Source organism: Amphiprion ocellaris, chromosome 11 (genome assembly GCF_022539595.1).
Source record: "Amphiprion ocellaris isolate individual 3 ecotype Okinawa chromosome 11, ASM2253959v1, whole genome shotgun sequence".
In the NCBI taxonomy this organism is placed as follows: domain Eukaryota; kingdom Metazoa; phylum Chordata; class Actinopteri; family Pomacentridae; genus Amphiprion; species Amphiprion ocellaris.
Window position 1 is genome coordinate 3,352,245 of NC_072776.1, and position 121,896 is coordinate 3,474,140.

At 39.5% G+C, this 121,896-nt stretch overlaps 1 protein-coding gene and 1 long non-coding RNA gene across 13 annotated transcripts; one reads left to right on the top strand and one right to left on the bottom strand.

Moving 5' to 3' along the window:
- Nucleotides 1-28,732: 28,732 nt before the first annotated feature.
- nalcn (sodium leak channel, non-selective) lies at nucleotides 28,733-117,143 on the bottom strand. 12 transcript variants are annotated; one of them, XM_055015189.1, is made up of 47 exons: nucleotides 116,993-117,102; nucleotides 116,532-116,640; nucleotides 110,280-110,349; nucleotides 110,009-110,070; nucleotides 109,106-109,246; nucleotides 108,655-108,837; nucleotides 105,491-105,574; nucleotides 105,197-105,336; nucleotides 104,972-105,100; nucleotides 101,102-101,253; nucleotides 99,519-99,661; nucleotides 99,145-99,249; nucleotides 93,880-93,966; nucleotides 79,294-79,425; nucleotides 77,382-77,549; nucleotides 71,421-71,612; nucleotides 69,052-69,189; nucleotides 63,065-63,139; nucleotides 47,809-47,945; nucleotides 46,902-47,043; nucleotides 46,647-46,720; nucleotides 44,930-45,031; nucleotides 44,763-44,832; nucleotides 44,512-44,603; nucleotides 44,238-44,360; nucleotides 43,550-43,606; nucleotides 42,887-43,007; nucleotides 42,677-42,808; nucleotides 40,867-41,034; nucleotides 40,183-40,287; nucleotides 39,490-39,596; nucleotides 39,275-39,395; nucleotides 39,063-39,161; nucleotides 37,580-37,673; nucleotides 35,501-35,607; nucleotides 35,272-35,346; nucleotides 35,063-35,182; nucleotides 34,902-34,970; nucleotides 34,668-34,816; nucleotides 34,447-34,540; nucleotides 33,949-34,081; nucleotides 32,640-32,755; nucleotides 31,770-31,927; nucleotides 30,578-30,728; nucleotides 30,308-30,457; nucleotides 30,055-30,172; nucleotides 28,733-29,754 (listed from the first exon to the last, which is right to left on the bottom strand). In XM_055015189.1, the coding sequence occupies exons 4-47, from the start codon at nucleotides 110,048-110,050 to the stop codon at nucleotides 29,612-29,614; spliced, it is 5,238 nt and encodes a 1,745-aa protein (XP_054871164.1). In that variant the 5' UTR covers nucleotides 110,051-110,070; nucleotides 110,280-110,349; nucleotides 116,532-116,640; nucleotides 116,993-117,102; the 3' UTR covers nucleotides 28,733-29,611. The 12 variants fall into 12 exon arrangements, with proteins under 12 accessions (XP_054871164.1, XP_054871161.1, XP_054871163.1 ...); XM_055015186.1 differs by having other exon boundaries at nucleotides 110,280-110,391; XM_055015188.1 differs by having other exon boundaries at nucleotides 116,532-116,643; nucleotides 116,993-117,095.
- LOC129350033 (uncharacterized) lies at nucleotides 63,489-64,517 on the top strand. The gene is made up of 2 exons (XR_008603234.1): nucleotides 63,489-64,182; nucleotides 64,297-64,517. It is a non-coding gene; the product is annotated as an uncharacterized LOC129350033 (long non-coding RNA).
- Nucleotides 117,144-121,896: the final 4,753 nt, after the last annotated feature.

Below are 121,896 nucleotides of genomic sequence, written 5' to 3' on the forward strand. Positions count from 1 at the left end.
GAGAAGGTGAGCTTCAGAGTAGAAATGAGGAGAAGGAAACCTTCTTGACCCGTGTGTTGAGATCCTGTACGAAGAGTTTAATCAGGTTGTGAAGAGTCTGTAGTTCTTTGGTCTGAAAGCACAAGAAGAGTTGACTCATTAAAGGAGAAAACAGGAGATATTGTTGGTTCTTCTGTCGCTCTGAAGTTTCCAGTTTCCTTAGACTGAATATCAAGTTTATATTTTAAATGATTTACCATGTGAGCCCAAGAAGACTTCAATAAACTCCTTTCATCCTATCCATCAACATATTTTATTACCATGTTAAATCTGTTTTTAAAAATGTTTTTGAGTTTTAATCATAGTTTTTTTTCTCTTTGTTTAGTTTTGTCATCTGTGTGAAAGGTGCTAAACAAATAAAGTTGAATTGATAAACTGAATAATTGACTAACTCATGATTGTGACAACAGAAGTATTCTCATTGTGATTTAAGGGTTTGTTTCATTTTTAAGGTTGGGGTTAAATCTTGACAGAAAAAAAAGATTAAAGAAATAAACTACATTAAAAAAAGCAATTAAATCAAAGGAAAAAACATTTAATACAATAAAACTTTTTAAAAGAAAATTAAACATTAAATACAATTATTTTAAACAGACAAAATATTTAATTAGATAATTAAACAAGATACAAAACATGTAATTATGAAATTAAACAAAATTTTATAAACAAAAATATTAAACATTAAAGATGAAATATTTTAGATAAACATTTAAAAAATACAATTAAACAAGAAGAATATTAAACATTACATTATTAAACCTTTAAAAAGACAAAACATTTCGAAATCAAATCAGACATTAGAAAAGAATAAAAGGTGAGAAAAGAGCAAAACTAAACATTTAAGAAGAATCAAACTAAAGACAAAACATTTGAAAAGACACCAGTTAAACTTTAGAAGATCAAATTAAACAAGAGACAATAAAACAATGAAAAAGAGCAAAAACAGAAAAAGGTCTTAAAGCGTTTTCTAGTCTGAAATGAAAACATCAAGTTGTTTCTTCAAACATTTCCTCTTTCTCTGTTCTTGGTTTGATTGTGGACAGATTTACTAAGACCTCATTTCAGAAAACTGCTTTCCAGATAAAGTCTACTAGTAGATGAAGGCGTCGATCAAACTAATGTTACCTTCTGATCTCCACAAACTTTACTGTTCAGTGAAGAGAATCAAAGTTTGTTGAGGATTTCTAAAAAACCCACAGGTGAAGGTCTGAGAAGAACTCAGATTGATGGTCTAAATGTGAAATCAAGACTCATGGTCACAAGTTTTAAGGCTTCTGTTAACCAGAAAGTTCAAACTAACAGAGAAGTACTAAGAAACTTTTAAGATTTCAGTCCTCAGACTGTCTGAAGGTTCAAACTAACAGAGAAGTACTGAGAAACTTTTGAAACTTCAGTCCTCAGACTGTCTGAAGGTTCAGACTAACAGAGAAGTACTGAGAAACTTTTACGATTTCAGTCCTCAGACTGTCGAAAGGTTCAAACTAACAGAGAACTACTGTGGGACTTAGACAATTTCAGCCCTCAGACTGTGTGAAAGCTCAGGTCCTGAGGACTCGGGAGGTGTGGAGGCTTTGGAAAGTCTTGGAACTGAGGGTTCAACCCTCCAGCACAAAGGCTGAAGTCCAACCTCCTGAGAAAAACGGTCGAGTCAAGACTCGAGTTAAAAAAAAACCTCGAAAACGACAAAAATTAGATGATAAATGCGCAAAAAAAAGAAGAATTAGTGTCTGAGCGAGTAGCTCAGGAGGTAAGAAGACGGACTACCAACTGGAAGGTCGCAGGTTCGAGACCCGCCACGGGCAATTTTCTTTCTTTGTCTTTGTCAGGATTTTGAGAAAATTTAAGAAGTGTCTGGTCTTGAACCAGCGACCTGCAGCTCCATAGGCAAATCCTTAACTCACTGAGCTACAGATCAGATAAAAAGACATAATTTCGTCGTCCCTTTGGCATCGTAGTTCCTGAAGTGACCACATGGGCGGAGCCAAGGCGGAGTCTGGGTGGAGTCAGGGCGGAGAGTAGGCGGGGGAGGTGGGTGGCGGCCTCCCCCCTCTACTCCCCCACCTCCCCCCACCACCCACCACACCTTCCCCCGCCCCACGAGTTCTTCGAGTCTCCACAGGTTTTCCCGAGTTTCTGGAGTTTCCACCAGGCTGGAGGCAGAACAAGTTGTCATGAAGAGGTGTTGAAGTCGGCCAGGATGGACTGACTTTTTACAGCGACTAGAAGGAAGATGACTAGAAGAGCAGGTCTTTAACCACCATCCATAAAATCCATGGAGTCGCTCCAGAGAAATGAAGGGAGGTCAACTTTTATCAACCTCCATCCAGATGTTCAACTTGATATCTTTACTTTGACATTTTTAGCACCACAAACCTTTAGTATCACACTTTATTGTCATTTATTAGGACTTTAATGGAATCCACCAGCAGATTTACTTCTTGTTGTCGTGGGACTGCAGTATTTAAAACTCTTCCTTCTGTTTGACCTCACGTTTATTAGTTTTAGTGGAGAAAGTTTAGTTGTCAATTAGTCTCTTAAAAACCAAATAATAAATTGGATTAGTCAAGAGGTTTAAGTTTCTTACTTTGTCATATTTTAAATATGACAAAAAAATATAAAAATAAAGTGTCTTGAGAGAATATGACCTATAATTGGCATTATATAAATAAAATTGAATTAAAACTGTATGTATCTTGTAATGTTGGAGTGATTAAGCCATATATGTTAGAAAACACATTTTCTTTGTCCGTTAATCTGTTGTTTTCTCCACTAATTCATTTCTTCTTTTGGTTTATAAAATATCAAACCCAAATATATTCAGTTTACTGTCATAAAAACCAAAAAGATTTACATTCATGATGCAGGAATCAGACAGTTTTTCACTTTCTGTCTCAGTTTAGTCAGAAAGATAGTTGATAATGTGTGAATTGTTGCAGCTTGTGAGCCGTAAAAGGTTTTAATCTTTGGGGCCGAGTGTCAGAAAACATTTACAAACCAACATCAACAAAACACTCAACAAAGATTTGAACATCATTCAAGGGGAATCCAACTTTTGCATGACAATGTCTAATTAAAGAACATTTATTTCCAACATAAATGTGTGATATTCATCCTCTGGAGCTTTCTCTTCACATCGTCTTCCACCTGGACTGGTTTGGTCGGGAGCATGTGCAACAAACATTTGAAAAACTGCACTTTAACATCAATGAATGACACTGAAGTTTAATCTCTACATAAATGAGACTGAGTCTGGATGTGCTGCTCTGTCATTAACTCCTAAGTTTAGGGAAAGTTCAAACAAAAGAGGACAGTTCAGATCAGACTTGAGAATGAGCTTATTTTGAACAAACATCTCAGACTTTCTGAGCTTCAGCACCTCTAGCAAGATAATTTAACAACAAGCAACTCAAGAGATCCAGAAGTTGGAGAGAGTTAGCTTTAGCTGAGCCAAAGAACATGTGGGATGCTAACCTAGCAAACATTTCGGACTTTTCTCTGTGAATTCTGAGAAATAATTTCCTATTTAATGACAGAGCTACACATCTTAACTCAGTCTCATTAAAACAGACTCTAATTCAGTGTCATCCATCCATGTTAAAGTGCAGTTACCCAAAATGTTTGTTGCATGAGCTCCAACAAAACCTGTCCAGGTAGAAGGCCACTTTGACAAACAGGAAGTGGAAGATTCCAAGCAGATTTATAGAAGGGGGAACCGGACTGTACTAAGTGTGGTTGAGTATAGAGGGGTGTTTTGTGGGTTTTTAAGGCTGATAATGATTATTAGTGAGACATCTGGAGTAGATATTCATTTGCAGTAAATGAAAATATTTAAAATCTTGGAGTTAAACTTGGAAGAACACAAACTCAGAAAACTTTGTTGATACGTTTTTGTTTTGTTTACAGATGTTAAGTTAAAGTAGTTTTATTCGTGACGTATAACCAATCAAATCATTCCAGAAGACAGAGCGACCACAGGTAGATAAAGGTTCAGAGCCAAAGCAGCCATTTTTAAATTTATTTATTACAGTAAATCAGTAAAAAGTAAAATACTGATAATCAGTAAATCAGTCAGCCCACAATTACTACAATTCTACAATGTATATCTCTTTCCTTTGACTTGTTATTTGTACAATATACAATGTATATGATGGCGTTTTTTCATACCAAAGGCTATACTATGATGTTTTCTAAGACACATACCTTGCTACTCTGTTTGTTCAGGTCCTGGACCGCTGCACTCCTCTGTTGTTTTCTGGATTGTACTCAGCTCCATGCCTTCGTCCACCAGGCCTCCGTTGACTCGTCCCGCCTGCCGTCTCTGGAGCTGAAGCTGGATTGGAACAGACCAAAGTACAGTCCAATCACGATGCCAGCTGCCTCTCAAAAGGCTCCTTCATCTGGCAGGTGGCGCCACTTCTTCCGAGGGGAAGCTGAGGTGGCCCAGCAGAACTTTGGAGATGTGTTCCAGTGGTTGGTGGATGTGTGGGGAGATAGAGAGGGACCTTTGAATTGTTCACAAAGGAAAACAGGGAACCCATTGGTAGTTTTAGTTTAGGCTGGTACTGCTGTGTGTTTTTGAGTTTTAAGAGGGGAACAGGAAGAGTTTTTTTGGTATTGATTATCTTTTACTTTGTTCCTGGTTGGAATGCCCATCAATGTCAACGTGAAGTTCACTTTTAGTTCTGTTTATTTATTTTTATTTTACTAACACCCATTTGCTTTTAACCCACTCACATGTTGTGTTGTAAATTTACTCTTTCAAATAAATACTTGTCTAACCCTCTGGAAACCAGCGTTTGGACTGTTTTTGTGTTGCTCCACACCTACTTCAGACATCCAGGACATAACAACGTTTTGTGGACTAAAGGCTATACTATGACGTTTTCAGAGCGACATGCTATAATCTGGCGTTTTTTAGACCAAGAGCCATACTCTGATGTTTTGTGGACCAAAGGCTGTATTCTGGCGTTTTTTGAGCGACATGCTACTATGACGTTGTCATATTTTGGACGACATACTAAACTATGACTTTTTGGTCACATTTTGGACGACATACTAAACAATGACTTTTTTATCATATTTTGGACAACATACTAAACTATGACGTTTTTGTCACATTTTGGACAACATACTAAACTATGACATTTTTGTCACATTTTGGACCACATACTAAACTATAATAATAATAAAATAATACATTTTATTTATAAAGCGCTTTTCCAATAACTCAAAGACGCTGTACATAAAATACAATAAGATAAAACAAAACAGTTAATTAAAATCAATAAATAGTAAAACAAGTTCAAGATAAAATCCAGAATCACTTAAGGAAAGCAGATCTAAAAAGGTGAGTCTTTAAAAGGGATTTAAATGTGGTGAGGTTGGTGCAGTCACGGAGGGCATGGGGGAGTGAGTTCCAGAGTGTGGGGGCGGCAATGGCGAAGGCTCTGTCCCCCCAATGTCGCCGGCTGGTCCTGTGCGGGATGGAAAGGAAGTTTGCGTGGGATGAACGGAGATTCCTGGGGGGGGTGTAGGGGAGGAGCAAATCGGTAAGGTAAGAGGGGGCAAGATTATGGATGGACTTGAAGGTGAGGAGAAGCAGTTTGTACTGGATGCGGTGTGAAATGGGGAGCCAATGGAGCTTCTGCAGGACGGGGGTGATATGGTCATGAGAACAGGTTCGGGTGAGGAGTCGGGCAGCAGAGTTTTGAATGTGTTGAAGTTTATTGAGAACTTTGGAGGTGGAGCTGAAGAGAATGCTATTGCAGTAGTCAAGGCGGGAAGTGACGAAGGCATGAATGAGGGTTTCAGCGGCTGAGAAGGAGAGGAAGGGGCGGAGACGGGCGATGTTGCGGAGATGGAAATAGGCAGTTTTGGTGATCTGATTAATGTGGGGTTCAAAAGTGAGGTTGCTGTCAAATATCACACCGAGGTTGCGGATGTGAGCGGAAGGAGATAGGGTGGTGTTATCAATGGTAATGCGGGAGTGGGGAAATGGTGTGAGTGATTTAGGTCCAATAAAGATGAGATCAGTCTTGTCACAGTTTAACAGGAGAAAATTTTTCCTCATCCAGGATTTAATGTCGGCCAAGCAGCTGGAGAGAGAGGGGAGGGTGGTGGTGGCGGTGGTGTTGGTGGAGATGTAGAGTTGGATATCGTCGGCGTAGCAATGGAAGTGTAAGTTGTGGCGGCGGATGATGTTGCCGAGGGGGAGGAGGTACAGGATAAAGAGGAGGGGACCAAGGACTGATCCTTGAGGGACACCATGGGACAGGGGGGCGGTGGGGGATGTGCAGTTGTTGACCTTGATGAATTGTTGTCGATTAGTGACATATGATGTGAACCAGGTGAGGGCGGTGGCGGTGATGTTAATGGAGGACTGAAGGCGGGACAGGAGGATGGAGTGATTGTGTCAAATGCTGCAGAGAGGTCGAGAAGAATGAGGATGGTGACTTGAGAAGAATGAGGATGGTGACTTGTCCAGAGTCTGAGGAGAGGAGGAGATCGTTGGTGACCTTGAGGAGAGCAGTTTCAGTGCTGTGATGAGAGCGGAATCCGGATTGAAAGGTTTCATACAGGTTGTCGGAGGTGAGATGAGTTTTCAACTGGGCAGCGACGACACGTTCTAATGTTTTGGATATGAAGGGGAGGTTGGAGATGGGCCGGAAGTTGTGAGGGGAGGTTGGATCCAAACCAGGTTTTTTGAGGATGGGGGAGACAGAGGCGAGCTTGAGGGGTGAGGGGACACAGCCAGTACTGAGGGAAGTGTTGATGATGTTAGAGATGAGGGGGGAGATAACAGGGAGGCAGTTTTTGAGGAGGGCAGTGGGGATGGGGTCCAGGCAGGATGTGGAGTTTTCCAGTGATGAATTTGGGCAGGTCCAGGGGGGAGACGGGCGAGAAGTGGGCCAGGGGGGGAAAGTTCAGAGGGTTTGGTGGAGGAGAGGGGAGATCAAGTGAAGTGGGAGAGGTGACAAGGCTGCTGTGGATGGAGATGATTTTGTTATGGAAAAAAGAGAGGAATAGGTCGCACTTGTCAGTGGTGAGCGAGTTTGAGACGGTATCCGGGGGGGGGCAAGGAGTTTATTGACAGTTGAGAAGAGGGACTTGGGGTTGTTGGAGCTGGTATTGATCAGGTCAGAGTAAAAAGTGGACCGTGCAGATTTCAGGGCGTCTTTGTATTGTTGGAGGAAGTCAGAGTAAACTATGACATTTTTGTCACATTTTGGATGACATACTAAACTATGACATTTTTGTCACATTTTGGACCACATACAACACCATTTGCTTTTAACCCACTCACATGTTGTGTTGTAAATTTACTCTTTCAAATAAATACTTGTCTAACCCTCTGGAAACCAGCGTTTGGACTGTTTTTGTGTTGCTCCACACCTACTTCAGACATCCAGGACATAACAACGTTTTGTGGACTAAAGGCTATACTATGACGTTTTCAGAGCGACATGCTATACTATGACGTTTTCAGAGCGACATGCTATAATCTGGCGTTTTTTAGACCAAGAGCCATACTCTGATGTTTTGTGGACCAAAGGCTGTATTCTGGCGTTTTTTGAGCGACATGCTACTATGACGTTGTCATATTTTGGACGACATACTAAACTATGACTTTTTGGTCACATTTTGGACGACATACTAAACAATGACTTTTTTATCATATTTTGGACGACATACTAAACTATGACGTTTTTGTCACATTTTGGACAACATACTAAACTATGACATTTTTGTCACATTTTGGACCACATACTAAACTATAATAATAATAAAATAATACATTTTATTTATAAAGCGCTTTTTCCAATAACTCAAAGACGCTGTACATAAAATACAATAAGATAAAACAAAACAGTTAATTAAAATCAATAAATAGTAAAACAAGTTCAAGATAAAATCCAGAATCACTTAAGGAAAGCAGATCTAAAAAGGTGAGTCTTTAAAAGGGATTTAAATGTGGTGAGGTTGGTGCAGTCACGGAGGGCATGGGGGAGTGAGTTCCAGAGTGTGGGGGCGGCAATGGCGAAGGCTCTGTCCCCCCAATGTCGCCGGCTGGTCCTGTGCGGGATGGAAAGGAAGTTTGCGTGGGATGAACGGAGATTCCTGGGGGGGGTGTAGGGGAGGAGCAAATCGGTAAGGTAAGAGGGGGCAAGATTATGGATGGACTTGAAGGTGAGGAGAAGCAGTTTGTACTGGATGCGGTGTGAAATGGGGAGCCAATGGAGCTTCTGCAGGACGGGGGTGATATGGTCATGAGAACAGGTTCGGGTGAGGAGTCGGGCAGCAGAGTTTTGAATGTGTTGAAGTTTATTGAGAACTTTGGAGGTGGAGCTGAAGAGAATGCTATTGCAGTAGTCAAGGCGGGAAGTGACGAAGGCATGAATGAGGGTTTCAGCGGCTGAGAAGGAGAGGAAGGGGCGGAGACGGGCGATGTTGCGGAGATGGAAATAGGCAGTTTTGGTGATCTGATTAATGTGGGGTTCAAAAGTGAGGTTGCTGTCAAATATCACACCGAGGTTGCGGATGTGAGCGGAAGGAGATAGGGTGGTGTTATCAATGGTAATGCGGGAGTGGGGAAATGGTGTGAGTGATTTAGGTCCAATAAAGATGAGATCAGTCTTGTCACAGTTTAACAGGAGAAAATTTTTCCTCATCCAGGATTTAATGTCGGCCAAGCAGCTGGAGAGAGAGGGGAGGGTGGTGGTGGTGTTGGTGGAGATGTAGAGTTGGATATCGTCGGCGTAGCAATGGAAGTGTAAGTTGTGGCGGCGGATGATGTTGCCGAGGGGGAGGAGGTACAGGATAAAGAGGAGGGGACCAAGGACTGATCCTTGAGGGACACCATGGGACAGGGGGGCGGTGGGGGATGTGCAGTTGTTGACCTTGATGAATTGTTGTCGATTAGTGACATATGATGTGAACCAGGTGAGGGCGGTGGCGGTGATGTTAATGGAGGACTGAAGGCGGGACAGGAGGATGGAGTGATTGTGTCAAATGCTGCAGAGAGGTCGAGAAGAATGAGGATGGTGACTTGAGAAGAATGAGGATGGTGACTTGTCCAGAGTCTGAGGAGAGGAGGAGATCGTTGGTGACCTTGAGGAGAGCAGTTTCAGTGCTGTGATGAGAGCGGAATCCGGATTGAAAGGTTTCATACAGGTTGTTGGAGGTGAGATGAGTTTTCAACTGGGCAGCGACGACACGTTCTAATGTTTTGGATATGAAGGGGAGGTTGGAGATGGGCCGGAAGTTGTGAGGGGAGGTTGGATCCAAACCAGGTTTTTTGAGGATGGGGGAGACAGAGGCGAGCTTGAGGGGTGAGGGGACACAGCCAGTACTGAGGGAAGTGTTGATGATGTTAGAGATGAGGGGGGAGATAACAGGGAGGGCAGTTTTTGAGGAGGGCAGTGGGGATGGGGTCCAGGCAGGATGTGGAGTTTTCCAGTGATGAATTTGGGCAGGTCCAGGGGGGAGACGGGCGAGAAGTGGGCCAGGGGGGGAAAGTTCAGAGGGTTTGGTGGAGGAGAGGGGAGATCAAGTGAAGTGGGAGAGGTGACAAGGCTGCTGTGGATGGAGATGATTTTGTTATGGAAAAAAGAGAGGAATAGGTCGCACTTGTCAGTGGTGAGCGAGTTTGAGACGGTATCCGGGGGGGGGCAAGGAGTTTATTGACAGTTGAGAAGAGGGACCTGGGGTTGTTGGAGCTGGTATTGATCAGGTCAGAGTAAAAAGTGGACCGTGCAGATTTCAGGGCGTCTTTGTATTGTTGGAGGAAGTCAGAGTAAACTATGACATTTTTGTCACATTTTGGATGACATACTAAACTATGACATTTTTGTCACATTTTGGACCACATACTAAACTATGACATTTTTGTCACATTTTGGACCACATACTAAACTATGACGTTTTTGTCACAACTTGGACGACATACTAAACTATGACGTTTTTGTCATAATTTGGACGACATACTAAACTATGACGTTTTTGTCACAATTTGGACGACATACTAAACTATGACATTTTTGTCACATTTTGGACGACATACTAAACTATGACATTTTTGTCACATTTTATGACATTTTTGTCACAACTTGGACGACATACTAAACTATGACATTTTTGTCACATTTTGGACCACATACTAAACTATGACGTTTTTGTCACAATTTGGACGACATACTATGACGTTTTTGTCACAATTTGGACGACATACTAAACTATGACGTTTTTGTCACAATTTGGATGACATACTAAACTATGACATTTTTGTCACATTTTGGACGACATACTAAACTATCACCTTTTTTTCCACATTTTGGACCACATACTGAACTATTACATTTTTATGGTGTAACCTACTTTAGGGATATAAAAGTGAATTACAGTGTAATAATTACTTGGACTATTTATAATACCTGGACCAGAATCAGAAGACACTAAATTCGGGAGGAGCCACTGTACTGAGCAACAATAATGAGGCAATCGCAGGGGTAATAGTTGAGTAGCCACTCGTATAATTTTTAACAGTGGATAAAACAAGTTGTCTGATTTGTACAGAATACAAAATAATAACCCAAACTGTAAGACAATAAGAAAAACCCAGTGTGCACACTTGAAACAAAAAAATGTCCGTTGGGGCCCTTAAGTAAAATAGGAGTTGTTGCAGGTTTTCCTGTTGTAGGATTATTGCAAGTTCACCTGATTCCAAAGGTCTTTGTAGTGAAATGTAAATGTATAATGTGTGTGTGAATGAGTGGGTACGTGGATATCTTCTCGGTGCTGATCTTTCTTCAGGGTGGTTGGCTCGCCATCTGTTACAGCAGGAAGTTTGTCCTGAACCTCAGACTCTTCAGTCCTCCAAAAAAACCTCACCTGTAGACAGGTCACACAATTTACATTCAACACCGTCTTTTCTCAGATGCATCATCAGGGATATCAAATGTCAAATGATGCACACCATTACATCTAATTCTGACATGAATCTTCATTTCTATTCAAATCTTAAATCTCTGTCTCAGTTTTACAACGTTCAGTCTTAAGAGTATCATTTATGAGGACTAAACATGAAAGTGCGCACACATTTACCTGTTCATATGAACAGTGTTTCAATAATACTTATGGTAAGTAACCATTAACATTCAAAATATCATTAATCATAACCATATCAGAACCATGTGCAAAAAACATAACAGTACACATCTTGAGTTAGACACAGAGGTATTAAAGAAGTGTGTTTAAATTACTCTTACACTATAGGCCTATTCATGTGAGAGAACTGCACCAAAAATTACCCTCTAGTTACTCTAAACTCAGCTGAAATAACATAAATGTTTTCAATACATCATATAGTACAAAATAACACATTGTTTTACATTCATCACAACATACCAAATTACTCTCTTTTCCCTTTAAATTGGCATTAGGAAAATAAAACACTTCCCCTTTAATTACATACACATCAGCATAAAATAATAAACACAATGTGCATATGTCCAGTATTGCACCATTATTCACTTCAGTTCACTCTCATAACCGTAATATCACCGCTGCCTTCTTTCAACACCCGCGAAAACAAGAGGAAAATAGCACCAGAGCAGCTAAAAAGGCACATTTCTTACCGTTGCTCTCTGTATGAAGGCGGGCACGCCGATGTCGGACCTTGCCGCGGCTCTCTGGGTGAAAGCCAAGTGGTTAGCCTGTCAGGCACAGAGCTAGCATTAGCATAGACGATGACGGTAAGCGTCAACAAGTTTTTTTTTCTCCGCCGGATAGTTGACTCGTCTTACCGACGTAACTCTCTCCTTGGTTCAGTCACTTGGCTCCGGACCTCCAGTGGGTAAGTGCTCCAACTGTTTTTTTCCTTTTCACAGGTAAACTCCGAGGTTTTCTCCTGGTTTTCTCTTCCTCTTAGCATCTAGCTGCCCTCGCATCTCTGGCTGAGATCAGAAGGGACCGGAAGAGCAGCGCGCCTGCGTAGCCTGTGATTGGCTGCTGAGAGCTAGGTACCCCACGTGGGATCACGTGAGCTGAGCGGCGCATTCAAATGCAACAGGACATCTAACACTTTACCGATGCAAAACAAATAAAGCTAAAGAAAATAAACAGTCTCTCTTCTGTGATTTTACTCAAATAACTGTGTGTGTTTTTTACACCTGGCTACAATGGCATTTTGCACGACATACTAAACTATGACTTTTTGGTAACATTTTGGACCACATACTAAACTATGACATTTTTGTCACATTTTGGACCACATACATTTTTGTGATATTTTGGACGACATACTGAACTATGACGTTTTTGTGATATTTTCGATGACATACAAAACTATAACGTTTTTGTGATATTGTGGACGACATACTGAACTATGACATTTTTGTCACATTTTGTACGACATAAAGTATGACGTTTTAGTGATCTTTTGGACGACATACTAAACTATGACTTTTTTTTCTTTTAATATTTTGGACAAAATACTAAACTATAATGTTTTTGTCATATTTTGGATGACATACTGAACTATGACATTTTAGTGACATTTTGATCAACACACTAAACTATGACGTTTTAGTGATATTTTGGACAAAATACTATAATATGACCTTTTTGTGATATTTTGGATGACATACTAAACTATGACGTTTTGGTCACATTTTGGACGACATACTAAACTATGACGTTTTTGTGATATTTTGGAGGACATACTAAACTATGAAATTTTATTCACATTTTGGACGACATACTAAACTATGACGTTGTTGTCATATTTTGGACGACATACTAAACTATGACATTTTTGTCATATTTTGGACAACATACTAAACTATGATGTTTTAATGACATTTCGGACAAAATTCGAAACTATGATTTTTTTTCCACATTTAGGACAACATCCTATCATCTTTTTTATAAGTTATTTTTCACGCCCTTTTGTTGTTTTTTTTTCAATAGATAAGTAAAGAGGAAGACAGGGAAGACCTGCAGTAAAGGTCCATGATCTGGAATGAAACCGTTGTCTCTGGTGCAGTCCCCTTTGAGTCACCCTCTCAACCAGGTGAGCTACCTGAGCAACTTTTTCCACTTGTTGGACGACATACTAAACTATGACTTTTTAAAAAAATATTAAACTATGACATTTTTGTGACATTTTGGACGACATACTAAACTACGACGTTTTTTTCCACATTTTGGACCACATACTAAACTATGACGTTTTGGTCACATTTTGGACCACAAACTAAACTACAAGAAAAGCGGAGGGGGCTGAAGCACCTGCCCCTTTTACTCCTTGATGCCCAAAGTGCCCTTTTGTCAAAGTTGTTTTTTTTAAAAAATTATTTAATTTTATTCAATTTTATTTTTTATTTGTAAGTGTGTGTGTGTGTGTGTGTGTGTGTGTGTGTGTAAAAGTATTTGAGACCCAAAATAATAAATAAATTAAACAAAAATAATAATAATAATAATTCAGATCTACCATCGGTTGGTCACATGATCTACGTAGACGTCCCTCACTGCCCTGACGTGCCCAGATGCCCTGCAGCTCAGCGCCGCTAGTCTAGAAACCAGAGACCTGAGGGAGGACTTCAACAACTGATGGTCCTGATGGTGAGGAGGTTCTGCAGCAGTGTTTTCTAGATGACTGATGAAGTGAAGTCAGCATCCTGTGTCTGACTCTGCACACACACCTGTCATCAGTTCTAGCCGCTAGTTAACCACACAGCGTGCTGAGAGGATAAAGTCTGCCAGGCTTCTTTTTGTTTCTGGATGTTTCTGTTGTCATGGGCAAAGTGCATCAGAGAGATGTATTATTTTACTGTCAGTGAGTTGCAGTGTGTTTCCTGTGTTTCTAGAGGCAATGAGACAGAGGTTATGTTATTTCACTAAAACTATGTACATGCATTTTCACATAATTTTGGACTACTGCAGTATAAATACAATAATAATTAGAAGAATTTGAATTGTGATTTTCTCAACCTCTCATTTAAAGACATCAATACTTGTTTATAACATTTGTTTATTTGGACAAATTGAATATAATATGCATAAATATAAAATATATAACTTTTATAACCTTGCTTTCTTGTGCAAAGTGTTTAGTCAAACTGTATAAAAGCACAAAAACATTCAAATACATGATTTCTTCATCATTTAGGGTTTTTTCTACTTTATTATTAGCACTACAAACAATAAAGGGCAGATTATGAATCAGCACCATGGAGCAAATCTGTGGCTCTACAGTACATGTCTTGAAAAGGTCTGAAATTTAAAAGCAAGGACTCCAGGAAAAGCAGACACAGTTAAACAGTCCAGTGTCTAATGGTGATCTAAATACAACTTCAAAATAATGATAACAAGTTGTCAGTGTCACTCAAGGGTCCAACAGTGGCCACATCAGGGTTTGAACCACTGACCTTCTGATCAGCAGTCCAGAGACTTAACCATTGCACCACTATTCCCATGTTACACGGTTCATGAATATGGGTTGCTACAGTTCAGTCAGCTATATTGTAAGGTATGTTTCTATACGGTGTTTCAAATTCATGCTCCATGTGCCCCCTTTTAACTTTGAGCACCTGCCCCTCCAAAGGCCTCTGCACGGCCCTGTTCATAATGTAGCAGTATCAAAAACTTTTAATCCTGCTAATGTCACAGAGAATTTATAGGACTTTCAGAACTATAAAATGTAGTGTAAACTCTTAATGTATTCAACAACTGCCACGAATCTTCAACACCTGTAGTCATCAACACTCCTCTACAGACACAGACAGAGATTAAATCCTGTCCAATTCCATCAACTTTACCCAGCGCCTCCACAGGTGTCTGCAGCCCTGCCTCAGAGTGACGGAGCCATCACAACACATCAGGGCACCGAGTGGAAGAGTGGCAGCACCCAGCCAGCCTACTGTACAGCCAAGGCCCCTGGGCATGGAGACGGGATGGATCAGATCATCCGCTTGATGCCAGGAATGGCTCTCTCGGGGCACGGCGGAACATTTTGTCTGCATGTGACTCCCACCAGGTTCTTTCTTACAGGGGTCAGGATTTAGTCCAGGAGAATGGTTGGATGAATTGAGTGGCCAGAGGGGGATTGTAGGGGGAAAAAAACGAGGGCTGTGTGAGATCTGGCAGTGGTTAGGTTGATTTGTTCTGTACTGCAGTCCCTGCTGTTGCCCCTTTCCTGGTGTTGCTCACAAAAGTGTTCTGCCAAAAACCCTCTTGTCGCCATGGTACCCCAGGCCCCGGCGTGATTGACACCCTGTCACATTATCTTATGACAGCGCTGGTGGAGAGAGAGTGCTGAGGAGTGATACTGGGAAGTGGCTGGGGACCTGCACACAGACACACACACATGGCTGCACATACATACACATGCCTGCACGCACACACAAATACAGTGGACGGAAAACACACCCTAAGGAGCTCCAACACACACCAGCTGGGTAATGGAAACACATCTCAGCCTTGATGTGTGAGCGTGCACGCTCGTGCTCCAGAGGCAGAATCCACCGAACACAGGGGACGGTTCATACAGGGCCGCAGATGTTTTGCACATCATGTACATCGTGCTCCAGAGACGTGCTATTTTAGGCAGCAGGGTGTATGGAACAACCTGCTGATTCCTTTACGAGCATCGGTTTCTATAGCTGGAGGTAGCTCCAGGCCTTTATTTATGTCATTCTTTACCCAAGAGATGCCGTATCGGAGCAACGTCTAATCTCTGACGTACATACTGAGCAGTGATGGATCATTAAAGAGGCCGAAAATAGATGAAAGTCAATCAAGGAGAGTTAAATGTTGATCTCATCTTTGTTCTAAATTTAATATGATGTGAGGCTCGGGGAAAAAAAAGTTAAATCAGTGACATTCAGCTTTCATTGAGAATTTGACAGGAAACAGATCCTGCAGCTTGAGAAAGCATTAAAGGCCCATCAATGATGAATTGAATTCTGTTGCAGCACGGTAGAAGTACAAATATGAATCAAACAGAGGCGTTATTTGTACCTTATGTTCTGTAGTGTGATCTTTTACGGAGACCATATGCCCTCTACATTGTAAAGGTTGGTGTTTTTCCACAACAGGAGCTTTACCAGAAACTTGTTTTGAAACTTGATTTTTTGCATTTTAGGAGCTTACTTTTAATTCTGGCTCCTGTCCTGTGAGAAGTTCTTGTAGCTTGAGCTATTGTTTTGCTGTTTGCAGTGTTGCAGCCTTCAGACTGTTACAACATTAGGACGTAAAGGAACTTCTTGCAATGTTATTTATGCAACAAGGTCTAAAAATGAGAAAGAAATAAGAGAATAAAGAGAATAGCCTGAGGAAAGAGAGAAAATATAACTCTGCTTAGTGTTTATTTCAATTCTGCTACATAATAAAACAGGAAAAATAACCAGGAATCATTCAAAAGGTCATGCATATTATGACAGGTGTAGTGTTTGCAGCATATTCAGTCTCTCTTTGTTCCATTGTGTGCTGTATTTCATTTTCAGCTTTTAGCCAAATATCCCACAGTTGCAACCTTATATATGCAGACATACATCTTAAACAAAGCTGTTGCATTTCATTCCATTGTCAGGCTAATCTTGATGTTTCTTCTGACAAGTTCTAAACACAAATGCAGCAAATTGACTTCTGTTTTGTGTAATTTTACACTCCTTGTGCAAAATTACACAAACACAACCAAAATACGACACAAAGTGACAAAAATATTATTCAAATGAGATGAAAAACGACAAATACAAACAAAAAGCATGTAAAAGAGGAACAAATTGCCAAAATGAGACTAAAGGACCAAAATGAGACACAAATATGATCAAACTAGGACACAAAATAACTAAAATTACACAAAAACAACCAAAATACAACACAAAATGACACAAAAATGATTAAAATGGGACAGAAAATGACTAAAATGACAACAACAAAAAATATATTAATAGGAGATGCACAATTACAAAAAAGCACAAAAAGGAGACAAAAAATATGAAAAAATACACAAAAATGACAAAATGAAACACAAAATTACAAATAGAAACAAAAAGCACAAAAAAGAGACATAAAATTAACAAAAAGGAGAGAAAATTCTATAAAAGGAAGACAACAAAGTTACAAAAAGAAAACAAAGCACAGAAAGGAGACAAGTTCTAAACACAAATGCAGCAAATTGACTTTGTTGTTGTTAGCAGCAGCCATGTCCAGCTATCACACGCAAACCTCCTGCTAAGTTGTGCTACTTTTTTCTTCCAACTTCTGCAGTCAGACTTCAACATCTGCCACACAGTTTCCAGAAACTAACTTATTTTTTAACATTTATCTACCATGAAACTTCACAGTGTGACTCTACCCTCAAAATATGATATTTTGAGGGCTTGGCTTTTGGTCAGTAGTCGTTAAGGGCAGGTTGATATTGAAATTCCTCTAAACAGAATGGACAGTGGTAACCCTTTCCGTAAATGGGACTCACGGGGAGCCATTGCCAGCAGTGGGCCACCGATGTTTGCCCACATGGGTGCGACCCTTTCGAGGGCCAGGTCAGGGCAGGCGTGCCGGTAACAGCTGGGTTAGGATGATGGGTGTCAGACCACAGCACATGTCAAAGACCAGACATACATCTGACAGCTGGATGACATTGAAGTGGAAGTTGAGGAGATTCGGCCTGTTGAGTTAATTAATACCAGTGAAGTGCATTTTCGTAGAAAACTAAATCTTGTGCTGTTTTAACAGAATCCTCCTTTCTTTGATATTGTACAGAAAAAAGTTGACATAATTTCATCACCGAATTGTCTATCTTAACGAGAATCTGCCAGAAAGATGGATTGGTTGTGCTAATGACGGAGACAACGTGCCATTGAAATGGCCCCCACGCTCACCCGACCAAACACTGTGAGATTTCTTTCTGAGGGCTTACGTGAAAGGACTGGCCAATATCCCACCACTTCCCACATGTGTAGAGGAACTCAAGAACAGAATCACTGACGCTCTGCAGAATGTTGCACGCCACATGCTGCAGCGAGTGTGGCAGAAACTCCACCACCTACTTGATGTGTGCCTCGTCACAAGCGGCGCACACATCCAACATCTGTAATACCTTTGAAACATTATAAAATTACCACCCCCCAGAAATGTTCATGTCCAAAATAAATCCCATTAAGCATCATTTCTCCTGACCATGTAGTCACTCGGATACAGGCATTTCTTTTTTTGGGACACCTTGTATTTGTCATTAATATTGTTAGTTTATTCTTTAACTTCAAAGGTCAGACCAGCCTTTGCCAAGAAATCTGGACATCAGTTTTCAGAGCGTTTGCATCGATTACTTGGCAGGTATATGGAGAGGAGTCGTGCCAATATGAAGCCCAGATTAGCATCTGAGGCCCTCTTTAAGGGTTGATATTCATCCGCCTCCGTCTCTCACACTGAGGGGTGGAGGCTAATCTCTCAGGGTACCCCGTAACCCCCTATTGCCTGTCTTTCCATTTCCTCCCCAACCCCCCCCCTCAGCTCCCCTCCTCTCCCTCTGGAGGCCTGCATTAAACATAAAGACTCTGCATGGATGAGTGAGTCAACAAATTACCACAGCCAATAAATGGGAAAAATGATCTGGCCCTCTATATACCACCAGTCTCTTATTTTCTCCTTCCACTCCCACCCCCTGAAACCCTTTACCTTACTGTCCTCCATTAGGTTACTGTCTCAGGCTTTTAAATAAACATGATCTTAGCCCGAGCTTCTCCTTATTGCATTTAGTTAGAGCGTCCGTCCTCATGCTTGACTGCTTGTGTCCATCAACTCAGGGGAGCCTGACTCGCTGCAAAATCCCAGCTAATACACATGAAACCGCTACAGCTGTTGGTCTAACCTTTGAGTGTCTCCTAAGGAGCACAGTGATATTTGCACTTAATAAAATTATGCCTACCAGGAGAATATGCCGCTGACATTTGCCATTTGTCAAGTTGAGGTGGCAGCGAGGCTTTATGAGTCATTAGTGCTCAGCTGAGAGTTGCTTTGCCTGCCGAAGTCTATTACTGTACAAGGGAGCAATCTTTGTTAGGATCATCAAGTAGCTGCCTATTACACGAAAGGAGACTTTTCAACAGTGATTCTGTTTTTTTCCATCTTCCACAAAGCACATCATTCATTCTAACACAACTTTTAGTGGGAAGTGTCAATGTGAATCCCTCCTTTTGTCTTCTGTAGCAGCTTTTTGCCCACGTTTCCTGAGTGATCTGCCAATTTAGTTGACTGAACAGGCTGAAATCTTAAATTTAGGGGGAAAAAATGGATCAATGAGGACTTGAGGATCAGGAGCACAGTTACTGTAGCAACTTTAGCCCATGCAGAGTGATAGATGTTGACTTGAGATAGTCAAAAAGAGGTCATGCTGTGAAGATATGATTCCTCCTGGTATTGTAGGGCAAGAAAAGAAGAAAACGTACATCCAGGATTATTTGCAAAGGATGGATATACCCTTCTGATTCATGTCTTTGCATCAATATTCAAACTGATGAAACAGATTGTTCCAGAACTGCATTTATAACATCAATCAATATTCAAGAGCCAAATGCACTCTACATAAATACAATATAAGAGAATCATACTGCATGACTACCAGTAATAGCTTGCAATAAACAGCATTGTACAACATATGTGGTTATCCTCAAATGACTAAAATGTTCGCCTCTTAGGTCCTTGTTGCACGCTGTTCATTGTTCTACCGGCGGTTGTGTTTTAAAGTACATCTTTATTCTGAGATTATATTTGAAGTCATCATCAATAACAGTAACGGTTCTGCAGTGGGAATACATCAGAGACATTACAATGAGCATAAAAGAACAACAGTCACATAGTGCCTATAAAAAGTATGCACTACCTCGTTCCCCCTGGATGTTTTTAGGTTAAGTCCAAAAGGAATAAAGTAAAACCCACCCAAACAACGTCTGCTAAAGATTCTTTCAAACTTTAGTGGTATTTGTAGTACAATGTTTTCCATACAACATGAATTATTTATGAACAAATAAGCAACAAAGTTAAGGATCAGAGGAACTTTGAAGATCTTTATGTATATTGTTGAGTTTAACTCCCAGAAAGATATTAGTTTTATGTGGGACTATTTGAACGGGGCTTTGCAACATATGCAAGAAACACCACAGAAGTACTGATTTAACATGACTTTTGCACCTATGTGGTGCAAGAAAATCGCCTTCACCTTTGAGTTTTACAGAAAAATGTGCTAATGTAGAATCTTACTTTGCAGTGGGAAGCTGATCTTTAAACTGAAACCACCAAACTTCCACTTAATGTAGATAAAGGTACACTTTAATTATGCCTGAATAATAAAATGTACTTTTAATGCGACTTCTTACAAGAAGAAATTATAATTACCAATTCTAAAATAGGGCATATTAGAAATGGTATTTGGCATATTGCTGATGTCGTTCTCTATGTTTCCTCCTGTTTCTGTGATCTGAGGAATTATTTTTTAAAATGCCAGTTCATATTTGCGTGTGTGTTTTTAAGTGATTTTGAACATTGTTGAAACTTCACAGACTTTTCTGTTTATTTGTTGTGATGATGATGCTCGTCCTGTGGCTGGATCACTCTGTGTGAGAAAGACATTTTTCAGACGCTGGCATTTACTTCCTCTGCTGGACTGTCCTCAAACTCCTCCTAATGAATCCCTCAGTACTGCGAGCGCCTTCACACATTACTCTAGCAATCATGTTTTATTCAAAGGCGGCACAGTCGCACTGGAAAACAATGAAAAGCATTCCGTATTGTACGCAAGACTGTGTGGAAAATGTTGGCCGATAGCGAATTAACTCCATATGTGATTATTTTCTATGTAGTTTAAAAATAATAGCAATAAAAGGGGACTTGTGTTGGGAGATTTTCTGGAGGGCTGTGATGTTTTTCTGCTGTGAAACGACATTTAAAACCAAAGAAACATTTTTACCTTTTCGATACAAGTGAGATTTGACCCACTTTTTTCACGTGACACCGGCATCACCACCATAACCACTGGAATATGTTTACTGCTGATTACCCCCCTGCAGCCAAGAGCAGCATTCATTTAACTAGACCCTATGAATGTCTTCAATCTGGGGCCTTTTGGTTAACAAGTACTGATAATTCCAAAAAAATACCAGAAGACATTCAGGAATCATTATGGAATATGTCTTATTTTGCACCATTCTTGATTTTCTTTATGTCCTTTTTCATCCTTATACTAAGTCTGAATATAACCGATGATGCTATTTGGCATTTAAGGTACTATTTAAGCCTATAGTAACTCTGCAGATACAATTAATGAATAAATGTCACCATGGAGAGAATTAGAACACACATCTCTCTTGTCTTCATGTTTTTGGTCATCTTTTTGGAGTTTTTCATTGTGAACTCAGAAATGGCAGCACAAACACTCATTAGACAGAGGCTGATGGAACATTTGATTAAATATATGTTGATCACTAATAAAATGAGCACACCAGTGATTATTTAAGTTGCATCATAAAGGGAGTAAATTCTTGCACAATACATGATTTTGTGTTTTAAATTTGACTTCATTTTAGGTCTAGCTTTGCAGAAACCTCTTTTTTTAATTTGACATCAGAGAATCTGTGCCTGCTTAATCATTCCTCTGTGAGTCAAAGTTTTAAAAACAGACATTTTTCACTAGAACTGACAATGCTCTCTGGCAGTTGATGCAATGTTAGCACTGCTTATCTGTATTTTTATATTTCTGTACATATTTCACACACTTTGTATACATTTTCCTTATTTTCTATATAAATGTGCCCAGTATGTTATTTCTATATAAGGAGAGAAGTCCTGTGCAGCTCCATTACATATTATACAGTATAATGACAATAAAAACTGATTCCTGTTAAGCCTATAAACATGGCAAAACAATAAATGTCGCTATAGAAAGAATGGGGAACACATCTTTCTATATCTCTGTGTATTTCTGTTTCATCTTCATCTTTTTGGTATCTGAATGTTTCTTGTGAGGTCAGAAATGGCAGAAGAAGCACTCATTACACACAGATTATCTAAATGAATATAAGTCTAACAAAATGACCCCACCAGTGATTAAGTTACATCTTAAAGGGTTTAAATTCTTGCAAAATCCATTCATTTCTCTTTTAAATTTAGAATTCCAGGTATGTATTTACAGCAATTCCTTTTGAGAGAAATTTTGGATGCTTAATCATTTCTCTGTGATTGAAAGTTGCAAAACATAATAAAGAGAAAAAAAAAATGACTGTTGATGGTCTTTGGCATTTGATGTAACGTTTAAGCCTGTAGTAATTTAGCATATACAGTAAATGAATAAATGTCACCACTGAAGGACACATCTCTCTACATTCCTGCCCATATTTCTCTTGTTTTTTTCCTTTTGGTCATCTGAGTGTTTCATTGTGAGGTCAGAAATGTCACTTATTACACACAGCTTATCTCCAATGAATACATGCTGAGTTCTAACAAAATGACCACACCAGTGATTATTTAGGCTGCATCGTAAAGTGAGTAAATTCTTGCACATTCCAATTCAAATTTGACCTCATTTTAGCCAAATCCTACATTGGTGGAGGAGAATTTCCTCCTCCTTAATCATTCCTCAACAGCAAAAAAGTGAAAAAGGAAAAATGAAGCCAGTTTCAACTCCAAGATGCTTCACCATCTCCCACCCAGAGACCAGTTCAACACAAGTCTGTGTCTGCGCTCCAGTGAGTCTGAATCCCTTGGCCTCCATTACTCCTGCACTGTTTTATGGTAAGTCCAGTCATTCATATACAGTCAAGTCAGCAAACTTACACAACCTTCTGGTAATTCCTACCATTTTGTTAGGTTTTTTTGTTTGTTTTGTGGACTCACATCAGTAATAATGAGTTGTGTAGAGACTGTAGAGGCCCATTTCTGGCAGTGTGAAGATTCCTGTAACTTCATCCTCAAGGATTGTGTGGAGCTTAACAAACCATTTGACTGTACGCTCACTGACTCGCCTGTTTTAACTGTTTCCACTACCAAGGACAGAATGTTCACGTCAACATCAGAGCATGTTGACGGCTTCAGCTGGCATTCAAATAAACCGGCATAATTAGGTTTGCCTGAATAATTAAAGTAAGTGAAATGAATGTTTATCCCACTAATCTTGCTACCAGCCATTTAGGTGCTCTCACTTTCCGGCGAGCGCTGTCCCGTGTGAAATTAATTGCTGTGAAGTTGTCATGCCAAATATCAAAATCTTATTTTCAAATCGGATCTACACTGTCTTAAAAAATCAGAGCTGTGCCAAGCCAAGCAGAAAATAATCTGTAACATCACACAATCTATGAAGGACACTGATTTTCGCTTTGATACCGTTTGATGTCGTTTGATTTTGTTTGTTTGCTTTTGAACATGCATCCTCCAGTCTGTGCGCGTCCCACACATGAGTTGGGATTTTTTGGATCCTGAAAAAAATTGAGTGTGACTTGCAGAGCAGCAAAAGGTTACATTTGGAAAACAAAGTCTATGACAACAGTGTTCTCTTTTGATTTGGTGACTGGCAATCTTCAAATGCAGCCAAACAATGAGGAAGTAAAAGAGAAAAACAAAGCGGAGGCAAAATTGAAGTTGTCAGTTTGAACCTGAGTTGTCCACAACCATCCCATTCTGCAGCCGGTGGGGGTTTCTGTCAGCCGGCAGCAGCTTCATTTCTCTGTCTGGGCTTTAATACATCTCTGGGTCTGCGGCTTGAAATGACTGGGTTGGATGTGGTGGGAGGAGGGGGGCAGTCAACAAATACATACATTAAAAACATTCACAATTTCCAGAAGGAAGGGAAAGGAAATGTGGGCAGGTGGGAACGGACACAAATTACAGCCAGTCCCTTGATCTCAACAGAGTAAGAAGATACGTACGGATTCTTATTGGGGTGAGGAGGAAGCACGTTGTTCTTTTGTGTGAATACACAATGTTCCAGCGCAGAGAGAGAAAAAAGACCTCTTCAGCTTGACCTGCTCTAGCCTGTGATGCTGAACTGCTATTTGTTTTTTATGCTTTGAAGCCTGATATAAAATCCCAGAATGCTTTGACACGGGACAAGATATTGATTTTTATGAAGGAATGTAAAAATCACCCATATCTTTCTTTTACGACATCTTGTGACTGAATATTGTGATTTGAAATCTTTCCAATTATTCTGTTGTCCACCACAACAGTACTTTATTCTATTTTTGAGACTACTTTTCACGTTGTCGTATAGAAGCTCTGCCTCTTCATAATGTCACATCCATTTTCTGCTCCCTTGCATGCAAAGGCCATATGCCCAATTTAACATAATAACAGAGTTAAAAACATTAAATTATAAGGTAAAGTCTCACTAACGGCTATGGTCACACTGAAAAAACGCTTTCCCAGTGATCTGTAAGATTGCAATGAGATTTAATAGTTTGAGCATAGCACCCCCTGCAGGCAGGCATTACGTCTTGCTAATAATACTCTCAATGCTCGGACTGAAGCGGAGGCTCTCATTGTTGCTCTGCAATTACAGGCCTTTCTACTTTGATTGGTGGGTAATTGACTTGGTTTGATTTGCCACTCATATTCTAATCTTGGCTCCAGATCAGACAAAGCCTGTCTCCCAGTAATTAAAGACGCCAAAGCCAGGTGTAGAACTGGGGAACGAGGGAACCATAGCCAGATGAATGGGACTGATTAGGTGTTTAGTGAAAATGAGATTTTCTGGCTCAAAGACAAAGTAAAGCCTCTCACTTGGTGCTCGGTGTTCAGTGGGGTGGCAACTGACTGCTGCTGATGGAGTACATGAGGTAAAGGCCCCGAAAATGACTTCCTGCATTCATCATATTTACAAAGGAGCCGCGGTGTCAGAGTCTCGCCTGCAAATTTGAACGACACACATCAAGCATGAAATGGGCTTTTAGATTTAACTTTTATGGGGGAAAAATAGAAGTTTTTTTTGTTCTAATTAGGCAGAAAACAGATTCTCCCACATCAGTTGCGGAGATTATGAAGCACAGAGTGAAAAAGTGAAATTACAGCTTTGAATGTTGAGTGCGATGACGAGACTTAACTTGAATTTGGGTTTGAACTGAGGCAGTTAAAACTTTTGATATGAATATTAGAACTTACAAAACAGCTTCTCTATGCATCTCGACCCAAAACTTGCAAATATGAGTTGGAATGTGGGGAAAAAATGTCCACGTATCTTTGCATGTAACTAACAAAATCAAAAATATAGACTTTTTACTGCAAACTCACCTCAGTGGGAAATGAATGAGGCCAAAAAATCATAATTTGGTCCAAAGTGAACAACAGCTTTAGTCAGGTCAAGGTCAGCATATTTTGAGCTGTGGATGGACGCCAACCCACTAAATAGAAAAATTGAGGCTCTTTTTTTCCTTCATTGAGACTGGAATGGATTTTAATCAACACATTATGCCAGTTGTTAATTGCTTTTGCCGCCTGCTGCTAAAATAATTTGCTACTTTTTTTATTGTAGTAGTAGCCATCTGTTTCAAAACACGGGGACGGGATCAGGCCTAGACCTGGGGTGGATGTTGACATGAGATACAGGCGGCTAATTTGCACTGCCACCACCTTTATTTATGAGGCTAAGAATGTGTGGAGAGGAGGGAAAGCTTCACAACGAGCATCGGATATGAGGACCCTGCTGCAGTGAAAAACATGAAAACAGAACATTAATCTGGCACCTTTAGTCAAAATCTAGATCAAAGCACAAACGACTAGTTGTTCAGATGTACAAGCCAGATTATCCGGTGCATCTTTTTGGCCTTGAGGAACGACAGTCTCCCCTTATGAGGCTCAAACTGCCTTAACCCCTGTCTGTGTCCCTTTAATTGCTGAAGGCTGCAGACACTTTCACTAATGTCTAAAAAAGACAATAGCCATGAGGAGCTCGGTGAGAGGAAGCTTTTACCCCTGCTTCACCTTGTATTAAACTCCAATCAGCGCTACTGTTCAGGCTCATGCCACCGGTTGTGTGGACTGCTCTTCTCTTTGCTCTGATCATCAGCGTCTGTAAGGGTTGTAAGTTTTCAATGGAGCTGTGGATGCACAATTACGCTCTTTTTCTTTGAAATCTTTTCCACAGTAATTGAAAATCTGTCCAGATTTTGCATTTCTGTGGTACTTCCCACATCAGGACTAAAGCAAAAGCCACTAGACTAGATGGACAACAGATGCAGTCAGAATTGGACATTAAGGATCCTTGCAGCTCCTTGTTGGCCAGCAATGAATCAGATCAAAGGTTTGGAGTAAATCGAATCACTCACATCTTTATCGTTTGAAACTGCAAGCATTTACACAGTGAAGAGCACCTCCTTTCTGGTTAATAATCACATTGGTCATATTGTCTCTGTGTGAAGCCTCAGAGGTACAAATTCAGACTTTCTGGAGGAGGGTGACAAGTGTGCTCTAAATGATATCAGCTCTCCAACACTTCCTCCTCCAGAATCCGCTTTTTTAATTAGCTATAGAGGGCCATCAACAACTGCCCAAGTGTGTGGCTTTTATTTAATAATTTCTTCTCCGTCTGTTATTCGTGCAGTATTTGTATCTGAGTGACGGTCTTGCATTGCAGAATAGGCAGAGAAGGCATTTTCTGGTCTCTGTGATGCCGTTGCCGCCGCCAGGGTTTTGAATGTGACATCTCGACGGGAGAGAACCGAGCTATCAAAGCCATCATGTACTTTAATTACAGGTAATCTCGAGTCGCAGACGCTCTGCCACTCCCTCTGCTCTTAAGAACTTCCTCCTCAATTACCAAAGTGCCTCAATTAGGCCCTAAATAAGCAGTGGACATGCACGAGGGAGAGGTGGGCAAATTACAATAGAGAGGGTAAAAACAACAGGCCCTGTAAGAGCCAGTGTGGTGCAGAGGCAATTAAAAGACAAAAAAGTGTTCTACCACGCAGGGCAAAAATACGATGAAAAAAAAGAGAAAAAGGCCCTTTGATGAGCTGGTTCTTAGCTAAGTGGAGCTTAAGAGGCGGTGGTTGAAGAGAAGAAAGAGTGAGAAAAGATAAATTAAAGACAGTTGATTGGCAAGAGGGCTGATGTCACACTGTTTCCCTACAGGACCATATGTCGGGGAGAGCACTCAGTCACCGAGAGGCTGGAATGTGTAAGTCATGATTTCTATAGAGCAAGTAGGCGTCCCACAGGCAGCTGATTCTCTACACTCTCCCTCATATTCATTATCCAGCCAGCCCCATACACACTCCATCAGCTGTGAAACTAGCTAGGCTTTTGAATGGACAAATGAAGACCCTGTCTCTTTTAATAGGCTAATTCCATCTAACAAGGGCCCTTGTTAAGGGAAAAATGCTTTAGTTGCAGCCAGCAGTATAAATGTGAGCGCATTAGTCAATTAGGTCCAATCTGACCTCGAGCGATTGTCTGATGAATTAACTAGAAAGAAATACATAATCAAGGAGCACAAGGAATGAAATGAGAGGCTTGTACACACACCTCTGTGTGTGTGTGTGTGTGTGTGTGTGTGTGTGTGTGTGTGTGAACTGTACTCACAGCGCCTGTCAACTGGATCAGCTGCATTTCATTCTGCGGATGCGACAGACTCACACTGACCCCAGTGGCTGGTTGGAAACTGAGCTCATCCAGATCCACAGCAAGCTGCTCATAGCAGATGACAGGACTGTCATCATCGGTCATTGCTGTGAAATGGAGAGAGTGCTGAGCTCCAGGATAAGCAATGACTCAATAACCAGCATGGGAGGGATCTGTAAGGGGGCAGAGACTTTCATTTTATTGTGAAGTCAAAATTTAAACATGAAAATCAGTATATTTAGGGACGCAGATGCAACATTTTAGATGCTTTGCAGTCTCATACTGTACAGTTCCTGTTAAAAGTGATGTGTCAACCGATATGCTCAATCAGACTAATGCTGACGATGCTCAGTGTGACATCAGTGACTGTTGTACATTTGTATCAATGAGCAGACATATCTGTGCACAAATCTGTGCTTTGGTCTGATGAGTCTAAATTTGAAATCTTTGGTTCACCTGCCGTGGAGGTAAAGGGGGTCAAACCACCAACCCTGCAAATAGTACACAATCTGTTCTACTACCTGAGCCGTGGTCCAAAACTACCGAGGGACTCTGCAAGTTGGTGGTTCAGTTCTGCATCTGGATTCTGTCAGTTAAAAGGAAGACATGCTGAGAGGAACCACATTTAGTATAACAAACAAGAAATCAGCAGGACAGCGACAGAATCAGCTTCTTTACTCAAACTCTGTTGACTTTTCTGAAGAAATTAATGCTAGATCTTATCAAAATGTCCTAACCTCATTGCTTAAAGTGTATTATAATGGGAATTAATCATAATACTTGCATATTACAGAATGCTGCAGTGTAAAATTTTGTAAATCTGTCCCACAAATTACTAATTTAATGCACAAAAGTAGGTGATGAAAGATTAGATTATGACATGTATACAGTCTATGCTATGAAAGCGGTGCATCTCCGAAATAACTTTTCCCAAGAACTGCCCCATTTTCAGTTCCACCAGAATGTATTTTTCAGATTGTGTGGTGGGATTTTGAACAGTTTAAATAGCTTCAGATGTTTCTCAGACCATAAAACAACCTACAAAATTACCAGAAAATTTCAGAATCACCAAAAGTGGAGATACATGATGTCCAGAGGGCAGTATGTTTTATTATGATTCATATTTTAATGTGTCGTACATATCCATAAATTTGGCGAATGTCTTCTCATCGAGGTTCAGGTTTGTCACTTTGGATAAAAGCACCTGCTAAAAGTCTGTAATAAAATGTAAAAGAAATAAATCAATTTGACCAATTTTTTGCTCATAAATACCCAAGTGGTTTAGGCCTTTATTATAATAATTGAATTTTGATAAAGTTTTATAATAATTTACAAAATAATTTATATGTTAATGCTGCACAAATACAGATAAATTCCATTTTAATTACATTCACAGTCATAAATCTAGAAATTTTCTTAAAGTTGCTCGTTCTACCAACAAGAACAAGAGGCCTGGTTTATGTATAAAGTGACAAGAAGAAAATTGACATTTATATGATTAATATTGAAGACCACACGAGACATTATGTTAAACACTGAGCGAAACAGATGAACAGAGACAAAGCATGAAAAGACATCAGAAATTATTGTAGCTAGCGAGTTTTAAATATTGACATGAAACAGTAGAAAACACAGACAGCAGCAGCTTCTTGGTTTGTTTTCTGAATACACCATGGCCTCAGTCATCAGCTAATCTGCTTTAACACCACATGTGCCTGCATAGAAAAAACTCAGCCATCATATTGAGTAAGAACACGTGGGAGAAGTAATACCCATCCCAGAGGTATAAAATTAGAACTGCATGCCAAAATGGCTGTCTCATTTTTGGCCTTCGCACGCAACCTAACAGTAAGATCAGAGAAGAGCTGTTTTCATTAGGCCAGAGCAAGAGGAAATGAAATAACTTGAGACAGCCAGCAAGCGTCCCAGCTCATCTAGAAAAAACTGCAGGACGCGCCGCAGCTCATCTCTAAATGTCAATGAGGTCGTCGCCACTTTCGTCGCTCTCCACAGTCAGCTGACGGGTCCACCACTTCTTCACCTCCGACCCTGAGGAAGCCTCATCGTTGACGGGGTTCATCTTACATACAATGGACTTGACACTTGTGCGACCTAAGCAACACACACACACACAAACACACAGGAGAAATTCACAGCCTGAGACTTTTGATATCTACCTGTAATTTTTGTCCTTGTTTTTCCAATTCCACCTTTAGTTCTTTCGTCACAGCTACTGAAAGTAAGACTTTGTTTGAAACAACTGGATGACTGAATCACTTTTCTATGTCATCTGGTTTTCTGTGGCAGAGACAAAGTTGAGAAAAAGCTCCAGTTTCTTCACTTTTAATGATGTTCTCGGAAGAAATGCGCCACTTGCAGTACACAGACAACATACAGAGGCGGCACACACACCTGCAGGCAGCCGCCACTGTCCCAGCTTCCTCTGTGGTCTCCCCAGGTCTGAGGAGTCCTGCCTGTACCCTCCTCTGTCTGACAACGTGGGGCTCCGTAGCTGCTGGAGACCACTCATCTAAACAAAGAGCACATATCCTTTGTTTCAACAGTGCAAGCGCACACCTGCAGATCATATGATGTGCTTGCTATATGTCAAGCTGTGAGTGCAGGCGAGTGTGTGCGCGGCGGTGCTGCGGTTGCGGGGCTCTACCTCAGGCTGCGAGGGGTTGTCTGGGTTGTTAGTATTGTGGTCTTCACTTGGCACCGTGGTCTCGATGCTGGGAGGGTTGAGGAAGCGGCTCAGCTCCTGCTGCTGGCTCTCTCTCAGGCTATGAATGATGCTGCACGACTGCTGCTGCTTCTGTGAGTGCAGACAGGCATTTGTGGTCAGCGTCACACGGTACAAGCAGGCGTGCAGTACAAACACGTGTGGATGCTACAGGACAAACAAAGTGCACGTGTGTTGTGTTGAGAGACTAACCGCCCGGATGCGTTTGAGGCACTTTTTGAGCCACATGCGTATGGTCTGTTTGGCAACCTCTTCTTCAATGGTGTATTCCAGCTGTTCCCTGGCCAACAGCTCCTCCAGCTGGAGAGACTTTCTAATGTCCACCGAGCGATATGACAGCATGCTGCATGAATACACACACACACACACACACACACACACACACACACACACACACACACACACACAACAAATAAAGACATACAGACAGGAAACAGACATATTTAGTAGAGAATTCTGATTCAGTAGAATTAAAGATTATCAGGGCTTACAGCAAAAGCACATTACTCACACTTGATTTTAATTAACAGTTTTGTTTTATCTTATTGTATTCTATGTACAGCGTCTTTGAGTTTTTGGAAAAGCGCTTTATAAATAACATTTATTATTATTATTATTATTACTAATGAGTTTGCACCTAAGCAGCAAGAAGTAAAAAACGCTCAAGTATTTAAAAAGTGTATGATGTGATTTAACTAAGTCTACACTCTAAAGAGCACAAATGATTTGTTTTCCAATAGGGAATGGCTTCATACTCCAACTCTGCTTTTAAATGATCTGATTCATGACTTTTATGCCAGTTTCTAAGGTTATTTTAAGAAATATCCAGGGACAATGTATCAAAGTCAGTCCGCCTGTAGTGGTTACTCTGGCTTATTTACAGTCATTTTTTCTGATAACCAATGAGAATTGCTCCTGTCAAATAAATAAATTAAATGAGGTGCATAGTGCATCATCTAAACCTTCCACTATTAAAGATGATTCTCTGAAACACAACTGCAACTCAGCAGTGTTGCCATTCTGTTGCTGTTACAATAAGCCAAAGAGACACAGTTCTGAGGGCTTAGCCACTGTAGACAACAATGCTGCTATGGACTCAAACCAGAAATGCCATTTATTGTGCTTTTATCGTGCACATTGTTGTCATACAGAGCTTATGTTACTGCAACCCTCAGAAAATATTTGGATAAAACTTTAGAAAAACAGATCTTTTCATGGTTTTGAAACATAGATTCTCACACTTTCCTAGAGTCAAACTGTTGAGCATGAATACTTTACATAGGGTGTTAAATCGTCCCAGGTTGCTAATGACATGAGGTTTGCACTTGAGGGTTAATATTCAAGCTGCTTCTGGCGTGAACTATACGTGGTGCTCCTCGATCACCTGAGCACGTCATGGAAAGTCACATCTCCTCCACTGTGCAGTCGCTCCATCTCATAGCACATGTGTTTAAACAGCAACTTGTCTTTGTCCAGGTCCACCTCCAGCCTGCCTCTGAGCAGACGGAGCAGAAACTTGGCCCTGGATGTCGGGATTACACCCTGGAGAGACAATCACACAAGTCCAAGCTTCAGACATGACTACAGGAGCCTATGATACTATGAATTACCACTGCATAATTCAAAACTGTAAAACCTTTGCTGGACTGCAGATGACGGGAGATTAAATGTGATATGACAATTCACAGCTCAAGGTTTATAAGAGACAGAATCATCTCTGGTATTAGGAATAAAAGCTAAGTTACTTTGATTTTAGGTGTGAATGTTTCAATACATTTAAGTAAGTTTTTACACAACATTGGAGCTGAACCATGGCTTGCTTGCAAGACTTTCCATTATAATTCAGATGCACTCCTCATTAACAGCCACAAAGGGGAGTTTGGTGGCAGTAGAAAAGTCTTACGTTTGATGCCAGATTACAAATAGGAGTCGTGACTGGAAGATGATCCTGACTGGTTGGTTCCAGCTATATATGCTGCTGTGTATGTACTTGCTTTGTGCAATACAACTGCATCTGAATGTACAAAGAAGTGAGGAGGGTTACATCTGAGTGATAGCAGGGATAAATAGGAGGGGGTCTACATTTTTAATCCAGCCCCCGCTGTTCTAATTACTGTCATTCCTATTACTGAATGCTCTACTCCATTCCCTTCAGTCCCTCTCATTAGCTCTTGTACAGCTTTTATCTTCTCTATATTGTTCTATATTGTTCTCTATAGTCTCCTCATCCTCTCTCCTACTGCTAATTTCTCACCTCCCGTTTGTCATCCACCATGTTCCAGATGATTTGGAAGTGCCTCAGGTCATTATAGCTCAGCAGCTGGTCCTCCTCGGTGGAGTAGAACAGAGAGAAGTTCTCCACAATAATGGCTGCAGCGATAGAAAGCCATATTAATACTCACAGATGAAGACATTCCGTGAAGGCAACCTCTACGTATTTTTGCATTACAAGAAGCACCAGTCATCTGCATTTGCATAACAATTAAATCAAGTTGTTCTTTTGCACTTTGAGCTGTGGTTCCCTGCAGCACTGTGGGGTGTATTGAGCATGAGCCACATGGTGCCACATGGTTAATTTCTATTTTATGCTCTATATTTTAAATTTTTTACTTCATCACATACAGAAACGAGGCAAAATTTATCAGATTAATATTTTATGTTACATTTTCAAATGTGTGTGAATAGAAAAATATATATAAATCATTACATGAAGAAGTGGGATCTGCTAAATATGCAGTGAAGCTTCAGCTAAGAGCAGTAATAACAGTGTGCTGATGCCAGTTGTTCAAGTAGTGCAAATACACATTCCAGCCAAGTGTTTTATGTGAAGGGCTGGCATGAAAAAATCATTATACAAGGGCGTCATCAAGCAAAAACTTTTGAGAACTACATCTTTAGAGTTCTAAATGTATTTTTTGATGGCATCAATGAACAGCACAGGCTGCTAATAGACTTAGTAAATCATATGAAGATAATGGGTTGACTGTAATCCAGACTTTTATGATTAATCTAATAAAACAAGCTCAAATTGTCAAAGACGATCCATTTGGCTTGACTTTTTCATTTGATTATCTGGTTGAATACAATCGCTCTTGTGTGGAGTTTTTAATGCACTGTATTTTGTATTCTACCTCTTTCCCCCTTCCTGTATGGCAGCTGATGACATGAGGGAGACATAATTTCTGCATGAATGGGTTTGATTGCTGTGTTGAAGCTGTAACGAACTAAACACTTGCCTCTGGAGAAATTCTTTGTTGTCTCTTTGGAGACATGACAAAACCACATGTAAGTGAGCTTTACAAGTGCTGCAGTCTTGTGCAACATAAAGCGGAAAACAACAAAAAACCTTGCAGTTGCCAGAGCAGAAAGTCATTACCTTTTGATTTCATGCAGGCGCACAGTGGTGTTTGTCACATTGTCTTGAATTAATTTTCTTGAAAACTACCCAAACCCTGACATGTACCAGGTTAGCTATGTGCCCCCAAATAATTGAAGGTGAGTTAATGTGATGGTACAACGTTATAAATGGTAAAAAATAACCAAGTGTACATGCACACACTGACCTACAAGTAGGTTGAGCATGATGTAGGCAATGATGACATAGAAAGAGCAGAAGTAGATGAGAGCTCCAGCGTAGTTGCCACAGTCAGTCTCCCAGTAGCGATGTTTATCAGGGGTGCAGAACGGAGGCTGGACCTGGAGACAGGAAAAACAAACAAGCATCATTTGTATCAACCAAGGACAAAGAACACATTTCCAACAGCTTCTTCTGGCACTATTTCTTTTGTATAAAGTAGCTCAAGTAAAACTGCTGACATTAAGGTCAGCAAAGAATCCAAAGTAATATGAACAACGGAAAGTAACCACAGCAACTGTTAATTTTCCTGTGAGCAACACAAACAAAAATCCAATCATTCTACTGTACAGAAGAAAATTGAGGTGAAGCAACCCTTTCAACACAAAATATAATGTAAACAATATGCGGCATTTTCCCAGACTGGGACGAGATGGTCTGTTCTTTTGTCTATGGGGATGCGTGCTGGACCTGCAGTCCATCTTACCATGCAGTCATGCATGATTTTATTCCAATCTTCCCCCGTGACAATACGGAAGAGAACAGTGATAGCCTTGCCCGCTGTGGAGAAGTTGGCATGCCTGTGATTGGAGGAGACAGACAGAATGACACAACTCTCTGAAGACGCCTTTTATTGTATCTGCCGCTAACAGGCTGCTTTTCTCATCAGGAACAAACATTATGACGATGAGGAAATGCAACGATTACCGGTTGATATTCTCTCCATATTTGACGGTTCCAAAAAGCACAACTCCGGCGAACGCGTAGCAGAGGAGGAGGAGAAACATCCCCACGATGATGAAGAAGCTCTTGTACATGCTCACGACTACAGTCAGCAGCAGCATCTTCAGCGTCACCTTCACACATCATAAACACACATTCAGTGGCATGATATTCTAATACTACAGCAGAAATGACTTCCTTTTTCCAAAACATACTCACATGTTTCCCACATATTGTGAAGAACCTGAAGACAATCACACACGTGCCCATCATGTAGGTATATGCATTCTGCAAACGGAAATCAGAATCATTTGTGTTAAAACTGAATTTATTCAAATTCTTTCCAAAAACCCAGAACAAAATGCACATTTTTTTCTAACCAGTAAGGAAAAGTGCAGAACTATCCATATGACACCCAGCGACGTGACCAGCAGGTCGTAGCGATTTCGTCGGCTCTGCCAGTAGCCGGCTGGAGACATGGCTATCAGCTTCATTGTCACCTAGGAAACAGCAACATTAGTCTCTATCAGAGGGAGCAATCAAGTAACACCTCTAAAGTGATGGATGTATGGGCAGAAAAACGGCTCACCTCCAGCACAAATATAAAGGTGAAGACTACAGACATGGTGGCGAGGGGGAATGTTACTTGATCATCTACGTCCCACTAGAGAAGAGCAGATTAATACATAATGCTAGTGTCACTTCACAACATCTAAAAGGAATTTCACAAGACAATTAAAAAAATCACAAGACATGACACAAAGTACAAAACAATACGAAGGTAAATTGACTTAACGAGTTGTTATCTGAGGCGTTACCTTGACAGACAACAGGACAGATTGTGCCAAAACCAGCACAGCAATGCCTCGTTTGAAGAAGGGGTGTTGAGTTATGTCATACATCTTGGCCCGGAAACCTCCGTTTTCTGTCAAACGCACAAAAAACACAGACTCACTGCAACCTGCACAGTGATTACTTAGAATAGAAGATTCTGATTAAGTGAGAGATCAGATTTGAATGCTTGAAATGGCTCTGGCAGTGTGTAAACCAGGAGCTCGAATCTGTGGTAGTATCCTCTACTGTCCAGCAGATGGCATGCATGGACTGCTTCAGTGTCACTGTCAGTGTGGCGATAGTTTCTACTGCTGCAGGTTCCACACACATTTACTCACACAGCTGCACTGGTGGTGTCAACATAATCAATCAAAGTTTATTTTTATAGCCCTTTACAACAGCCCAAAGGCTGACCAAAGTGCTTCACAGTAAAAAACAAGAAAATAATTTAAAAACACTACAGTAACTTAAAACAGGACAAACACTCACACTCACACCTATGGGCAAGTTTAGAATAATCAGTTAACTTCAGCATGTTTTTGGATTGTTAATGAATGTTAACAATGTGAAAATGATTTACATTTAGTGAGTTTGGGAAAAAATGCACAGTGAGGCTCAAAAAACAGCAATTTCAGTGCATTAAATAAAAATGTTAACATCCTGCTCTGTCCTTTCGAGCATATTTGTAAAACTTTCTAACCTTATTTTAGGGTGCATAATCATATTTAAGGCAGAGTGTATTCCTATTTGAGATGCTGCTTATTTGCGCAGTGATTCTTTTATTTCCCAGACAGCAAAGATGTTCTTTTCTAAGGTGCATTAGGAAGCTATTTGCGGCTTTAAACAGGGATAAGACTCGCTAAGTGCAGGCTCAAAGGGAATTGTTGACTTTTTCTTCATAATGTAATGTTGTAAGGTTGTGGCCTTAAGATATAAACCGTCCTGGGATGACTCACATACTGAATTGGTGCTATATAAAGAAAATTTAATTCAACTGAATTTGGGAGCCCATTCTCTACCTAATACTTATATTTAATTTGCAAATATGGACTGTAATTGCACCCTGGTTTCTAAAATTAGCTGCACTTGTATTCCAAGTTTGTCCATCATTTCTTAGCATTGTAGCTTTAAATCTGACCAATATACTGGTCAAAACAAATCATTTTAAGAAAAAACCTTGTTGCTAATCATCGTTACAGATGTTTCTTCTGCCCACTTGAGTGTCAAATTAACATTTTACATCTAATTCCCAAGCTGTAAATACACATGACTGCTGACCACACAGATAATGTTTTTGCGAGTGCTTCTCCTGCGACCATGTGAGCAGAGGTCAGTCCGGCGCTGTAATGATCTGCCAGTAGTGAGTGAGTGGTGCCAGGGCTGAGGGCCTCTGGATGTGGATCAAAGTCAGGTTGAAAATGCTGGTGTAAGCGGCAGTGCTGCCTAAAACTGAAGCCATTGATTTTCTGTTAGCTCTCAGCCTCAACTGTATTAACAGGCAATTTCCCACACTGCCTCCGAGGCACTTCAACAGTTCTCATGACTCTAATCACAGACGGGGAAGCAACAGTGCAAACGTGCAGCGTTCCCATGCTTAGAAGTGATCAATAAGAATATAGCATATGTAGAATTTCAGTAATATTGGTATATGGCTGCTATTTACCCAAAAATGTAAATTTAGTATGGATAGAACAGGTTGTTTACTTCAATAGTAAATTCAGTGAATAAATTTGCCATAGAAGGCAGTGATGTGTGATTCAGTGTTTATTATCTGTCTTCATATTCAGTTTTTTCATTACTGCTGCTAATCATCATTTGGGTGTCATGATGAATCCCTCGAGGCATCCACCCTCAATGAAAAACAAGGACTATTAAATATGGATTAATCATGCAGGTGCTGCTTAACAATGCACAAGCACAGACACACACTCCACACTCAATCAGGGAGTGTGGACGAGACGTGACTGCCATGATGGCGACTTTGATGCTCCGGCTCTGCGTTTGTTTCACAGGATCCTTTCCAAACCATGCGTGGAATGTGTTTGTGTTTTAATATGCTGTACCCGGGCGAGGTGGTAGGTGGAGAGGTTGGGCTATTTTCAGCCGACTCTTCAGATCCTCCCATCTTCTCTGGTCCACTGTGAGCAGAGCGGTGCCCTGGTAGAGGGAGACAACACATTTTAATTCTGGAGGTGGTGTTTTTGTAAACGTGTCGATCTGAACTGAATACCATGCAGTGGCTTGAATTTGTCCTTGCTAGTCTCCTACTCCACTTTTCATGCTGCTAAGTAGAAGTAAAAACACCAAAATAATCTAATACAAGAGGCACTTATGTCCTTCCATGATCTCCATGACAAAGGAACAAGTGTGCTTACAGGACTAGTAGGGTCATTCCATGTGAAGTCATCACATTTTTTAGATCATTTCTGCTCAGCCATCTCTGATTTACCTGTCATGTTTTCAGAATAAAATACGGATATTCATAACGATATCTGTGAAATTTCAGTTTGGTATATCAAATGCTTTTCAAGATAATAAAAACTAAAAAATGCCTCTTGACCCACTTTCGGCATGTTTTTCAGACTGGAATTTGAGGCTCAAAAACTATTAAAGACAAGAGACTTTCTAAAGTTTTTCTACTGTGATTAGGAATCTGCAATATTGGATACGTAGATTAAATAGTCTCTGTTTATGGGTGAGTTAAAATATGAAAAAAATAACTGACACCTTTGTGAAATGTCCTGAAAGTAACAGGCAATTAAAAAAAAGAAATCTCAGGATTTACGTGACAGAACAATCAAAAATTCACAGATACCATTATAAATATCTTTAGGTTTTACGTAAATCAGAAGTGGTCAGATTGGATCATCAGTACCATACCGGATAACTGTAGTGTAAGAATCAACTTCCAACTACGTTATTTTAAAAGCTGCACTAAGCAGGAAAAATAATAGAAAAGAATGGCAGAATTAATAGAGGAGAACTCAAACCCTGGTCCTTCTAGGAGCTCTGTATCTAACTATTATGCCTCCACATGCTGCCTTCAGTGTGGACTTCAGTGCTACATATTTTTTCTTGCCTGCTCTGGTTTAAGCCCTGTGATTGGATAAAATCTCCCATCATGAGGTACATTTTCTAAAGCCTTAAAATGGAGACAGCGGGAGGCGCAGAGGTCCAGCTTCCTCTCAGACCATTTGAAATAAAACATGCTTAAAAGTTAGCATGGATTTTTTTGCCTTATGATGCCAAAAAATGCTGCCGTTTCCAGCTTTAAGACGTGTTAACGATTAAAACAGTTTCCTTCTAATTAAGACTTTGGGCTTCCTATCAGGCAAAGATCTTACATGCAAAAAAACTGACTTTGGATGCTATGTATCTGCTATAACTTTGACCTTGTTAGTGAGATCTGGACATGCAAATTGATGCAGATTGTCTATTCCATAGATATTTCATACCTGTCGTGACAACATAATGTCACAGCTTGCTTGTACCTTCATGATAGGACATAAAAAATAGAACAGGAACTTTTATTTGTGTGGCTCTTACCTTGTTCTCATTGAAGTTTGCAATGACAACTCCCACAAACAGAGTGAGTCCAATCATGCATCCCAGAAACACAAAGACGTGGATGTAAATGCCGTGAATCTGCAGAAACACAGAGGGGGAAAAAATGAGCAAAGTAACAGCGACACTCTTGTTACAATATATGAAAAATCCCTTGATGGAAGATGTTTGAAAGGTAAGATCTGGATCAGTACCGGTCCGACTCGGTGAATAATGACATCTCGGACCTCCACCCAGCCTTTGAGTGACAGCACTTCAAAAAGAGCCAACATGGCATTTCCCACATTGTCAAAGTTAAAATTTCGTGGGTTGGCCCTGGAAAAGGACAGAACGGATCCATTAATCACTGCAGCGGCTGTATGAGGCAGTTCTAAATCAAGCACAGGAAGAGAAAAAAAAAGAGACTTACCAGACTCTTGGTACCCAGAAACCCGGTTTCTTCTCTCCAGGCTTCAGCTTGAGGTTGAGGTTTTTGGAAACGCTAACATTTATTCGGAATATACCATGGCATTCGTCCTGTAGCAGAAAACAAACAAACATAAAATTAAGATCTGACTATGCTGTACTAAATTAATACACTATAAGAATATGACAAATACAACGATGCTGCATGATGCATGTGATTTTAGTTGAGTAGTGGAGTAGTTTGTCATCTTAGTACTCTTTGCAATAACAGTTAAATTGAATCCAATTCAACCTAGTCTGAAGAAAATAAGTTTCTCCATCTCCTCTCTGAGCTCTCCTCACTAGCTAATGTAGAATACAAAATAATAAACAACACATTCACAGATATCACCAGTTAGCTTGTTTAGTATAATGCTATAACTATCAATAGGAGCAACACCTAAAATATCCTAAAAAAAATAGACCTAAAGCTGTAATAACTAGGATTCCCTTTAAAGATCCACTATAAAAGGAGTCATCTAAGAAGTTTGCAGGAACTGAAATAAGGACTGATGTGAAGAAAGCAGGATAAAAGGAAGCGCTGGATTATTGATCTGACTGGGGGAACCCCTTCTACTTCTCCAGCCTGTGCTTCTCTGTGGGGAGCTAAGGATGGGAGGGGGGTGGTTTAGTGAGGAGATTATGTTTCTTGCTGTACCCGTTTAAGGATATGGGGGTCGTTGCACTTGGCAAGCTTTCCGGCAAACAGTTGAACTCCAAAGCTTGCGAACACCAGCATTAGCGTGAGGAGCAGAATAGAAACCTGCAGGAGAATCAATCAAGACTTTAAGGCAGACAGTACAACATAATCCAGGTCTCAGAGATTAGGGAGCAAGCGAAGGATGTCCGACAGCTGTGGACACGGAGAAATCAGTCAGGCACAGTAGGAACTCACTTCTGATCACATGTTATCAGATAAATGGCAAAGAATGTAACGACGATGAGAACACAATCAAGCACAGTAGAATAAGATGCATTAGTGTACAAATACGTGTTTTAACTCATGTATTAAGTATCTGGTTACAGTTTGACAGCAAGTTTTAGGTCGTTTATTTTCAAATTCAAGTGAAATGTAAACCTGTCAGAAAGCAGAAGTGAATCTTTATTTTACGGTCACTTAAGTTTCTAATTATTTCCTAGATATTTTTTGCCTATCATTGTTTGTTTGCTTTTTAATTCATTTTTAATTAACATAAAAACCTTATTTCAAGGTTGGGCAAATGTGATAATCAGTTCATCTCATCATCAGTTAAAAAATAATACCTAAAAGCAAGCGGTTTGAAAAACAGCTAACACTGCTCTCCCCCATACACAAAAGTAGAGAGTGCACAGGGTCACTAACCAGGAAAATCTCCTTGAATCCTTTGAGAACCTCCCGCACCACCTTCCTCATCTGGGGTACCAGCTTGAAGATCCTGAGCGGACGCAGGCAGCGCAGCATCATCAGCAGCTGAGCCCCAGACTCAGGAGGGACGTCAGGAGGCAGCCAGCACAGGAAGATCAGACTCACCTGCAGCAAAAACAGCAAGACGGGTGGGAAAATTGCAGCAGAAACATGCCACAGATGTGCAATGTGTCCATGTCATGGTTTCATGTTCTCATTTTCATTAGCAACCCTAGAATTGTCTAGTTTTCCTTTACCAGACATGTTTTACTGCTACCAGACCAACACTTTTCCAGGCTCTTATCCTTGAACAACTTGTGACAGTAAAATGTGCTTATTTAAACAGCTGAGTCATTCCTCCACACCTGTACAATAGACAGTATTCCAATGGACATGAACAGTTCTTTTTGCACCATGAACAGCATTCTCTGCTTTTTGCACTGCATCATGCAATTATCATTTTGCACTACTATGTTTATATATTGCTTTCTAGCTGTAAATATCTATCTATACTGTGCTATATTGAATATTAATACTACTATTTTTTGTTCTCCCTGTTCTTCTTTCTATAGATTATTCATTTTTTATTATTCTCTTCCATATTCCTAGGGGGACACCAACAGTCGAAACCAAACTCCTTGTATGTTGTGTACATACTTGACCATTAAAGCTGATTCAGATTTTTTTTTTTAAAGGAAAACATCCAAAATATTGGATACATGACATGCAAATTAGCTTGACTTGATTAGTGAAAGTCGTAAAACGTGGAATTACGACTACAAGACTATTAAAATGGAAACAATTCTTTACAGGCACTGACAATAGCAAAAAAAAATGTAAAAATGTGCAGGACTGACTGCTGCACAACAAACAAACAACTAAACTAAACTAAAGTAACTGAACTGAAGTGTTTGTATTTGTAATAAATCTCATTCAATCAAAAAAACTGTAAACTAAACTATACTGAACTGAATTAAACGAAGCTAAACTGAACTGAAATACACTAAACCCAACTAAACATAAAAAAAAAAATCTCGTTATGAGATGGAAAACCCCCATGAACTCAACATTTTTTAATAAAAATTGCTATTTTCTGAAGTTGTGTTATTTGTAGGAGATAAAGTAGAATCCTTTCATGTTCTTCTGATCACTACCAAAAATACTGATATAATTTCTTCTAAGAAAACAAAGTGAACAAGTTGGGGTTGCAGTTTCTTTAATTGCTTTTGTAGCACCTGGAAAGATCGACTGTGAACACCAAGATGTAATATAGCTGCTGACGGCAGACAACTGCTGACAAACGCATCTGCAAATGAGTTTCTTTTTGAATCTAAAGCGCATAATTAAATTGACAACATCTAATTTGCATTTTGTTTATTTGAGACTGTGCAGGTACGACTGTGTGTCATATTTTAACTATGATTTGCACAGGGGTATAATAAATGGAATGTATTTACAAATAGTTTCTTTTCTAAACTTAATTTCCACACGGATGACATTCCATACATATGAGCATAGATGGTCACAGATTGAAAATATTGTGGCACAAAACTGTTCCCAGTTATGATTAATGCAAAAAGCACTGCAGCTAACAGTTTCATTGCTATTGCTGAGTTGCCTTCACTCTCCTCTACGTTCTATTCCTGCTTTGTCACCAAACTAAATGGAAAAAATGACAAAAAAAGGAAAAGAGTGATTGCTCTACCCTCAAATAATAACTATAATTTATACTGATATAGAGGAAGAATCCTTTATTCAGATTACTCACAAGATAGATGAAGATGTCCATAACTCCTCCAAAGTCTCTGATGACAGCAGTGGGGGTGAAGAACAGACCATCGGCCATGATCTTCAGGTTCAGCTCGATGCTCATGAAGATCACAAACACGTACTCCCCGATCTGAAACGGACGTTGTGGTTTTAATATCATCTTTGCTATTTAAGCACCTGCTCGCCTTAATCCATCTGGTTTTCATACCTGAAGTGTGGGAGCGTGCATGACCCTGGTGAAGGGTGATTCAAACATCATGGAGATGCAGGAGCAGATGGTTACTACAATCATAACCCAGTCCAGATAGGTGACCAAGCCCAGAAGATCACTGCAAGGGAACACACATGAGTAGAAAAACAACACACAGGACTTTGTTATTAGGATTTACACAGAGAAATACTATGTTCAGTGCAAGCAGGTCATGAAGGGTATTTGGTTTGCAAACCGGCCGGCAGAATGCTGAGGGATGATTCTATACAAAGGGAAAGACAAAGAGAACAGGGAGATGTGTGGGGGAAGGTATCAGAAAGTGTGAGCGAATAAATCTCAGTGTGTAAATGTGTGAGAAACCCGATCTGTTCTCCAGCAAGTTGTCAGGAAAAAAAAACTCCCCTGACACCAACAGTATCTGATACAAAGGACTACCTCTCACATTAATAATCAGCATCTCTGCTCGGCGGAATTACTATCAGGTTGCATAATGGCTGAAATACATTTCAGCGCTCTTCACTTCACAATTTTCACTGCTTGCCACAATTTGGGGAAGCACGACGGGCAGGTAATAAGCTACAGAATTAATAAGTATTCCACTCCTTGCAGGATGAAGCGATCGATGAGAGAGTGAGGCGATCAATAATTCATCACACTTACTACAGCTGGTGGTATTTGGTGTTCTTCACTGCTCCCGTGATTGGGTCAGTTTTGGATCTAGAAAAGAAATAAATTATCAATATTCTGACAAAAAGACACAATTATGGTTATATGACCAGTTTTTTGAACAACAAAGATATGTTTTTAAGACGCACAAAATAAAACAAACCTGTTTCATGAGCCAAACTATATAATATCAGTCTTTACTTTCTAGTATATAACTCTGAATTTTCTGTGATTGAATCATTGAAACAACATGCATCTTTATCACTTTCATAGATTTACTATAGGTCTTGACAGAACTGATACAGTTCAACTAAATTTGGTGGCTTTCTGACACAGAGGAGGAGTCAAAGATACAACCAGAAGCTTGTGGACGGCTACCGGACGTTTAGCCAGAACATTAACATTGCTGTATGTATATTTTTGACCTAGCAGATTTTGTCTGATCCATGAAATAATAATAATAATAATAATAATAAATCCCTGAAAGATCCAAAATGCATGAAGTCAATGTGTTTCAATCATTCCATTATAGAAATGTGAGAGTTATAGGAGTCATTTGGAACTCAAGACCGGCATGATACCATATATATGGTGGTATATATAAAGTGCATGTAAACTTTTGTTCATGGCTGTATCTTTATATATATATGGATATATAGATTGAATGTAGGACCAATCTTACGCATTGAAGCGAGCTCGAACAATCATCCTGCAGAAGTTCCTGAATCGGTGCTCGCGTCCCACAATGAAAAGAGGCTTATCAAAGTAAGGATGGTTCTCCCTCAGTTCCTCTTCCTGAACTTTTCTGCTCAGACACACAAGCAAACCCCATTAATGCATGTCAGTCAAACAGCAAGGAATAAGTATCACACCCACGGTGTTACTGAATGGTAATATGGTACACTTAGATGATGTCTTTTCATCAGAAACCTACTACATGAAGTTTCACTGAGTACCTTTTCATCTCAGCTTGTTCTTTCTTTTCTTGGATCATCTTAATCTCGCTGTCCTCTCTCTGGGCGTTACGGTAGCGGACTGTGCTGGAATGCTGAAAAAAGAGATGATAAAGATATATGACACTGTTTTTTGCAAAGTTATGATTTTCTATACACACACCAACCACTACAGCCTTGTTTGAGTGCAGCTATTCTGAGCACATGCAAGCACACAGTACAGAATGTTTTTGTCAGTGTGTGACTGTACTCACATCCTGAGTGAGAGTCTCCAGCGACTTTCCTCGGCTGATCCTCTGACTGGTGGAACCATGTCGCAGAGATCTGCAGACACAGTTGATGATTTACACGGTACAGTGCTGGTATGTATGTATGAATGTACTCGTTTGCATTTCTGTGTGTGTTTAAGCGTGTGTCAGACCTGCGTTCTTGCCGGATGTGATGCTGGACACTGAGGATGGAGCGCTCTTTGGCTGGCTGGCCTTCAAAGGATCCACTTAGCATACGCTGTCGAGTACAAGCCCTGGGAAACGCAGACACAGAAATGTTTTGCTTGATGAATACAGTGACAATTAAAAAATGACACAGTGTGAAGTCACCAGTTGGCAATCACGACCACAGCTGGATCGGCTCCATCTGCCTAACAAGCTTTCTGTGGCCCTTGTCAGTCCGGACCCATAAAAGTAGCGACCCAGGCTGTCATTGTGAAACAGGTTCCAATCATTCCATTAGTCGGTGTGTGTCTGTGTGTGTAACTCTGGGCACTGATGTCTGTTCTGGCTAACAGAGTCATGTAACACAACAGAGCTAATTACACCGTGGGCACCAGCAGTGTGTGTACTTATATCATTTATGGAGACTGAGTGATTACTTGTTTATTGGCAATAAGTACGCATTATTATGTGTGTATGCTGGAATGTGTGTGTGTGTTTTCCTATATTGGTATGAGAGCTTAATTGTGTGTTTGTCTGGAAAAAAAGGCAGGCCAGACAGAACGTGTTATGACTACTGATAAGCTGTCTATCTTTCAGACTGACAGAATAAGAGGGGAAGGGAGGGCGGGGAGGCCGATTGGACACGGTGTCGGCCGGCTAATCTGCACTTAGTGCCAGCTCTGCCATGCTGAACAGCAAATTATCCATTTACTTCATCGCAACAGTAAATGAGTCTGAAGTGGGGCTGTGTGTATTTTGCTGTGTGTGTGTGTGTGAAAAAAGAGGGAGGCAGTAACAATACAAGAGTGCTTGTTGCTGCTACAGCAGAGCTACATCTAATATGAGCACACGTTATTAGTTTCACCCACACAAAGACGAGGATATTGGGTATTTTTATGACTGTGGATGATGCATACTGAATACGTCAAACTGAGGTCTCCGAGGAAGCCAAAGTCGAATCATCGCCTGACTAATAACAAAATAATGCAAACAACTGATTAAGAAAAGTGGGAAGCTGCTTGAAGTCGCAGGTCAGAGGACGTCTACATGTGTGGGTTGAGATGAGACTAGTCTCGCTTTGCCAGCTTGTTGTGTAGTATATGAGGGTCTGGCTGCACAATACTATTGTTACGCTATTAAAAAACACTCGTGTTTGTATTTCTTCAAACCAATCACAGTCAACAAGGGCGGGGATAAGAAAGGATGTAGCTTTGGTGTTCCCTCATAACAGTGACAGGTGGAACTGTTCCGGTGGAATATTTGCATACACGGGGGGGAAAGATCACTGTGATTAAAATAGATAATCCACCAAAAAAATAAGATAAATATTCTTGTGCGATCCAAATCCTCTGCAAAACTTTTTTCCCATAGTATAGAAAACAGTAACACACAGCTAGCAGAGGCTGAATGTCAACTAAAATGATCATCCAATAGCAGGTTTATACCTGAAACCTACATCCAAAGAGTTAGACTAAAATGAGTCTAGACTTGGCTGAAAAGTAAACTCTTTTCAGACTTGTAGATGACACTTTCAGCAGCATCTCCATAACTACATTTCATTGAGGAGCAGCCACTGAAATGTTGCTTACAACAGTTAAATTCAACCTAATTTCACTCAGTTTTAACATAGAATCTAACTTGTAACCTGCAAATCACAGAAAGGACACTTGCTAGAGAAGTATAAGAGGTATAAAAGTGTCTTACCGTAGGATTTTGTTGATTGTAGTTTCTTTTTCCAAGAGGTTACGAGCTCGGATACTAAATATTGACCTGCGAAGCTGAGAGAGCACAAAGAAAGTGAAAGCTCATACGTTGGTAGTTTGTTAGCCTAAAAATATACCATAGACACAGCTGTAAACATCAGGTACAATCTGCTGCTGCTGTAGAGTTCTCACCCTTGTATCCACATTCTGTGTGTGAGATATAGTGAGTATAAAGGAAGATAAACAGTAAAAGTACCTTTTGGTCAATATACTTGTTGTCTTCGATGGCTGAGCGCTTGGAGTGGTCGCACGACGAGGATGAAGCTGAGGGGAGACGCCGGAACAAACAGCTGGTATCCTGCTGCTGCCGATCAATGAACTGCTTCATAAAACTCTCTCTAAAGTACACAACAACCAACACACACACGCACACAAACATGATCGATTTATAATGTACGGTTTCCCACTGAAGGAATTCATATGCAAAGGTGGAAGAAACAACCACAACTATGCCATAACGTCAAATCATCTCAGTGCAAATTCAGCTCCACAATGTGTCAGTGGAGGCTCTTCCTGCAGGAGCTCAGCAGATGGGCTTCAAAGGGGGATTCCTGCAGGAGCGAAGGGGCCCAGCTGTGCACTAATCAGCAACTAAATGATAAAATTGATTGTGAGGTCCGTAGCGTTGGGCAGAGTTCCGATCTCTTGCTAAAAGGGGCACAAAAAAGGGGTATTTTTGCAAATTTCACACATATTTTCTCTCCTGTTCTTTCTTTACATCACGTCACAAAGTGTGAAAACTGGTTGCAACATTCAAATTCTTTGCGGCTTTAATGCTTGGTCTGGTTTTGGAGCAATACACCTGCAGGAAATGAAAGATCATCAGTATATTCAGTTTGTTTTTTTTCTGCTCGATTCTTAGCTGATGCAGTTTGAGCTTCTGTATGGCTCCAGTAAAAATAGCTGTAACTGCTGCTCGAAAACAAAAAGCTTCAGATTGTGTGTGCCAGTTTTTTCACCAGGATGGACTGTGTTGAAAACAGCCATCCATCAATTTTCATGTAGGATCTGCTTCATAAAAAGGTGCTTCTCAGCAGCAACAGAGAGACATCCAGATCTAAAAATATATGACAAAAAATATGTATCTACTTGTGATTGTGTACCTGATCCTGGGCACAGTGAAATCAGACGGGAGCTTGGATATCTTCACCATCTGAGGTCTGTTGGGGAACTTTTCAAAGATCCTGAGTCGTAGAGGGAGCTTCTCTTTGGTGTCAGCGTTGGCTTCGCTTTGCTTGAGCTAACAGAGGGAGGAGGAGAGCCGGTTCAGGCACAGAACACAGCAGCAGAACAAGACACTGTAAAAGGGTAAAGTCGGCCTCGAACTACGGAATGGGAATGAAGAAAAGTGGGGATTCGAATGGGATACAAAGGGGAAAAAGGACACAGTTAACGTGAGATTGGGTTGTGGGAAGGTTTGAGATTTGGAGCACTGGAATCTACCCTCGGTATTCATGAGGAGGAAGCAGGAAAACTGAAACGCTGAGGTTTTTATTTCAGCTTCAGGAGTGCAGCTTTACGTTTCTGCCTGATGATGGCAGCAGCACACTTACCTACAACACACACAATACATACAGTAACAGACAACCACATTTAGTATAAGGACCCACTTACTTTTTTTAATAAAAGAAGGGAGAAGGCAACAAAAGAAAAAAGAAAGATTACTTTGGAGTGGTTAATGGAGAAAAAAAGAAAAGGTAGCGACAGAATAATGTGCAGGCTTAAGCACTGTGGCACGGCCTGGCGAAATAAAAAGATGACAAAGGGAATGAAACCAATTATTTCCATTTAATTACATATGGGGGAGGCTGATTGAAATTCCCTTGCAGGTATTCTCTGTCTCGGTGCCTGGAGATAACCCCTGATGCATTGCAGATTAAGCCTGGGAGTGAACTGCTTTTGGAGCAAAGGTGAGTGGTAGTTTATCATTCAGAGAACTGCTGTGAAATATACTGACTGGGCCTCGAGAATGTTTCTGTCAGTCACGCCGTTTGTCTGTCTAGCGATAAAAACGTCCCGCCGTTCTGTTCGTGTGTATTTCTGTCTGCACTTGTCTCACAGTGAGCGACCAAATGACTGGAACAGCCTCTTTTTCTTTTTTTTTTTGAGGGATAACAGCCAGGCGAAGGGGAGACCTGACAAAGAAGGGAATGGAAATCTGTCTATCCACTTTCTTTTTCAAGCAGACTAAAATGTGGGAGCTTCTTTGTTACTCTGAGTGGGTGAGTGGTGAGTGGCATACTGTGAAGACGGAATTATGTACTGGCATTTGCTTGCCTAGGCTTTCTGTCTATATTCTGAGTCCCAAGATAGACATAGGGGGGAAACAAGCAGAAACAAGAGACTAAAATAGGTAAAAGAGATAAGCTGACAGAAGGATATGAGCAAAAACTAAAAGCACAAAACTTAACTGATGAATACAAACAGACAAATGTATTCTAAGATGGAAATAATATGGCTTAAAAGAATAAACAAAACACTTTTTTATACTACATTGGTTGCAGCAGTGAAGAATAAAAAAAGTGTGAGCTTCTTTCTACTGCTGCAGTTCTCTTGGTGGAACTTGCAGAAAGTGCTGCAGTCATCTCAAATGTATGCTGTATATTTGGATGCTGAAGCGAAACACAAACAAAAATTCACACACACAAGCATGCATGCGTGCACACACACACATACAGTACAGAATTAATATGGACCCTACAGCTCCCAAAGGTCCTAATCAATTGGGCCAGCTCAGTGAGATGTACACTTTAACCAAAGCCCTGCACCTTTATCTGCAGCAGCATCCCGTTACAGCAGAAACTTTCTGTGCCATGTACAGTATTGTCCTTTGTGACTCTCTGTATCCATCTGCCTCCCTCAGCCTCTCGCAGAATTTGTTCTTTTCCAGTAACGTCAGCTTCCACTCATGTTTCTTTATATAAGACTGCACAGGTTTCAAAATTTCAGCTTCTGCTTCGCTCACTGATATCCAATTCCTTTCAGTTTCCTCCATAACATGAACAGAAGAGCTTCCATGGGATGAACAGGCATTCAAAAAGCATTGCTTTAAACATGTTTCTTCACAAAAACAATATTGTAGGTTGAGAGGGACACACTTGCATACTTCAATTTGTGTGTTTATTTATTTATATACAGCATCTGGGGCCCCTTTGGAGACGAATAAGCAAAGGGTGCACGAAATTTAATTTGAATTTACCCTGGGAAAACAAATCAGAGTTCACTGTACCATGGACCATCTCAACTTCCTTCGTCTGGGGAACAACAAGTCCAGAGGCCAGTGTAGGAATCGTTGAGCCAAATGTGTAGTTTCCTCATTTACTGAGTCTGTGTGAGGCCGCTCTGTGAAAGGTTCACCTGGTGAGTCTGTGCACCAATAAGCTCCCATAGATCACTATTAACTGTACAAGCTAACACAGAGGGCCTTCAGTCTGGTCAATATGTCAATCAATAAAGCACACATGGACAACGGAGAGCTCAGGAACACAGTGATTCCAAGTAAAATCCATTCTCTGATGATTATTGCTTTTACATGTAACTGTGCCTGTATCAATGCGCACGCATGACGATACCATGTATTTTGCAGATACACAATCTGTGTATTTATTTGTATTGTATTTTCTTCCTGTTGCTGCATTTTAAAGGGGCTACAATCAACATTTGTGTATTAAAGGACCAATGCATACTATTTACAGGGATCATTCAGCAGAAATGAAATATAATATTCCTAATTACTGTTTTAATATTGTGTAATAACCTGTAACTACTGTTTAATTAGCTTAGAAGGAGCCCTCATAGCCAGAAGGTCCTGTTGAACTGAGCCCTCCATGCTGCAATGTGGTGTTTCTACAGTAGCCCAGAGCAGACAAATCAAACATCAGCTCTACAGAGGGCATGTCACATTTTTACGTGGATGTTGCAGGGCATATTCTTGGAAAAATCGTACGTGCTTGCTCTATAACAACTGATCAAAATAATATTTGCCAAATTACATGAGCTATATATAAGGTCCCTTATCCATAGAAAGCCATAAAGACACATCTTTTTAACACTGCCTACAACCCTTAATCCCCTTTTCTATATGCTCCTTTCTCCATTTTATTTTATTCATGTTTTGCCTACTTTGTAAAGGGTCTTTGAGTGTCTTAAAAAAGTGCTATATAAGTATTATTATTATAATTACAAGGTGTCTGGTACTGCAAGATGTTTCAGCTCTTCGTTTTGGTTTTACATTGTACAGCTTCTGCATTTGGTGAATCCTCACTCTCTTATCATGCAAAAAAGTTCTTTTAACTGTCAAGAAACTGGCCATGATGCATCATAAAGTTAGCTAACTGGCAGGTTAAGGCAGTGGAGTGTTTAACAGGTAAAAGGGCCACATATTTCCCTAATGGTAGTGGAAACCAAAGTTAAGAAAGCTAAAAGACGAGTGAATACTGGATTTAGATTCTACACGTTAACAAATAATAAAAAAATATATATATAATGTTGCTCTCTGTCTGCTACAGTAGATGTCCAACAAGTTATAAACCAATGTCATGTTTACAGCTTGTATCTACTGCCTCATGTGGCCAAAAACATCTATTGTTCCGAGTAAAGGACAGGTTGTGTTTCCGAGTGACAAATGTGTGATATGTACATCACACCTGTATGTCTATATCACATGTGTGTAAGTGAAAACGTGGCTCACTTTCTCTTTATGTCACAGTGAATGGTTGATAAATCAAAACTACTACTTCACTGCCACTGATGAGATTTAGTGTACGGTGGTGTAACAATGGAGCCAAGACTAATGTGTTTTGCCTTGAAACCCATTCAGGTGACTTCCACAGCGTCCCCCTCCATTCAAGCCAATTTCAGGCTCTGCTGAGCTAGGGAACTTTCCATCCGGGATTTCCACCGCTTTCCTGGCCATGGCAGAGAGGAGGAAAACTAATACTGACCATTAGCATTAGAACAAACTCAGTCATAGTCATAGTTCAGGGAGAGCATGGGGAGAAGATAAAAGTGGTCAGGATCAAAATAGCCAAGGGGCTGAAGAGTTTGATAGAGCATGGAGTGAAAACCAGCGGGAGTAAACACATTTAAAAGGGAATAAAGCTCCTCTGGGACAGACAAATAAGTAAAGCCCTGTATTTGCAATCCTACTTACAATTTTATCTAGTGTTAATACTTTAATGTAATATGCATGGCATACTACATACACAAGCTATCATGACTTCTTTATTCCTAAGCCGCAAGATGCTGATACAACAACTACACTTGGCAAAATGACATGTGCAGGCTGGACTCTTATCTGCTCAGTATATAAAACCATGAATGCAAACAGATTATGCAAACGGAACAATGTGGCAAGATCTGCTGTCGAGCTTGAAAAACGTTGAATCATAACAACTTTATCGCCATTTCAGCGAGCAAACTGATAAGAGTACAACAACATTCAAAATCTTTAATTTCTCTGAAGCATCCTGCTCATTTCAGCAATTTAGAACAAAAGAGCACCAGCGCTGGCTATTGACTCAAACAGGCGTTTGTGTATACAATCCCTCTGAACTCTCTGATCAGTCCTGTGAGAGTGCCTCAGAAACACACAAACACACAGTGTGACTATTTGTGAGAGTATCCAGTGGAACAATGGGGAAGTGATGAACAGCCGCCTACATAACTGCTGCCCACACACACCCGCTGAATGCCGCTGGGAGTATGTACATACAGTCAACTACATATTAACTGTTCAGCCATGAGTGCCCGCAATTTGCCAACACCACCAGACAACAACTGTGCACGTGTGATCATGGACTGCACATTCTAGTATGAATACACGGCCTGACTTGCTGTGTGATCCATCACTCAGTATGTCGCTGTCATGTAGTTATTCACACAGCGGGAGAATAAATAGAAGTGCCGTGCTGCTCTGCCTCTTTATGAAATTGTGCTCTTGCTACAATTTTATCCATGATGTTGACTCATATAAAGATGGAGAAATTTTTAAACATGTGTGGGCCCTGTGACACATACTAGCCTACTTGGTCTCCAAATTCCTTCACAGTCTTCCCCAGGCCCAGGGGCCAATCTAGCTGCAACACCCGGGGGAGGGCGAGCTGAGAGCGAGTTAGCAGGGTCACCCTCTCCTCACATTAGCTGGGTAATGAGCCGTGCTGTGGAGCTGCTGTAAAGTCACACAGCCCATAAACTTCTAATAGCTGCCCCCGATGCCCAAAACAACTGCAGGTGCCATTAATACTCATATCTCAATACCCAAAACTGTATTACATTCAACTCGGTGGTTTTGGTTCAGGTCTCGAGTTGTTGAGGCATCCCGATTTTTAAGGCTCACGTTCATACCTTAAACATAACTGCCACTAATGAAACCAAGGCATACTAAGGAATTCTGGGAAACACTTCTTTGCATGCCTGCATCTTTGCCTCCGTTGCCACCCAATATCTTTAACATAACCTACAGCAACAATCTGGGGAAAATGTGATTACAACAAATATGCAAAATCATAGACAAAAAATAAATAGAATGAAGACTTACAATTTCTCATTCTTCTAAACAACTGAATAGATGGGTAAATACTGTATCTACGTGTGCTACTGTGTGTGTTGATGCTAGTTTTAGAACATGGCAGGGGTACAGACCCTGGAGTGTCTTCCAATAGAAAACTGAAAGTGACATTGAAAAGATAAGAACACATTGTATTGGAATTCTCCAAAGGGTATGCTCTTTTGTTCTCTGCTCCCTCTTTCTTTGTTGCCTTTCTTCTCCTCCGCTAAATCCCCCAAATAAGTCCTTGGTCCATTAAATCACATAAATGGAGGACAGGCTTTTAGTTTAATTCATAAATAATGAAATCCTCGGTGGGAAGCCATTATACAATCACTTTGTTTTGATCAAACTAAATTCTCCTGAACAGAATATATATTCAATGTTGAGTTTCTGGTGAAATATGGAGGCTGCAGAGCTGAGAGCAGCGAGGATGCACAAACACACTCTGTGAGAAGAATGGAGTGTTACCATTAAAGCCCTTCTTGTGTCACTATTGCCACACTGACACTTCTTGTTCCTGTTACAGCTGTGGAACAGTGACTACGCCTCCTAAACCTCATTTAAACCCAACACAAACATATCTGTTCCCTCTCCTCCTGTTCTCTTTCCTTCCCTCCCCTCCCATGTGTTCATCTCTTCCTCCACCTCTATTCTCACTCCATCTCCCTGCCTCTTCCCCTGTTTGATCTCTCGCTGCCGATGCCAGATCATACTTAGCTCATTTGACAAATATGGAGCAAGACGATAGATGCAACTCAACTGACGACCACACACTGTCAGTGCTACGGCTCTCTCCATAACAACTTTGACAAGGCTGACACACACGGGACAGCAATCTAATTTGTGCCACATCGCACCCTCAGTCTGGGGCCTGTTCAAGTCCCCACAGCGTTTCTTTAAGGATGTACATCTGGTGGTGAGCCCTCCCTCGCAACCGTGTCTGTTAAACTGATAATATCTTGGGAATCTGAGAGAGTAGTCATCCATCATCATCTATCATATCACAACAGATGCCCAGATAGACCTCTACAGCACAAAGAGACACACCAGCATAAACACACATGCACCCTTTTGTATGGTTGCCCATTAATCCTTGAAGAACAGCAGTTCTTAATTCAAATTCTGCATTTGTAGGCCTTGCGCTAAATGGCAATATGGTTCGATGTTATGAGATATGGAGCACAACAGTCAATTCTGCAGCCTTCAACTCAATTCATGGTCAGATAACCTGGAAATCTAATATTTACTGTAACAATGATCCTCCAGTGTGTGCAGCAGAAAACTTTCCTGATGGTCATTGAGCGCTGAGAGTACTGGGTACACACATGAACACAGTGCCAGATTATTGAGAGCATATGAGGCCAAAGAAAGGTATCTGGATGAGGGTGTCCTCTCTAAATCAGAATTCCACTCTTGGAGGTTGTTCTGCTTTGAGTGGTGCATCTCTCCTTCCTGCCAATTACACATAGCATAAAAAAACATTTCTGAGATGGCTTCCTCTAATTTGAGGATAAGAGTTGATTGATACGATCAAAGTATGCATAAAGAAGACCTTGAGGCAGTGAGCCGTCCTTTAAGTTAGGATTATTTTGTCAAAAAAAGAAATAAAAAGGCAACTCTGAATCCCAAACCCACTGGTAACACTGTAAGACATGGTTTCTTTAGAAAACTGCCAAATTGATACCTTTATCTGAGCCAGAAATTGTAAAAACAAAAAAAATCATCACATTTTCAACTTTCTAACTAACCATGATTTCACTGCAAAAATGAACCAAATCTACACTTAAAATGAGGTATGTTCTGACCGGGTGTTTCAGCACTCGATCCGATCCGAGTCATTTATCATTTAGGATCACCAATCTGATAGAAATGTTCTACATAATACACACTTCAAGTATTGTAGACTAGCTGTAGTACCCGGTTGCCTTTAACTGTTCTGGCAAGCAGAGAGCTTTGTGGGGGATTAGCTGGTAAAGAACAACCATGACAGAGTTTACTGTAATGATTAATGACCCCCGGCCATCATGTTTCAGAGACAAAAGACTAGGGATCGACTAGTACAGTACTCGCATAGCCCAGTGGCATATGTAAAAGAGCTGCACCTTTCATGTGTCCATTGACTAAAACAGGAACATCAGTACAGCATAGATGTGTATCAAATAATTAATTTTTGATTGATAATGCTGCATTTATAAAGAAAAGTATTAAAAATTTGCATTGCTAGTGTCCTACCACAAATTGTGCTTTCCCTTATGACAACTGTGTGGTAGTGAACATAAAAAAGAAAGGATTTGGGTTTAGGTCCGTGCCGATACAGTCTGTTAGAAAAGGTCTTAATTGGCCCCAATCCCGGGACATCCCTACTTAAAATCATGACACTTCATCAAAATCATGTTATTTCACATCTGTCGTGTCAAAAGACTGTCATAAACAAATCGTTTGAACCTACCATATTCTGTAAAAAACATACATGCAACCAAGGAGCCATGCCTCACTCAGCTGTGATCAGCAGTTACATGAGAAAGATTCAGTGATATGAACTACAGGCTGGACTTAGCAGAACAGAGGAGACAACTAAACAAACAAATTAAAAATGTAACAAGTACAAATATCTACATACTCCACAACATGCAGTCATTTTTTTTTTCCAGTTTTGTGAACACCTGTGGGCACCTGAAAAATAGCACAGAAATACTGTATATGTTGATCAACTAAATTACTGTAAAATATATGATCAAAGAAATTGAATTCTCATCAACTCAGTTTGTTTTAGGCTTTATGACATAACTGTGTCATGCTACACATAAGACATGTTAGAAGTCTCCCTATTTGTAGTCATGTTTAGATAGATAACTTTGTCTGTTTCAAGTAAGGATAGAAATTCATATTTTGTCACGGCTGTAAGACAAAGCTGCTGTGTCAACAGATGTGCAGGACTTAATATTGCAGTGAAAAATGAGCCTATGTTGCGAAAAGAGGAGCAAAAAATGCCCAGGAACTGGATGGGGTTGCTAACAGTAATTTTTTAAAACACATTCTGATCAAATATGTTAAAATGGCAAGTACTTAATGTTGAATCTAATCACACCTATATAATATCACAGTGTACTGACCACACCCTGTAGACACTTTAATGTCACTGCTGCGAGTTGACAAAGCAAACAGATCAGCAAAAACTACATTTCCAGCTGGTGATACCTACTCTGACCAACACATGTAGTATGTGGGACATTTTTTATAACTTAGTTCTCACTAATGAAAAAAAAAAAACACGCTGACACCGAGATTTGCAAAAACATATCAGTCAAAATATAACCTCTGTCACTTTATAAGTCAAGCCCTGGCTGATAAAAAATACACCTATCTCTAATCCATTGCCTGTGTATAGCACACAGCTACACCTCTCCTCTTTCATCATAAACTCTGGCACACTTCGAAAGAGAGGAAGAGAACATGTCAAAGGATAAAATGAGCGCTCAATATGGAAAGATCTCAAATGTTGCTTTGCCTGCATATGTAAACAGACAGTAGAGGAAGGCAGGGTAGCCATCCTTTTAGCTCTTTCTAGCCTTTTACTTGCTCCTCTTTAACAATTTCCCAGACGTGTTCCTCATGACTCATCCACCTGGCCTGGGGACCTGTTTGATTGCCAGACATTTCCGCTTTCACACAAACGCGCACAATATGCAAAAATTCATCACCGCTGACAATTCATTCTGTGCACACACGCAAACACACATTATCATCATCATCATCGTTGCCCTTAGGGGTAAACACCTTTTCCTATTTGGCTGATAACTACAGGCACACGATAAACATTTTCCCCTTCTCCTGCATCTCCCTCTGGTCCTGCATCGGACGGGAATGATTTGTTGGATGGCGTTGGGCCATCAGTCTCTCCCACGACAAAGCCCACCGACTTGTGACAGCGTAGACGTAGGTAGAGCAATAACGTCCAACAACACCACAACAGATACGTTTTCCTCTGATTGTAAAAGATGGCATGTCGACATTTTAGCGATGGTCAACTAATGTTGCACTGCACGTAAAAAGGAAAAGAGTAAAAAGCATTCCTTGCATTTATTCTTGGAAAAAAAAAAGGGCAATGGAGAGAGTAAAAATGTCCTGCAATTAGTGATTGGGGCGATAATATTAGTGGGCCGATATTATCGCCCCGATATTGGCATAAAAATGTAATATCGGTCAATATCATTATTGTTTTTTTGCCTATCATGAAAACTGATAAAATAATGCCTGGATTTCACCGGAATTTACTGACTCATGAAGGGAGGGAGGGAGAGTGTGAACTGTTGTTTGAGACAGTAAAAAAAAGAGGCATAAATATGGCATTTTTTCCTTAAGTTGAAGTTGTTTCCTTATTTTGCACAGACAACGTTTACATTTGAAAGCCTTGTTGCATTTGAGAATGAATCCAATGGGGCATCACAATAAAATGAGGCATAGCTGGGATTGTTTGCACCTTTCAGCATTTACAATGGCAAATGTTGACCTGGAAACACCTGGTTTGTAAGGAGCAGAAGGTGGTTTTGAATGAGATGGAAGGTTTGTTTGTCTGTATATTTTTGAATAGCGATAGCGTCACAACCATGCAAGATGCAGTCAAGAAACCTTACAGGTGTGGAGTTGAGATCAAAATGAAGGCTGAGTTTGAAGATTGATGCTGTCCCAGGTTTAAACATCAGCATGATGACAGCCACTGCGGCTGCTGTGAATCCGTCATAAGAACTGTATGTGTAAATCAGAGACAATGTTCAAGTTTGCACTGAAACGGTGATAAGATTGTGCAATGCAAATTAACCTCATGATTAGTCTGGTTCAAAAAGAGGACTAAAATAACATTTCGTGTGGAGCTGAATGTTAATTTCACATTAACTATGGACAGAAACACACCTGGGAGGCTGATGTGTGTGTTTGTATCTGTGCAGGGCGGCTGGTCTACTTCCTCCCTTCACTTCTGTTTTCCTCTGCTGTCTACCTTTCTGCTGTCCCAGGCTTCATTTCATTAAAAATTTCTAGCAAACCTCATTTTCATGCAATAAATGCATTATCCTAATCAACACTGATGAGTGGAAAATGCACTCACGTACATGCACGTACGGTTGTGTGTGTGTGTGTGTGTGTGTGTGTGTGTGTGTGTGTGTGTGTGTGTGTGTGTGTGTGTGTGTGTGTGTGTGTGTGCATTAAGTAATCCATGCTTCTTCAGTGCTCCTGGCTCATCAGTATGAAAGAATAAACTAGTTGCTCATTAGTTGCAGCCCTGCTTACTCTCGCTTCTCTAATTATTAATGATGGTTCTTTATGTGTACATACAGTGCATGTGTTTGTTGATTTATGTGTCTAAAGCAAAAAACATCTAAATTCTTGTTCTCGGACTCTGTGCGCTGATTTGCGCCAGTTTCACTTGCAAACAGCTCGTGCAACATTAAAGCAAGCAGATATTCCAGCAGAGCCAGGCTGATCTGCTTGATCACAGCGCCCACTGTTCACAAACCCTCCTGCTCCCTCTGACGTTTCAAGCTTTGACTGTCAGGAGAAAAAAGCAAATCAAGACAAATGGTCTGTCGGGGTTGACAGATGCAAGTCATTCTCCTGAAAGGCCCAGCTGCAATCAACACACAAATGATGACAGATAGTTTTACCTACATGCCTTATTGATGATGTCATTATCAAATCAGCAGAATGGGCAGACACAGTGGTCCTGCCGCCTCACACACCCACAGCCGTCCATGGGGACGGTTAAGGAGCGGCAGCTTATACAATGTGCACGGGGTGACATGACCAAAAAGTGTTGCCTGGCAACTCCATCCATACTGATTTGCTTCATTAACGCTCCACTGAGCACAGATATAAGCAATAATGGAGCAAATGTTAGTGAATGGGTGGGAGTTTGAGAAGGGCTGCCACTAATTTCATTATGCTGAAACCCAAAGTAAAAGCTGTTAAATTACGGCCTCGCAGGACCTCCACAAATTGTATGTTTACGTTGCAGTCTGTCACAGTTGCTATACTTTCATAGAGGCGTTAACAACATTAGGTCTATTCTCAGCTCTGAGTCACAAGGTGATTCACGTACCAAAAAAACAGACTGTTTGGCCTCTAAGGTGTGCACTACCTTGTATGACTCAAAGGTATTTCCCTGTCTGTATTCATCTACCAATGCTGCAGCAGCACACTCAGAGGACTGTTTAAAACAGGAAGCCGCTGACCTATTATGCTTGAATGTCAAATGAATTCCCAAGATGGGCCAGTCAAATTTTTGGCCGACTTAACAACACTGTTAATATCAGCAGGGAATGGATCAAGAGAGGAAGGTAGACAGCCAGTTCTCTCTGGAGGTAACAGCTAGCAGAGCTGTGAAGTACTTTGGATGTCTTATTTCATTGTGCTAAATCACACCAAATAAATAAGACCAGTGGATGTAGATGACTCTTTTTATATGTTAATGTTGGAAAGTGGTGCATAAGAGCATAATAGGGTGGCAGTGGTGCTGCAACGGGCTACTGATCAGAAGGTCAGAGGATCAAACCCCGATGTGGCCACTGTTGGCCCCTTGAGCAAAGCCCTGAACCATTCCTGTTCCAGGGGAATGGCCGACCCTGTGCTCTGACCCCAACTGGGATATGTGAAAACAACATTACACAGTGCAGTAAAAATGTATTTGTGACAAATAAAGGCTTCTTCTTCTTTCTTCTTAATAGTACATAGAATGTGGCACTGGCAGCATATATGGAACAAAAACTGAAGAATGGCTCACTATATTACATTTAGCATCATGCATTAGTATACTGTAAAGGTGAGCCTTATCAAAGCTTGATTGCACAGGTGAAGTTTCACTTCAGTGTGACACGTACACATCAAAAACACACATAAAGATACCGCGAGCCCACCTGCAACCAGACACGTCCTGCATGTTTGGTGTTTTTCATGGGTGGCAGCAAAACACAATGGCTTCTAAAGGGAGCTGACATGTCTGACAGGTTTTCCAACCGATATTTCTGACACGTGTAGCTCAACGGTGGGGGAGTGGAATGATATGCTGAGACAATACATCACCAACCACCTTTTTAAAACATAGTTTTCCACTCAGCAATTGCAAATTCAGTTAGCATATTAGCAATACATGGCACTAATTACATCACCAACAATGTAACTGCACACAATGTCCCCTATTTTGTAAACCTGTGTAGACCTCTTCCATCTAAAACACACCACACTCCTCTATTTGATGTAAAATAATGCATTCAAATAATATACAAGACGAAATTCTATGATTTGCATGAACCGACTCTTTGAATAGTTTATTCTGCTTCAATTTGTTGTTTCATTATTTCCAGTTAATTTGAACACAGCAACTGTCTGTGCGCTCAGCCAACTGCGAAGAAGAAAGGATTAAAAAATGTCCCAGGGAAGAGAAAACACACATGGGCTTTGTGTCACACTCTCACTCTAAATATTGATTGATATCCATCCCATCGTCATAACACTCACTCGAACAAAACAACTCAAAAGAAATATATCTATATTTTTTATTATTATTTTCTCCGTATGGTCATTTGTTTCTTTTTTTAAAGAGCTCGCCATGAACACAAGTCACATTAATGATAAATAACAAGCATTAGTGAGTCAATGAAGTCATTCATCAAGCAGCGGGCAAAAATGATTCATCACGTTCACTGTAATTGGTTTCTCATCCCTCACGACCCACATGTATTTCTTACAGATAGGTTGGACATATCACGGGGCTTTTTGCCAAATGTTTGCAGAAGCCTTCTCTTGTGGGAGGGCGATTACCATCTACGGTTTATTTATAGTCAGCCCTGTATCCATGATTGAAGCACCTGTAAAATAGGCAATTTTACAGTCACTGCACCTAATCACTCAGCTGTGGGTGGGAAATAACCTGTCTAGGCAAGAAGAGACCTGCCAGCCAGCTTTGAGGGCACACAGTGTTTATATGAGCACGCACGACACTATTCAAGTCTAGGAACTTCCAGACTAATTAATTTATATGAAGGTATTGTATGGATAAAAAAACAGACACATCGACTGACTGAACTATTAGCATTTCTCTGCAGTTCCCTTATAGAAATGCGTCTGCAACTGCACTTACTTTGCATTTGATGACAGGCGCCGCTTATTAAAGTTCACCCGTTGAGCGGTGACTAGCACCGAGGCCCATATATTTGTGTTTAAGTACCAGCTTTTTCACACAACAGGGATTGGCTTCTTTTTTTTTTTTAAGTTATTTGGCCACTTACTCAAGCATTTAGAGCAGAACCCCCAAAAAAAGGTGAGGATGAAGAAATTACTCTGAGCCCTGCCCGCATGGGGGAATATAATTCAACCCTGTCACTCTTCCCAGGGTAGCGACAGAAAGTGCACAAGAAAAACAAGCAGCAAAGCAAAGCGCCAGACAAAATCAGTTCAGATCACAGGGAGGGAAAATGTCAGTTTTAAATGTATTGTATTCTGTACTTCCACATTTGGCTCTTCTGCAGCTGCTATTCTGGTTAAAATATCCCAGAAATCAGAGGTTTTGAGCTGAAGCACTTACTGGCCTTAATATCAAAGTGGTACTCTATTGTATTGTGATTAATAAAGATGCAATTACACCAATTACAGTTATCGTAACATTTCAAATTCAATAACAATGCACAAGCAAAAAGAAAACTGAATGTAGTATTGTTTTACTAAAGCTGTTAAGCACAATCAGAAGGGAGTTGTAAGTGTTCATCCTGATGGCACTTCTCTGTGTGAACAGTGCAATGGTTGATTAGAAGCAGCAGTCGGCATGCGCATTAAAGCCAGAAATACAGGAAACTGAGCAGGTTACCAACAGCTACTTGAATTACAACCACCACCCATCTAAGGTCAGACATATTGAAACAATTCCTGCCCTCAGATGAGACTCTTGAGTTCATAATTTTGACTTTGTTCCCTGCTTAAAATCTGCTGAATTTCCTTGCGGTTGCTTTTGCATTTCAGCATCTTGTTTAAGGACAAGAAAAGAGCAAAGAACAAACTACTGAAAATAACTTCCACGAGCTCCAGAGGAACAACTCAGAAAATCAGAAAATTTCCACTTCCATTAGAGACTCGTTGACAAACAGCACCTTATCATGCTAACACAAGAGACCACCTTGGCACAAAATGCATCAACCAGGGTGGATCACTGATATTTTGATCAACAGGCTACAGTGACTTAGCCTGGCAAAGTCGTGGCACCGTTTCAGCTCTGTAGTGTGGGAAATGTCAGGGATAATTTAGCTTGAGAAATGTGTGTAAAAGGTGATGAACAGCCCTCTCCTGCTCTTCAGAATAGAAACATTGTCCTGAAGCTGTCAATAATTTGGATTATTCTTAATACTTTTGGATTTTCTGTCTTAAAACTAAGAAATCTTTGGAAATGTCAGATTTCTCTTAAACTTTCTAGCAAAGTTACTTTTTCAGGTGAAAATCAGGCCTTGCAGTTGCAAAATCATCCACAAATCAAATCACTTTAAATGAGCAACACTTAGTTTTAAGAACAGCTAGCAAGGATCTGGTGGCCAGTGAGGCAAAATTATTATCTAAACATTACTTACTGTATCTGCCTGAAATTATAGAGTAAAAACCTGTGTTTGCAAGTTTTAACTCCATTAACAAATATGCATGAATTTGTGCATTCACATTCTGCACATGCAATGCTGCATTCGCAAATAAATGAATTATTTGTCTTCTCAGGTAATGATAGCTCTCATAAATCTGAATGTATTTAGTCTCTGCACAATTTTCCATAATCTTCTTACCTGTTTAAGCTTCTTCAAATCTTCATCCAACTCCAGATTGTCCAAGATAACAGCCACAAAAAGACTGAGCAGAATCTAAAGTGCAACAAGAGGAATTGCGAAAGAACATTTACTGTAGGCGTGTCAATATGTTCAAGTCTATGGAGGACTAAAAGTGCCAAAATTAAATAAATAAATACATCATTAAATAATTAATTAAATATGTCATTAATTAATTAAAATTGGAATTAAATATGTCATTAATTAATTAAAATTGGAATTAAATACTTAAATGTGTTATTAAATAAATATATCATTAAATAATTAAATATGTCATTAATTAGTTAAAATTGGAATTAAATATGTCATTAATTAATTAAAATTGGAATTAAATACATAAATGTGTTATTAAATATGTCATTAATTTATTAAAATAACAATTATTTTAAGTAAAAAACATATTTCATTATTTCACGATTTAATTAATTATTTCATGGTCCTTGTGTTGCAGTGGATCATGAATTAATTTTATCTGTCAACCTCGCCCGTCAAAGTCGGTGGGCGGATCCTAACACCTGATTGGTTACCCTGCACATCAAGTCAAGGCAAATCGATTCCAGATAATGGATTGACGCAGAGCTTGTGAACACATTCCGATACACTGGGTGGCGCTATTCACCTCTACGTTGGTTTGGATACTCAATAAAACAAAACTTTATTAGCAACCGCTAAAGACTCGGTCCTCTTTCCCAAATGTTGATACATGCGGTGCAAGACAAATTTTCCTTTAGCATTTCCTTTAGCATCTACTCGGCGCGCCACGGCTCGTCTCGGTTTAGTTGTTTTTCCATTACATTGAGAACCACCTCATCGTGGGTGGAGTCGTCATAGCACGGCGGTCCGAAAGTCCCTTACCGTCATTTCTGTGCGACACAAACGCAATGCAACAATGTACATGGAGGCGATAGTACACCTGCTGCTCGGTCTGTGGCTTTCTGTCAGATTCAGAGTAATAGAAGAGTCGGAGAAAGCTGAGAGCGACGAGTCGAAACACTGAGGAGACACACAGGAGAGTTTGGGAGGCGATAAAGCAGTATCAAGCCGAAGACAAGAGGATATGAACGAGACGACATATGAGGGTAAGCTAATGCTAGTTCGCTAGCTATCGTGTATCAGTCCTGTGAACGACCCTGTAATGGCTGCAGTTTGTCGCTATTAGGTATTAAAATATGTATGCTGTGTATGTGTTTCAGATGCTCTCTGATGAGACTTCATGGGATTTACCTGAAGCAGCAGCACATGAGCCTGCAGTGGCACAAGGTGTAGAGGAGGAGGACAGAGATGTACAGGATGCACTGATGCACTACGTGTCATGCAAAGTTATTCTTCTTGTTATACTTCTGTTTTTCGGTCCCCGGACCGCTATTGTTTTCTTTAATGCAATTCTGACAATAAACTTTTGTAGATGTGTCTATACTATTGTTTGTTTGTGAAGGTTAGCAAGATTAAATAAAAAATTAAACGCCAAAACATTAAAACAGCTGTTTTAAGAAAATTCCAGTTTGATAAATCAGTATTGCTTTGGTGTAATTCAGTCACCAGAATTATGAACCATAAAGGAGTTTGTGTTAAAACATGTTAAATCCCATTAAACACAAATACATTATTAGGGAATATAGAATTGTTTGGTTCAGACTGTTGACTCTTTTTCTACCAGTGTCTTAACAGACAAAATGAGAAGTTATGATGCAATCACATAAGTCACAAAATAGTTTATTAGTCAGCAGCAAAATCAAAACTATTTACAATGTGCAAAGTACAAACTGTGGTGGGCCTCTCCTACAGTGGAGGACTAAAAGTAAAACTATATACAACTACAGGTGCTGGTCATATAATTAGAATATCATGAAAAAAGTTGTTCATTATTTCAGTAATTCCATTCAAAAAGTGAAACTTGTATATTATACTCATTCATTACACAGACTGATATATTTCAAATGTTTATTTCTCTTAACTTTGATGATTATACCTGAATACTAACAAAAATCTCAAATTTGGTATCTCTGAAAATTAGAATATTGTAGAAAGGTTCAATATTGAAGACACCTCTAATCAGCTAATTAACTCAAAACACCTGCAAAGGCCTTTATATGGTCTCTCAGCCTAGTTCTGTAGGCTACACAATCATGGGGAAGACTGCTGACCTGACAGTTGTCCAAAAGACAAGCTTTTTCATGATATTCTAATTATATGACCAGCACTTGTAAATCTCAAGTCTATGGGAGGTGGACTCGCTCACACTCGCCGGCTGCCCACTGCCTACCCAGCTACCCCAGCTACCCCAGCACACCCAGGAATGACTGGTTGAAGGCAGTATTCTGGGCCATCTCCTCCCGCTGCAAGGCCGCTTCATTCTCTCTTGCCTCGCTGAGGAGCAACCAGATGTTCTCATCATGCTGGGCATGACTCCACTCCTCCTCAGCCTGCATCTCCACAAGTACGCTAGGAAGGTCCAGTTTTCTGTGGCCCCCTTTCCTCTTGCCTAGACCAAAGACAGAAAAGTGATCAGAGTCAGCTTTAATGGCCAAGTAAGTACACAATATACACGGAATTTGGTTTCGGCTGTTGGTGTCATCCTAGGAATATGGAAGAGAATAATAAAAAATAAACTATAGAAAGAGGAACAGGGAGGAAAAAGAAATAGTAGTAAAATAGAACACAATATAAACAGAAATGTACAGCTAGACTGGAATGTATGAACACATTAGCAAAATGGTAATTGCTATAAACACAGTAGTGGTGATTTTTGTGTACAGGGCTCTGTAGTCCAAATGTCCAGGGTGAGTGGGGTTTCTGATGATGTTTTCTGCAGTCCGTACTATGGGCTGTAGTCTGTTTCTGTCCTGCTGTGTGGTTGATCCAGAGGTGCACAGGACAGATCGGATGACTGCAGTGTAGAACTGGATCAACAGCTCATGTGGCAGGCCATGTCTCCTCAGCTGTTGTAGGAAATACATCCTCTGCTGAGCCTTTTTCAGGAGGTCCTGAGAGATTGTAGTCCCCAGGAGCTGGAAGGACTCCACAGCTATGATGTGATGTGTTTAGCCACCCGTCCATCCATTTTCAATCATGATCATGTCTTTGATACTTTAATAAACTTCTGGCACTCTTCGCTTTAACCAAAGCACAAGCAGTAACTCCTCCACCACAAACAAAAACGACGTGGTGTGAACTTCATTTCATCCTGTGCACATTTTGGAGTTGCTAAGAAGAGCTGTGTTTTCTCATTTTTATGTATATTTTCATTCAGTTTCACAGCTACCTAGTGACTATAAGAAGAATGGTTGCAATACTACACTGCACCAGAACGTAAATTAATTAGAGTGACTTACTTGTTAAGTCAATGGAAAATAAATGCAGCTGCATGTGTTCTGTTTATGTGTCACTGCAGCTACATGTAGCTTTCATCAGGCGTTCCTGAGCTGGCTGCTGCACAGTTTGCATTTACACCTGCCTGAATTCTTGGTCGTTGGTCTCACTGTTCTGATCATGCTTGCAGGCATTTACACCTGTAGTAATAATAATAATGCGAAAATCAACCATGCTCTCTGTTTACCGTGTCTTACCGGTGATAAGACGGTGCTGTTGACAGGGTCGGTGTCGAAGCTGGTGCTGGAGAGGAGCTGCTGCTGGTGGTGGAGAGGAGACAGGGCAGCCGGGGGCTCCGCGACGGAGGTGGAGTAGGCTTCGCATGTGGAAAGGGATTCTTGAACAGAAATAAACACTCACTCTAAGTACAAGAAAAACACGGCATGCTGACTGAAGTATTAGCTTCTGAGAGCTAAACGTTAGAAACAGCAGCACGAAATACAAGCAGAGCACGGAGTTAGCGCCGATGGCTAACTAGCTATCTTATTGTCTGCTCCAGGAGACAACGACGTTACTTTCTAAAAATACTTGTTTGCTTAAAAGAAGCTTGCCACCAATGGAATAAATGATGTATAAGTTTCTTGAAGTCACAAAACACTCACCGTCCTCGAACGTCTCCAACAATGCAGCGGCTGAGTCTCCCTCCTGTTGCTCGCCGGTGCGGTGCCAGTAAATAGCTTCCATGAAACCTCTTCCAACACCTCCTGGTTGACCCACGCCGGCCGTTGTGGTCCTGGGTGGACCGATAGTCACTTTTGAGCTTTTTCAGCTTCTCCCTACACTGCTTCTGTCCTCTTTATATACAGTCTACTGTATATGTGAGCGGCCATCCGCTCAGAGACCTCCTGATAAACTTTCTCCGTCCAGCTCTCTCTGTATTCTTTGGTCCACCACCAAAGACAAAGTCTCGACCTCTTCATTCACCCACGGTACAGGTCTGGCTGTCACATTAAAATTATGAAGAACAGAGAGTTTCGTGAAGAGCAATGCACACCGTCGCTGTTTACAGTCATTTTTTAATGCAGGATTTTGTTTTCGTGCTGAAGTTGCTCTGTGTCGTCACTCCCTGTCCAATCAGTGGCCTGCACTATGTAAACGCCACATTATCGGCTCATCTCAGCTCGCTGGGAACCTCAGCCGAGAAGGTGCTGAAAATTAGTCCGTATGGAAACGCTCGCTAACAAAGATGAGACGAGCCGTACCGTGCCGAGTAGATGCTTGTGGAATCGCGGCTAAACAAAGACGAGCGGAGCCGTGCCGCGCCGAGTAGGTCCTAAAGGAAAAGCGCTCGACACTCCGAGCATCGCTGCAATTTGACAGGCTGGTAATCCACAAAGAACGTGATGTTCCAGAACTTCCCTCGGTATGCCAAACGCCCTGGTCCCTGTGTGTGCTCCTGTTGCACCCTGGTACCAGAAAACCGGCGGAGTACTTCCTCTAAATTTGCAGTCACTCTACGGTCAACATCTTGGTCGGAAAGTGCGGAAATAACTTCAACAACTTCAATAAATTCCTCTGCTTTACACGCTACATGCTCGCGGTCAGCAGGTCCTGCTTCCACATACTCTGCAAGGTCTAAAAGATCTCTCACCAACTCTCTAGAAAGTTCACAGCGACTCTCCCTCTACACAGCCACCATGTTTAGAAAGACTTCTACTTCCGGTTTCAAGGCAGACAAAAGCAGTGGATTAGACTAGATTCACGTTAGTCCCGCCCACGGACTTTGACGGGCGAGGTTGACAGATAAAATTAATTCATGATCCACTGCAACACAAGGACCATGAAATAATTAATTAAATCGTGAAATAATGAAATATGTTTTTTACTTAAAATAATTGTTATTTTAATAAATTAATGACATATTTAATAACACATTTATGTATTTAATTCCAATTTTAATTAATTAATGACATATTTAATTCCAATTTTAACTAATTAATGACATATTTAATTATTTAATGATATATTTATTTAATAACACATTTAAGTATTTAATTCCAATTTTAATTAATTAATGACATATTTAATTCCAATTTTAATTAATTAATGAAATATTTAATTCCAATTTTAATTAATTAATGACATATTTAATTAATTATTTAATGATGTATTTATTTATTTAATTTTGGCACTTTTAGTCCTCCATACAAGTCATCATCACTGCTATTAAAAAAGAAACATGATTTTTTCAATACTACAAAGCCTGCTTATTAATTGTATTTGTTGCTTGTTCTGCACTGAAAGACATCCTGTCTGTCTGGAGTGAGATGTGAGTCATCCAGAGACTGTCTGTGCTGTCTGATGGCTCCCTGTATCAGAAGGCCAAACACTGAAATGTCAGCACTTCTTATGCCTGAAAGTCTGATTAACTGTGATTAGATGTGGCAGTTGAGGCAACAATGAAGGGTCAGGGCACTAACTGAATGCATTAAGAAAGATATTCGAGTGTCCTTTCGCCACTTAATGTCCTCTTAGCCGCTTCTTTTACTGACAAAAATAATGGAATGTGATTTTGAATATATACACGGATTGAATAGCCTCTTCAACTTATTTAACTTAGAGCTCAGCACGTTCCTCACCAGGGTGGCAAACAGATGGTAGAGGATGAAGTAAATGGCCACCACTGGAGCCCACACTTGACCTACAGCCACCAGAGTCTGGTCCATGACATCTACCCAGCCCTCCTGGGTGAGGATCTGGAACATGGACATGAACGCCTACAGGGAGGAAAAGCACAGGATAAAAGAAAGTGAGGGAGGCTAAAGGGCTAGAGAGAGAGAGAGAGGGCAACTGACTACACAAGTGGAAGCAACCCGAGAGAGAGGAGGGAGAAAGACGGGAGGAAATTGTACAGAGAGACAGACAGATTTGACATTTGAAACATGCTTTTTCACAAGAGAGTAAATATCACACAGCTGATGCACGTATCCTCTCCTGACCATCTTCCCCCATCTTACGAGTGAGGTTTTTTAAACGTAAACAAAGCAGAGAAGAGAAGTCAGATATCTTTTTTTTTTTAAACTCTGTGCTGCTGCCCTCTCATGTATTTGGCAGAGGTCAGATGAAGGTACTAGGGAACAGCCAGCTGTGACACGATGGTCCCTGGAGTCAAATGGCAAGCCGGCATTTTCTTCCTAGCATCCCCCCCCACCACCCGCTACCATGTCCCAATCACTGCAGATAAAGATAAACCCAGCAACAGGTCTGCCCATAGGGAAGGCAGCCAAACATCATTAACTGCAATGTGTCTGGGTGCATATATGTGCGGGGAAAGAGAAGCAATATGGAGAGAAAATGAGAGAGGGAAGGGTAACACAGCATACAAGTGGCATCTGTTTATGAGGAGCCCTTCGCGTCCCGCTGTGCCGAGGATCAGTGAAATGTTGGAAGGGAGACGGGGACAAACAGAGGATGGAAGGATGTTGCTAATGAGAGAGAGGGGGAGGCTCATGAGCACTTAGAAATCAAAGGAGATACCACATCTGTCGACCCATGGTGCAACCCATCATCAGCATCTGTAGGCCTCCTCATCGCTGCCTTATGAGTTTCCATTTGGTGTGATTTCATATACAGGAATCTTTCAACTGAAATTATGTATCATGCTTCCCTGAGAATTAACCATTTTATCATTAAGGCTTTGTCAAGATCAGTTTCCTACAGCATAAGAAGGTTTACATGGTTGATAAGTGTTATTTGTGCAAGTGAAATCAGAGGGAAAGAATTGCAGAGACTACCTAGATTTTTTGACTTTGTGCAAGCTGTACAATTGGAGGTAATTATGCAAAAAGAAAATTAAAAGAAAACAAGAAGGAATATACTCAGAAATGCATCATTTTATGCATATGGGGAAGAACATCATAATATTTAATAATAAGATACATTACAATGAAAGCCAGGCAGGTGACACTCTGCAAAGAAAACCATCTGAACCACAAGCAGTTTCTGGTTGTGTTTTTTTAGCTCCTGTCACATTTTCGCTCACTTTTTTTACTGCAATATAAAGTCTTGCATCTCAGTGCAAACAGCACACAACCATGGTAAAAATCCTAATATGAGAAAAAATATGGAGTCAGCTTGTACAACATTTCTTTTGTTTGCCCACAGGCGGTACCAATACTTGGAAAAAATGGTCACACTACGTACTATAGATATTTTGCTACTGACATTTGTCTCCTATCCACCCTGTGTAATCACAGCCTGCAGTTCAACCCAATTAAGCAAAAACAAAACTCCCAAATTTTTGTGATGTGACAGTTGGTCACAGCTGACTTACTGATGACTTCACAGTTGTGCCAAGAAGTGCATAATTCTTTGTGTTTAACCAAATGTGGTTACAACAAGTGGCATATTGCATATGATTTTTTAAATAAATCACGCATCATAAAGTGATTTTGATGGATAATCATGATTTTAGCCTAGATTTAGTTAAATATCCTGGCAGAATGGCATTTTACTGATCATTAAATCAACGATTTTTCCTGTTTGGGCATTTTCTGGCTCACAAATTGTGGAATTCGGGCAATTTTTTTAATAGATAACATGGCTGTCAAACCTGCTGGTGGATTCTGGGGTTCAGAAGGTTAAAGTAAAGCAGTCTGTTAAGTTAACTGTACCAGTAGGTACTAACATAAAGAAGCAGAATCTTGCAGGAAAAAAAAAAACCAACAATCACTAAGATTATCCTGCTTAGCAAGCGGTAACCCGTTAAACATTGACTTGACTCTTGATTGTAGACTACCAGGGATCTGTTCAATAAACCATTTGTGCCAAAATAGTGATGGATTTGCCCACAGTTTACTTACTACATATAAAATGTGTAATCTAAGCTAAGACATAAGCAAAAAAAATGAGCAAAGAAAAGGAAAACTTTCTTAATGAAACCGCTTAAGTTTTTAAAAAAAATAATATGCTTTGAAAAGTCTATCTTTTGAGACGGGGGGTTGCTTACCCTGGGGAAGGTGGTGAAACGGTCCAGCTCCTCCACAAAGCAGAACATCTGCAAGCTGATGGCCGACATGACGATGAGCAGGCTGGCTGTGAACACCACCAGGCTGCCTAGTTTTTTACCTGGACCAAAGATCTTATAGACAAAGTCCTCCAGAGCTGGTGAAATCTTAATCAAGCGCACCACACGAAGCACCTGAAGGACACAAAGACATACATCACCACTGTAAGGTCGCTGTGTGTGTAATCCTTGTTATATATTTCAAACTAGTCTCACAAGACGGTAGTTTCCGTACCAAAGTAAGACAGTGGTGGCATTTGAAGATAGTTTGAAAATAAATATCACAGTTATAAAAGCAGCAAATTGATTAAATATTGATTGGAAAAGAGACAGCATTGATCTTGATCCAGTGGTAACAGTGTGGTGATGCTGTGCTCTGTCAACGGACTTAGTCCCTAAATTGCTTGTGGTGACAACAACCCCCAAAAGGTAATGCATCTTGGTCAGGCTTTGATCGGGGATCCAGAGAGTAGCTATTGATCGAGCTCCTTTCTGTGATGCCTCTGGCAAAAGATTTTTCTTTAGAATCCCACGGTAAGCCAAATGAATGGCCATTTCCCACTCCCTAGATATACAGCAAAATAAAGAAGACAAACACAGGATACTTGTCTAATAGGGAGTGAATAGATGCAGTAATAACACTCACAGCATGATGACAAATAGGATGGAAAGACACTACCTGCTACTCCTGACAGACCATGATAACCACTATCCATTCTGCAACAAATGCACATTCTTAGCTAAGGACAAGCAGAGTGGAAATTCACAGAAGATACAAGGCTGGCTGCAGGAAAACTAGTTATTTGCTCATTTTTGAACTTATCCGACATTCTAAAACCAACAAAGTAATAGGGGGGTGATCATATTGCAATAAAACAGAAATAGAAATAGATCACAAATATAAGGATCCTAAATGTTGTTATATAAAAGCCTGTTGAATGTGTGTCTGTCTAACATGAACCAAGAAAAAAAGGTTTAAAAATGGACATTTACAGTCACTTTTTAAAAAAATCAACAATTAGATTCTGTTCTTTGCATATTTCCAGTCCCAGAAAATGAATATGACTGTTTCTTAAAATGCTGAAATAACATAAGCAATAAACAATTCTGAATGTGTGAAACGATTCACTTCCTCCAGAGGTTTTCCCAACCACAGTTCAGGCTGGCTGGCAGAAAGTCATTGGTTGAATCAAATCCCTGTTTTGTTCCCTAACGAATATTGTGTGTCTGATACCAATGATTAACTATAATCGACACTCAGAGAATGGTTTTCCTGCTGCGTTTGCGTGCGCCTCTGGCTCCAGCATGGTGGAAGACAAAGCAATGCTTGACAGAAAATTGAATTGCATAACGTGTCACACTGTCGCTGTCACAGATATCCAGTCCAAACGTTTAAATCCATATTGGCCAAATCCCAATAACTGGAATTGGATCAGTGCATCCCTACAAGAAATGGCCAAAAATTACACATTGCTCTGCCGTTCTGAATGAATTATTGACTGAATTGCTAAATTGTGCCACTACTGAAGTCATTGCAATTCTGAACATACAAAGAGGAAGTGTCAAGGTGGGTTCCAACAGCTGATTAAAAATCATTCAGCCAAGTGTACATGTGCTAAGGCTCCAAAACGTGACATTTTGCACAAACTGAAATGCAATGAGGCTAACCCTACTGTGAAATACCCCTTGGCTGGATATGACAAAATAAAAAATGAGACTTAAGATTGCTTTATGTGGTGCCGTTTTCTTTGAGCGGAACACAAATCTGATTGGAGTGCAGAACCTTAAAGTTAATCACTTGTGACTAAATGTCACCTATTTAAACTGGGACCTACTTAGAAAAATACCAGCAGGGAGAGTGAGTGGGAACCATTTTCCATGAGGTATAAGGAAGGCATTTAACTCCCAGGTGCTCTTAAAATTGCTCATTAGCCAGAGGACTGATTGCATTAGGAAAAACTGATATGAATATGAGCTGTATGAGCAGTCCTACTGGCATTACATAAGGTTACAAGATATATATGACAAACTAGTATCTGTACACCTGAGCACGTTCCCAATTTGCATTTATTAAAAAATTAGGTGGTCTTCAATTTTTATTGACATTAGTTTAGCTGATAGCTTTGATATATATTTGTGCTCTAAGTTTACAAACCCTGGAGAAATGTATCAAATACTGTCATTCTTTTTTCTTTTTAGAAAACATGGTTGATCACGGAAAAATGTATCTTTCATTTAGGGTTAGTGGTCAGCAAAGTTATTTACTGTCACGCCATTGCATTTGCTCTGATCATTCATGTTTTCATTAAAGAATGGTACATATTTTACAAATTCTGCCAGGGTTTGTAAACTTACGAGCACAGCTGTAGATGCACTGCTTGTATTCAGAATACACTAAAATTTCAGCACCTATAACTCTACAAATGAAGGTAAACTGCAAATAAATTATGCTTGCTCTTCAACAGCATTATTTTGATGTAAAATAAAAAAAAATGTTGCATTTTTAACAACATCTTGGTGTGCTATATCCTCCATATTGTTAAGACATGAATGGTTTTCACCAATTAGTCAAAGCTTTAAAAAATGCATGATTTAGACTGCAAGATTCACAGACACATTAACAGTTATTAATGAGGGTTAAGAGGTGAAAGATCTAGCTTGCAGAAATGGCAGGAATGTCACAACACACTCCTGAAGTACACTTTATAGAAAATATTGGCAATTTCATTCATATTTTCAATAGTCGATGAATTGCCATTTTTTCCAAAAAATTTCTCCACAGGTCCTGAACTTAACACTCTTTATCAACAATATTATCTCAATGTACCTTAGTCATAGAGAAATTTCTTTCCTGAATGGATTAACTAACTGAAGCAAGGTTTCAGTCTCTGCAAGCTAACTGTATGCTAAATGACGGCTTGAAAGGAAGCATGTCGGATGTATTTTCTAGAAACTGTTCATTAGTACTATATAATATGTCAGTAATATTCAAAAGATCAAAGGAACATCGAGTTGACAGCATAAGTGAAAGTTTTTACAGCGATTAACTACAGCGTTAAAATCATTCACGGGCCAACTGAATAGTACTGATTATCTCGCAACAGCACACATCAAACAGTGGGATATATCAGGTGATAAGGTAATAGTCAGTTCCTGAAGTTGACATGTCAGAAGCAGGAAAAGTGGGCAATCACATGAGCCTGAGCAACTCTGATGATGGGCAAAATGTTGATGACTGGTTCAGAGTATCTCCAAAACAGCAGTTCTTTTGGGCTGTTCCAGGTATGTTGTGGTTTCTGCCAACAAAAAGTGGTGCAGGGAAAGACAACCAGAGAACAAGTGACAGGGTCACTGATGTCCAAGGCTCAGTGATGCACATGTGGAGCAAAGACTGGCCTGGGTGAGCCGATCATGTAGGATCTAGGGGTGTGCAGCCACAAACTGGTCAGAGAGCCCATGCTGACCTCTGTTCATTGCTGAAAGCATCTACAATGAGCATGAATGGGACCACAGAACAATAGAAAAAAGGTGAAATGTTTCAATGAGTCACATTTGTTTTCATTTCCTGTCGACCACTGTGTGTGTGTGTGTGTGTGCGCGTCATTTACCAGGGTAAAATATGGCTGCAGGATGCATTATGGGAAGACGGTAAGCCCCACAGTTGCAAAGCACTACCTTACAGCCTACAGGACTTACTGTTGTTAACATCTCTGTGCCTGATACCACAGGACACCTTCAGACGTCTTGTGGACTCCGTGCTTTGACGTGTCAGAGGTTATTTTGGCAGCACAATGGGGCGTATACAATATTATGCACATAGTGTTAATGTATGTGTTCGTGTCTTGACCGTAAACCTTGTGTGGATGGCATTTACTCAGACTGAGACAGGATCAGGACAGCTTGTATGGTCAAGGCTCATTAAAAGCTCAATGAGAAGCCCTTTCCCATCAGATCATCTTTAGAGCTTTTCATCGGCTACATTATGCTCAAATAAGGTCGCTGGGTTTAAGTTTGGTCAGAAAGGCTTTGTTAGTGCAAAAAGGTGCCATTGTTACATATATACCCAGCTGATTTATGCTAATGAGCTGAGTGCTCAGCAAAAAAAACCTGGAAAGCACTGGAGGATGTAACGATATAAACAAAAACATTGTAAAACCAATGTTACTAGACAAAACTCTAACGAGGCCAAAGGCATCACATATTATTAATTCCACCTACAGAATGATCTGAACTTTCCTGGCTCTTTGCCACATATGCAATAACTCTCAATTGCGCAGATTTATACTAAACATTATCAAATAAATCCGCCATAACGCAACCCTAATTACTGTATACATCAAGCACATAAATCCAACAAAGAAATGGGACTTTACTGAAAAATCAGTAGCTGATATATGAATGTAATTATTGGTTCAGTTCTGAAAATATGTCAGATAATGTGACGCACTGCTGTGGACTAGAGGCATCCACTCAAAACCCAGCAGTGAATGGTAATTTTGGCCTCTGTTTCCCTCTCTGTCCTCTCCTCTGCCCTTTGGTCAACGACTGTTTATACAAGAAGAGTGTGAGCTCCTCGCACACACAGAAGGGACTTAGTGTGACTTTGGCTGAGGTCTTATTGGCCAAACATGCTTGTTATCCCTGGGTGCAACTAAATCTGCCAGTAAAGGAGACAGTATGGGCAATTTCTCAAACAGCACTTAAAGAAGCAACATCTCAACTTGCAGAAATGCGAAATCTGAGACAGCTCCCTCTGCAGTCAACACACTGCTACCTTGATTTCTACTTTGACCGACCAGCACCTCTACACCTGCAGTACCTGTAGAGCAGTGTGTCTCTGATGCATTGTGTTTTCACAGAGGGAAGGGACAGTGTAGGATCATATATATGTGTGTGTGTGTGTGTGTGTGTGTGTGTGTGTGTGTGTGTGTGTGTGTGTGCGTGTGTGTGTGTGTGTGTGTGTGTGTATATAAGTATGGGAACATTTTTAGTTATATGTGAGAATTATTTATTATTATTTTGAAACTCATGTCATTCCTGCTGAATCAGTTATTAAAGCTCAATGTAAAAAACTTTATTTTCAATTTTAAGACAAAGTATTTCATATTAAAAAGTATTCTATGTGTTTTTTTAATATATTACTGTGACATGCAACTACATATGGTTCAGAAAATATCACCAACTGACTTCTGCATTATCAATTTTCTTGTTAATATATGCTAAAAGATGGGTTTTTTCATGATGGCCTTCATTTTCTTCCATATTTCAATTCCTCTATAATCAAAGATTATTTGAACTTCTTGTCCAATATTACAGACTGTATTGTATTTATCTTAAATAGTTCCTAAGATATTGTACATAGCCTCAGATTTTGATTTGTGAAAAACTTGGCAGTGGGTTGACTGGCAATTTTAAAAAACAATATCTCAGAAAGAACTGGATGTATGTATCTAAAATTCACAGACACCATTTTAAATATTCATAGCTTGTGATAAAGCTGTTTCAACCAAATCAGAGACGGTTAAGCAGAAGGACCCAGATAACTGTAAGATTACTACCATCCATTATATTCAGTATTGGCAACATTGGTCATGAAATCCCTTAAAAGCCTACAGCTGAACTCAGAATTCAATTTATCAGAATCTCTGTCAGACATTTGTGGTGACAGTACATTTAAAGCATTTTGAATAAATAGAGGATGACGGGTTTTTAACACACAAGAGTGATATGATTGATTTGCACTCATTAATGCACAGTCACAGGAAAGAAATGTCATAAAATGATTCACAGCTTCTGTCCTTCAACTGCAGATGATTCAGTTTCACATTGGGAATTTATATACATGTTTATGTAAGCACACATTTGTGCACGTGCATGCAGACGCGCGTGTGTGTATTTGTGTACCTGAAAGTAGGTGAACTGTGAGTGGTAGAGGTCGGGGTAGATGTGCAGTGTGGTGCCCACCACCAGCAGAGACTCAAACTTGTGCAAAGACGAGCTGATGTAGCCGGTGAAGCCGAGACACCAGATTTTCAGAAGAGCCTCGAGGTCAAACAACACAGTGAAGGCAACCTGGGTAAGAAAGAAGAAAATATTAATCAGAGCTTCTAGTCAGTGCAAATCACTGTTAACATACAGTATTCAACGGATTACGCTTAGATTACTGGATCCAAATGCTAAGTACTTGAACTTCACTTGGCTTCGATAATCTTTTACTGCGTTACATGTATTAGTTTGTCATATTGTGGTTTCACATGCAAAATGCATGACAATGCATTTATAAAAAGCCATGCATTGTCAGTGATTACACTGATATATAAAGATTCTTCAAATGCACCAGCTACAACATAAAAATCCTGCTTACATGTTAGTAATCAGTAACAACTGAATGATATAATTAATAATGCAACACGGAATGCAGCTTAATAAGTACTTTCACCTGTAATACTCTGCGGATAATATGTGTGTATTTTGATTTCTAGCGCAACATTTTTACTGTGTGGTATTTTATATCTCTAGGCACTCTATTGCACTCCATTAAAAAGTAGATTTATCAGTCAGAGTGAGTACTTCACAGCCTACAGTCTTGGCTCACAGGTTTCTAACTGAAAGCCTGTTTTAGAAACTAGGAGCACAGGGTTTGAATGTCTGCCAGTCAGAGATGGTCTAACAAGACCATAACTTCTATGTAGCCTCAAGGGAAATGTAGGACTTTGTGCTTCGGAGCTTGACCCATAGTAGGGACTAAGGGATAAAGCTTCGTTGTACTGATTTTGCCCTTTCTGTTTTAAATTTGTCGGTTCCGTTCCTCCATCTTTATCTCAGTGCCATAGTAAACCACTGGAGTGCTCTTTTAAGCAGAGGCTCTGAATGCGTCTTCTGCTTTCACTGTCATCAGCAGGGAACATACTGTAAGAAGGGGAGAGTAAAATTGGCACCACAAACAAGCATTTCTCCATTTAACTCTAAACCCACTGCCTCCATTTCCTATTTTCTCTTCATATCCTTCGCACGGATTGGAACAAATCTGCAGATCGATGGCTGTATGATATGGATGGTGGGAGTGAAAGAGGGTAATACTGTGTGTGTGTGTGTGTGTGTGTGTGTGTGTGTGTGTGTGTGTGTGTGTGTGTGTGTGTGTGTGTGTGTGCGTGTGTGTGTTTTTCTCCCCTTTTTCTTATCTGCTCCATTCAGCTGTGTGTGAGAGAGAGAAAAGTATGAAGGGGATGGGGGGGAAGTGGGCACACTCCTCGTTGTCTTTGTCGAGGTGTGTTACCACCTGCATACAGATGACATCAAACCAACCTGCGTGACACATACAGTGTCGCACATGTGTCTAAAACAAAACAACAAAAGCAAAAAAGAAATACACCTAAGCTGATCAATTATTAAATACAAATAGGAATTCTTGTACTCATCATTGCACAAGAATAGATTAAATACTCGGACGCAGGTCCTTAAATCCGCAGCTGCATCATGTGAGTGGACTGGACAATATCATGGGGAACTCAGCTTATGCGGGATTAAATGCCTATTAATAACAGTCAATACCATTACCATAGAGGACATTCACAATAAAGGGCTCTACTATAGAAAATAGCCCACTTGTAGGTCATTTAATGAGCTTTTCATTTCTGTTCACATAGGGCACAATCAAAAACAAGATGTCATGCTATTTTTGTATAATAATACACAAAAAGCGAGGCTTTAAATAAAAAAAATAAATAAATACTGGTCAAATGGCTTGCATTGAGTTGCACCGCAACAAAACTGTAGAAGAAATAAAGCAATAAAAATCCAACAAAAAGCATCTTACCTCTGCAAGGTAAAACTCATCATAGTGTCGGCGGTAGTTCTCGCCTTTATAATAGTTGCTAGCGGCGACGATGACGTCCACAGCGACCATGCTCAGGATAAACATGTGGAACACAGAGGATCGCATCAATTGCTGTGGAGACAGAGCAGCGTTCATATGTAATCAGTGTGAATTGCACACAACAGGCAAAGAGAACATGAGCAGACATCAACTGATATTTTTATTTGGTTCGCCCAGTGGCACACATCAGAGTTTGGTTTGGGTTCATGATGCCACAATATCTGAGATATCATTTCCAGTCTCACACAGGGAAGACAGACAGACCATCAGGTATAATCTAAGCATATGAGGCATTTTAAAAGCACATTTTGTATATTTTATCAGAATTTATTAACTTAGCATTTATTAACTTAGTATTTGGTGAGTAAGAAACCTTAACAAGTTGCCAAATCTAGCTACCACCTGCCTTACATTACTTTGGAGAACACTGTCAGCTACTTCTATTGCTGCTGCTGGCAGGAGCCCTAACAAATTAGTCAGTTATCTGCACTTAGAAGCAATCGTTTTTTCACTAAGTTTATCTCTACTTTTTTTCTGATTAATTCTCACATCATTCCTTCCTTTAGCCAGCATGAAGTAAACTAACACCTGTAATGCACAAAACCTAAAAATCTGGCATAATTATTAACATAAAAATACTTTAATATTTTGAGCATACATTTTGTAGAAAAATGTGGTCTGTAAATGTGAGTTTAATAGTGCACAGCATGATTTTCATGTCCTGTATATATCATATCATATCATATCATATCATATCATATCATATCATATCATATCATATCATATCATATCATATCATATCATATCATATCATATCATATCATATCATATCATATATCATATGTATCATCACAGTCAAAATAAAAGTGTCACAGAACACAGATTGGAGGATGATAGACGTCAGACGCTGCACAAAAGTATAAATGTCAGTTCCTATATTAGGAGTGCCAACCAGTGACTGTGCTATGCATAAATATATAGAACTGGGAAAAGAGGGCCTGCAACTAAACTGCATGAAATTCAAAGCAATCAGGAGGCTTTCACTAGTTACTGCCAGAAACCTCCATCCAAACAGCACAGTTAGTATGTATTCAGGCAGCCAAGCACATGAAAGAAAAGGGCCAATAAATGTATGCTATTTCCTGTGGGAATAGCAGTGGCACTGAACGCCTCCAACAACCTCACATGATGGAAACAATTATGACATGGAAGAAGGCAAAGAAACTGCAACAGAGCACATTGTGAGTGACACACGGCACACGCTCCTCATTTAGACAAACGCGGTAACTATGCATTCTTTTTGGAAAACAATGTGACAGATGTGATGGCTGCCTTGAACTGCACATACATGGCAGAGCGAACAGCTTGTGAGTGGGCCGAATCGCTCACCCTAAAAAAAGACTTGCATGTGAGATTGGCAATAGGAAGGATTGGAAAAAAAAGTGAAAAAATGAGAGGAAGACTTTAAGACAGATGAAGAGTGTTTGCAGCATTGCTGGAAAGATCAACTTCGCCGCAGGAAAACGGGACCACTGCCATCCTCCCTCCCACACACCAATACACTTACAGTAGAAACTCTTTAAAGTCGAGCAAAACCCAATCTGCAAGCAGGTTCAGTGCTCTGAAAAGATTTAATAATGATGGAATTAGAAGATGAAATTATGTGACTGAACTTTAAACATATGTTTAATGTACATGACGTATTGGTTTTATAAGGAACTAGAAAAGAGATGTAGAAATTTAAAGGACTCTACAAAATCAGAGCGACTTTCCTCACCACAAAATGACAGCAACTGAATGACACAGCTGACAAAGCAGCGTGGAGTCTGTTGAGCCAAATCTGCAACATCTAGTGTTGCATGGTATACCGATGCTAGAAAAATACTGCAATACCTTTCTGTTAAAATGATGCTAAATCCAGTTTTATTAGTACTGATACTTTTAATTGACCAGTGGCTCTAAAGAGTCGATGATTATTATCAATATGCCACAGCGGTCACAGTGTTTGTACCGCTCTGCCTCCACTTCCTGCAGGCAAAGTGGGCGTGCCAACCACTTTTCTCTCTCTAGGAAATTTCATAGCCCCAGGACATGGCTGCAAATTCAAGCGCTGATGCCGACTGTCCACAGATTGTGAATAAGGTAGACGCACAGACTGAAATTTGGATTTATTCACTTATAGCAGACAGTGAGGGAAAACCCACAGACAACACAAAGCCAGTCTACAAGAAGAGATGCTTTAAAGCTACGCAGAAGAAGCCAACAAATCCCACTTGGTGAAGCATCTCTTTGAGCGAAATGCAGAATGTGATTGTGGTAGATATTGTAAGAACATCAAATGTAAGTCAAACGAGTGTGAGTCATGTTGTAACAGGCAAACTTTTCTCACTATCCGAGTGTGATGAGGTAATTAAATGACAGCTGTTTAACTTGGCCAATGTTTCTGTACGTAAATGCAGTGTTCACACTGGTAACATCAACCCACGTTACTGCAAGCGGTTAAAAACCAGGCGAATACAATATGCAGATGAACAACATCAACTCAGAAAAAGTCAACATGAGGTGATTGAAATGTGCACTGAAGTACATGGGTAAAAGTTCTTGGCCTCACCAGAAATGCTACAGGAGAAAGATTGTTCTTGCATTATTTTTTCAACACATTTTAACTTCAATGCACTTGTTCCACCAAAGTTCAAGCTTCGCTATCTCTTTGCAGAAAAGGTCATTTCTTGAGCCTCCATATCTTCTTCGACATTATGCATGCCATTATTATCAAACGCTGAAAATGGTGACCAAACAAGTGGGATTTCAGTTTGGGAAACAGATAGAAGTCAGATGTTGCAGGTCGGGTGAGTAAGGTCCACGAGGCAACAGTTCAACGCCACATTTTCTATCTCCAGGGCTGTGTGGACCTTCCCTGTAGCAACAACAGCCAGCTCCAAGCCTTCCTCTCCCATTTGAGTTTTTCTGACAGTGATAGAAGGCCTTATAGGATACAGTTATGGCCAAAAATGGTGATTAAGCCTCTTGCTACCAAGTGAGGCAGAGAAGTATCCTCATATGACTACACTTATCTCTGCAAGGATTCATGCTTTTATAGGCAGCAACGCATCATGTAAAGGTGGAGAGACATAAACGGGTGAAAAAGTGGTCTAAATGAAAAGTTTCTCCAGTTGTGGTTGGATATGAAAATGTATAAACAATTCTTTCATTGTTGGCTTCTTTTCACTGTCAAAAGAATTTCAAATTTTGGTATCGTGACACTAACAGCAACTTACTTGTTTTTCTTAATTTGCTGTATTTTGGTCACATTTTTTTGGCAACTTCAACTTGATAAACATACACACATGCCCACTGTCACACACAGTGGTTAGGTTCCCTGACTGAGAAAAAGTTCCATATTCTGTCATATTATTACATTATTTGTCCTTTCTGCTGTAGTATCATTATCAGTATTGACATATTTAGGCGGGTATTGCATCAAAGTCAAAATTTTGGTATTCTGACAACACTAATAGCCTCGCATTTTTTTTCCTAATTCGCTATATTTTGGTCACATTTTTTGCCAACTTCAACTTAAAACCCAGATCGATAAAGCGGCTGGCCTCAGGGATGGGTGTCTTTTTTGCAGAACATACATACTTGCCCACTCTACCCACACAGTGATTAAGCTCAATAACTGAAGTTCCATGTTCTGTCATATATTATTACACTATTTGTCTTGATGTTTTATGCTTCTGCTGTGGGCATTGTTTCAGACATGGTGTATGTAGCCGGATATCTAATCAAAGCTCAAAATTTTGGTATCGTGACTCTAACAGCAGCTTAATTGTTCTTCTTAATTTGCTATATTTTGGTCACATTTTCTGCCAACTTCATTTAGATGACTGTATACACATGCCCACTGTCACACACAGTGGTTAGATTCCCTGACTGAGAAAAAGTTCCTTATTCTGTCACATTATTACATTATTTGACCTTATGTTCTAGGTTTCTGCTGTAATATCATTTCAGTATCAGTACTGAAATATTTAGGTGGGTATCAGATAAAAGTCAAAAAATTGGTATCCAGACAACACCAACAGTATCTTCATGTTTGTTTTCTTAATTTGCTATATTTTGGTCATATTTTTTGCCAACTTCAACTTAATGCCCAGGCCCATAGAGCGGCTGGCCTCTGGGATGGGTGGTTTTTTGCAGAACATACACACAAATGCCCACTCTCCACACACAGTGGTTAGGTTCCCTGACTGAGATTGGACGTGACAAAGCAGTTTGACATTTCCAGCGACCACACTCTACCCCATGGGTGTTTTGGCTGAATGGAGCTGTACGCGTGCGACTGTGGGCGTATATGTGTGTTTGTGAAAGAAGTAGCAGGAGAGACGGAGGCAGGCCCAAGGAGAACAGAAAGTACACACTCGTGTGTATGAAACGCTTGATTTTCTCAAGGTCCTGACTTTGCCCATATTCCCTGTCAGCTGTTGGGAATCATACTGCTAAGAAAAGCTGGAGAGCTAGCTGGAGAGCGGTGTGCATTTGTAACCTCTGACATATGGAGATACAGTCTGCCCATCCAGCTCTGCCACAGAACAACCTTTTAATCTCTTTCCTCGCATTCCCTCCTTTTTTTTCCATCCCCAAGACTGGCTAAAGATGTGGTGCACTTCACCAGATAACGCGCTCCGTGTCGTTCCAAAGGCAAAATGTTTAGTTTGCCCAATGCAGCTGATGGCACTGGCAGACCGTATGAGGCTTCAAGATGTCAGAATCAATTTAAGAGCATGAACTGCGGGACAAGATGGCTCTCCCCTGCCGTTTGATGTTTCTCAGCTTGTATGTCTCTGAAATCCTTTCCCACTTGTTTGATGGATGCTATTTATTCGTGTGGCTTCTGGCTGCTTCTTTGAAACACCAGGTGCTCAATGTGCGCGCACACACACACACACACACACACACACACACACACACACACACACACACACACACACACACACACACACACACACACACACACACACACACACACACGCTGAACTGAAGTGTCACAAGCAGAAGCCACACATTAAGTTGTGGCTTTGGCTTTTATCCAGGGAACACTGGCATCGTTCGGTCTGATGGCAAAGCAGTGCTTAATTTCTGATACATTTCCACAGTGCATTTATAAAATACAGCGTGCACTCGGCTCTTGTTTTCTTCACAGATTATACATGATAGAAATTATGTATGCAAATAATGTTGCAGAGAAAAAAAGATATCATTTCAAGTGGCATGTAAATTGGTATTTGGGGGAAACAGTGAACTCTGGGTGTGCTTTCCTCCAGTAAAAATAAAAAAAGGAAAATATCATTAAAAATAAGAAGAAATAAACAGCAATTTCTCTTTTCATCAGAGCTTCTGGTTTCTTGTCTGAGCGCTTCTGTTCTTTATTACCCAATTTATGCCAAGTCAGTCTAACTCTCACTCTTTAAAGTCTGTCTGGTCAGAGGAATATAAACTGGAATCTCCTAAAAGAAGTGAAACAACTTTTAATAAGAGATGTCTTGACGTGATTTGCTGTCAGTAAGCGCACTGATTCTCTGGATGATATATATGCATCATACCTGGATGATCTCCAGCATCTCCAACTGTAACACAATCAAGCCAGGGAAGCAGACTGACTGCTTCCTCATGTTCTGTCTGTTACCACAGACTGCCAAGAAGGACAAATGCTCTTTCTGCTGGTACATGAGACAAATGTAGCACACGTGCACATAGCTGGCAGGATATAGCGGTATTCACACAGGAATTGTCACCAACAGACTGGGCCATGTTCTGGCTCCCGCTGCAGTTTTCTCTCTATCTCCTGTTTACTGAGATTAGGAAGAAACTGAGTGGGATTACAGACTGTTTCACTTGAGTTATCTCTTCAGTTTGGTATTTGCTGACAACAAATAAACAAATTGTGATAATCAAGAGAACTGAATGAAAATATGTAGAGCAAGCATGATAATTCTGAAATCTATCGTCAAATCGTGGTATCAGTACAGGGTTATTTCAACGGAACGCTTGTGGCTGAGGGAGTGGGTGTACAAAATCTTGCCGAGCTGGGGATCAAGTGAAGTGGGAGCCCCTTGACTTATTATGGCCTTGACTAGAGCAGGCTGACTCATGTCTCTGGCTGGAAAACAGGTCTTAATAAAACATGATGGTCTTCCTGCCTGCCCCCTCCTACTCTTAACAACATCTGCTGTGCTCGGCCACCTCTATGTCCATTTGCTGTCTGATTCTCCCTCATATGCTTTTTGACTCATTTAATTTCAGAATATATCACTATGCATCTGTCTGATTGCAGTCTGGGACTGAGCAAACAATCAAATTCACTCATCCCCTTCTGTCTATGAGAGCTGACCTCATAGGACCACTGACATCTTGTCCACTCTCTTCTTGCAGATGATTTTATTTCACATTACATGTGTACATCTACCTTGCAGTACCTCAGTGGAATCTTTTTTTCCACTATCTATAGTAATACTCTCACTACGATTATTTTCCTGCTATCACGAGCCAATTTCCCTTCTTCTGTGCCGTCCTTCTCCTTCCACACAAACTGACCTTAACCTTGACACATTGTGTGAATGTGCGTGTGAGCTTAAAATGATAGGAGAGGTGTTGCCGGGAAGATCCAGAGGGTAAAGATCAGTGGCAGTGAAGAAAAGGAGGCTTCCGGAGAATCAATAACCTCTGGCTTGGGAGGGAGAGGTCAAAAAGGTGTTCTATTCATCGGACCTCAGTACCCCCCAGTGAGCTGCTGGGCTATCCATCACTCTGTATTTAGCTCTGCAGACAGAGGGCTGAGGAGAGGGTAGCTAGCGAGCAACATCAGCTGCTCATTGCCAAGGAGACAATGCAAAATTAATCACATGATCCTCCTGGATTACTAGAAATAGCATGCATCTATCGTGGTGATCCTATTCTTCCTCAATATCCCTTTAAAAGCTGCTTTACTTATTCTCACACTGAAATTCTTTAGTCTGTGATGCAGTTTAAACGCTTGATTTTTCATCCAGTGGGACACACCTGTAGAAAGTGTCACTCTATTTTGCTTGCAACAGCCAAAGCAGCAATCTGCAGAGTAATTATTGTGTGGTGGAGCATCGGGGGCTAATTAGTAGACCAGATCTTTAGGGAAAGAAAGGGGACACTTCATTAACCTCCACTGGTCTATACTGTATTTCGTCCATGAGTAAAACCCAGCAAAAATACTGAAAAACCTTTTTAAAAAATCTGCTTGAACAAATGCAGAGCAGTTAGTGTGATTCAAATGCAATGAAGTGGAACATTATGTAAATGTTGACATTAATAAATGCACTATAACTTAACCTTTGGAAAGGGCTGGTATGTGCATGTCACTATTAAAAAATCATGGAACATCCACGTGTTCTTAACCGTAAACGCTACAGATTTCAGTCTCTGAGCATAAAAACACATAAAGTACAGGGGACCGCATATGTACATATATGCATCTAAAGCTTTAGAGTAATATAAAATGTAACCTTGGCTTTAAAGCAAGAGTCTGACATTTTGGGAAATATGCTTATTCTCTTTCTTGCTAAGAGATAAAACATGAAAAGCATCTGTCCATTAAATATGAAGTTAGTGTCAAAAAATGGTTAGATGGACAGAGATCCTGGAAACAGGGGAAAACAGGTAGTCTGGCTCATTAAAGCTAGAATTAACCTGACTTTCTTCTTGTCTGCTGTTGGCAGATTACTGCTGGTAGATCTCAAACAGAAAAAGAAAAAAGCACCACCTTCATTTGAACTGTGTAAACCAAATTCAAATAAAGTTGTCAGAGTACCAACCAGAATCAGTGACAAAAGTACACAGTTAAACATAAGCCGAACAATGAGGAACACAGCTGTTATTGTAATGAAGTTAAACGGATATCGTTGTAATTTTGTTAAAAAACAATGACAAACAACTGGCAGAGCTGGACAGCAAAGTGAAGATGCTCCCTGCTTTGAGGGCTATTTTTGTTTGTAGCCCCTCAAGAGAGGAAGCTGCCACTTCCTCTCTGTCTCCAAAAAGAGCAGGTGGTTAATCAATTATGTGCTATCTCCAACTGCTGCAGCCAGTTGGACCCAGACAGACACACACAGACATGCAAAAATAGACAGATGTCAACAGGCAGATCGACAGGCTGACACTTCGAAACACGGCGGCTTGACCAGACACGTGCAGGTGGTTTAAAAAGACAGTCCGACAGGTACGGCCGAGCTAGCAGCAGACAAACACAGGGCCGCACACACAGACCGCCTATCTGTAGATAGCACCCACCTGCCAGCCCTGAAACATTTTAATCATTTGACGGCCAATTACTCTGGAGCCAGGCAGAGCAGAACAGAAACTCACACTTCACTTCCCCAGCACTCACAGATGGCCCTGCAGGCTGGATCTCTACTGCCTGCCTTCACTCGACCTGTCTAGTCAGCCAGCGCCACTCCCCTCTGATATGGGTGAAAAAGCAAAGAAATAAGGTGTTTGGCAAGGCTTTAGAGAAAAGAGAGCGGGAGGGATATCCGTCATTAATCAAAGATGACACTGACATAATACGGCATGCCTTCTCACACCATCTATTACGACGTCAAAGAACAGAAACTGAGGAGAAAAACAACACTATAACCGAGTCTGTCCATTACATGGAGGCCTGTATATAGACTAACAGGTGTGTACTACACAACAACATGTACTAATGCACAGGTGCATATGCAGGAGTGCTACAGGAGTCACTGAAGCCATTAATCTCTTTCTGTGTACTGTTTGTGTAAAGTTATTTTACAGTGACTTAATGGTACTTGTATGTTTACTCTGTATATGATGAAAGATTATTTTTCATTATTATTTTACTTTTAAAGATATACACTTGTTGGTGTTAAGTTACAGTGTCAAAACATCCAAAATTGGGCAAAACAATTAATTACGCTTAATTATTTTCACATTGAAAAGCAATTACATTTGCAAATTGAAAACTTTACAGTTCAGGACAAACTCATCTGACCCAGGGTTTAAAGGGTCGTCTCATCCATTTTTTTTGCCGTTAAATATTAATGCTGCCATCCTTGTCTGGTAGTCTTGCTTTTGATGGTATCTTTGAAATCCTTTTGAATCTATCTGACAGTAAATATTAAACTGACACTTGACTGTAACAAACCGTTTCACAGTTTAAACTGATATATGTGAAATATTTTCCCCAAACCATTCAGCCTAATAATTTATTAATTTAATAATTGCAAAAGTATACATGAAATTTAGATTTAATTTAAGCATTTGCAACACCAATTTTCATTAGTTTGTTGTGTACCAAGAAGCAGGACAACAATTTATTGGTGTCTGCATTCGAGAGCAGCACACACAAAGTCCAAAAACCTTTTATTAATGATTCACTTTGTTTACCTAGATTCATTCATTCATTCACTGTTTGTTGTTTATTGCGTCATTGTTGTCTTATTGTTTGTTGGTAGAAACGGTTAATAAATGTTTTGTGAAGATTTATTCTAGGTTCTACTATGCATTTCTTTGTTTGGGAACTGGAGGTCAATGAAATCAGAGTTCACAACTTCTGATTACAGACTGATTACCATAATTAGATTTGAAAAGATCTGAGTGGCATCCTAATAAAATAAATCTAATCTTAAAGTGTAGTTTAGTCAACTACTACTGTATTATGCTACAAGTTGTCATAGCATATTATGAGCTAACATGCTTCAATGCATGGGAACACAGCTAGTTTAAGCTAAATAATTTATTGTTAAATTAAATAAAATTTTAAGTCAATATTGGTGTAAACTATCTGAGACAAAATCAGCCTCTTTAAATGAATTATCTGCAGAAGCTTCAAAATATTGCCCCACTTATAAAACCTCTCTGTGATCTCTGAATAGGCCTTTGTGGTTTGAAGGGCTGGGTTAGACCTTGCAGTTTTTTGACAAAATCAAAAAAAATCAAAACATTTTTCAGAGTGGTTTGATGGCTTGACATGCCACAAAATGCTGTCAGTGTGCGACTGACAGTGGAAAACAGTGGATGACTTTGAATTTGAGCGCTGGATGACGCGTGTCAAAGTCGCTCGGTACTATTCAACTAATACTACACTTTAAACGTCTGTCTGCTTGATCACTCAAGTGTCAAGCGTGAGGCAAATAATAATGAAGAATGGCTACAGCAGAAGAATGTAACAACACATAAAAAATGCCTCTTTTGAGAAAAACTGTGACCCCTGTCAAACTCCAAGTTGCTGCAGTCAGAAAAACTCCCTTTTCTTTGCTCACTCCATTCCATTATCAAAGCACAAATTATGAGGCACGTTTTGGTTGATCAGCAGCTGTCATTCAGTGTTACATTGAAAACACAGGTCTAGGCTGTAAGCCAGCCTGAGGGTAATGTGGCTTTTTAGGTTAAAGTTCCATTGAATTCTGTAATGAAAATCCGTTTTGTTTTGAACTCACTGCAACTGACATCAATGCAAGCTGGCGGCAGTTCTCACATAAACCCTCATATAATCAAGCTATTGTTCTGGTCCCTTTAATTGATCTCACATGATTAATGCAATCCCTTTGATGCTTTTCTCTTTCTCCTTGGCTTCTGTGGTGGACAATGAAAAACATTAGCAATGATAAATAATTGAATTAATTATCTGCATAATTAATGTACGGCGTGAAAAAAGAATCAGAAAAATAACCAGAGTAATGAACCTTATAGATCTGTGGTTGACCAGGTGGGACAAATGAAGCTCACTGTGAATAATATGAGGCCTGTCTTCACAGGTGATTCTGCAGGAGACTGATTCATTCGAGAAAAAAAAAAGGAAGGCGTCTCACTTTTTCAGTGTGTAACTAAGACTTGGATCTTTACCGAACTTTTAACACATTAGTTAGCTGTGGAACCTTAACTTGAGCCTAAAGGGACTGAAGACTGCATGTGTCCAACAGGATATTTACATCAACAACAAACTAGTTTCTTTGCCAACACTACAATCTTAATGACAACAATATTTTAACTTCAAAAGTTGTCTTGCTCTAGTATTGGGCTCATTTATCACTGCAATATAAAGTCCTGCACATCTGTGGATACAGCACAACCACCGTCAGAAGTAGAGAGAACTCAGAAATGGTTTTTGTGCACTAAACCCCAAAGTTTAGTTTGTGATTACATATATTCAAAAATGGAATCAAAAAGCACATTTTTTTTCCCCGAGCATCCACAAAAGTTACCAACCCTAACGCTTATCAAAATGGTGACTCCACATACTTTAGATATTTTGCTGCACAACCTGCAGTTCAGCCAAGTCCCTGAATTATTGTCATGTGATTTTTAGTTGCAGCTGAGTCACTAATGATTTCATTGAAGCGCAGACGAGTGCAGAATTTCTGTTTTTTTGTTGTTTTTTACAGAATGTGGTTAGACGTAAGGGTTTTGTTTTGGTAAATTATTTAATGAGACATGTAGAATAAAGTGATTTTGAATAGAAATCACAATTTTTAGGTTAGGTTTAGTTACATTTTCTGGAATAATGGAACATCACAGATGAGTAGTTCAGGGACCATCCAGGAGAAGTAAATTGGACAATTCTTCATATTTTTACATTTTCCAGTTCTGATAAATTGTGTAATTTTCTTAAAGATAGCATGACTTTTTTAACATGTCAAGTCTGGGGGATTAGTGAGTTAATTTATAATGCAACATAGACAGTCATTGAGCTCCAACTGCCAATGCTATATCTGTTAAATGATTTCGTAGAATCCAGACAAAGTGGAAAACTTGCACCATCAGTTTCACAGAATATTCATTAGACATATGTTAAATTATGGCGTGTCATTTCTGAAATGGCAAAAAAATACATGCAATGCAATGACAAGAAAGCAAATGTAAGTTGAAAATTGTTTAAATGTAAGGCTGAGCAATTAAATGAGCTCAATAATAATGATAGAAATAATTAAAATATATGCATTTTTTCTATTTGGGTCAACACTCATCTGCACAATCAGCCAATCAGGCTACAGCAACGGGGTTATGTAGCTGACATAAGTAGAGCCAAAAATAAGTTAAAAAATGCACACACATGTTGTTGGAAAACTAGCAGCAGCACAACGAGTCAGACGCTGGCACTAGATGAGGAAAACAGTGATGTTATCAGACAACATCAGTGACTTAGTTTGGTTCTCTAAAGCTGGAGACACGGCAGAGTGAAATCCACTGCAACACATCCAGGTAAAACTACAGAGACAAAAAATGTGCCTTTTCCAAAAGGGAAAGCTACCATCCCGTCAGGGATAGAGAAAGAAAGCCAATATATTTTTACGTAGTATTATTATGTGGCATATGAAAGCAAATACAACTGCCAGTACCAGTGTGCAGCTGCCAACATGTGCAGCAGAACATGTTGTATCTTTTCTGTGATGTTTATTTTAAAAATCAAGTTCATGATTATATATGATAATTATAAAAATGGCTCTTTATGAAATACAATACTACTTTGAACCATGACAAATCTTTGAAATTGAAGTTCAAATTACAGTTTTCTCATAAACAACCTTATTTTTCTTTTGACACTTACATATCAAAACACATTGTGTGTAGCCATGAGTTCTAACAGCCACGTTAGATGTGTCTCCTTCCTCATTAATTCAACGTATTTTGTACTAATTAGCAACACTGATCAATATAATAGAAGAATGATACATTTTTTGGACATATCGTCAAGCCATGTTTGAGTATCAGGAAACCTCAAACTATACATTAAATCACTTTAACCATCCAATCTTATTCATTACTTAGTTTTTTGTCTCACTCTACAGGCATGCATCCCTGACAAATGTCTTGTGTAACACTGACCCTACTATGAAATGTACTCCTCTGATACTATTATCAAGAAAGAGTGATAAGACGACCATTCCTCTCAGTATTACTCTCTTTTTCTATCATGGTATCCATATGTGAGGCTCTCTTTGACAGCAGACATCTATCACAATATCTGGGCCACGCCTGGGAGCTGAATCTGTCCACGTGATGGAGGTGTGAGCTGCCCTGCACTCTGACCCTTTGTCGATCTCACAGAAAGCCGCTCACACAAAGTCTGCATCCTTAAGGCGGTAAGGCGGTGTGCTGATGCAAAATAGTGCTGGGTTGGAAGAAAAAAAAAGCAAAGATCTGCATTGATGGGAGAGTGTAGCTCCATGCATCAATAGGAGGACCTGTCTGAATAATAATCCATTCATTCAAAAGCTGCCAACACACTGTACCACTGTAAAATCTGCAACAAAAGTGAAGTTATCATGCTGGCAATTATTTCTCATATTCTAAGCTAACAAAAAAAAAAACGTGTGTCCTTGACTGTATACATACCATTTCCATTCTTTCCCAGGTTCACTCTTTGCACTCAGCTCATTCACTCTGCAGATGCTGAATTAAACTTACATAAAGACAAAGTTTTCTGTGTTTTTATCCAACAGAGATTGCCGTCATGCTACCAAGAATGGGTTCTTGAATCTATTTGTTAGCCCAGCTAAGCGATGCTGTATTGCCAAAATGTTAAGCCAGGTTTTCGACACACAGCTCTTTGTTGTTCTGCTGTAGCCCACCGCACTGGGACTCCCTCTCTGCCAACACACTGAAATGGAAGTTGTGTTTTTTTTGACCCTGTGCTATTGACAGCCTAAATGGTCTTCTTGTTAGCACACGATGACGATAATAGCTGTTTGCTATGAGTGAATAAGGCAAATGAAGAAGTCTTTGATTGTTCCGTGTAATGCAGCACAAGACTCAGAGGGAAGTCAGCCGTGTTTATCCCTCTGGTTATCCCTCTGTCTAAATCTTTCCTCCAACTGATGATGAGGCTCTGGGGGACATGCTGCCTTAATGGGAACACTGCATATTTCACTTTTTCTCTTTTGTCTCTCCCTTCTTCTCTACCCAATTTCTCTATTTTTATTTGTGCTCTGTTTGTGTGCCTCCTTAAAGCTGAGCTCTGGAGCCGTATTTACTCCATGAGGGTGGTGTTGACAGCCATCCTCCCTCTCATAGCCGGAGACTCTATTGGCAGTCTCTCACAGCGAGGGCCCAGCCTTTTACACCGCACCATGCCACTATCAACAGTAGGCCAGCTGCAAACAATGCCCGCTGCGTTCAGCTTATCTTTAAAGCCCAACCATTCAGATCACACCGACCACGCAGCAACGGCGGCGTCAGTTATGTAGAAGTCATTTAAAACTCATCTATCACTGCAGCCACATCATTAGTGCAGCTCTACACATCAAACATGAGCCTCCCCTCATTTAAAATCCCATCACTTAGCCATTTGACACAGCCACTGAAGACAGAGACAAATGCGAAAACAATGAGGTGATACTGCGTGCGTCCGTGTCAATTGTTAAATGGATGAAGTTTGCTGATTCTCTGTTAATACGCAGAATAAGAACTATGCATGGGAGGGAGAGGAAAAAGAAACGGTTTACACCAGCAGCATATTTATTATGTGCTTGTCTTTACCTGGAGGCACGCAGGCGCTCTGCCATGTGGTTTGTTGACGTCCACTGCTACAAGCTGCCATCCCCCAGCAGCGTCTTCGTGGAACATCTGTGGTAGGAGGACAACACATAAGTGGCAGAACACACACACACACACACACACACACACACACACACACACACACACACACACACACACACACACACACACACACACACACACACACACACACACACACACACACACACACACACACACACACACACACACACACACACACACACAAAAAAAAAAAAACAACCATGCATACCATTCAAAGCACTGGACAAATACAAAACACACATATCAACCCTTTGGCTACATCTTCATAAAACATCTGTGACCAGAGAAAAGCTGATGGCATTGTACACAGATTCAGACCCACACAAACAGCATGATAGCTACTAAATACAGTATGCAGGCCTGAGGATTTAACACTAGAAATAAAAACAAACCAATATCACAGCAGAGACTTTCCAAGCTGTGAAGACAGCTGGTTCACTCATTAATATCAATCATTGTTCCCAAACGCGGATGAAACAACTTAGTATTAAGAAATATGGCAACTTCGAGCTAAAGTCCGTCTCTGGTCATTGAATAAAGCTTCAAAAACTCATCTCTGTACACCACAGTTACATATTTATAAGTTTTTCCATGACAATAATCCCTTTCTGCATTAGATGTAACTCTATTTCTCTTTGAACATGTGGCTCCAAACAGCCTCCATGTCTCTCTACATGCAACCCTCCATACTTGTTGCAACTCCAGCACACCAGCTCACCTATGACTCAATCACTGACAAATGACTTTAATATGACGGAAAAGTTAAGCTTAAGTGCTAGTTTCAGGAAACTGTCTGACCTTACCATAGCCCAAGTACAACAATCATGCAAGGAGTTGTGCTGTGCCAATATTATAATAACAGTCTATGAGAGCCAAGCCAGTGGCTCAGTGAGACGTGTACTTAGGCTCAACAGGGCTATGAACTAAATACTAATATTGGCATGCTAATATGCTCAAACTGGCAATGCTAACATGCAAATATCTTGCAGATATAATGGTTGCCATCTTTGCTGTCTTATTACTAGCATGTCAGCTTTTTTCCAATTCAAAACATAAAATCCAACTAAGGCTGATGGTAATGGAATAGGGTTGCAGGTACTGAGTCAACACCTAAAGCATGAACAGAATTGAAATTCTGGACTGGTGTGTGAGATGAAAAGCTATAGGGTCACATGTGTGGGGCTAAACGTGTGTCATGCGTCATTCAACAACTGCTGGTGCAGAGAAAATGTCAGGGGATTATTCAAGTCGTTGTAAGCATTAATGTGTGGACAAAATGTGTGTCAATCTGCCCAAAGATAAGGGTAAGTATGAATTTTGAACTGCTGGTAGCGCTAGCACAAAAGTCAAAAGTCCGTACGATTCATCCTCTGGGGACCACAAATGTGTGCACAAAATACAATCCAGTATTTAATGATATATTTCAGTCTGGTCCAGAGTGGAGGACTGACTAACCCAAAGGCCAGCTAACAGTAATATAACTAATAGAACCAATATAACTTATACATAAGTAATATAAACCAAGAAGAAGACTTTGACAGAATAGTCAGATCTAGAATGTCAATGTTTTGTTTGGTCAATCGGCTGGTGGAAGCTACACTGTAGAAAGTTTTTGCATGAGTGTCCTTTTAGATTTACTTGACGTCTTTCAGTGCACCCAGTGGTGGGTTAAATCACTCTGTAAGTGTGTCTGAAGTGGTAAGAATGGCCTAAAATGCAACAGTGAGGACTGAGTATAATATGAAGGTTCCCAATTTAAATTTCCTTAGCCAATTCAAAAGTTACTGCTTCCTTCTTACACTTACAAATCCTTCAACGTTCCTGCCTCACTCACATTATCATGTCACTTTAGCCTCACGAGGCTGTGGTGTCCAATCCAAAGCTGTTATCATCTTGTCTATATTATAACCTGGCAAAGACAATACTATCTACAGCCTTGATGTCAAATACACAAGGTTGATATCAGTCAACTTTAGCCAAGCCGAAGTAAAGTTCAATGAAATCCAACTTCACGTTCAGCCCTTAATTATAACTAATCAGAATTAGGGAGGAAAGAGCTAAAACGTGTAAAACAAAAATTTATTCATCTTTTGTCCTTTTATCAATAGAGGTTTTCAGTCTAATCTCTACTAAAAGCTTCAACAATCAGAAGACAATATAGCAAAGTCAAAAAAATGAGGAGTGTGACATGAGGTTATGTCTCTCAGGGCCACCTCATACCAGCCGTGTTCTCTAGGGAACACAAAGAAAGGATTATATTGTTTCAGCCTCGGTGATTGACAGTTAAGTGTTATACCACAGCTAATTAGTTTTTCCCCCTCTAAGATAAAGATTGGGGCATGACGATGTGATTACAATTAATTTTGATAATGGCAAGAAAGGCTAATTGTTTTCAAGGTCAAAGCAGTATGCCGGTGGCACTCGCCTGTTTTCCATCATGAGGTTTTAGCTTCATGCATTTCCAAGATGTGTCTTGGAAGACTCCAATCCAAACATCAACCACTGATAGTTTTTCCTCTACAATCATCAAAATTGCAAAATACAAATGCAGATCCACAACTCCATCATGTATCTATTATAGATATGCATTAGTGTTTACATAGCTGCTGTCGCTTACAACACTCTTATGTATTTTTGTTCATTCTTAAGACATTATGCTGCCTCCTCAGCTTCCCAGTTTTCAGTTGTAATGCAATTATAAATCCTACATGTCACAAAATACTTTCTCTCTTCATTCTCTCACTTCACACCTCCTTTTGAACCTTCTTGGTCAGTCCAGACTGCAGTCTGATGCAAATGTGGCAAGAAACAAGCGAATGTCTGTCACATCAAGAGAAACAGAGCATAAATCAAGAAGGGAGTAACAATGTTTTCCTCCTACCCAAAAAGACTCGCAAATCGTCAGTGCTAATTCTTAACCTAAATGGTTGCCATGTGGATTGAACAATGATGAGAAATCTTTATAGAATTAACAAAACTTTTTCTGTTATTAATGTTTTTGTCCTCACCTTAGGATTGTATTTTTGAGCCTTAAATTCTGCAAATATTCCTCATTAGTTCTCTCTAACATATGTCCTGTCTCTGGACAATTTACAGGCGGTGAAGTGTTGCATTAAGCACGGTGAAATTAATATTTTTTTCTGCACATCCCAGCATGATAGGAAGATGGGGTCAAGGCCCGGATTCAGCTGGAATACAGCACTCCTGCAGCTTTGCTCAGGGGTTTGAGTGGCAGCTTGCCAGTGCTGGGGTTCGAACCCCCAACCTCAAAACCCAAAGCCTTGACCGTTTAGCCACCACTGCTCCCCAGAAGAATAAAAGAAAGAGGAGGAAAAAACTGAGATGAGAACACAGCATCTTTCAAGGTCAGTCTTGTAATTTGCTTTCCAACATCCATCTTGAACAAAGGCAGTAAAATCCAAGTTGCTATTTTAAAATTAATATCAAACTCTTAAGGTGGAATGTCTTTCATTACACTTGCTTACTTAAACTTCTCAGTTGTCACTTGCTTAGTGGTTCATGTTGATTTATTACGACGCTAATATTTGCTACCTTGGCTATCTTGTGGTATCAAATTATTTCTGGGGGCATTTTATGCATTTATTAGACACAAATAGTGGAGAAGTGACAGGAAATGAGAGATGATATGTGACTGAAGCCAAACGCTGTCACTGAGTTGGATCATACTAGACTACATGAGGTTTGGCAAAGTAAAGCTAAGCAAGGTTGTCCAGATGTCCTTCTCTCTGGCCATGTTGTCCAGCTCATCGTAGTGAAAGCAATAATCCTTCAGTATGCTCTGGATCAAAGGGATATATCCTGAAGGTATGTTGATCAGATGCCCAAAGTACTTTCCTATCACTGTCAAAGAAAAGCAATTCTTCTCTAAGCTCTTCGCAAACGACCAGCCTCCTCACCCTTTCCTTGAAGGTGACCCCAGATATCTGGTGACAATTTCAGCTATTTATATCCTTGAACCGAGGATTTGTTGTGAGTACAAAAACACTCCAATCGTATTTGTGTGGAGGTTTCTTTTATCTAATAAGCCATCTTTAGCAGAGGACAGACATCGCTTGCACTGAGCACACAAACCTCACAAAAGCCACCTATTTTCAGATATGCATATTGAATCATTTTAACTGTAACATTAGTTAATTAACCACTGGTTATGTTTTTAAATTTACATTTTTGAATATAATGATCTATGTTGCCTAAATACGAACAACTATCTGCTGACATTTTTTGTATGTCTTTGATGTTTGGATGAAATTCTTGTCAGGATAAAACACACAATCAGTAAAAATGTCTAATATTTCATTAAGCATCCAAAAAGAAAAAATCCACAAAGAACCCACCTGACTTGTGGCTCTTCATTTGAATCCTGGATGATTTAGAAAACCCTGACCTGAGTACTACCTGGCTTTTCTTTTCCTAAAGTTCTTCCAGAGTGTTTCTAAGACCAAAAAAATGTCCTTTTCCTGATGAAAAGTTTGGTTTGCCCAACAGCAGAAGAAGCATCCACACCTCCAATTTCCTAAAGGAGCAGGAACAATTCCATAACTTCAAAAAAGTGTCCACCCTTTATCCAAGAGTTCAATTCCAAAGCAAAAACTCTGACTAGAGGTAAACCATCTTCCCCCAGAGAAGTGACATTTCACACAGCCAACAGCAAAGTGTGTGAGAGCAAATCTTCACCTCACTTAGCTCACTTGTCACTTGGCCAAATAAATGTCTCCTCTGCACCATTAGAGAAAGAGAGTCATTTTTATCTGGCTTACTTTTTAATTAAATGGATTTGATATTACAGATATTCTGATGTCCAATCTATTATAAAAACAGGCATCTGATTGTACACGAGCCTTCAGGCAGTCCAGTTTTTACATAACTGAAGGTATTTATTGATGACCATGCAGTCCTAAGAAAGCCATTCCTGTCAAAAAGAGTTTCTGTCCGTTCCTTTGATTTCTCAGGATTCATGCAACTTTGATGAACTCAACTTTGATGAATGAACAGATTTTTTTTCTGCACTTAAAACCCAAGATGAGCAGGTTCAAAACAGAAAGACAGGCTGCAATAAATGCTTGAAATCGGGTCAGATTTAGGCAGCACATAAGAGTCAAGGCACACAGTTTGTTCAGGTGACATTTTGTGGCTCTACTCCGTCTGAGAGCGTGACGGTTGTACCTGTGTTGTAGCCGTAGAGGTGGTGCTGCTCCTCGACCCCCACATCTGCTGAAACTGCACTCTGATCTCTGCAAATGTCTCAATGATGACAGCAATAAACACATTCTGTAAAAGAGAAAAGCAGACGGAGTGAGAGACAGCGAGAAACTGTAGTGGGAATTGAAAGCAAATGACCAAGTTCAAGTGAGTTCTTCTTTCTGTGATGCCATATTCATTCTCACATTAGCCAGAGAATATTCTACTAACAAGGGGAGCTCATCATGTCTGTAGGTGAAATATTAGGTTATGTCAATTAACCAAAGCCTTTTGCTGTTCAAATATCCCCTGAAATTATAATGAAAAGTGCAGCAGAGAGAGAAAGTCTTGGCTCTAACCTTGACAAGCCATGCCAAGAAGAAAATGAGAGTTATAAAGTAGAAGTAGGAGCGCCAGCGAGGGAAACTGTCGATGGCTCTGTACATGAGGAACACCCAGCCCTCCTGTGACGCAGCCTCGTACACGGTAAAGATGCTCGTACCTACGCAGAAAACACACACAGCGATGTACACTCAGATGAAAAGCAGAAAGTGTTATTGGAACGAATGTCAGTGCAGTCTTTAGTCTAACACGGTGATGTCTGTGAACCTCACACCAATTATTACGGTTCACTGAAGACGACACCTTTTAGAAAGTCGAAATAATACATTGAGTTTCTCTTTTTATCTATAATGAATGTAAATTCTGACGGCTTACACGGTTAAAAATACAGCACTCGGGTATCCTCACAGTCCCTTTGTTATAATGACAAGATTTAAAATTCCAACTGTTTGGCAGACTCATTAGCATGATGAACTGATCTTTGATGCATGCCTTTGTCGCTGACAAATTCGATCCGATGTAGCTAATTAACATAAATTATGTACGTTGGCCAAACTACTAAGTGAAACTCTTGGCTGTTTTCTCGTTAATGTGTTCTCTGCAAATGAACTGTCTGTACTTTTAATACTTGGCCAAAGATGATTTCATCAAGAAAGAATTTCATTTAAGTTTAATGTCTGAAAATCTGGACAGTAGTTTGTGTTCTTTTGCCTTTCAAAATAGATGACTAACAGATCATTGAGTTTTCTACAGAAATAAACTCCCAGACTGAAGTCAAGTCAAGTCACCATCTATAATAAAGCACATCTGAAACAACAGTTAAAGTGCTTTCCAGTGAAAAAGATCACGATTGCTGTTTTAAATTTTTACTTAAGTTTAACCTAACAAGTTTTGACATTAGGATTAAGACTCTATAGTGTTATTTATGGTGTGATTTTATCACACCATACAATTCATTTATTAGGCATTAAAACCTTAATAAAAAGTATACAAAATACTATTTATCTTCACAAAAACATTCCAAGGTTGAGACTCTACAGTGTTAAACTGTGGCTAGACTAGTAAGAGAAGTCACAATCTGCCAGTTACGCTAACAAATACATCAAATCCTTGTTCTAAGTTTAATGTCTTAATACTCAGGGTCTCTACTTGAACATTAATGAAAACACAAGTGGTTCAGCATTTTTCCTACAATGCACCTAAAGCAACTTAGAAGCTACACAGATATCTATAAAGTGTCCCCAGAGATTATTTAGGTCACACATTTAGACTGTACATTGCACCGGATGCACCATATTCCAGTCAATTATGTGTCAATTAATGTGCTGTTTACTGTGAAGCTCTTAGTCTCCTTCACGGCTGTTGAAAGATTAGGGGCGCTGCACCGTGTACTGCCACTGGATCCAAGAACCGGGATGCAGCAACATGGCACAGATTTACAGGTGAAAGGCTCAGTTTATATATTTAGCAGCAGAGAGAAGATTTTAGTCAGCTTGCAATGCTAATTTCATTTTAGTGTATCTGTTCTCTTGTTCTATGTCAGAAACTGTGAATGTTATGCACTGTGTAATGTACTGGATATGCACCGTGTAGCTCATACCGAGTTCATTGAATCCACTGTAACCGAGCTCCTGCCGGCTAAGGCCCAGCTCCTCCAGGTCCATGCATTTGAAGCCATGAGGACACTGGTAGCCTTCTCCATCAGGTGAGCAGTGGGTGTCTGGGATGGCCAGGCTGTTCCATGTCACATTACTGACCAAAAGGAGACAAAAACAATCATAAATCACATGTTAGCAGGTGATACTCGGCATTAATGTCTAAAAAAAGATGAAAAATATACTGTAGAGGGTGACGTGTGAGTAAATTTCTCCTGCTCTCTCTCCCTGTCTTTCAGCCACAGGTGTTACCAGGAGCTGGTTGATTTCCCTAATGAAAATTAATGCCCTCAAATTGCCTGCCCAGACATTCATCCAAATTGTTTATTATGGGGTACAGGATCAGAAGGGATAATTTATTGCACTATCACAAAGGGCAATCAGAGGCATAGTGGTGAATCCCGATAAAGCTAATTATTCTGGACGACAAAATACCAAAGTGTTTTATCAAAGAAGTCACTTTTGAAGATAAACGAGCAGACAAAACGTGCCCTGATAACTCAATATTAATAATTTTGAGTTAAATAAAAAAACAAAACATGTTTGTGATAAGAAAATATTCATGATTGGTTTTCTCAAGCTATAATTTGATAACACCAGAATTCATTTGTAAAGCTTTGCATAAATTAAACGTAGAGTTCCTGTCAACTATTGCTTAGTGTTGACGCTCAGTCACAAGAAACAGGAATTTCAACACATAACAGAATATGGTAGTAATGCTGTTACATGAATTGGTTCAAGGCATCCAATGATATATGATAATTAGACAGCATCATAGCAGCAAATATGTCATATTTTCTTAATTTAATGTATATATATTTGGAAGAAGACTTGTAAAAATTTAACATAAGATGGCAAACATTTCACTTGTGGATCTATAACTGCTCAAGCCATAAAAAACAACAAACAAACAAAAAATAGAGCTTAGAATAAATCATCTAAAATACAACAATTTTTAAAATTATAAATTTCTGCCCAGTTACAGTTTTTATATTCCAAATTAGATAAAACAGCTTTAGCTGATCAAAAATATTACAAAACAAATGCACACAAAAATGTTTTAAAAATAAACATAAGGAAATAATAATAATAATAATACCTTTAATTTATAATGCACTTCACATATAAAATCTCAAAGTGCTACAATACATTTAACCATGACCATATAGGTTTAATGAAATCTTCAAAACATAAATCTTCAGGCAGCAGATCTACTTCACCCTGCTTAAACCTAAGCACATTATTCAAGCCGAGGAGCTAAAGAGCGACGAGGTCAATAGCAGAAATCCTGACATTCAGAAGGGGAGACCCTACTTTGTTCACAAATCCAAAGCCCCTTTTCTTCTAATATCCATATCAGAAAATGTCTCCCCTGCTATTTTTTTCCCAATTTCCAGCAAATCCCTCATGTGTGAAAAGCTAGGGAGCTTTGACTTTGTGCCAAGGGCATCTGACAGATAGAGATTAGACACATCAGGCCACATGTGACACATTTCTAAAACACCCCCATTAGAAGCACATACATTATGTATATATATATATATATATATATATATATATATATATAGTCCATATATGAATAGACAATGAGATGCACAGCTACCACATGACTTTTGGGCTGATGTTACAGAGGGACACTGAAGATCAGAATGTCCTGTGCTATCTGTGCGGCTACTAATGGCCGATGTATGCTGAATCCCTGGGGTCTCTGGGCACACATCAGTACGGAGATGGATGAGCTTAATACAAAGGCTGGACAATGTAGGGAATTTTAATTATTGTAATTAGTGTTAACTCTCGCTGCAGCCTTGGGCTTCAACCATGATCGTCACTTTCTTTCTCTTTTGTCTCCACAAGGAATTCCTATTTTCTGCTTCATATTCTATACTGTCTTCACCCTCCACATTAAAAACCTTCACGAGGGAGCTTAAATATCTGTACAGCAACATGTGCACACCGTCATTCTTCCCAATTCTACATCGCACCTCATGCTATTTTTAATTCAATCTTTATATCTACCATATATTTATCGTCCATTTGATTTTGTTTAACTTGATTTATTTTACTGTTAATTTAATTCTCTTTATTTAATTGCTTATTTACGTATTTATTTATTTACTAATGCTGTTATTATCATTATTGTTATTTGCATTAGGTTTATGGTTTTATCCACTATTTTCTTTTATTCTGCATCCTCTTTCCCTTACTTTGATGTGGCATTTTATGATTGTATCTGGTGTTGCTGTATTGATTCATTTTCAAAATATTTTACCATGTTTTACTCAACTTACTGACCAGCCATCTGTTTTTTAATGGTCTTCCTGAGCATTCACCTCTTATTTGTAAAGCACTTTGTAAGGTCTTTAACAGGTGCTTTAGAAATGAATTCATCACTATTGTCATTATTACTATTATTGGAATTATTGTTTAAGTCGATAAATATATAGTATATAGTGTTACCTGTGGACCTGCTGTTTAAAGTCTTTATGTGATTGTTTTGTATCTCTCTAGTTATGTCATGTCTCTGCGTTTGTTTAGTATCTTTTTGTGTTAATTTCTTTGATGTTTTTTTGCATCTCTGTAGGGCTTTTTTGCATCTGTGTGGTTGGTTGTCGTCTCTGGGGTTGTTTTGCATCTCTTTCTGGTTGTTTTGTGTCTCTTTGTAGTTGTTTTGTCTCTTTGTGTGGTTGTTTTCTGTCGTTTTGCATTTTTTTGCTTCTCTTTTTAAGTATTTTGCATCTTTTAGTGGTTGTTTTGTGTCCTTTTCTGGTTGTTTTGTGTCTTTTTATGCTTGATTCTGTCTTTATTTATTTGTTATTGTTATTATTTGTAGTAGTAGCATTAGTAGCAGTAGTATACAGAGGAAATGTACAGGATTTCAACATTATGATCAGTCGTTTCACTTTTATGACTTTTTTTTTCCACATTACACAAATTTTAGATATTTTGTTGGCCAAATTTGAGTTTGAGGCTGCAAGAATACACTGATCACCAAAAAAATAACATTTTCTACCAATGAGCTCTTGCTAAATGACTGTATTTTAAACACTCCGATACACAAACACTGGCCCATTACTGGTCTGCTAAATGTTCAACCACGACACTGTGCAAAGGAAAACTGCTGTTCTCAAAGCAGGCCACAGTTGCAATCTCCTCTCCCCATGAGATATTCACTAACAAGGGCTGTTTTTTCTACTATCAGCACATATAAGTAGATTCCCTTTCATAATAAGATTATTAGAAAAAGAATCCAAGTCTCCACAGGTCCAGCTCTTTTAGCCTCTTGACAATGTCTCATGTCTGGCTGGAACCCAAAGGCAGAGATAAGTGGTATAATCGATACAAAGCAGCATTAGGTTACGTAATCTGTTTTAGAACAGAATGTGGTTTAAACTAACATCACACAATCTGCAATTCACTGCATATTTAACAATGCAGCTGTTAGTAACGCATGCTGAACAGCGCCACTGGTGATGATGATTCATGATACAAGAAACAAATGCTTTCGTGATGAGAAAATTGATTGAGACAGAAACCTGACAGAAATCTGGGTCTCTTTGAGTTTTGGGGTGAATTTAAGTCAGATGCAGCATTTGTACTGTAAAAAATATATGAATATTGCGTTAATTTATATCATCGTGTATACAGAGACTCTCAGCATTGCTTCAGTAAACCTAAAATGCATTAATGCTAAAAACAACAGCCTAAATTCAAGATATTTCAGTAAAATGCTTAGTTATGGAGTTCTCTGCAAAGATACTAATCTGAAGCAAAAAAATCATCCAAAATTACACTTCTTAATACTTCTTTCTTACTCTTTTTGAGTGTCATTTGTAACGCAGTGATGATTGAATGTCCCAAACATCTGGACACCCAGAATTCCATAGAGCAAGAGGAAAAACAGGAGGAAGATTGACACACTCCAGATCTGCTCCCCGGATCGCCTGCAAAAGCAGAATACAGCAGAAAGATATATCTAAGAGCCATATTTTACACATATCCATCCATATTTAATAGAAACACTCATGAAAGCATTGTACTTCAGAATGTTGGTGATGCGGGAGCGGGGGAGCTCAAAGCGGAAGTAGATCCTGAAGGCCCGGATCATAATAAGGGCTCGGGGGATTCTCAGCATTCCCCACGGAGACATCTGATCCACGAGCTCCGCTATTTCAAACACCTACAACAAAGAGAAACTGATTATTAGGAGGTGAAACAGACACTCTAATAGACTGTCTTACATCAACCTGTACAGGAATTTCCAGTATAGAGAAATTTCAGCGTATAGCAGATGCAAAAAAAATATAGATGTAATAGTAAATTTTCCAATGCACCTGCAGCACCAGGGAGACCCAGATGAAAAACACCATGAATCCATCAAACATACACCAGCGATCTTTCACATAGGAGTTATCCCCCTGTGAAGACACGGACAAAGAGGAGGCTTCAACTGTGAAAAGAGGGAAGACTTGAAAGAGCAGGAAACGCGCACTTGAATGAATAAATAAGGAACAGAATATGAACATCATCATTATCCAAGGCTGTGTTTTTCAAGAAATTACATGTATTTTAACAATCACGAAACATCCTGTGATGTTTCAAGGCTTTGGTAATGCCCTGAAGTCTTCACGGCAAAAGACTAACTTTCCATCGCCTTGTGAAAATCTGACAGAGAAAGCTTTAATGGTGACAGTGAATGGCTCAGTAACACTCAAGAAAAACAAATAAAAAAGTGAAATTACTGGGGCCCATTTCCACTGATTGACCACAATATTCAAACAGCCTGCTTTCAACAGGATAAGACAAAAAAATATTAAGCTCCTGAAGTGTGAACAAACTGAAATGTCAAGGGGCCATCCAAAATGGGCATACTTAATTACCACTTAGAGAGGGAGAGAGCCTCTGAGAAGCTCTTAGGAGGTCAGGTTTCCACAGGAAGAAAGGCTGCAAATAGGAGGGTGTGTTCTGAAACACTGCACATAAGGAGTGTGTTTGATTACACAAACTGACAAGTACAAAAGCATGCAATTATTTTACCACACTATGGGGATCATTTGTGTTAGGCGGGAACTTTCAGCGGCAACAAAATACAACCTCCAAATGTCAATAAATAGAATTACAGGCTTGCTAAATATATCCACTGGGGCACATTTTAAAATACCGTAGTTCCTTAAAATCCCTTAAAACCTAGGAATTCAAACGCGTCACATGTGCCGTATTTCTAGAAGCTGAATTAAATGCCAAGTCCAGTGACAATAAACCGAAAAATACCATCTCATTCTTTAGAAAACTGTGTGTTTTTTCTGCTTTTAAGAACAAAATAAATGCTACAATAAATAAGCAGAGCTGCTTCTGTTTTATGCTGTTTTCCTGCATTAATGATTCTAATTCTGTGTCCTCCGGTGCCTCCCTGTTTGTTATCCTTGATTTGCCAATTAAGCTGTCCACATTTTTCATGGCAGTAATTACAGGTCTTTCATCTGCCAGCTGTCTGTTCCTGGATGCTGCTATAGAATATTATCGGTCTACCTCATATTTGAACTGTGTTGATTCATCTGAATTCACAGCTCAGTGTAACTAGTAAGGTTGATTTTGAAGTGTGATTAAACACAAGGCCGTAGTAGTCAGCGAAAATCATTGGATGAATTTGCAAAGTGGGAAGAAATACTAGCAAAGACCAACTTGTAATTTGAGGACACATCATTATTTCTGTATACACCTGTGCGAGAGAGAAAAGTTTTTATGTAGTGACTAAGAAAGTTACAATTCTCACCCCAGTACTGATCTTACAAATGGTAAATCATGTGTTACCAGCTTAACCCTCTGAACTCCAAAACCAGCTGTCAGGTGTCAAATGCAAATTATTTTTACACAATGAACAAAATTACACCATTTATCAGAGCTAGAAACTGTGAAAACAGAAAGAATCGTTGGATTTTTAACTTTTCAATCAGTCATTGAACTAATCCTTCTTCTACAGTGGTGGAAAAAGTTTCAGACACTCCATACATCTGCATGTATATTGCATTAAGAATCACTCTTAAGTGAACTCTCCAAGTGCAATTTCTTTTAGCAAGTCACAGTCGTAACAAAACGAACAAAAACTAAGCAAATCCTTAAAAAAAAAAAGGCTATTAAAAATTTAAAATTGATTCATTCCATAAAAATAAGATTTTTTTGGTAGAATTTAGTTTTGTTAGTTTTTCTTGTAAACGATAAACAAAGAAAAACCTAATTTGTATGTGTTTGTGTCTTTCTAATGCAGCCACACCTTTTGAAACACAAAAAAGATTTTTCCAAAAATATTTCATGATAATATTTGACATTGTGTAAAATTTTAAGGGTGTCCGAAAACTTTTTTCCACCATTGTATTGGGAAAATTATCCAAATCCCGGCTTAAATTGTCATATTTCAACAAAATCACTTAATTCTACATGTCTCAAAAATTTGCCAAAAATAAACAATTTACAGTAATCATATTCTGCAAAAAACAAAAAAACTGCACTCCTCTGTGCAACTGAGAAGCCATTAATGTCTCAGCTGTGACCAACAGCCAAATCACAAAAATTCAAGCTGTGTTTATACAAAGCAGATAGTAGACAAACATGGAAACAACTTAAAAATATATGAAAATAAAAAGAAAATCATATTTACTTTTTTCTCCTTTTATGGTTTATGGCATTATAACTTTCTAAACTGTTACAAACTAAAGTTCTTTCTACTTCCAACCATGGTTTGTGCTGTTTCTATAGGGACAAGAAACCTGCTCAGAGGGTTAAATGTCTACAATTATGACAGCATCTATACCTCCAAAAACTCAGAATTTTAAATATCCACATATATCTGATATGTATCAGATTTTTCACTTTAATTTATTGTCAATCATATGAAGTAATTATTAAATGACCTACCTATAACTGGACACAAGATGAGCTTGCTGGCATTCTACCCATATCTGAGTATTCTAAATAACCATGGCAACAACCTGTTGTCAACCAGGTTTGTCCATGCAGCAACAGTTTACCCCTATTTTTATTTTTGGACTGGCAGGTAATTTTTGGTGGCGCTCAGTGAATTTATTTAGAAAACTAGCATTAAATCCACAACAGAGCCAGGTCTCGTTATGGCATTGAAAGTGAGGCAAATCACTGCTACATCCCATAATGTTTTCATAAAATTAAGTCCACTTTCATTGTAAATGTTTAAGAAATAAACTGCTAACAGACACATATATTTAAATAAAGAGCCAATTTAAAACAACAACCATACACAAAAGTAACTGCCAGATTTTTGGGACACATACGCTACAAAACCAGTGTTTGGTCAAAGTTGTAGTTTCATGTGTTGGAAATCTGTTGCTGAAAAGTTCAAAATTGTAGCATAAAAAGTTGGAAAGAAAATGTGTAAGAATTAACAATGATGTGTGGTTTTGTTTTGTTGTTGCTTCAACTCGTGATGCTTCTGTCTAAAATCCCTGCAGCCTCTGCCAGCAGATACCTTGATGATTCCTCTGATGTGCATCTTGGCGATCATCTCGGCGGTGTAAAGGAACATGAGGAGTGTGTCCAGCGTGAAGGTGACATACTGCAGAGGAGGGTAATGCTCAAACGTCTTGGGCGTGTTCATGCACACAGAGATGACGCTGATGATGGCACAGGCTCTCAGGAGGGAGTGCACCCACTGCAAAGGACAAAAGAAGACAGAATAGTCTAAAAATGTGCTAAACATTCCAAATTTTTCATACTCTATTGATCCTGGAAGGGAAAATTCTTTGTCTGTATATCCCAGGAAGCCGGGGTCGGAGCAGAGTCAGCCACACTAAGACTTCCCTGAAGCCGCTTGGCAGTGCTGGAGCTTGAACCTCTGACCTTTCCACTCAAGTAGCCCAAAGCCTTAACCGCCGAGCCACCATATTAGCCAGCCCAGACACACATGCTAGTACACTCACTGGTTTGTTTATCCAGAAGATGTCAGCGCTGTCCGCGAGGGTCTCATCAGGCCCAAAGTCGGTCATGGGCTGGGCCTCGACCCGGGAGCTCTGTTTCCTCTTCAGCATGCTGGGGCTGGCCGTGCTATACAGAGAGTGGATCTGACAGAGAGGGGAAGGCGAACCACACAGTGACCACAGCTAAAAGGGGAACAGGGGAACACTCTGGCTGCATCCAAGTCTGGGCAGTGGCAGTACAACTTTTGTTAACTCCAATCATGGTGGTTTATTATCTGTATAAATTAATTTAATGATGTAATGCATACTTAATGCAGCTCAGAGGCATGGCACTTGGCTTGCCATAAACGGCCACATTAACAGCAACTGACTTTAAAAATATTACTGCACTTATTAAAGAACTGAATAAATGTACAGAGCTTAGCTTAACCAACATGTAAATCTACTGCTATATTATTTTAAAAGCTGTGTATCAATAGTGGCTTCTGGATGTAATTAAAAGTAGAATGGAGCTGATGTGTATTCCATGAGGTAAACTTCCCTGACTTGAATTGCCAGAGCAGAGGTGTATGCTAGAAAACTAAATGTGCCGCACTGTTGAATGGCCACCGTGATACACAACGTAGCACACATGGAACATAGAACGAGTGTATTCACACTGGAACAGCTCCAGTAACTTACCATTTCAAAAGATCATACATGATCTTCGTCAGATCGAACACCGAGACGCCAGTAGAAATATGCTGTACAGTGGTGAGGGGGTTTTTACCTGTGCGTGTTCGATGCTCGTGTGTGTGTGTGTGTTGTGTGAATGTGTGTATGCAGGAAAAAGAAAACTGTACAGGCCGTTTCAACATAAGAACACAAGAAGAAATGACACTCTGAATGGAGACAAAGCGCACATACCAAAGGGAAAAGTAAAGCTGAAATTGCTCCAGCACTGCACATAACATGCGATCAGGCATACCCTGTAAATAACACACAACAGTTAGTCAACATCATGGCTTATATGGTGTACAGTACACTACCCACATCTACAGTACGCTCATAGAGACAGGAATGCCCACCACGTCTGACATCAAGGCATATATGCGACACACTCCGTGAGTGAGTGAGTGAGTGACTGAGGTGTTGTGGAGGAAGGTGATGGGGGTGGAAGAGGGACCAGCGGACTCACTGTGAGGCTCCTCATTGGTGCGTTCATCCCCAGGTCACAGAGGGGTGGAGAAACCAACCAGAGAAAGAGACTAGAGGTGCAAAAAGGAGAATGTCCTAAAGGCCTGGAGGTCCTGCGGCAGCAATCAGTGAATGGTAGCAGTCATAAGAGCATTAAAGAGGGGTGAGAAAACATATTCACATGTGTGTGCAGGCGCAACTTCAGCACAGATCTATGCAATCAATTCAGTTCACCACAGAAAAAACACATTTTCTTTCTTACCTGCAGCCAGGCTGATAAAATATTTATACCTGTCATCTCTAATACCACAATGACATGTTCACAGCACATTTGAAAATGTCCTTTTCTAGAAACAATAGCTCTTTAATTCCACAAAAACACTGCCAAAGCCTCTTTTTTACTTTGGTAGAATGCATTTCCATAAAAGTGAGGTCTGTTACTCTGAGAAATTCTTGCTGTTAAAATTTGGATGAGGCAATCTGTCAAGATTAATGTAATTTGAGGCATAAGTCTAGCACAGGAAAGATGAAACTGAACAATAGATGCAATTAGCAAATGTCTCTGCAAATGTCCTAAAGCCCATATGAAATGTCACCACATCACAAGCACATGGACACAGATGTTTCACTGTTTATGTTCCTATCAAAGATATGTGCAAGTTAAATTCATTAAAACTGAAAAACAAGGTACAATGAATGGTCAAGCAAATAAATGGACTAAACGACCAAATTTTGATCCTCCATTGCCCTGAAGTGACTAAAATTCAACAATAAGAAGTTTTCCTTTAAAACTTGAAAGGTACAAAAACTTTACACACCTTATAAATTTTAAAAAAAGAAGATCTAACTCTTGCAACAAAACACTAAGTTAGGATGGAAATGCAGACAGAACAATATAACTATCATCACTGCTGTTCCCACCAAGAAAAGAAACTGTCCATCCCATAAACCCCATGTAGTTAGAAGCAATTTCCCACTGTAATTGCTACACTTAACATATGCAGATGGAGATGTGAGGAAGAGTGAAAACAAAATTACAGTGTCTAAGTGCTATTATGTGGGAGTATAGGTGGCAAAGACTGCAATTACTTTCCCATTTGGAGAAAGGACATGTTCCTCACGGGCAGAATGCGATCTCTGGGCAGATTAATTGTAACTGTGAGTATTTGCTCAAGTATGCAAACTTTCTTTGTTCAAGTTTTATTCTTAAGTGCACTGTGGCAGTATGTTTTTCATTATAGACAAGAAAAAGTTTGCTAGATGTGGGCAGGCAGAACATTTGCAAAGTTATTGAGTTCTTTACCACAACTGAGAGAGGAGTTTTGGTGTCAAATAGCACACTCATGCAGCATCGAAGGCAGGAGTGTCAAACATGCGGCCTGCGTGCCAAAACCGGCCCACCAGAGGGTCCAATCCGGCCCCACGGGTGACTTTGAAAAGTGAAAAAAGACTTTAACTGCAAATTGTAAATTTGTAAAACTATAAATTTAAAATAATTTCTAGACCATGACACATTGTTTTGATCATAAAATAAAATACTAGAGTGCTCTTTTGTCATTTTGTGTCTCATTTTTGTAATCTTTTTTCTTGGTTTTGTTGTTTTGTTGTCTGACTTTTGTCATTTGTCTCATGTTTTTGTCGTTTTATTTCTCATTTTTGTCGTTTTGTGTTTCCTTTTTGTCTCACTTGTGTTTTTTGTCTTATTTTTGTGATTTTGGGTTTTGCTTTATTCAGTGTTTTGTCATTTTGTACTTTTTTTTGCCTTGCTTGTGTTGTTAATCTACTTTATTGTTGTTTCTCACTTTTGTCATTTCTGGTCTTGTTTGTGTCATTTGTGTAAATTTTTTGTCTCGTTTTTGTCGTTTGCCTATTTTTTTGTCGCTTTGTAACTTTTTTGTCAAATTTTTTGTCTCTTTTTGTTTTGTTTTGTGTTGTTTGTCTCATTTTTTGTTGTTTTGTGTCTCATTTTTGTCATTTTGCATCTGATTTTTGTAATATTTTGTCTTGCTTTTGCTGGGTTTTTTTTGTCTTTTTTTGTCTGACTTTTGTCATTTTGATGATAAAGTAAAACACTATATCATTCAGTTCCAGATACCTGTGACTAAATGTTTTGCTCCTTTGCAGAAACACTGTGATCTATAAGTTGTAATGTGTAAATGATAAACTGAGGCATAATATTGCTGAAATTGAATTTATTTTTCTTAAGGAATTTCAGGTTGTTCATGATGTTTTGTAAAAAGATAATTCCTTAAATGTGAACATTTTCAGAATGTACTTTTTTGCACTAAAACAAAGGAAACATTTGGAGTTGTTGTTATTTATAGGTCATTATGCTGTGATTTTACTGTTCTGGTCCACTGGAGATCAAATTAGGCTGAATGTGGAACCTGAATTAAAATGAGTTTGACATCCCTGATATTGTGTACAGTGACCACATTAGCATTAAAACTTCATTAATCAATATTTTAACAACGGTTCACCCAATAGTGGCAGTTTCCCTCAGTTTTTTAAATTTCTTTCTATATGCTGTTTTGATTTTCCAGCCCAAAGACTCCTCTCCTTTCTCTTTGACCTTGTTTTCTGTAGCAGCAGATCGATTTTTTCAATACGAAAAGCTCAGATAAATCCACTGGACGCTACCTGCCCAGCACCAAACTAAAGACAAAGGGACCAACAAGCTGTTGAACACAGAAGAGAATTTAGAGTTAGCACGGCAGATATAGTGTCTCCTTTGGCAGTATGGGATCACATTTGTGTCCAAAGTTAAACAAACTGAAGCACATAAAAATGAATTGAAAGCAGAAAATTAGCTCAAAGGCAGAACTTTCAATCAAGCTGTATAAAATGCTACATTTGATTATCCTCGCCTTTAATCAGGATTTGACTTCGATGATCACCTTTTCCCCTTTTGTGCCTAATTTTTCAGGTTTAGTGCTGAATTTTTTAAGTGACATTCCTTATTTTTCAGGTGTCAGTTCTGACACAAAGCTCCTACATGGGTAGGTGTTACAGTAATGCATCCCCATTGGTCAGTTACCTTTGGAGGGAAATGCAACAAGTGGTAAAACCCAACAATTTCCTATATTTCTTGAAACTGGAAAACATAATAGACTGAAGCTAGACTACAACCACTGGGAGAACAGTGAGAGGGACGCTCTGCTGATTGGTGGTTAAGCTCTCGCAATCAAGAATATCAGGTAAGGGGAAACAATTTTTCTTGGAAACCGTCACTGAAACATACTATAAATAATGGTAATACTGCTAAGTGTCTGCTTAATGTAGAAGCTGGGAAGTCACCACTATTTTTCACTCCTTCCATCCATTTACATGCCTCTATAAAAAGTTATTGAGACAATATATTTGTGGGACTTTTTTTTGCTGTTTTCAGGCCTAAAATTAACATGGCCGCCTATAACCAAACACCACATGGTATTTTTAGACAAAGATTCTTCTAAATGTTATATATACAATTAAGTAAAACTGAAATTGGAAGTTATTTATAAAGATATTGTAGCAAACCTGTTGACACTTGACTCACGCACTACATTATATTAAATAAGTCAGAAAGCCTTGGAGTCTGGCCAGTCTTTTCTTCAGGAGGAAATGACATCATGTGGAGCAGGTCATGTGATCTGGAATTAACACACTTCCTGGAGAGGCGTTTTTGTAATGGGGAACTTAGTTGAAAGTGATTTCTCAAACACAGATACAATTTGTTATTTTCTATATAAAATTTTATATATTGCTAAAAAAAAGAAATATCTGTCATGATTATCTCAACTTAATAAAAAGAACACAATTAAAACAATTTTGAATCAGCTCATTTTATTATTGTTTAGCTCATTAGAAGGTTGTTGTTATTCAATTTGGACGGTTATTTAGATGACATTTTAGTGATATCCAGTCATTTTTTATTAATAAATGATTGTTTCCATATTAAATAATTATGGAATTTGTAAAGACATGATCATAAAGAACATAAAAAGCAATACTTTTTTTAATTTTTAATAAAATGTATGAAGATATATCCCATGGACTTCAAAAGTCCCTCAATTATATATTGACCCCATTAACTCTGCTTTTTTTCCTCCTTTCTAGTTTGTTTCTCTCTCCTCTCTCTCTCTTTTTCTTTCTGCAGGTATCTTTGGCCACAGAGCTAAACATTTCTGAACTCACCAACCTGCCCAGGGTTTATTGCTTTCTGTTTCTAACTGCTCATCTTTTCTCTCTCTGGTTGTCCTCCCTGAGCCTGACTCTGCTGGAGATCATTTCCTGCTAAAAGGAAGTTCTTTCTTTCCACTCTCATTAAGTGCTTGCCAGAGGAAACCATTGGGTTTCTTTCCATAACCTTCTAAGGTCTTCATCTTAACATTATAATTAGTCTGGTAAATTTGTAATGTTAATCTTATATCTCAATTGAAAAGCATTTTGTGTTCAACTTCAGTTGTTTTTAAAAAGCAATATAAAGAATGGTGACTTGACTGCAAAATATATACAGTCTTATTTTGTGTTTAGGGTGAACTTTGTCCAACATTCAGTGCTGGGCAGGTAGTGTGGATTTACTTAAAATAACATGGATCAAAGCAGGTGAGGGTGAACAGTAAAATTAAAATAAAGTGGTGAGCTTTAAAAGCCAAACAAAGAGCTGAAAGGCCCTCAAAGGGATGACACTGCAGAATCAGATGGTAAATGTGTAATCGCTCCTTCCACATTACACAATCATTTCACCATTTGCCGATATAAAAATACTGATTAGAGCCACATTAAAGCAAAACAAAGTAGAAAAGTCTAACTCTAAGTTATCATACATATGCATGTAGACACAGACAGGTGACAAATTAAAGGAAAAAAACAACAGGAAGTGTTCAAAGTTGATTCTACAAGTGTCCAGCACTCTACTGAACAGATGGAACACCATTCGTCCAAAAGATATTTTCTCATTTGGTGTTTTGATGATGATGGCAGACAGCAATATGTAACATGCTGGTCTAAAATCTCCCATAGGTGATTAGTTGGGTTGTTGATCTGGTGACTGTGAAGCCAATAGCATATGATCTGGACAATTTCAAACTCATCAGACCATTCAGTGAGCCCTTGTGCCCAAATGGATGGGGGCACTGTCAAGCTGGAATGGACTACTTCCCTCAGAATAGAAATGTTTAGTCATAAGATGAAGGTGATCACTCAGGACAACTTTGTGTTGATTTGAGCCACCAGATCCCCTCACTGTAGGGGTCAAGGGTTCAGGCTTTTTTCTGTAATTTGTCACCCATTTGTATGTTGAAATTCAACTCATGCACTGTTTGTTGGTAAACTCACACCAGACTATGTAACATATAATGAAAAGAGATGAACATCTGTCAATTTTTAGTGTGATAATGCTGTTTCATTTGCATCTTAGAATACTATTTTCACCGCTACATGTTGACAATAGGGTCAATACATAATTGCAGGACTTTTTGTATCATGGTCGACATTTTTGCTGTTTTCAGGCCTAAAGTCAACATGGCCACCTATAACCAAACACCACATGGCATTTTTACAGAAAGATTCTTCTAAATATTATATATACAATTGTGTAAAATTGAAATTGAAAGATATTCACTAAGGAATTGTAGTAAACCTGTTGACACTTGACTCACACACTACTTCATAACACTACTTTATATTAAATAACTCAGAAAGCCTTGGAGTCTTGCCAGTCTCTTCTTCGTGAGGAAATGACTTCATGTGGAGCAGATGAACTATTTACTCAAAACTATTTCTGAATAAGCTCATTTTATTCTTGTTTAGCTAATTAGAAGGTGGTTGGTATTAAATTTGGACCGTTATTTGGTTGACATTTCAGTGATATCCAATCAAGTGATTGTTTCCATAATAAATAACTATGGGATTTGTAAAAACATATTTTTTTCTTTTATTTTTAATAAAATTGTATGCAAGATATATCCCATGGACTTCAAAAGTCCCTCAATTATATATTGATCCACTAATCCTATTCTGTTTTCTGAATCACATCACAACACTGTCAGCTGTCAGTGCTGCCAGAAAATTGCAAAGAAAATAACTGTACAAATTTCTACTTTTTATAACCTTGACAAATATCAAACACAGCTTGACAAATCTGTGGAACAACAACATCTGGATGAGCTATGACAGGCCATTTGGAGGTCCTACTGCTGACTAACTAGGGCCTGCAGGACTTCTGTGGGCAAACGTGGAATCCAAAACCCTTCTTTAGTAAACTGCTTACCCTCCTTAACAACACACGACACGCTGCTGTGGCATACGAACGATCCCACGTCGTGTAAAGAGGCTGTCACATCCCTGGATTGTCAAGCAGCGAACGCATGTTATCCATACTGCTGAATGAATGACACCGGGAGAGCCAAGGTTACTATGGAAACCAATGGGAGCTAGTCCTGCTGTGACTAGCTACAAAAACAAGCCAAACGCGGTACGTTAACAAAAATAAAGACAGATCGAGATGCTAAACGGAGCTATTACGAAACGTGACAACCTCGCCACGTGATTGCAGCAAACACACAGTAATATTTCGCCAGGGCCTAGTCGGGAGGATGAGATTTTCCTCCACTTCCTGGAGAGCCGACAAGCTAGCGGTGCGGCCACAGCGAGCCCGAAAACGCACAACAGCTGGACGTCCGGGTCCGTGCACGACGAGCACATTAAGAAAAAACAGACGGAATCACTTACGAGAGCAGGGGTTCCCTTATCTGCCGTGTCTAGCCCTGTCCATGACATCAGCTGGGGTTTTTTCCGGGTCTGTTGGTGATGCTCGTGTGGGATTTTTTTTTTTTTTTTTTTTCGGGAGCGCGCAGGTTTCCAATCACATCCACGGCACCAGTGCATGCAGCGGAGGCGCGCAGCCGTTTCCATGGTGACAGCCTAAGCTTCCTGATGTTGCTGCATCACAACAGTCTCCCAAATATATTTGTTTTGCTTCGATTGTTCACACTTGAATTGATCATTTTGGCAGAGGGCTCCCTGAATTATAATCTAGCAGTTCTTCATTCATTCATTCATTCATTCATTCATTTCTTTCTGCTCTTATTTAACTTTGACAGATCTAATGTTCCCTCTAATTTTTCCTGAGTCTGAGCAAACACACAAACTCCCTGAGCGTCCCTTGGACCACTGTGAGCAACATCAGACGTGTGCACTGTGGTCACACCAGCATCACATCCATTCAAGTTACATGGTTCATTAAAAGAATCAAATTACAGCATTTACATTTCTGTTAAAACACTTTGTCAACAGGAGCCAGTTGAAGGCTGCAGTGATTTTAGTGACACTACAATGTAGAAGAGTGAAGTTATTGAATATTTGTCTCTCTTTACTGTTGCAGCGGTTTTGTAAATTGCAGACGGACCCTGTTCACTCCATAGACACCAATGTTATTCCTGTAGCTTGAAAGACAGCTACTTTTGATAAAACTGGGCTTGTAGCACATTGTCTGCCTTGCAACAATGGGAAAGAGGCACCGTTTATGTTTTGACAACCTAAATCTAATGAGTTATTGATGCTGGAAGTCCGAATCTGTGAATATCTTTCCAACTTTACTGAACTTGGGGCCACTACCACCTAAGGAGTGATATATTTAATTTTGAAAAAAGCATTTAGCCATACTTAAACCTTTAAGTGCTTTATTAACATGGAACTAAAAATTTTGTATTGTTTTATTATCACAGGTTGTGTCTGAAAAGAGGTGGCATCATTTTAAACAGTGAAATCAAACTAACAAAATGTAATGACCAACCAGTGAGCAATACTGGATTCTGCAAAAACATAAACAACTTTTTTAAAAATCTAAATCTTATCTTAACACAGTTAATGTATTAACTTATTTTTGTGTGTATGCATGTATTTATTGATTTATTTACTACTGTTAACATATCAGAGTTCTGAGTGAATTTTTCTTAAGATAGGCAAAGGCCATTTATTGATTACATATAGGCTATTAAATATTTGTTAAAAACTAAAAAGCATTTAAAAAAAAAACAACTTAGGCATTTATTGAGTCACTAAAATACTGTAGAGTACAGACCACATCAGCATGATTATAAGCATCCTCTGGTAAATGAACAACCAGATACTGATGTCTCTCACCATATGGACTTCAGGAGATGACTGGGGGATGATAAACTGTGACCTACTGGTTGGGTTCTCTCTGTTCTCATGTTTCTTACATGTTTGTCCCCTGACAGCCAGGTCCTAATGTTTTTGAGCAACACACCATACTATGACGTTTTTACAATGATGGTTCTACTATGGAACCAGTTTGACATGTTCAGGTGTTCTTTGTGTGAAAACTCAGAGATTTCAGGGATCAGAAGGTGGTTTTCAACTTTCTTTGTTAACTTTCTGCTTCAACTTTAAACTAAATTTCCTTCACTAACCCCGCCCTCTGGACTTCCAGGAAGCTGTGTTCCTATTGGCTGTCCAGGTGGCTGATTGGTGTTATCAGGAACACCTGAACAGCTCAGTGTCTTCCTGCTTTATTTTGCTGCAGACAAACATTTCCTCTGCTTCTGTTCACCATTGAACTGGGTCTGGCACTGTTGCTTTAGTTTGTTCTTTAGACGTTGGCTTGCAGCTTCTAGCAGTAAAATCGTCTTTAATGTGTTTCTTGGTGTGTTTTAGGGCTTTGTACTGGATAGTTGTCTTGGTAAATGTGGTTCTTTAGCCACAGTTAGTACATAGTACTAATGTCTGCAGTGATTAGTGGATTTGGTGCAGCTGAGTTGTGTCTTTAACTTGGCTGCAGTGAGTCTTTAGAGGTTTTTGGTCAGACACATTCTGTATTCTTGTAGTGAACCAACGTTGGTTGTCCAGAAGGTAAGAGTTCCTGTCCTGATTCTCTGTTCTCAGAGGTTCTCTGGTAGGCTGCAGGAGACTTTAGTGTTTGGGTTGTGCTAGTTTGGTTTTTGTATGGTTTCATTTGGACGACTATCTTGAGGCCCCTCCATGTGGTTTAGTGAGGTTTTCTGGAACAGTTCTACAAAGCAACCTGCAGCAGAAGAGACTTTGAGAGTTTTTAGGAAGTTCTGGAGACCAGACTTTAGAGCAGCAGAAACATTTGTCAGCAGTTTGAGCAGGAGAAGGTGAGCTTCAGAGTAGAAATGAGACAGAAACCTTCTTGACCCATGTGGTGAGGTCCTGTACCAAGAGTTTGAGCAGGTTGTGAAGAGTCTGTAGTTCTTTGGTCTGAAAGCACAAGAAGAGTCGACTCCTTAAAGGAGAAAACGGGAGATATTGTTGGTTCTTCTGTCGCTCTGCAGTTTCCAGTTTCCTTAGACTGAATATCAAGTTTATATTTTAAATGATTTCCCATGTGAGCCCAAGAAGACTTCAATAAACTCCCTCCATCCCCTGGACACAACATATTTTATTACCATGTTAAAGGGATAGTTCGGGATTTTTGACATGAATCTCTATGGCATCCCTATCACTGGTAACGTTCACTGTCTTACCCCCGACAGTGTCCCGTGAGCTGAGTTCTGGTCCGGTTCTGGTCGCGGCGAAAGTAGTCCGGCAGGTTTCCAGGGTCACTTAAATAAAAATGTATTTCTTCTAAAAACAGCATGTGTTCAAAAGAGTGATTTATTTGCATCACAAAACCCATTTCCACGAAAAAGTCACACCACGTAATCACTTGGCACTACTTCCTGTCCCGTTGTATCAATGCGCGCTGTCCTCCAGCTGACTGCTGCATACATGTGTTGACATGTGTTGATATCAACACATGTACGCAGCAGTCAGCTGGAGGACAGCGCGCATTGATACGACGGGACAGGAAGTAGTGCCAAGTGATTACGTGGTGTGACTTTTTCGTGGAAATGGGTTTTGTGATGCAAATAAATCACTCTTTTGAACACATGCTGTTTTTGGAAGAAATACGTTTTATTTAAGTGACCCTGGAAACCTGCCGGACTACTTTCGCCGCGACCAGAACCGGACCAGAACTCGGCTCACGGGACACTGTCGGGGGTAAGACAGTGAGAGTGTACGTTACTAATGATAGGGATGCCATAGAGATTCATGTGAAAAATCCCGAACTATCCCTTTAAATCTTTTTTTTTTTTATGTTTTTGAGTTTTAATCATAGTTTTAGCATAGCTTTTTTCTCTTCGCTTGTTTAGTTTTGTCATCTGTGTAAAAGGTGCTAAACAAATAAAGTTGAAATGATAAACTGAATAATTGACTAACTCATGATTGTGACAACAGAAGTATTTTCATTGTGATTTAAGGGTTTATTTCATTTTTAAGGTTGGGGTTAAAATCTTGACAGAAAAGAAGATTAAAGAAATAAACCACATAACAAAAAGCAATTAAATCAAAGGGAAAAAATTTAATTATTAAAAAGATTTAAGAAATTTAAGATGTAATTTTCTAATTAACCATTCAATTTTTTAATTAAATGTTTTGTCTTTTTAAAGGTTTAATAATCTAATTAAATGTTTTGCATTTTTAAAAATGTTTAATATTCTTCTTGTTTAATTGTATTTTTTAAATGTCTAATTATGGAAAATATTTTATCTGTAATCTTTAATATTTGTATTTTAAAAATTTTGTTTAATTTCATAATGACATGTATCTTGTTGAATTATCTCATTCAATATTTGGTCTGTTTAATAGAGTTAAACATTAAATACAATTAAATTATATTAAACAGACAAAATATTGAATGAGATAATTCAACAAGATACAATACATGTCATTATGAAATTAAACAAAATTTTTAAAATACAAATATTAAAGATTACAGATGAAATATTTTCCATTATTAAACATTTAAAAAATACAATTAAACAAGAAGAATATTAAACATTTTTAAAAATGCAAAACATTTAATTAGATTATTAAACCTTTAAAAAGACAAAACATTTAATTAAAAAATTAAATGGTTAATTAGAAAATTACATCTTAAAGACAATAAAACTTCAAATAGGAATTAAACAGAAAATAAAATGAAGCATTTAAAAAGAAAATTAAACATTAAATGGTGGTAAAGCATTTAAAAAGAAAAACCTTAAAGATTTAATCGAAACATTAAATATTTGGAAAGGGAAAAAAACTCAAACAAGCCGATAAAACATTTGAAAAAACAATTAAACATTAAAAATACAACACATTTGGAAATCAAATCAGACATTAGAAAAGAACAAAAGGTGAGAAAAGAGCAAAACTAAACGTTTAAGAAGAATCAAACTAAAGACAAAACATTTGAAAAGACACCAGTTAGACTTTAGAAGATCAAATTAAACAGAAGAGACAATAAAACGATCAAAAAGAGCAAAAACAGATAAAGATCTTAATGTGTTTTCTAGTCTGAAACGAAAACATCAAGTTGTTTCTTCAAACATTTCCTCTTTCTATGTTCTTGGTTTGATTGTGGACAGATTTACTAAGAACTCATTTCAGAAAACTGCTTTCCAGATAAAGTCTACTAGTAGTTGAAGGCATTTATCAAACTAATGTTACCTTCTGATCTCCACAAACTTTACTGTTCAGTGAAGAGAATCAAAGTTTATTGAGGATTTCTCAAAAACCCACAGGTGAAGGTCTGAGAAGAACTCAGATGGATGGTCTAAATGTGA

What these genes read in the sequence shown, in the direction of transcription:
- nalcn (XM_055015183.1), bottom strand. Translation starts at nt 110,050, where the DNA reads ATGTGCAGTGCTGGAGCAATTTCAGCTTTACTTTTCCCTTTG. An exon ending in CGCATCACCAACATTCTGAA is followed by an intron (nt 105,101 to 105,196) that starts GTACAATGCTTT and finishes CTGCTTTTGCAG; the next exon opens with GCGATCCGGGGAGCAGATCT. An exon ending in GTTCGAGCTCGCTTCAATGC is followed by an intron (nt 43,607 to 44,237) that starts GTAAGATTGGTC and finishes TTTCTTTTCTAG; the next exon opens with ATCCAAAACTGACCCAATCA.